Source organism: Oncorhynchus masou, chromosome 9 (genome assembly GCF_036934945.1).
Source record: "Oncorhynchus masou masou isolate Uvic2021 chromosome 9, UVic_Omas_1.1, whole genome shotgun sequence".
Lineage (NCBI taxonomy): Eukaryota > Metazoa > Chordata > Actinopteri > Salmoniformes > Salmonidae > Oncorhynchus > Oncorhynchus masou.
The window spans coordinates 66,972,751-67,113,346 of record NC_088220.1 but is presented as its reverse complement, the minus strand read 5'-3'; the positions used below and the strand labels follow the sequence as shown (position 1 = coordinate 67,113,346).

The 140,596-nt window shown below is 43.4% G+C and overlaps 11 protein-coding genes across 22 annotated transcripts; 9 read left to right on the top strand and 2 right to left on the bottom strand.

Annotated features, from left to right (window-relative positions):
- Window positions 1–5,696: 5,696 nt before the first annotated feature.
- On the top strand, window positions 5,697–8,181 carry polr2i (RNA polymerase II subunit I). Its single transcript, XM_064975034.1, has 6 exons — window positions 5,697–6,106; window positions 6,909–6,963; window positions 7,128–7,201; window positions 7,314–7,388; window positions 7,560–7,611; window positions 7,740–8,181. The coding sequence occupies exons 1-6, from the start codon at window positions 6,045–6,047 to the stop codon at window positions 7,800–7,802; spliced, it is 381 nt and encodes a 126-aa protein (XP_064831106.1). The 5' UTR covers window positions 5,697–6,044; the 3' UTR covers window positions 7,803–8,181.
- A 408-nt stretch (window positions 8,182–8,589) lies between these two features.
- On the top strand, window positions 8,590–11,750 carry pglyrp5 (peptidoglycan recognition protein 5). Of its 4 annotated transcripts, none has more exons than XM_064975031.1 (4): window positions 8,590–8,713; window positions 8,898–9,090; window positions 9,180–9,298; window positions 9,387–11,750. In XM_064975031.1, the coding sequence occupies exons 1-4, from the start codon at window positions 8,695–8,697 to the stop codon at window positions 9,557–9,559; spliced, it is 504 nt and encodes a 167-aa protein (XP_064831103.1). In that variant the 5' UTR covers window positions 8,590–8,694; the 3' UTR covers window positions 9,560–11,750. The 4 variants fall into 4 exon arrangements, with proteins under 4 accessions (XP_064831103.1, XP_064831102.1, XP_064831105.1 ...); XM_064975030.1 differs by having other exon boundaries at window positions 8,895–9,090; XM_064975033.1 differs by having other exon boundaries at window positions 8,605–8,744.
- A 99-nt stretch (window positions 11,751–11,849) lies between these two features.
- foxg1c (forkhead box G1c) lies at window positions 11,850–15,579 on the top strand. Its single transcript, XM_064975029.1, has one exon. It carries the CDS (start codon window positions 12,704–12,706, stop codon window positions 13,982–13,984), a length of 1,281 nt encoding a protein of 426 aa, XP_064831101.1. The 5' UTR covers window positions 11,850–12,703; the 3' UTR covers window positions 13,985–15,579.
- Window positions 15,580–33,204: 17,625 nt separating this feature from the next.
- snrpd2 (small nuclear ribonucleoprotein D2 polypeptide) lies at window positions 33,205–36,601 on the top strand. Its single transcript, XM_064975028.1, has 3 exons — window positions 33,205–33,318; window positions 33,677–33,856; window positions 36,173–36,601. Coding segments are annotated over exons 1-3 (357 nt in total). The 5' UTR covers window positions 33,205–33,316; the 3' UTR covers window positions 36,348–36,601.
- Window positions 36,602–43,199: 6,598 nt separating this feature from the next.
- On the top strand, window positions 43,200–73,927 carry vaspb (vasodilator stimulated phosphoprotein b). 2 transcript variants are annotated; one of them, XM_064975026.1, is made up of 14 exons: window positions 43,200–43,796; window positions 63,520–63,691; window positions 65,813–65,993; window positions 66,161–66,227; window positions 70,126–70,196; window positions 70,293–70,537; window positions 70,773–70,912; window positions 71,067–71,118; window positions 71,233–71,260; window positions 71,366–71,411; window positions 71,582–71,638; window positions 72,121–72,190; window positions 72,299–72,356; window positions 72,508–73,927. In XM_064975026.1, the coding sequence occupies exons 1-14, from the start codon at window positions 43,792–43,794 to the stop codon at window positions 72,543–72,545; spliced, it is 1,230 nt and encodes a 409-aa protein (XP_064831098.1). In that variant the 5' UTR covers window positions 43,200–43,791; the 3' UTR covers window positions 72,546–73,927. The 2 variants fall into 2 exon arrangements, with proteins under 2 accessions (XP_064831098.1, XP_064831099.1); XM_064975027.1 differs by lacking the exon at window positions 71,582–71,638.
- Window positions 73,928–74,375: 448 nt separating this feature from the next.
- Window positions 74,376–95,329, top strand: LOC135546525 (clathrin heavy chain 1-like). Of its 3 annotated transcripts, XM_064975023.1 has the most exons (32): window positions 74,376–75,266; window positions 76,115–76,322; window positions 79,999–80,267; window positions 80,547–80,708; window positions 80,819–80,932; window positions 81,063–81,236; window positions 81,952–82,149; window positions 82,333–82,533; window positions 82,784–82,936; window positions 83,073–83,195; window positions 83,394–83,531; window positions 83,633–83,797; window positions 83,991–84,171; window positions 84,316–84,479; window positions 84,620–84,745; window positions 84,872–85,014; window positions 85,249–85,483; window positions 85,579–85,701; window positions 86,296–86,441; window positions 86,596–86,779; window positions 86,922–87,114; window positions 87,805–87,962; window positions 88,081–88,353; window positions 88,516–88,683; window positions 88,856–89,005; window positions 89,194–89,325; window positions 89,448–89,558; window positions 90,214–90,384; window positions 90,584–90,805; window positions 91,477–91,497; window positions 93,803–93,878; window positions 94,042–94,279. In XM_064975023.1, the coding sequence occupies exons 1-32, from the start codon at window positions 75,225–75,227 to the stop codon at window positions 94,176–94,178; spliced, it is 5,061 nt and encodes a 1,686-aa protein (XP_064831095.1). In that variant the 5' UTR covers window positions 74,376–75,224; the 3' UTR covers window positions 94,179–94,279. The 3 variants fall into 3 exon arrangements, with proteins under 3 accessions (XP_064831095.1, XP_064831093.1, XP_064831096.1); XM_064975021.1 differs by lacking the exon at window positions 91,477–91,497 and having other exon boundaries at window positions 94,025–95,329; XM_064975024.1 differs by lacking the exon at window positions 91,477–91,497.
- A 357-nt stretch (window positions 95,330–95,686) lies between these two features.
- cfap45 (cilia and flagella associated protein 45) lies at window positions 95,687–100,018 on the bottom strand. Its single transcript, XM_064975025.1, has 12 exons — window positions 99,811–100,018; window positions 99,556–99,669; window positions 99,181–99,323; window positions 98,796–98,940; window positions 98,475–98,645; window positions 98,112–98,290; window positions 97,782–97,911; window positions 97,415–97,561; window positions 97,059–97,172; window positions 96,748–96,941; window positions 96,230–96,454; window positions 95,687–95,945 (listed from the first exon to the last, which is right to left on the bottom strand). Exons 1-12 carry the CDS (start codon window positions 99,811–99,813, stop codon window positions 95,870–95,872), a joined length of 1,641 nt encoding a protein of 546 aa, XP_064831097.1. The 5' UTR covers window positions 99,814–100,018; the 3' UTR covers window positions 95,687–95,869.
- Window positions 100,019–100,328: 310 nt separating this feature from the next.
- On the top strand, window positions 100,329–114,298 carry slc37a4a (solute carrier family 37 member 4a). Of its 3 annotated transcripts, XM_064975012.1 has the most exons (10): window positions 100,329–100,578; window positions 106,356–106,401; window positions 106,535–106,821; window positions 107,046–107,278; window positions 107,476–107,722; window positions 107,982–108,140; window positions 111,530–111,615; window positions 111,704–111,817; window positions 111,918–112,056; window positions 113,728–114,298. In XM_064975012.1, exons 3-10 carry the CDS (start codon window positions 106,674–106,676, stop codon window positions 113,892–113,894), a joined length of 1,293 nt encoding a protein of 430 aa, XP_064831084.1. In that variant the 5' UTR covers window positions 100,329–100,578; window positions 106,356–106,401; window positions 106,535–106,673; the 3' UTR covers window positions 113,895–114,298. The 3 variants fall into 3 exon arrangements, with proteins under 3 accessions (XP_064831084.1, XP_064831085.1, XP_064831083.1); XM_064975013.1 differs by lacking the exon at window positions 106,356–106,401; XM_064975011.1 differs by lacking the exon at window positions 100,329–100,578 and having other exon boundaries at window positions 106,258–106,401.
- A 47-nt stretch (window positions 114,299–114,345) lies between these two features.
- On the bottom strand, window positions 114,346–115,807 carry trappc4 (trafficking protein particle complex subunit 4). Its single transcript, XM_064975018.1, has 5 exons — window positions 115,595–115,807; window positions 115,262–115,436; window positions 115,037–115,140; window positions 114,805–114,931; window positions 114,346–114,702 (listed from the first exon to the last, which is right to left on the bottom strand). Exons 1-5 carry the CDS (start codon window positions 115,767–115,769, stop codon window positions 114,624–114,626), a joined length of 660 nt encoding a protein of 219 aa, XP_064831090.1. The 5' UTR covers window positions 115,770–115,807; the 3' UTR covers window positions 114,346–114,623.
- A 156-nt stretch (window positions 115,808–115,963) lies between these two features.
- LOC135546523 (small ribosomal subunit protein eS25-like) lies at window positions 115,964–118,380 on the top strand. The gene is made up of 5 exons (XM_064975019.1): window positions 115,964–116,073; window positions 116,710–116,805; window positions 116,924–117,107; window positions 117,959–118,129; window positions 118,316–118,380. The coding sequence occupies exons 1-4, from the start codon at window positions 116,071–116,073 to the stop codon at window positions 118,123–118,125; spliced, it is 450 nt and encodes a 149-aa protein (XP_064831091.1). The 5' UTR covers window positions 115,964–116,070; the 3' UTR covers window positions 118,126–118,129; window positions 118,316–118,380.
- Window positions 118,381–120,986: 2,606 nt separating this feature from the next.
- Window positions 120,987–137,770, top strand: LOC135546520 (gamma-sarcoglycan-like). Of its 4 annotated transcripts, none has more exons than XM_064975015.1 (9): window positions 120,987–121,273; window positions 124,831–125,028; window positions 129,903–130,007; window positions 130,775–130,862; window positions 131,667–131,783; window positions 133,186–133,258; window positions 133,401–133,524; window positions 134,192–134,266; window positions 134,963–137,770. In XM_064975015.1, exons 2-9 carry the CDS (start codon window positions 124,834–124,836, stop codon window positions 135,158–135,160), a joined length of 975 nt encoding a protein of 324 aa, XP_064831087.1. In that variant the 5' UTR covers window positions 120,987–121,273; window positions 124,831–124,833; the 3' UTR covers window positions 135,161–137,770. The 4 variants fall into 4 exon arrangements, with proteins under 4 accessions (XP_064831087.1, XP_064831086.1, XP_064831088.1 ...); XM_064975014.1 differs by having other exon boundaries at window positions 120,988–121,273; window positions 124,834–125,028; XM_064975016.1 differs by having other exon boundaries at window positions 120,989–121,273; window positions 124,834–125,028; window positions 134,192–135,034.
- The last annotated feature ends 2,826 nt before the right edge of the window (window positions 137,771–140,596 follow it).

Sequence of the window (140,596 nt, the reverse complement as noted above, 5' to 3'; positions counted from 1 at the left end):
AAACGGATCATTTACACAACATGCCTACCACTTTGAAAATGCAAAATATGTTTTATTGTGAAACAAACAAGACATAAGACAAAAAAACGGAAAACTTGAACATGCATAACTATCCCCCCCCCCCTTGTAGAGCCACCTTTTGCAGCAATTACAGCTGCAAGTCTCTTGGGGTATGTCTCTATAAGGCTGGCATATCTAGCCACTGGGATTTGTGCCCATTATTCAAGGCTAAACTGCTCCAGCTCCTTCAAGTTGGATGGGTTCCCCTGGTGTACAGCAATCTTTAAATCATACCACAGATTCTCAATTGGATTGAGGTCTGGGCTTTTGACAAGGCCATTGATTGTACATTTTTATCACAAATATGTCTAATGTCAACCTAATCTCATTTTCATCCCTGTATCAAATGACCTAACACCTTTTCTGAATGTCAACCAGATTTATCCCCCTCACTAACATACTGACCAGACCGCTCCTCCGCGTGCGCATGTTGATTTTGTCCACCCAGACCAGACGTGATCAGGCCATGCAGGTTGAAATATCAAAACGAACTCTGAACCAATTGCTGTTGCTTGCTCATTTGTCCTGGGATATAAACATTGGGTTGTTATTTTAGCTGAAATGCACATGTTCCTCTACTACGACAATTAATACACTGATAAAAGGGCAAAAATGTGTTTCTAGTAATCTCTCCTCCTTCACGCCTCTTCTTCTTTGGTCTTCATATGGAGGTTGGCAACCAACTTAAAGGTATGTGCATTACCACTACCGAATGGAGTGTGGACCCTAGTTTATCTTTTCAATCAATCATGCTCCTAAAAACCAATGAGGATATGGGAGAAGCGGGACTTGCAGCGCATCAAGGGTCACAATTTTGAACAAAGTTATATTTTAGCACCTGGCTACGCAGATGCTTGTTGATGTGCGCGATCAGTGTGGGTGCAATGATTGAATAACGTGTATGTGTACATTTATTTTGCAACGCTTGCGCACATGAAGCGAGCAGTGTGGTCAGCATGTTACAACAATTCTGTTATTGTTATTAGAGTGCTGAAAAGAACCTCATGAATGTTGGTGATGACGTTGTGCTCCACCTGCTTGACGATAAACCATTTTTCAAAAGTTAAACTCCTGTTTATTTTACTCGTTGTGATCGCATAATGTTGTTACAACTGTCCAGTTCTCAAACACACAACATTCTCCTCTTCTCAATATGGAAGTTACGCGAATCATCTCAAAGCTTTGTAGTTGTATTCTAGCTTTCATTCTGCCTACATCTTGCACACCTGGGAAACGAGCACCGCCTTTACATGTCTGTCTGCAAGCAGCCAAGTAGTCAAACCAGTCCGAATAGTTGGAACATCACCTCTGCAAGACGTTCACAGGTAAAACGAACTATTGTTGTATACATTCAAAATAGATTTCCAAATGTACATTCATAATACATTCAGACATGTATTTTGTAACAAAAGTTAGTCATATTTAATTCACATGCAATATGCCTATACTCCATTTCTACAGAAGTAAACTCATCAGCTGTAGTTGTACATAGTCATGGATGTTGAACATGGCTGTGGAGACAATAATGGAAACCTTACGCCTGGTAATAACATTCACACAATAGTGACCTAAATATCTATTTCTAATGAAATACAGGTTGGTTGGGCAAATAATCTTTGTAAATGTCATGTATCCTGTTCACCTACATAGTTATATTTTAAGAGGCCTATGATGTGAAATACATATACAGTGCCTTCAGAAAGTATTCAGATTCCTTGACTTTTAACACATTTTGTTAGGTTACAGCCTTATTCTAAAAAAATGTTTTTTTTTCTACACACAATACCCCACAATGACAAAGCAAAAACAGGTTTTTTAGAAATGTTTGCTAATTTATTCAAATCAACAGAAATGCCACATTTACATAAGTATTCAGCCCCTTTACTCAGCACTTTGTTGAAGCACCTTTGGCAGCAATTACAGCCTAGAGTAGGTATGATGATGTATGATGCTATAAGCTTTGCACACCTGTATTTGGGGAGTTTCTCCCATTCTTCTCTGCAGATCCTCTCAAGCTGTCAGGTTGGATGCTGAGCGTTGCTGCACAGCTATTTTCAGGTCTCTCCAGAGATGTTCAATCGGGTTCAAGTCCGGGCTCTGGCTGGGCCACTCAAGGACATTCAGAGACATGTCCCAAAGCCACTCTTGTGTTGTCTTGGCTGTGTGCTTCAGGTTGTTGTCTATAGCACTCTGGAGCAGTTTTTCATCAAGGATCTTTCAGTACTTTGCTCCATTCATCTTTACCACAAGCCTGACTTGTCTCCCACTCCCTGCCGCTGAAAAACATCCCTACAGCATGATGCTGCCACAACCATGCTTCAACGTAGGGATGGTGTCAGGTTTCCTCCAGACGTGACGCTTGGCATTCAGGCCAAAGAGTTCAAGCCTGGTTTCATCAAACCAGAGAATCTTGTTTCTCTTGTTTTGTTTCTTTATGTGCCTTTTGGCACATTCCAAGCGGGCTGTCATGTGCCTTTTACTGAGGAGTGACTTCCGTCTGGGCACTCTACTATAAAGGCCTGATTGGTGAAGTGCTGTAGAGATGGTGGTCCTTCTGAAAGGTTCTCCCATCTCCACAGAGTGACCATCAGGTTCTTGGTCACCTCCCTGACCAAGGCCCTTTTCCCCAGATTGCTCAGTTTGGCCAGGCAGACAGCTCTAGGAAGAGTCTTGGTGGTTCCTAACTCCATTTAAGAATGATGAAGGCCACCGTGTTCTTTGGGACCTTCAATGCTGCAGAAATCTTTTGGTACCCTTCCCCAGATCTGTGCCTCAACACAATCCTGTCTCTGAGCTCTATGGACAATTCCTTCGACCTCATGGCTTGTACTTTGCTCCGATATGCACTGTCAACTGTGAGACCTTATATAGACAGGTGTGCGCCTTTCCAAATCATGCCCAATCTATTGAATATACCACAGGTAGACTCCAATCAAGTTGTAGAAACATATCAAGGATGATCGATGGAAACTGGAGGCACTTGAACTCAATTTTGAGTCTCATAGCAAAGTGTCTGAATACTTATGTAAATAAGATATTATTTTTTATAAATTATAAAAAATAAAAATAAAACTGTTACTTTATCATTATGGGGTATTGTTTGTAGATTGGTGAGGATTTTTTTTTAAATACATTTTAGAATATGGCTGTAATGTAACAAAATATCAAAAAAGTCAAGGGGTCTGAATACTTTCTGAAGGCCCTGTGTATATTTCTTACAATAGATTCTAGATCTCTGTATGTATGCAATAGTCCAATGCACTTGTAAATGACATATGATGAATGTCACTGACAAATCCTTACAGTAAAACAGAGCTAAACAACTCTATTGTATTCTGGAACACAGAACCCAAACCCACCAATCCTGATTCAACAGAGGGTGGCCCAGAGAGTCCCAAACCAAGTAGGCCTTCTAACTCTTTTGTATACTGTTGTAAAGTTGACACAATACAGTGCCTTGCGAAAGTATTCGGCCCCCTTGAACTTTGCGACCTTTTGCCACATATCAGGCTTCAAACATAAAGATATAAAACTGTATTTTTTTGTGAAGAATCAACAACAAGTGGGACACAATCATGAAGTGGAACGACATTTATTGGATATTTCAAACTTTTTTAACAAATCAAAAACTGAAAAATTGGGCGTGCAAAATTATTCAGCCCCCTTAAGTTAATACTTTGTAGCGCCACCTTTTGCTGCGATAACAGCTGTAAGTCGCTTGGGGTATGTCTCTATCAGTTTTGCACATCGAGAGACTGAAATATTTTCCCATTCCTCCTTGCAAAACAGCTCGAGCTCAGTGAGGTTGGATGGAGAGCATTTGTGAACAGCAGTTTTCAGTTCTTTCCACAGATTCTCGATTGGATTCAGGTCTGGACTTTGACTTGGCCATTCTAACACCTGGATATGTTTATTTTTGAACCTTTCCATTGTAGATTTTGCTTTATGTTTTGGATCATTGTCTTATTGGAAGACAAATCTCCGTCCCAGTCTCAGGTCTTTTGCAGACTCCATCAGGTTTTCTTCCAGAATGGTCCTGTATTTGGCTCCATCCATCTTCCCATCAATTTTAACCATCTTCCCTGTCCCTGCTGAAGAAAAGCAGGCCCAAACCATGATGCTGCCATCACCATGTTTGACAGTGGGGGTGGTGTGGTCAGGGTGATGAGCTGTGTTGCTTTTACGCCAAACATAAAGTTTTGCATTGTTGCCAAAAAGTTCAATTTTGGTTTCATCTGACCAGAGCACCTTCTTTCACATGTTTGGTGTGTCTCACAGGTGGCTTGTGGCAAACTTTAAACAACACTTTTTATGGATATCTTTAAGAAATGGCTTTCTTCTTGCCACTCTTCCATAAAGGCCAGATTTGTGCAATATACGACTGATTGTTGTCCTATGGACAGAGTCTCCCACCTCAGCTGTAGATCTCTGCAGTTCATCCAGAGTGATCATGGGGCTCTTGGCTGCATCTCTGATCAGTCTTCTCCTTGTATGAGCTGAAAGTTTAGAGGGACGGCCAGGTCTTGGTAGATTTGCAGTGGTCTGATACTCCTTCCATTTCAATATTATCGCTTGCACAGTGCTCCTTGGGATGTTTAAAGCTTGGGAAATGTTTTTGTATCCAAATCCGGCTTTAAACTTCTTCACAACAGTATCTCGGACCTGCCTGGTGTGTTCCTTGTTCTTCATGATGCTCTCTGCGCTTTTAACGGACCTCTGAGACTATCACAGTGCAGGTGCATTTATACGGAGACTTGATTACACACAGGTGGATTGTATTTATCATCATTGGTCATTTAGGTCAACATTGGATCATTCAGAGATCCTCACTGAACTTCTGGAGAGAGTTTGCTGCACTGAAAGTAAAGGGGCTGAATAATTTTGCACGCCCAATTTTTCAGTTTTTGATTTGTTAAAAAAGTTTGAAATATCCAATAAATGTCGTTCCACTTCATGATTGTGTCCCACTTGTTGTTGATTCTTCACAAAAAATACAGTTTTATATCTTTATGTTTGAAGCCTGAAATGTCGCAAAGTTCAAGGGGGCCGAATACTTTAGCAAGGCACTGTATGTGCTTTTCACATATATCTTATGGCATCTGTATTTTCATAATTTCTGTGAAAAGGAAGAATTTGTACACATCTTATTAGCAAATCTTTGAGCATGTATCAAATGCCCTAGGCCTGGACTGATCTCTCTCTCTCTCCCTCTCTATGTTCATTCTTCCATTCTAGGAAAGATTGTAGCCTTCACAGCCAAACTAAACATTTGTGACAGCTACCCAACTCACAGCAGTATCCTGAAGTTTGCCAACGTCCTGGTCAATGAGGGAGACGGCTATAGTACTCATACAGGAAAATTCAACTGCCCACTGGCTGGCTTGTACCACTTCACATTGCATATGTCCACCTACGGCCGCGCCCAGTGTAGTATCTTAAAGAATGGCCAGCGGGTTGTCTCAGCATACCACACCAGCCTGCCAGACAAGTGTTGCCAAGTAGTCAGCATTGGTAGTGTGATTGAGCTCACTGAAGGAGACCAGGTTTGGGTTAATCTGTGGGGACCTATAAGACATGACATTTTTGCTACTGAAGACAATGACACTGTGTTTGTTGGGTTTCTTTTGGCATAATAACTTCATTGCATACTAAGAGGGTGTCCTGATATGTATTTATTTAGTGCCAATTTACTTGTGTTCAACTCCTCAGTGGTATAATTAAATTGATAATGCATTTTATCGGTTAACAACAACGCATTTTTTATATTCTGATAATAATAAACACGGAATGACACACGCGTGTTGGGTGTCATTTAGTCCTCCACAGCAGTTGGCGCTGCAACTAATAAACTGCCATCGAATTCTCTAACATTTTGTGCGCGTGCGTCTTGTTTTCATCGTGGAAGCGGGAGACAACGTTGCTAGCTTGCCAGAAATTCTGAGTTGTTCATTATTTCGTTGATTTTTATTTGTAAAACATTTCAAATGGATATAGAGGGTGGTACATATGAACCCGGATTCGTTGGGATTCGATTTTGTCAAGAATGGTAAGAGCAGATGGTTATAAAGAAGTTCACTTAGAAAGTGCATAACGTCACTGTAGCTAGCTAGCTAAAGACTAGTAGCTATGAAATTGAGTCGCAATCCTTATTCTCTCTGACAGTACCAGGATAGTCTAAAATTGTATGAAGTGCGTGAGGTAATTAACGTGTTATATATGAAAATAATGGGTATAATGCCAACCCCAGAGATAGTGGGGCACCTGTAGTATCTAGGATAGATAAACGGGTGCATAATGAGTATCTGATTAGGATGTCGTGACCTGTAATACCTCAGTAAAGAATTGTGCTTGCATAGATAATAAAAAAATTAACCTTTATTTTACTAGGCAAGTCAGTTAAGAACAAATTCTTATTTTCAATGACGGCCTAGGAAGAGTGGGTTAACTGCCTGTTCAGGGGCAGAGCGACGGATTTGTACCTTGTCAGCTCGGGGATTTGAACTTGCAACCTTTCGGTTACTAGTCCAATGCTCTAACCACTCGGCTACACTGCCGCTCCTGTGTGGCGTAAGTTGTGGTCTTTACGGTCAATCAATTACGGTCAATGTTTTCTTTACGATCTATCACAAGTCTGTCTGATCATTTCGTCTCTCATTGACCTGATATCACATGCATCTAGACTTTACTCAGGTGTTACCTGTCACGACATCCTAATCAGACAATCATAATGCACCTGTTTAGCTATCCTAGATAGGTGCCCCCACTAGCGCTATCTCTGGGTTGTCATTATGACCATTATCTTAACACAAGCTAGAATGTTATAACAAAATTGTTTCATTCTGTTTTAGCAACAACATGTTGTATCCCAAAGAAGACAAGGAGAATCGAATCCTGCTCTATGCAGTAAGTGTGATGACATTTATATACCCACTCCAAATGGCTTACAGTAGTTAGCTAGTTTCGTGCACTACCTTTATTGGTTGGGAAGTGTTTGAGCTTTCAATTGTTGAAACAAGTAAATGCATGAATGTAGTAACCATTTTTGACTCCGCTGTGTATCTCAACAGTGCAGGAACTGTGACTATCAACAAGAAGCAGACAACAGCTGCATCTATGTCAACAAGATCACCCATGAAGTTGAGTAAGTGATCCCTATTTTCCACCACTTATTCTCAGACACTGAAATATACATCTGTCATGGGAAATTAAGTAATTTGTCTTATCTTTTTCACCCCTTTCTCTTCTCTCCTCAGTGAGCTGACGCAGATAATTGCAGATGTGTCTCAGGATCCAACGCTACCCCGGACAGAGGATCACCCCTGCCCAAAGTGAGAGTGGCCAACACTCACACACACTCAAACAAACACTCTCTCTATCTTCCTCCTTTAGCTCTCTGAAATCAGGCAATTTTTCCACACTTTTTCGATTCACAAACATCTCTATCAATTCAAAATAACTTCCAAATAAATCTAACATTGATCTCTTTTCTCTCTTTTCAGGTGCGGTCACAAGGAGGCAGTGTTTTTCCAGTCCCACAGTATGAAGGCTGAGGTGCGTTGATATTTTTTCATCATTGAACATTCTCTGTCCCCAAATATAGAAATACTAGAGTCCACTGAGCCATATGGATACATTAATATGTGGTGTATATGAAAGTAACTGCTGTATTTTCTATGTAGGATGCCATGAGGCTGTACTATGTCTGCACGGCCCCTCACTGTGGACACCGCTGGACGGAGTGAAGAAGAGGTCAGATGTATGCATCCACAGCGTCTGCTGTCACCCAACAGGCTACTGTGTCTCACTGTTTCACTGTGGCTTAAATCAGAATGACTGATCGTTATGTGGGTCTAAAATACTCAGCCAAATCAGAAACTTTATTTACAGGAATACTAACTTTTTGTGTTAGTTCTTCATCATCTTGTTGGCGTGTACGTCGTGGAACTGCTAAGATTTGTATGGACCACATAAATCCCATGTATTGCCTTGTTGTGGAGGAACACCTAACTGTTGGGACATTGTGTTAATAATGTATTAGCTCTAGTACATTTTTCAGGTATTTGTCGTATTATTATTATTTTTTTAACTGGGAGAAATAAAATAAAACTTTTGTTAAATGTTTCTGATTTCTTTCAAAAAGACTTCTCTAAAACTGTGAATGCCACTGTTGTATATATTAAATATTTCCTGAATTACCGTGGTTACACAATCCCGTGAACCAATCTCTGTTGCAATACTTGCCATCCCAAAAGAGCTGAAATAGAGATGGTTAAAAAAAGTATTGTGTTTTATAACTGGGCATATGAAATGTTCCTCTTTAGTGGTGTGGCTTCGACTTCTCTTTTTTTTCTAGGCCTACCTGTTTGGCCACTGCAGTGTATTTCCCAATGTGTGTATTTTTCAGTTATTTTCAGACCCACTGAGAGTTGGTGTCATTGAGAAACGCATGACTAATGTGATTGGCATGCACGTGAAAGGAAAGTACGCAAAACATGTAATAACCCGCTGGAGAAACAGTCCACACCCCCTTTACAATACGTTGTTAACAACTTATTCTAAGGAACGTCAGGGAAACATCCTCTTTTAAATGGCCTCTAGCGACTAAATCAAAAGCAAGTCTGGATAATATAATACATGGATTTAAGAGTCACTGGTAAGGAAGTACCTAAGAGTTCTATCGAAAGGTAATGATTAAGTTTTCTGATAATGCTTTGAGGTCTAGGTATGATACTTTGTTATGAATGGGTAAACGAAAGTGAATTGTTAGGTCTATAGTTTGGATATAGAACACCACAGATTTACTGTGGTTTGTTAACCATATGCATGCATTTCAGTAGAGGTGGTTACTCGGGAACAGTGGGGAGCAGTAGCCCCTCGATGCCGGGAGACCCTCAAGTGTCCTGCTCAAAGAGTTGTCATACACCACACTGCACTGTTGCACTGCAGGGGCATCCGAGAATGTATGGACCAGCTCATCCACATACAGACAATGCATATGCAGGATAGGAACTTTGATGACATTGGATACAAGTGAGTGACCTCTCCTTTCCTGGTGTTTTCTATCATTCATTGTGTCAGGATAATACTAAATGGAAATAACTGTTTTCTTGCATTTGCAGCTTTCTTATTGGGGGAGATTGCACAGTGTATGAGGGCCGAGGCTGGGGTGTTGTGGGTGCACATACCAAGGACAATAACCGTGACTCTTTGGGCATTGCCTTCATGGGCAACTTCAACAGTAAGAAACACAATATTGGACTTTTCATCTCCAAGTCATTACAGTGTGTAAGGCATTGGTGACAATGGGTTCCGCTTCTCTGTTTCAGATGAGAGCCCCAGTCCAGCAGCCCTGTCATCTGTTAAACAGCTCCTGCAGTGTGGGGTTTCCCAGGGGCATTTGCACCCTGGATTTACCCTGCTTGGGCATAGAGACTTGGGGGACACTGAATGTCCTGGGGAGAGACTATATGCTGCACTAAAACATCTAAAATTTCCCTAAACATAACCTCTTCCACAGGCTCAATTGCTACTGGTTCGACAGAGAAAGTGAGTCGGTGATGAAAGAGAATTACCCTGAACAGCACACTTAACATTTTGGGACTTCCTTGTGTGTTTTTAAACCACTAGATGGGGCAATGATGCTTTATCGTAGCCATGCCCTAAAATGCATACTCTTTTTTTCACAAGCATTTCACTACACCCGCAATAACATCTGCTAAACACTTGTATGTGACCAATAAAATTTGATTTGATAATGGGGTTTCCCAAACCCAGTCCTGGGGCCCCCCTGGGTGCACGTTTTGTTTTTGCCCTAGCACTACACAGCTGATTCAAATGACCAACTCACCATCAAGCTTTGATTATTTGAATCAGCTGTGTAGTGGACCATTAGACCACTTTATATATCTGTGTTTTGTAGAGGACATAGAGTGGGGGGTATTTGATCCCCTGCTGATTTTGTACATTTGCCCACTGACAAAGAAATGATCCGTCTATAATTTTAATGGTAGGTTTATTTGAACGGTGAAAGACAGAATAACAACAAAGTAATCCAGAAAAAAGCATGTAAAAAATGTTATAAATTGATTTGCATTTTAATGAGGGAAATAAGTATTTGACCCCCTCTCAATCAGAAAGATTTCTGGCTCCCAGGTGTCTTTTATACAGGTAACGAGCTGATATTAGGAGCACTCTTAAAGGGAGTGCTCCTAATCTCAGTTTGTTACCTGTATAAAAGACACCTGTCCACAGAAGCAATCAATCAGATTCCAAACTCTCCACCAAGGACAAGATCAAAGAGCTCTCCAGGGATGTCAGGGACAAGATTGTAGACCTACACAAGGGTGGAATGGGCTACAAGACCATCGCCAAGCAGCTTGGTGAGAAGGTGACAACAGTTGGTGCGATTATTCGCAAATGGAAGAAACACAAAAGAACTGTCAATCTCCCTCGGCCTGGGGCTCCATGCAAGATCTCACCTCGTGGAGTTGCAATGATCATGGGAACGGTGAGGAATCAGCCCAGAACTACACGGGAGGATCTTGTCAATGATCTCAAGGCAGCTGGGACCATAGTCACCAAGAAAACAATTGGTAACACACTACGCCGTGAAGGACTGAAATCCTGCAGGGCCCGCAAGGTCCCCTGCTCAAGAAAGCACATATACATGCCCGTCTGAAGTTTGCAAATTAACATCTGAATGATTCAACTGGGACAACTGGGTGATAGTGTTGTGGTCAGATGAGACCAAATGGAGCTCTTTGGCATCAACTCAACTCGCCATGTTTGGAGGAGGAGGAATGCTGCCTATGACCCCAAGAACACCATCCCCACCATCAAACATGGAGGTGGAAACATGCTTTGGGGGTGTTTTTCTGCTAAGCAGACAGGACAACTTCACCGCATCAAAGGGACGATGGACGGGGCCATGTACTGTTAAATCTTGGGCGAGAACCTCCTTCCCTCAGCCAGGGCATTGAAAATGGGTCGCGGAATGGGTTTTCCAGCATGACAATGACCCAAAACACACGGCCAAGGCAGCAAAGGAGTGGCTCAAGAAGAAGCACATTAAGGTCCTGGAGTGGCCTAACCAGTCTCCAGACCTTAATCCCATAGAAAATCTGTGGAGAGAGCTGAAGGTTCGAGTTGCCAAACGTCAGCCTCGCAACTTTAATGACTTGGAGAAGATCTGCAAAGAGGAGTGGGACAAAATCCCTCCTGAGATGTGTGCAAACCTGGTGGCCAACTACAAGAAACATCTGACCTCTGTGATTGCCAACAAGGGTTTTGCCACCAAGTACTAAGTCATGTTTTGCAGAGGGGTCAAATACTTATTTCCCTCATTAAAATGCAAATCAATTTATAACATTTTTGACAAGTGTTTTTCTGGATTTGGGTTAATGGTAGATAAACCTACCATTAAAATTATAGACTGATAATTTCTTTGTCAGTGGGCAAATGTACAAAATCAGCAGGGGATCAAATACTTTTTTCCCTCACTGTACGAGGGCAATGTACAGTTTGTCTGATTTGCCAATTGATGTGCAAGCGGCTTCAGGAATCTGTTGTAAATCGCCACCCATTCAGTGTAATTGTAGAGGCAAAATATTAAGGTTGTAAAATGCTTCTGTTTAGATTAGGCTAAACATGATTTATTTGGGTATTCACATTAAATTGTCCACATACCATTATATTCCTTTTTCTATGAGTGTGCTGCTATAAGGTGTTCTAGGAAATAAGAACTGAGAAGGGTGTAAGGGTAATTTACACTGAGTAAATAAAAATATGCTGCTGAACAAGTACAAACTATTGACATAACTGGATGGGATTTCCATTTTGGGTGGCCAAAATATCTTGTCCTGACTTGCTGTTTTGTCCTGAATGAGTTTAAGCTTTTGGGTTTATTTGAAATGGCTTCTCAAATCACTAAAAAAATAAAATAATACAATTTGTCAAAGGTAGAAAAGCTGTAGATGTTTCAACATTGTAAGCTATGCGTATTTCCAAACAAGTGAACACTTGTATTGCATGATAGAGTATTAAAGGGGACCCCATATCAAATTGAGAAAATAGAGATGGTGAAACATAAATGCTGCTTCATACTGTGTGCCTTGATGTTGCAACACATCTTACCTGTCAACTGTTGTGCAGGAAGCTGCATGCTCTCCAGCCAGACGTCGAGGCTACACAATCTGCCCCGCAACTATGTCTCGTTTAAGTTCTCCGCTTGTTTACTTACTTTACGAGTTTACCTACTCCTGAGTTACTTACACACCTTCAACAATTCGGCTTTGATGGGCTGTTTGCCAGGTTATTGTGTAAACAGACGGAAAGGAGTGGAGAGAGGCGTTCCCAGAGGGCGAAACGCAGGTGAGAGGTTTGAGTTTCACGCTCCTCGGGAAGTGTTATAATTGAACCTGGGAGTTCATCTGCCAGTCAGTGAAATTGGCAGCGCACTAAACTAATCGCAAAGTTTGTAGTATACGGCTTGTGTGACTATGCATGTTTGGATCAGGATTGTTGAGCAGGAGTTTAAGCACGAGTGGCGCATTTTGTCTTTGGCACCCCAAGACGACGTGCGTATTATTTCGTGGATTTAGACCTTCCTTCTCTTCAGACTGCCAGACGCCGGGGGAAGTGGGTGATGTTGAACATGGAGGATTTGAAAGCTCCTGTCAGATTTTTCCACAAGTCTTCATTCAGCATCAGCAGCCTGCTGTTTCGACGAGAGGGAGTGATGAGTGATGACGGTGCCGTGCTGGATGGGCATCTTTCCAGAAAACACATTTCTTCGGGGCCATCTACTCGGCCTAAAGAAGTTTGTGCTCAAGATGGAACATATGATTTACATGGAGACAAGAATTGTCATAAAGAATACGCAGTCCAAGAAGACAAACGCCTCTCCAGAAATGGAGAAAGGGAAGACGGAGAAGATACCGATGGAGTGGGAGAGGTGAAGACATCTGGAGGAGTAGAGGGAAAAGCTAAACCGGAGAAACCTCCTTTCAGCTATAACGCATTGATAATGATGGCTATTCGCCAGAGCCCGGAGCGAAGGCTAACCCTCAACGGCATTTACGAGTTCATCATGGGCAACTTCCCTTACTATCAAGAAAATAGACAAGGATGGCAGAATTCAATCCGGCATAACCTGAGTTTGAACAAGTGCTTCGTCAAAGTACCTCGCCATTATGATGACCCAGGCAAAGGCAACTACTGGATGCTTGACCCTTCAAGCGAGGACGTGTTCATAGGTGGCACAACTGGTAAACTCCGGCGCCGTTCCACGGCGGGCACCCAGACAAAGCTGGCAATAAAACGGGGTGCCCGTTTGACCTCCACCACTGCAGCCGGGCTGGCGTTCACTGGGTCCTTTTATTGGCCGGTGCCATCGTTTCTAAACCTTCAACCTCCTGCGAACTCACACCCGGGCATGGGGTCATGTGTAGGGCCCAATCACTCCAACTATGCCACCTCGATCCTTTCTCAACGGTCACACCACATGAGTGCCATAAATGCTGGAGCAGACCGACTCTTCCAAACAAACCAGGAGTCATCGTATTTTGGCATGGGTGCAGGCGCGCAATACCGTCGTCATCACCAAATGAGCGCAGCCACAACATTCGCCTCTTCATCGTTGCCATGCACTTTGTCTCTCCCTAACCCTTGTTCCTTTAACTTGCTCAACCGACAAGCTAGCTATTTTTACTCGCATCACCAGGTACCCCACCCGGCGACATTCAATACATGGTGCCAGGATGAGTACCCCCCAACCAAGGCATCTCCAGCCGGACCCATTTACTCCGGAAAAAATGGGCCATCGGATTGCTTGGGGGGTTTGTGTGCGGAGTTCCCTAATTATTTTCCCTCAATCAGCCCCATGAGCTCCCTCAACACCAATCTTTCTTGGGATGCAGGGAAATGACTATATTTAAATTAAAAACGTTAGTTTCTCTTTATGGATTAAATCTTTCCAATGTCTACCAATCCTGCGAAATGTATTCAAATAATTTATGTGAGTTTGCTATTTCCCAAATAGGCATATCTGTCTTTGGACAGAAAACAATTATTTAATATTTTTTTAAATAATTGCCACTCACGCTTTAATGTGCAATTTAATCTAAACGTATCAACACCAAAAAAATGCCATTCACCATTAAAATTGTTTTCAGTGCAACAGCCTATAATAATGTTGTATTATTTCACGAATAATTAATGGTCAATATTTGTGGTGGGTTCAGATCATTATTTTTATTTTATTTCTTTCGTTAGTATTTTATTTTGTATTTTAATAGACCACTAACTAAACATCACAAGATGAAGAGAGATGAGAAAATGATGCTGTATTTTAATTATTGCGCATGAAGTAAGAGTTTCATAATGAGGAATAATGTCGTGAAAATAACAAACTATTTGGTACCTGTGAAGGTAATTATCATGGTCGAGGTTGTTATTGCAAGATTTTGCATCATCGTTTAGGCTACTTTTACAAACAGGCTAAACCATCACTCTCTGAAGTTTGTATTCGTTTTTTTCGTTATTGGTGTTATAACTTCGTTTTGCGATTCGTAGGCCTAGTTCTTAGGGATGTGGGCTACATGAAACATTAACCATTTAATTAAAAAATGTTTTGAAAAAATGAAAATATCTTGTCCGACTGTGTTCCATAGGTGCTCTCCAGACATTTCCATTAATATAACATATCTTCTGACAACTGGATGTGTTTTAACAATTCACTGTTATTATCTTATAACAAACTTGAAAGAACAATTGTCTTCATAAATGTCCTCTATCAATCTTATTGTATATATTCTCGTTATTGTTATTCTTATTGTGTTACTTTTTATTATTACTTTTTATTTGAGTCTACATGGTAAATATTTTCTTATCTCTTCTTGAACTGCACTGTTGCTTAAGGGCTTGTAAGTAAGCATTTCATGGTGAAGTCTACACTTGTATTCAGCGCATGTGACAAATAAAGTTTGATTTGATTTGATATTGCTTGAGGAAGGCTGTGCGTAATTAACGGTTTGCCCTTTAATTAAAAACGAAATCTTTGGTCATGTCTGAAAAAGTATTGGAAATATAGTGTTTACTCTGATGCCATTAAAATAATGTATACATTACAGACAAAAGTCCAGAATTATTTTGATGTTCCTGAATTAAGAGTATAAGTTCCTCATAAAAATATATAGGCTAAGAGTTTTCTCTGTCTGCACTCTCCTATTACTTCAAAATCAAATCTGCAGTGATTGTCTCCATTTGTGTTTGTAAATGTATCTCAATTGTCTCAATGCTTAATATGAACACAATGCTGTGTTATGCACTTCTTACATTTTAGAAAATAACTATACTAAATATGCTTTGAGAAATGATTCATCCCAGAGGTGGTGACTGTATGTCTTGCATGATTTGTACTGTATCTGCACTCTAGCTATCTTTTTCCCTTTTAAGCCTGAAAATGTTTGTTTACAGGGAACTCTGTGCATGTCATATACTGTAGGCTATACGTGTAATTAATTTGATCCATTTTATAATGTGTGTGCAATAAAAACAAAAATAGTGATATAAAAGGGATGAGTTGTATTACATATGCATTCAAAACATAACAGCCGGTTATGTGATACTTAAGGAACAGGAAGAGAGTGTCAATGAGTCCAGAAGGAATCCAGCTGCATCCAAATAGCACTCACACATGCATGCAGGACACACACACATTCCCCCAGTCCATTCAATAGCTGAGCTCAACACTCATGGTCATATTTAAACAGAAACTTCATTAGCACCTGCTGATGAAACCCACTGTTACCACCACAAATAGCCATGCTGCTGTATCTGAAAGAGTTCCAATGCAGCTGTTTTCATCTCAATATCTGGGTAACAATTAAGTACCTTACTATGATTGTTTTAAATTTAAATGGTCAAAAATAATTAAAAAAAATAGCTTCTGAGCAAAGAGCAATTTCTCAAGCAATAATTTTTATGGGACTGTCTGGGAGTGGGGAGGGAAAAATGAAAACTAGCTGTTAGTGTCAGAGAGGTTTTGAACTCTCTTTCTTATTGTTCTATTAACTTATTTACCACATGGTGATGTCACCATGGAAGGTCAAAACTCTATCCCACCAGAACAGGCTGAAATTTCAGGTGGTCTTTTCAAACAGCTCTTACAATAAAATAGTATTATCATAATTTTCACAATTTCACAGTATTATTCCTACTTCATATTGTGGAAATAAATATAAAACACGGTGAAATCACGTTTTGTGACTGCACTGGGACTTTAAGATCATCAAAAGTTCAAATCTGAAACTACAGACGTGTCAGTGTGATAAAGGGCATGCAGAGCCTTGACTGAGATGTATAGGGAGAGAGAGATAGACATCATAGCCTAGCTGATCTCATTGAACTACTTCTACTGTTTCGCCTGCACATGACATCACCGCCTGATGAACTTTTCCTTACCTTTCTTGGGGCTCATTCGAGATATAATTTAATAAAAATAGATGTGTGAGGACACAGATAAGGACAGATTTCTGGAAGTGTGCCTCTATCAAACAAAAGAGGCTTTATGTGGACTGTAGCCACCTTTCCTAGACAGCCCAGTCTCAAACACAGTCGGCTGCGGTTAGACCAGGATACTGCTCTTAGGATGTTTCATGTAACCTTACACCAACACTGTTGGCAAACTTAGGATCTAGATACAAAGATTATAAAAACATTTTCATTACGCACATGAGTAATTGTGGTATAACCACTTAGAGCAAGATAGAGAGTGAATCAACAAGTAAGCTAGTACAGAATGGGGCTTTGTGTGTCCTGGGGCAACTGTAATACAATCCTGTTTGCTGTGAATTCAGTAATAAATAACAGCCATCCTCTGACAGGCATTGATAATAATCCCACACCTCTAAATCACCCAGCCAGCAGACTCACAGTACCACAGGGCAGAGAGTAAATCAGCATGAGGAGAGGGACTGAGGCAGGCCTCAAGATGTGTCTGTGCACTCAAGGGCAGCTTGTGCTCACCAAGACTGTGTAGCTAGACCGCACACAAATACAAATCCACACACACACACACACACACACACACACACACACACACACACACACACACACACACACACACACACACACACACACACACACACACACACACACACACACACACACACGCACACACACACGGGTGTATGGACAGCTAACAGTCAGTAATCCCAAGTAATCCCACCCTCTCTGTAAGAATTAATCTGGGATTTATGACAGGCTCCCCCATTAAGGAAGAGAGTGAGTGAAAAGGGGCCTATGTAAGCTGTTTGGCTGAGACAGGTAGAGGGTGTATGTTTCATAATGATAGTCAAGCTTTGTAAATCAATCCCAAATTTGGGCCTCCCAAATCAGCACACTGTGGGTGTGATTATCCCCTAGCATGTGCCCTCCCAAGGTAGAGGAGCCACCCTGTGAAATGGTTGGTGGATGTATCTCCCCCCCAGGCGCCTGCGTGTCTCTCGCCAGTAAGCCAATCTCCCTATGTCTCAGTACTGTGCAGATAATGTACATCTCTGTCTCTCACACGCGTTCACTCTCATCTCTGTCACCAAGAGGTCTACAACAGAGTTACATTGGGTCTGTGTCTGCCAATATTTGCAGTGGGCACTGATATGTAGCTTAAAGCTCAATGTATCCCGGACCTAAAAACATGCCACTTCGATACAGCTACGACCGGAAGTGACTTTTCATAGCAGGTTAGGAGAGCATTTTCGCTAACCCTAACACTTTTCCTATCCTTAACCTAATTCTCCTAACCTGCTACGAAAAAGTAACTTCCGGTCGTAGCTGTGTCGAAGTGCCATGTTTTTAGGGAATCTGCTGTGTGTCCTAAGTATAACCCATAATGGGTTAGAGTTTCTCCATATAATGTATCAGAAAGACATTTTAACGAGACCCGGAAGCCTTTGTACAGACTAAGTTCTCGGAGCCAGAGGCTTGTGCCGAGTGTCAGGATGAAGATGAGTCTGTGACGCTAGGAGGGACATTTTTGGGAAAAGTGAACCCTTGCCTTTTGGCTGATCCATTTGTGTTTTCAGGGTGGGTGAAAACAGAGTTAGGTGGTGTGGAATCAGTAAAGGTAACCAGAAGTTATCTGGTGATAATGGTTTGTGTTTCTGCTGGTCAGAGGGAGCAGACACCCTGTGTTAAAGTAATGGGGACAAGAGACGTGAATTGTTTTGCTCTCAAGAAAAGGGCACCATTAAAAGGAGCGATAACTGGGGTAGCGGTAAATATGAAGTTGACCAACTGAAGGGGAAGATTCCCGGTGTTTGTGATGCTCGTCATTTGGTGCGATGCAGACAGGATGGTGTTTCTAGGTTGGAGAAGTGTGCAGAAGGGCATGAGACAAAGGAATGTGTAGTATTGTAGGTGTCATGTACAAAAGATGAAGAATATACGCACATCCAGATACTTTCCGCATAATGACATAAGGACAACAACAAAAAATTAGAAATGTTTGCTAATTTATTAAAAGGAAAACACGTAAATATCACATTTACATAAGCATTCAGACCCTTTACTCAGTACTTTGTTGAAGCACCTTTGGCAGAGATTACAGCCTCGAGTCTTCTTGGGTATGACCCTACAAGCTTGGCACACCTGTATTTGAGGTGTTTCTCCCATTCTTATCTGCAGATCCTCTCAAGCTCTGTCATGTTGGATGGGGAGTTTTGCTGCACAGCTATTTTCAGGTCTCTCCAGCGATGTTAGATCGGGTCCAAGTCCGGGCTTTGGCTGGGCCACTCAAGGACATTCAGAGACTTGTCCCGAAGCCACTCCTGCGTTGTCTTGACTATGTACTGTGGCATATAGCAGGTCAGCCACCAGGGGGAGACTCGTTGAGTCCTGGTGAGAGACAGAGTATACATTACGAGGGGATGGCTCCCTCTGCTGGATGTGCCAGGTCTCAACGGGCTCTCAGGCCAGGACTAATTGGGACTGATTGTGGTTGGTGAGTAATCAAGGGGCTGATTGCTCACCAGCTGGACGTGTCCCATAAAGCTGCCAGAAGGGCAGCACACGGAGAGGGGACTGGGGGAAGAGAGGTTACTTCAGTATAGTCATGCTCAGTCCCAGGGATAACGGAGGGAGCTCAGTATTGTTCCCCGCAGGATACAGCAAGCCCAGAAGATGGTATCCCTGAGAGTGTCTCCTGGGAGAAACCTATTGTTATCTTTATGTTTGTTATTTAAATAAACATCCTTGAACCCGGCTAATCCGACTGTCCGTGTCTGTAATGGGGTGCGTGCTGGTGGCAGGGAAGTCAGGCGCAGGAGAACGAACTTGGTATAAACAGAATTATTTAATAAATGCTCACAAACTCCGAAAACCAACATATACAAAATAAAGAAAGTGGGTACAAAACCCATCGCACACCGTAACATACTTAGCACCAATACATACAACGAACAATCACAGACAAAGACAGGTAAAACAGACGGTTAAATACACAACATGTAATGATGGGATTGTAACCAGGTGTGATGTGAGACAAGACAAAATCAATCGAAAATGAAAAATGGATCAGCGATGTCTAGAAGGTCGGTGACTTCGACCGCCGAACACCGCCCAAACAAGGAGCGGGACCAACTTCGGCGGAAGTCCAGACAGTACCCCCCCTGACGCGCGGCTCCAGCAGCACGTCGACACAGACCTCAGGGACGACCCGGAGGGCAAGGCGCAGGGCGATCCAGTTGGAGACGGTGGAACTCTCGCAGCATAGAAGGATCCAACACATCCTCCACCGGAACCCAGCATCTCTCCTCCGGACCATACCCCTCTCAGTCCATAAGGTACTGAAGGCTCCTCGCCCAACGTCTCGAATCCAGTATGGAACAAACAGAGTACGCCGGGGCCCCCTCGATGTCCAGAGGGGGCGGAGGGACCTCCCGCACCTCAGACTCCTGGAGCGGGCCAGCCACCACTAGCCTGAGGAGAGACACATGGAACGAGGGGTTAATGCAGTAATCGGGAGGAAGCTGTAACCTATAACATACCTCGTTCACTCTCCTCAGAACTTTAAATGGCCCCACAAACAGCGGACCCAGCTTCCGACAGGGCAGGCGGAGGGGCAGGTTTCGGGTAGAGAGCCAGACCCGGTCCTCCGGTGGGACCACAGGAGCCTCGGTCTGACTCTGATGCAAAGGAGCCAGAACTGGCTGATACCCCAGTACACACTGGAAGGGAGAGAGGTTAGTGGAGGAGTTCTGGGCCATCTCTGCCAAGGGAACGAATGCTGCCCACTCCCCTGGCTGGTCCTGGCAATAAGACCTCAGAAACCTACCCACATCCTGGTTAACTCTCTCCACATGCCCATTACTCTCAGGGGGAAAACCTGAGGTAAGGCTGACCGAGACCCCCAGACGTTCCATAAACGCCCTCCAGACCCTCGATGTGAACTGGGGACCCCGATCAGACACTATATCCTCAGGCACCCCGTAGTGCCAGAAGACGTGAGAAAACAGGGCCTCCACAGTTTGTAGGGCCGTTGGGAGACCGGGCAAAGGGAGGAGACAACAGGACTTAGAAAAACGATCCCCAATGACCAGGATCGTGGTGTTACCCTGTGAAGGTGGAAGATCGGTTATGAAATCCACCGACAGGTGCGACCACGGCCGTTGTGGAACAGGTAAGGGTTGTAACTTACCTCTGGGCAGGTTCCTAGGAGCCTTACACTGGGCGCACACCGAGCAGGAGGAAATATAAACCCTCACGTCCTTAGCCAAAGTTGGCCACCAGTACTTCCCACTAAGACAGCACACCGTCCGACCGATCCCAGGATGACCAGAGGAGGGTGACGTGTGGGCCCAATAGATCAGCCGGTCGCGGACAGAACATACAGGCGCCCAGCTGACCACTGGATGGGAGCGCGCTCTGCACGTGACGCCCACTCAATGTCCACGTCCAGCTCCCACACTACCGGCGCCACCAGGCAAGAGGCGGGGAGTATGGGAGTGGGATCCATGGGCTGCTCCTCTGTGTCATACAGCCGGGACAATGCGTCTGCCTTAACATTCTGGGAGCCTCGTCTGTAGGAAAGGGTAAACACAAAACGGGTGAAAAACATGGCCCACCTTGGCTGGCGAGGGTTCAGTCTCCTCACCGCCTGGATGTACTGCGGTGGTCAGTCCAGATGAGAAAGGCCAACAGCTCCCGGTCCCCCACATCATTGTTTCACTCCGCAGGGCTGAGCTTCTTTGAGAAGAAGGCACAGGGGTGGAGCTTCGGTGGCGTACCCGAGCGCTGAGAGATCACAGCTCCTATCCCAGCCTCAGACGCATCGACCTCCACTATGAACGCCAAAGAGGGATGGGCCAAGGTAAACAGAGCCCTCAGGTGCCTAAAAGCCCTGTCGGCGTCAGCTGACCACTGAAAGAACTCCGGCCCCCCTTCAGCAGTGAGGTAATGGGAGCCGCTACCTGACCAAAACCCTGAATAAACCTCCGGTAGTAGTTGGCAAACCCTAAAAATCGCTGCACCTCCTTTACCGTGGTGGGAGTTGGCCAATTACGCACGGCTGCAATGCGGTCACTCTCCATCTCCACCCCTGACATGGAAATGCGATACCCTAGGAAGGAGACGGACTGTTGGAAGAACAGGCATTTCTCAGCCTTGACGTACAGGTCATGCTCCAACAGGCGACCAAGCACTCTGCGCACAGGGACACATGCTCAGCGCAAGCATCTGAGTATATCAAAATGTCATCAATATACACCATTACACCCTGCCCGTGCAGACCCCTGAAAATCTCGTCTACAAAAGCTTGGAAGACTGATGGCGCATTCATCAACCCATACGGCATGACGAGGTACTCATAGTGCTCAGAGATGGTACTGAAAGCCGTCTTCCACTCGTCTCCCTCCATGATACACACCAGATTGTAAGTACTCCTGAGATCTAGTTTGGTGAAGAAGTGCGCCCCGTGCATTGACTCTATCGCTGTGCATATGAGCGGTAGCGGGTAACTATACCTCACTGTGATCTGATTTAGACCCTGACACAGACCTCCCTCCTTCTTCTTCACAAAAAAAACCTGAGGAGACGGGTGAAGTGGAGGACCGAATGTACCCCTGACGCAGGGATTCGGAGACATATGTTTCCATAGCCTACATCTCCGCCTGTGAGTGTGGATATATGCGACTCCTCGGAAGTGCAGCGTCTACCAGGAGATCTATCGCATAATCGCCCGTCGATGAGGTGGTAATTGAGTCGCCTTCTTTTTGGAGAAGGCGAGAGCCAAATCGGCATATTCAGTAGCAATGCGCACGGTGGAGAGCTGGTCTGGACTGTCCACCGTAGTAGCACCAATGGAAACCCCTAAACACCTACCTGAGCACTCTCGTGACCACCCCGCGAGAGCCCTCTGTGGTCAAAAAACAGTGGGGTTATGACAAGCTAACCAGGGTAGGCCCAGCACCACGGGAAACGCAGGAGAGTTAATAAGGAAGAGACTAATTCTCTCCGTATGACCCCCTGCGTCACCATGCCCAAAGGAGTGGTGACCTCCCTAATCAACCCTGACCCTAATGGTCGACTATCTAAGGCGTGAACGGGGAAAGGCACATCCACGGGAAAAATGGGGATCCCTAAACTATGGGCTAAAGCTCTATCAATGAAGTTCCCAGCCGCGCCTGAATCGATGAGCGCCTTATGCTGGGAATGCAGGGAAAACTCAGGAAAAGTGACAGATACAAACATATGTGCAACAGAGGACTCTGGGTGAGGATGCTGCCAGCTCACCTGGGGTGACGCCAGAGCGCCCTGCCTGCTGCCTCGATACCCAGAGGAACCCACCCGGCACCAACAGGCAGTGTGACCTCTGCGGCCACAGATACTGCACGAGCGGGAACCCCCTCCGGTCTCCCTGCGCACCACCCCTCCCAGCTCCATGGGTATCGGAGAGGGGGTGCGGGATGATGGAACCACTAGACCCCGATCTGAATGTCCACGAGTAGCCAGCAGGTTGCCCAGCCGGATGGACAGGTCCATCAGCTGGTCAAATGTGAGAGTGGTGTCTCTGCAGGCCTGCTCCCGACTGACGTCCTCGCACAGACTGCAGCGGTAATGATCGATCAGGGCCCTGTTGTTACATCCCGCGCCGGCAGCCAGGATCCTAAACTCTAGTGTGAACTCCTGGGCGCTCCTCGTCTCCTGCCTCAGATGGTAGAGGCATTCACCTCAAACTGGTCCAACGCTGCACTCCTCAAACTGGTCCAACGCCGCATCTCCCTCTCTCCACACGGCGTTGGCCCACTCCAGGGTTTTCCCGGTGAGGCACGAGACGAGGGATGACACCCTCTCACGGTCCGATGGAGCCTGGTGAACGGTCGCCAGGTATAGCTCCAGTTGAAGTAGGAATCCCCGGCAGCCTGCAGCCTCTTCGTCGTACTCCTGGAGAAGGGAGAGACGATTCCCACTGGAACCAGGTGGAAACGGGGCACTCGGGAGAGACCCCGGTTGTGCTGGTGGAGGCGCTGGAAGAACTCCCTGTCTCTCCCAGCGGTCCATAGTAAGAACAACGAGGTCCATGGTGATGCCAAGATGGTGAAGCATTGCTGCATGTTCCTGGACGCGCTCCTCCACCTCTATGGCTGGGGTACCTTGTCCTGCTGACTCCATAATACGGTTGGTGATTCTGTAATGGGGTGCATGCTGGTGGTAGGGAAGTCAGGCGCAGGAGAACGAACTTGGTATTAACAGAGTTATTTAATAAATGCTCAAAAACTCAGAAAACCAACATATACAAAAGTGGGTACAAAACCCGTCGCACACCATAACATACTTAGCACCAATACATACAACGAACAATCACCAACAAAGACATGAGATAACACAGAGGATTAAATACACAACATGTAATGTCGGGATTGAAACCAGGTGTGATGTGAGACAAGACAAAACCAATGGAAAATTAGAAATTGATCATCGATGGCTAGAACAACGCCCGAACAAGGAGAGGGACCAACTTCGACGGAAGTCGTGACAGTGTCTGATCTGTGTAAATGTCTTGACCAAACCCCCCTAGTCTGCCACAAGTGGTGGAGAATGCGGGTAGTCTGATAAGGTGGTCAGATCAGGGTTGACATTTACACAGAATCAGCATGGACGAGTTAATAGCTCAGTTCATCCGGTCCCAACAAGCACGCTAACAAGACGACGACATCAAAACCTACCTCTGTACATTTGAACGGACAGCACTACGGGAAGGATTGCCAAGGCTGAAGTGGGACCTTACCGACAAACAGGCGGCTAACTATGACGGACTCAAACAGGAGATACTCTGCCGCTATGGGTACAGCCTGGCCCATCGTGCCCAACTGTTCCACAACTGGAGGTTCGTGGCTGACGCATCCCCCCGAGCCCAGGTGTTTTGAGCATGGCGCCCGGGGGCACCTTGACTGGAATTGCCCGGCTCGAGAGGAGTCGATGCAATCAGCAAGTCCCGGAAGCGAGGTGGGCCATGCAGTGATCTACGTCACCTCCTGTTGGGCGCACCATAAATAAACAGCACTCATGGTCACGGTGAAGGTTGACGGACACGACATGGAAGCTCTATTAGACTCCGGAAGTATGGTTGCGCTTGTAACCACGAGCCTGCTGAATTAGCGGACTGAACGTGGTAGGGAGATGCCTGTGTCCACGGTGACACAAAGTGGTATAAAACCGTATGGGCCAATATTGTGACGCCACAAGGGAACTGCCAGACTATGTTTGGTGCTGTCCCGGAGGTGCCGGTACCTCTCTCAATGGGACGAGATTGTTCGCTGTTCGCGGCACTGTTTTTTTCGCGTTATTTGTAACTTATTTTGTACATAATGTATCTGCAACCATATCTTACAGCAAAAAAGAGCTTCTGGATATCAAGAAAGCGATCACTCAGCTCAGATTAGACAAAGATTTTTTTCTTCAACAAACAAGACGCACAAGACATCCTCTAAAAACCCGGAAGGGCCGACATCTACGTTTTTGCAAGAGGAAGCGACACAGGTACAGAGGACAAAGAGCCGGATGCTTGGTCAGGAGCCGAATAAGGCAACTGGGAAAGCTGCCGTTACCGTCAATACCACTCGCCAACGTGCAATCATTGGACAATAAACTAGACGAGGTACGTTCACGAATATCCTACCAACGAGACATCAAAAACTGTAATATCCTACGTTTCACGGAATCGTGACTGAATGACGACATGGATATTCAGCTAGCGGGATACACGCTGCACTGGCAAGATAGAACAGCACACTCCAGTAAGATGAGGGGGGGGTGGTCTGTGCCTATTTGTAAACAACAGCTGGTGCAGGAAATCTAAGAAAGTCTCCCGATTTTGCTCGCCTGAAGTAGAGTATATTGTGATAAATTGCCGGCCACACTACTTGCCTAGAGAGTTTTCAGCTATACTTTTTGTGGCTGTTTATTTGCCACCACAGACAGATGCTGGCACTAAGACCGCACTCAGTCAGCTGTATAAGGAAATAAGTAAACAGGAAAGCACTCACCCAGAGGTGACGCTCCTAGTGGCCGTTGACTTTAATGCAGGGAAACTTAAATCGATTCTACCAAATTTCCATCAACATGTTAAATGTGCAACCAGAGGGAAAAGAATTCTAGACCACCTGTACTCCACACACAGAGACGCACGCATACAAAGCTCTCCCGCGGCCTCCATTTGGTAAATCCGACCACAACTCTATCCTCCTGATTTCTGCTTACAAGCAAAAATTAAAGCAGGAAGCACCAGTGACTCGGTCTATAAAATAAGTTGTCAGATGAAGCAGATGCTAAACTACAGGACTGTTTTGCTATCACAGACTGGAACATGTTCCAGGATTCTTCCTATGGCACATCAGTCACTGGCTTTATCAATAAGTGCATCGAGGACGTCGTCCCCACAGTGACTGTACGCACATACCCCAACCAGAAGCCATGGATTACAGGCAACATTCGCACTGAGCTAAAGGGTAGAGCTTTCAAGGTGCGGGACTCTAATCCGGAAGCTTACAAGAAAGCTGCCAAAAGGGCAGCACACGGAGAGGGGACTGGGGGAAGAGAGGTTACTCCTGTATAGTCATGCTCAGTCCCAGGGATAACGGAGGGAGCTCCGTTTTGTTCCCCACAGGATGCAGCAAGACCCGGAGTCCAGAAGACGGTACCCTGGAGAGGGTTTCCTGTGGGAGACCTATTATTTTATTTTTGCTTGCTATTTAAATAAACATCCTTGAAACCGAGATAATCCAACTCTGTCACTGTCTGATCTGTGTAAACATCTTGACCAAACCCCCTGGTCTGCCATAGTAATTAGTGTTGTTGTTCTGTTGGAAGGTGAACCTTTGCCCCAGTCTGAGGTCCTGAGCGCTCTGGAGCAGGTTTTCATCAAGGATCTCTCTGAACTTTGCTCCATTCATCCCCACTTCATGAGGCTTCCACTACCATGCTTCACCGGAGGGATGGTGCCAGGTTTCCTCCAGGTGTGGCGCTTGGTATTCAGGCTAAAGAGTTCAATCTTGGTTTCATCAGACCAGAGAATCTTGTTTCTCATGGTCTGAGTCTTTAGGTGCCTTTTGGCAAACTTCAAGTGGGCTGTCATGTGCCTTTTACTGAGGAGTGGCTTCTGTCTGGCCACTCTACCATAAAGGCCTGATTGGTGGAGTGCTGCAGAGGTGGTTGTCCTTCTGGAATTTTCTCCACAGAGGAACTCTAGAGCTCTGTCAGAGTGACCATCAGGTTCCTCGACACAATCCTCTCTCGGAGCTCTACGGACAATTCCTTTGACCTCATGGCGTGGTTTTTGTTCTGACATGCACTGTCAACAGTGGGACCTTATATAGACAGGTGTGCCTTTCCAAATCATGTACAATCAATTGAATTTACCACAGGTGGACTCCAATCAAGTTGTAGAAATATGGCAAGGATGGCCAATGGAAACAGGATGCACCTGAGCTCAATTTTGAGTCTAATAGCCAATGGTCTGAATAGTTATGTAAATATTTATGTTTTAAAATTTTAATACATTCGCTAAAAATCATAAAAACCTTTTTCGCTTTGTCATTATGGGGTATTGTGTATAGATTACTGAAGATGTAGAAAAAGTATGGAAAAAGTCAAAGGGTCTTCCTCCCGGGGAAGGACTGCCCGTTCCATGATCTTGCCATCACGGTTGAAAACTCCATTGTGTCCTCCTCCCAGAGCGCTAAGAACCTTGGCGTGATCCTGGACAACACCCTGTCGTTCTCAACTAACATCAAGGCGGTGGCCCGTTCCTGTTGGTTCATGCTCTACAATATCCGCAGAGTACGACCCTGCCTCACACAGGAAGCGGCGCAGGTCCTAATCCAGGCACTTGTCATCTCCCGTCTGGATTACTGCAACTCGCTGTTGGCTGGGCTCCCTGCCTGTGCCATTAAACCCCTCCAACTCATCCAGAACGCCGCAGCCCGTCTGGTGTTCAACCTTCCCAAGTTCTCTCACGTCATCCCACTCCTCCGCTCTCCACTGGCTTCCAGTTGAAGCTCGCATCCGCTACAAGACCATGGTGCTTGCCTACGGAGCTGTGAGGGGAACGGCACCGCAGTACCTCCAGGCTCTGATCAGGCCCTACACCCAAACAAGGGCACTGCGTTCATCCACCTCTGGCCTGCTCGCCTCCCTACCACTGAGGAAGTACAGTTCCCGCTCAGCCCAGTCAAAACTGTTCGCTGCTCTGGCCCCCCAATGGTGGAACAAACTCCCTCACGACGCCAGGACAGCGGAGTCAATCACCACCTTCCGGAGACACCTGAAACCCCACCTCTTTAAGGAATACCTAGGATAGGATAAAGTAATCCTTCTCACCCCCCCCTTAAATGATTTAGATGCACTATTGTAAAGTGGCTGTTCCACTGGATGTCATAAGGTGAATTCACCAATTTGTAAGTCGCTCTGGATAAGAGCGTCTGCCAAATGACTTAAATGTAAATGTAAATGTCTGAATACTTCCTGAATGCACTGTATATAGGGGCAGTACTCAGTGACATTACTTTCTAAAACAGGAGGTATAAACATATAACAGATTCACAATATTAACATTCAATGTATCAAAATATATGATCATACACAAGAAAAGTGATCAATATGTACAGTCGTGGCCAAATGTTTTGAGAATGACAGAAATATTAATTTCCACAAAGTTTCCTGCTGATCTAAAGACACCGATGTCTTTAGATATGTTTGTCAGATGTTACTATGGAATATGATCTTTGTCCCCATGTGCAGTTGCAAACCGTAGTCTGGCTTTTTTATGGCGGTTTTGGAGCAGAGGCTTCTTCCTTGCTGAGCGGCCTTTCAGGTTATGTCGATATAGGACTCGTTTTACTGTTGATATAGATACCTGTTTCCCCCAGCATCTTCACAAGGTCCTTTGCTGTTGTTCTGGGATTGATTTACACTTTTTGCACCAAACTACGTTCATCTCTAGGAATCAGAACGCGTCTCCTTCCTGAGTGGTATGACAGCTGCGTGGTCCCATGGGGTTTATACTTGTGTACTATTGTTTGTACAGATGAACGTGGTACCGTCAGGCGTTTGGAAATTGCTCCCAAGGATGAACCAGACTTTTTTTTAAATTTTATTTTTACCTTTATTTAACTAGGTAAGTCAGGCCTTGGCTGATTTCTTTAGATTTTCCCATGATGTCAAGCAAAGAGGCACTGAGTTTGAAGGTAGGCCTTGATATACATCCACAGATACACCTCCAATTGACTCAAATGGTGTCAGTTGGCATATCAGAAGCTTCTAAAGCCATGACATCATTTTCTGGAATTTTCCAAGTAGTTTAGATGCACAGTCAACTTAGTGTATGTAAACTTCTGACCCACTGGAATTGTTATACAGTGATTTATAAGTGAAATAATCTGTCTGTAAACAATTGTTGGAAAAATTACTTGTGTCATGCACAAAGCAGATGTTCTAACCGACTTTCCAAAACTATAGTTTGTTAACAAGAAACTTGTGGAGTGATTGAAAAGTTTCAATGACTCCAACCTAAGTGTATTTACACTTCCCTCGACTTCAACTGTACATACACACAATATTCAATTTGGATAAAAACACAATAATTTGGACATTTTAAAACTATAAAAACGTTTTTTAACTCAAACTCCTAGTAAAGGCCAAGAGGAGACAGTGTGTTGAGCCTGTAGATCCAGAAAGATTCCCTTTGAAGAAGTTTCCTCTCAAACCTCCCCTGCATGACATCTTGACAATTTCTATTCCAATGTATCTCAGTGAACTAATAGGATGTCGAACTTGTACAAAAGAAATAGCAACCGGATGTTTTGTCTCACCTGTCCATATATTGCTGCGGTGCTCACTGATCCGGGTCTTAAGGCTTCTACCGGTGTTCCCTATGTAAGACAGACCACAAGGACATTTCAACATGTTAACAACATTGATGGACATGCCGGTAATCAGGCCATTGATCTTATATCTTTGTTCTTTGCTGGGGTGGGTCAGTGAGTCCCATTTGTAGGTGAAACTGCACATTGGCCACATTTGTAATTTCCCTTCAGAACCTTGTCTTCACGTTTTTGGGGGTCTTTTAGAGAACAAACGTGAGGGATATTTAAAGATGGGTTTCAATTGTACTAGTGCTTCCTGATAATGTCCTTAAATGGCTTCCTCAATGGTGAGTTTTGTGTGAAGCCAGAGGGGACATGTTCTGATTTTTCTTGAACTTGGGCATGTTTCACCCAATTGTCTTTGTACCCCCTTTTCTTAAACCTTTGTGTGAGGTCCATGGTCTGTTTCTGGTAGGAAGCATCAGAGCTGCATATTCTTCTGATGCGGCTGAATTGACAGTGAGACTTTTAATAAGTGTATGTGGATGAAAGCTGCCACCTCTAAGGAGGGTGTTCCTGTCTGTACGTTTCCTATAGGGATCTGTAGAGGGAGATTTTGTCTTTAATAACCATCACATCAAGAAAACTAGTTAATGATGAAACGAAGGTGCTCATTCATAGTTTAGATAGGCATGGAATTCCAAGAGTTCTTCCTGGGTCCCTGTATAAATCACAAAAACATAATCCACATATCTCCAAATTAGGATAATATTGAAGAGAAAGGGGTTAAGGTCTGGATTCAGCACCACATGTTTTTCAGACATTCCTAGATATATGTTAACATAATTAGGAGCCATAGTACTCCCCATCTTTGTCCCTTTGGTCTGGAAGAAAAAGTATCCTTTGAAGAGAAAATTGTTGGAGGATAGTACAAGATCAGCCAAGTTAGTACAGATCAGCCAAGTCCACAGCACAATTGGTGCTGGGAAGAGCATTAGGGGGATGTTCCTTGACGTAGAGCTTGAAGGCCTTTAGGCTGCACTGATGGGGATGTACAGTGCCTTGCAAAAGTATTCGGCCCCCTTGAACTTTGCGACCTTTTGCCACATTTCAGGCTTCAAACATAAAGATATAAAACTGTATTTTTTTGTGAAGAATCAACAACAAGTGGGACACAATCATGAAGTGGAACGACATTTATTGGATATTTCAAACTTTTTTAACAAATCAAAAACTGAAAAATTGGGCGTGCAAAATTATTCAGCCCCTTTACTTTTAGTGCAGCAAACTCTCTCCCGAAGTTCAGTGAGGATCTCTGAATGATCCAATGTTGACCTAAATGACTAATGATGATAAATACAATCCATCTGTGTGTAATCAAGTCTCCGTATAAATGCACCTGCACTGTGATAGTCTCAGAGGTCCGTTAAAAGCGCAGAGAGCATCATGAAGAACAAGGAACACACCAGGCAGGTCCGAGATACTGTTGTGAAGAAGTTTAAAGCCGGATTTGGATACAAAAAGATTTCCCAAGCTTGAAACATCCCAAGGAGCACTGTGCAAGCAATAATATTGAAATGTAAGGAGTATCAGACCACTTGCCTAGTTAAATAAATAAAGGTTACAAAAAATACATGGGGAGAGAGATTGCCCAGGGTTTCACAAAATGGTCTTTAAAGGTAAAGATATTCTCTCTCAGAGATCTGTTACTACAATGGGCCTGCCTGGTATCAGTGGTGGAAAAAGTACCCAATTGTCATACTTGAGTAAAAGCATAGATGCCTTAATGGAAAGTTACTCAAGTAAAAGTAGAAGTCACCCAGTAAAATACCATTTGTCTAAAAGTATTTGGTTCTAGATATTCTTAAGTATCAAATGTAAAAATATTAATCATTTCAAATTACTTATATTAAGCAAAGCAGACAGCACCATTTTTTTGTTTTTAAAATGTTTGGAAAGCCAGGGGCACACCCCAACACTCAGACATAATTTACAAAAGATGCTTTTGTGTTTAGTTAGTCCGCCCGATCAGAGACAGTAGGGATGACCAGGGATGTTCTCTTGATAAGTGTGTGAATAGGACAATTTTCCTGTCCTGTTAAGCCTTCAAAATGTAACGAGTACTTTTGGATGTCATGGAAAATGTATGGAGTAAAATGTACATTATTTTCTTTAGGAATGTAGTGAAGTAAAAGTAAAAGTTGCCCAAAATATAAATAGTAAAGTAAAGTACAGATACCCCCAAAACGACTTAAGTATTTCTACTTAAGTACTTTACACCACTGCCTGGTATAGGGGGTGTCATGCTCTTGTGAATTTTGGGTAAAGCTTATATGACAAGTGTGGTTGGGTAGTCAATTTTCATATTCTCATATTCTATCTTTGTAATTTCCCCTTCATTCAAAAATGTTCACAATTTATCGTGGATCAGAGACTTGATTGATTAGTAGGGTCCTTAGGAAGTCTTTTGTAAAATTCATTATCACTAAGAGAGGCAGGTTGAGATTCCCAGGGTTAGAGTAGTGCAGAAGTTGTCGTATGCTGAGGCAGTGACGAAGGCAGAGAAAGATGGGTCGAATGGGAGGGTTCCTGAAAGGAGTGGTGTGAGTAGAAGATCTGTACCAGTATTTATATTTTTGTAATTATTCTGGATTCCCATTAGCTGCTGCCTTGGCAACTCTTCCTGGGGTCCAGCAAAATGGAGGCAGTTTATACCATTTTAAAAACATTACAAATTATTCACAGATTTCCCAACACACTGTGTGCCCTCAGGCAATGTGTGCCCCCCGCTCCACCACTACCATATATCTACAGTACTAAATCCATGTGTATGTGTGTATATAGTGTGTATGTTATTGTGTGTATGCATGTGTATGTGCCTATGTTTGTGTTGCTTCACAGTCCCTGCTGTTCCATCAGACGTGTTTTTTTAAAGATGTGTTTTTTACTGCTAGCATCAGTTACTTGATGTGGAATAGAGTTCCATGTAGTCATGGCTCTATGTAGTATTGTGCAGCTCCAATAGCCTGTTCTGGACTTGGGGATTGTGAAGAGACCTCTTGTTGCATGTCTTGTGGGGTATGAATAGGTGTCCGAGCTGTGTGCCAGTAGTTCAAACAGACAGATCAGTGCATTCAACATGTCAATAACTCTCATAAATACAAGTAGCGATGAAGTCAATCTCTCCTCCACTTTGAGCCAGGAGAGACTGACATGCTTATTATTAATATTAGCTCTCTATCCAAGGACCAGCAGTGCTGCCCTGTTCTCAGCCAATTGCAATTTTCCCTTTTTTGTGGTACTAAAGTCCCTTTTTGTGGCACCTGACCACATGACTGAACAGTAGTCAAGGTGCGACAAAACTAGGGCCCATAGGACCCAGTACAGAGGGATAGGCCAACAAGTGATGTATGTTTTAGTAAGATTGGATTTTTTGCATTTATAGCAATGGCTATCAACTGTACTGCAGGGATAGAACTTAAGTCACAGAAAATGTAGGTTGTAGTGGCAGATGCAGAGAGAAATTTGGGTGTACGAGACTTGATGTCAGAGTTACAGGGTGTGTTGTGTAGTGGTGTCCTGTCTTTTAAGGCTTTTGGCCTGAGGTAGGACTTGATAGATTAAATAGTGGAGTATGGTGGTGGGTTTTTGTTGAGTGTAGAGTTAGATGGTAGGGTATTTGTTGATTTATTTTTCAAGCAAAGTATAAGGGAGTTATACTCCAGTCTAGTAGGTGGCGGTAATACAACAAAATTGAATGCCAACTGCCCTTACACCAAAGAAGAAGAAGAAGTTGATGTACAGAGAACACACGAGTGTGGCGTTGGAGATTAAAGAAGCAGGCATAACATATTTACTAGCTTGGTTTCCTGCTAAAATCGCCATTCGCTGAAGAAAATATGTAAGTAACTTACTTTAAATGACCAATGTGTGCATTGTTTATATACAGTTAAACAGAGCCTCATCACTGTGGAAAGAATTGTGGTTAAATTTGGCTAGCTGGTTAACGATAGTGTATGATGACCTAACGTTACTAGCGATAGTAACTACTCTAGCTAGCTAACCATAATAAACCTAGGAACTTATCAGCCAACAAGCTAATACACTTCATGTAAAACAGTTTTCCACTTTGTTAGCAGCTAACTGTTGGTCTGAATTAACTTTAGTTTTGTCAAGTCTCCATCATCATCTCGATCAACAATATTTGAATTGCCTGGAGTTTAACTCTTAACAATAAGTATCCTCAATAATCCTTCCAGGAGCCTGTTAAATAAACCCAAGTCTGAGATGACTCCTGAGGAGCTCCAGAAGCGGGAGGAGGAGGAGTTTAATACTGGGCCCCTGTCTGTGCTCACGCAGTCTGTCAAAAACAACACACAGGTCCTCGTCAACTGCCGAAACAACAAGAAGCTGCTTGGCCGTGTCAAGGCATTTGACAGGTATTTATGTAGCTAGGCCACTGTAGTTTCCACAAGCCGACAAATCCACTATAATTGAGAATTTCAATAAGCATTTCTCTACGGCTGGCCATGCTTTCCACCTGCTACCCCTACCCAGGTCAACTGCCCGGCACCCTCCACAGCAACCCGCCCAAGCCCCCACCATTTCTCCTTCACCCATATCCAGATAGCTGATGTTCTGAAAGAGCTGCAAAATCTGGACCGCTACAAATCAGCCGGGCTAGACAATCTGGACCCTCTCTTTCTAAAATTATCTGCCGAAATTGTTGCAACCCCTATTATTAGCCTGTTAAATCTCTCTTTCGTATCGTCTGAGATTCCCAAAGATTGGAAAGCTGCCGCGGTCATCCCCCTCTTCAAAGGGGAGACACTCTAGACCCAAACTGCTACAGACCTATATCTATCCTACCCTGCATCTCTTAAGGTATTCGAAAGCCAAGTTAACAAACCGATTACTGACCATTTTGAATCACATCGTACCTTCTCCGCTATACAATCTGGTTTCCGAGCTGGTCATGGGTTCACCTCAGCCACGCTCAAGGTCCTTAACGATATCATAACCGGCATCGATAAGAGACACTACTGTGCAGCTGTATTCATCGACCTGGCCAAGGCTTTCGACTCTGTCAATCACCACATTCTTATTGGCAGACTCAACAGCCTTGGTTTCTCAAATGATTGCCTTGCCTGGTTCACCAACTACTTCTCTGATGGAGCTCAGTGTGTCAAATCGGAGGGCCTGTTGTCCGGACCTTTGGCAGTCTCTATGGGGGTGTCACAGGGTTCAATTCTCGGGCTGACTCTCTTCTCTGTATACGTCAATGATGTTGCTCTTGCTGCTGGTGATTCTCAGATCCACTTCTACGCAGACGACAACATTCTGTAAACTTCTGGCCCTTCTTTGGACACTGTGTTAACTAACCTCCAGACGCGCTTCAATGCCATACAACTCTCCTTCCGTGGCCTCCAACTTGCTCTTAAACGCAAATAAAACTAAATGCATGCTATTCAACCGATCATTGCCCGCACCTGCCCGCCCATCCAGCATCACTACTCTGGACGGCTCTGACTTAGAATACGTGGATAACTACAACTACCTAGGTGTCTGGCTAGACTGTAAACTCTCCTTCCAGACTCACATTAAGCATCTCCAATCAAAAATTAAATCTAGAAACGGCTTCCTATTTCGAAACAAAGCTTCCTTCACTCATGCTGCCAAACATACCCTCGTAAAACTGACCATCCTACCGATCCTTGACTTCGGCGATGTCATCTATAAAATAGCCTCCAACACTGTACTCAGCAAACTGGATGTAGTTTATCACAGTGCCATCTGTTTTGTCACCAAAGCCCCATATACTACCCACCACTGCGACCTGTACGCTCTCGTTGGCTGGCCCTCGCTTCATACTCGTCACCAAACCCACTGGCTACAGGTTATCTTCAAGTCTCTGCTAGGTAAAGCCCCGCCCTATCTCAGCTCGCTTGTCACCATAGCAGCACCCACCCGTAGCACGCGCTTCAGTAGGTATATCTCACTGGTCACCCCCAAAGCCATTTCCTCCTTTGGTCGCCTTTCCTTCCAGTTCTCTGCTGCCACTGACTGGAACGAACTGCAAAAATCACTGAAGCTGGAGATTCCCATCTCCCTCATTAGCTTTAAGAACCAGCTGTCAATGCAGCTCACAGATCACTGCACCTGTTCATAGCCCATCTGTATACAGCCCATCTATCTACCTCATCCCCATACTGTATTTATTTATTTTGCTCCTCATCTATCTACCTCATTCACATACTGTATTTATTTATTTTGCTCCTTTTGCACCACAGTATCTCTACTTGCACATCCATCTTTTGCACATTTACCATTCCAGTGTTTAATTGCCATATTGTAATTACTTCGCCACCATGGCCTATTTATTGCCTTAACTCCCTTATTTGACTTAATTTGCACTCACTGTATATAGACTTTGTTTTCTACTGTATTATTGACTGTATGTTTTGTTTATTCCATGTGTAACTCTGTGTTGTCTGTTCACACTGCTATGCTTTATCTTGGCCAGGTCGAGTTGCAAATGAGAACTTGTTCTCAACTAGCTTACCTGGTTAAATAAAAAAAAATAGTTGGGAAGTCATCAATTGGAGTTATATGGTTAACCACAAATGTCCAACAAATATAAAGACAAGATAATGTGTGCATTTTGTTATCACATGTTACCCATATCCCCCCCAAAGACTCGATTCTTAATACTTTTTTGGTTAACTGTATACATTTGTATTCCCCTCTCAATGCAGACACTGCAACATGGTCCTGGAGAATGTGAAGGAGATGTGGACAGAAGTGCCCAAGAGTGGCAAGGGCAAGAAGAAGTCCAAACCAGTAAACAAGGACCGTTATGTCTCCAAGATGTTCCTGAGAGGAGACTCGGTGATCGTGGTGCTGAGAAACCCCCTCATCACAGGGAAATAAACTGTTAATTTGCCCACCTCAGCTGTCTTTGTCAAAGAGATGATGGCATGCAGTGGATGGGCTGTCATTATGTGAAAATAAGGTTTTGTTTTGGAACCGAGAGGAATCTGAGCTGTGTGTTTAGAATTGAATGTGAGAAAATGATACCAAGTTCACACTTTGGATTGCTGATTAAGATTATTTCTGACGTTCTATTTTGTTTAGGGCGCTAATTTAGTTTTTCATTTTAATAATAAAAGACGAGAAGTATGGTATTCAGTGTTGTGAATACGTCTACACACTCTTAGAACATAGCCAGATGTATTCTCTACTGTATCTCAAATAGTTTCAGGCTCGAAAGCAAGGGATATGTTGGGATGAACAGGACTCTTGACTTCTCTCTTTCTCTCCTCCTCCTCTCCATCCTCTCACTCTCCTCTAGCCTGTTTCCCCAGGCAGAAGCTCGGGTGTCAGTGTTGATTTCAGGTGGCAGCGCTCAATATGCGACAAACTGCCGTTTAAAGAACCATGCATTATAGATGAGACCAGATGTGCTGACTGTCACTTCACACCCTGCTCTGCGTTCTCCGTATCATCTTGTCTCTTCGCTGCGACTCACCCCATCCTGACCACTTTGTTAGCTAATTGTCTCAATAGCATATTTATTTCTTCTCAAACAGTTGGCACTTAAACCAGTGCGGTTAACTTGGGGCTTGAGTGCCCGTCCCAAGGTTATTTGCCAGTAAGTGGCATACTGTACAGTGCATTTCGGAAAGTATTCAGACCCCTTGATTGTTACGTTCAAGCCCTATTCCCCCCTCCCTCAATCTCCACACAATACCCCATAATTTAAAACCAAAAACATGTTTAGACATTTTGCAGGTTTATTAAAAATAAAAAATATCACATTTACAGACCCTCAGACCCTTTACTCAGTACTTTGTTGAAGCACCTTTGGTAGTGATTACAGCCTTGAGTCTTCTTGGGTATGATGCCACAAGCTTGGTACACCTGTATTTGGGGAGTTTCTCCCATTCTTCTCTGCAGATCCTCTCAAGCTCTATCAGGTTGGATGGGGAGCGACGCTATACAGCTATTTTCAGGTCTCTCCAGAGATGTTTGATCGGGTTCAAGTCCGGACTCTGGCTTGGCCACTCAATGACATTCAGAGACTTGTCGCGAAGCCACTCCTGCATTGTCTTGGCTGTGTGCTAAAGGTCGTTCTGCTGTTGGGAGGTGAAACTTCACCCCAGTCTGAGGTCCTGAGGCTCTGGAGCAGGTTTTCAACAAGGATCTCTCTGTACTTTGCTCTGTTAATCTTTCCCTCAATTCTGACTAGTCTCCCAGTCCCTGCCGCTGAAAAACATCCCCACAGCATGATGCTGCCACCACCATGCTTCACCGGCGGGATGGTGCCAGGTTTCCTCCAGACGTGACGCTCGGCATTCAGGACAAAGAGTTCAATCTTGGTTTCATCAGACCAGAGAATCTTGTTTCTCATGGCCTGAGAGTCCTTTCGGTGCCTTTTGGCAAACTCCAAGTGGGCTGTCATGTGCCTTTTACTGCCAGCAGCATACCACTGCTGGCTTGCTTCTGAAGCTAAGCAGGGTTGGTCCTGGTCAGTTCCTGGATAGGAGACCAGATGCTGCTGGAAGTGGTGTTGGAGGGCCAGTAGGAGGCATTCTTTCCTCTGGTCTAAAATAATGATCCCCATGTCCCAGGGCAGTGATTGGGGACACTGCCCTGTGTAGGGTTCCGTCTTTCGGATGGGAAGTTAAACGGGTGTCCTGACTCTCTGAGGACATTAAAAATCCCATGGCATTTAGGGGTGTTAACCCTGGTGTCCTGGCTAAATTCCCAATCTGGCTCTCAAACCATCATGGTCATCTAATAATCCCCAGTTTACAATTGGCTCATTCATCCTCCTCCTCTCCCCTGTAACTATTCCCCAGGTCGTTGCTGCAAATGAGAATGTGTTCTCAGTCAATTTACCTGGTAAAATAACAGATAAATAAAAATAAAGGAGTGGCTTCTGTCTGGCCACTACCATAAAGGCCTGATTAGTGGAGTGCTGCAGAGATGGTTGTCCTTCTGGAAGGTTCTCTCATCTCCACAGAGGAACTCTGGAGCACTGTCAGTGACCATCGGGTCCTTGGTCACCTCCATGACAAAGGCCCTTCTCCCCCAATTGCTCAGTTTGGCCGGGCGGCCAGCTCTAGGAAGAGTCTTAACGGTTCCAAACTTCTTCCATTTAAGATCTTAAATGCTGCAGAAATGTTTGCTACCCTTCCACAGAGCTAGTTTTCTGTCTCGGAGCTCTATGGACAATTCCTTCGACCTCATGGCTTGGTTTTTGCTCTGACTTTGCACTGCCAGCTGTGGGACCTTATAAAGACCAGTGTGTGCCTTTCCAAAACATGTCTAATCAGTTTAATTTTACCACAGGGGGAGTCTAATCAAATTGTAAAAACATCTCAAGGATGATCAATGGAAACCGGATGCATCTGAGCTCAATTTCGAATACTTACGTAAATAAGGTATTTCTGTTTTATTTTTAATACATTTGCAAATATGTCTAAACCTTTTCACTTTGTCATGAAGGGGTATTGTGTGTGTATGTGTTGATGAGGATTTTTTTTTCTTTAATCCATTTTAGAATAAGGCTGTAATGTAACAAATTGTGGAAAAAGTCAATGGGTCTGAATACTTTCCAAATGCCCTGTATGTGCAAGAGCACAATCATTCTCATTTTGCAGGACTCTTTTAAATCATCTGTTGTCTGAATTAAGACTGCATGGTTCTTTAGGTTTGTTCAAAGGTCACAAAGTATTCCCAGCTGGGCATAAAGAGTAGCAGTTAGTTCATAAATCTCATTATGTTTTATTGATTGACATCCCCTAAACTTGAGTCCCAGAGGAGGAGGGACATGAACATTGTTGAGGAATTTTGCCAATTGCTTCCTCTTCCCCAAAATAACCAGGTAATTTTATGGAAGCTATTTGTTTGCTTTTCCCATCTTGAATGTTGTGATGTTGATACCATTTTCATTTAAGTTTAATTGAATGTGCTTTGGAATTTAAATATGTTTGCAGAGCAGTCAGAAGCCAGATGGGAATCTCACAGTTACCTATATGCATCTTAGTCTATATCTCACTGTCTTATGTGTTGATTCCTATTCCATATTTTCCATTGAGACGAGTTCTCTTCTAGATGACTATAACTATTGTTGTGCCTCTCTATTCCCATAGCAACTTCAGTCTTACTCATGGCACTGCATCACACATGTTCTTTTGAGAGTTTTCCCATGCTCTTTTTGGCCCACCCAGTCCTTCCAACCCTGGGGCTGTCCTCCAGGTCTCCCACATATGAGGGAACATATCTTGGGCAAATACATCCTCTTCATGCCCCCCACCCCCTCTCCCTGTTAAATTGCTCGCCCTAAGGGCCACTGCACCTGTGGTATCTCTGTGTGGGGGGCAGTTCTCTGTATCTGATTTACAGCCCTCAGGTGAAGCCTTCTGGGATGTGTGTGTCAGAGAGAGAGGAAGAAGGAACTTAAAACGAACTTGGATAAAACTCAAACTAACCCCCCTCATCCTTGTCTTTGTAATCTGTAGGCCAACTTGTTATTTTCCTGATCAGAGATGGGGGAAACGTTCCTATTTCTCTTTTTTTGGTCTCTGTCTGCAGCAGTTCATGTTAGCCCCAATAATACAGTATTTTCAATCTCTTGAGTGTTCTGTTTAGTGAAAAGCATGCACATGTAACCGATGTGAAATTGCTAGCTAGTTAGCGGTGGTGCGCGCTAACAGCGGTTCAATCGGTGACGTCACTCGCTTTGAGACCTTGAAGTAGTGGTTCCCCTTCCTCTGCAAGGGCTGCGGCTTTTGTGGAGGGATGGTAATGATGCTTCGTGGGTGTCGGTTGATGTGTGGAGAGGGTCCCTGGTTTGGGCGCGGGGACGGACTAAAGTTATACTGTTACACACACCTATTCATTCATTCATTCCTAATGAGTTATAGAAAAGGGTGCCATGTGTCTTTACGCATGAGTGAGACTTCTTGAGTCCATTTCCCTCCAGATTTTGGGGTGTGACTCTTCAGCAGGAAGGAGGATGTTTTATTCAGTAGGCAGCTGGAGCAGAAGGCGCGATAAGAGGGGAAGTGTGATTATGATAGCGATCGGCCATGCATCGATACTCTCTCCTCCGCGCAACGCGACACCCTCATCCAGCGTGCGGCTCACACTCGCCATCGATCTTGCCTGGTAACCCGAACCGCTGCAGTTTGTTTCCAAGCAGATCCATGGTCGGGGTATCAGTGCCACGAGGCACGTGGAGAAAGAGTGACAGAGTATCAACTCTGTAAACAGCAGTGGAGGCTGCTGAGGGGAGGACGGCTCAACATAATGGTTGGAACGGAGCAAATGGAATATTTGATATCACATATTCTGCTCCAGCCATTACCTCGAGCCAGTCCTCCACAATAAAGGTGCCACTAAAACCTACTGTGACATACACAAACACACTTGAGGTCACCTCATCCCAGTGAAAGAAAATATGCTGCTACCCCACACATCATTATTTAATATTTTTTTGTTAATTTAATTAGGCCTACATATAGGAGTTTTAATACAAATACATCACATACTGTATGTTATTGGCAGACTAAAGGGAAATGTGGAGATACAATGTGTACTGGTACATGGACACACCAGTTATGTTGAGCTGCTACGTGTTCTTTTTCCTGATAAATCAGATAAGGGCGCAACTATAGACTACATAGCAACAAATATAGTTTATGTATACAAACTGACTGGAATTTTCTCAAACAAAATAGTAGGCCTACACTTATCAATATTAAAACATCATTCTCTAAATAAAAACAGGTAGTATCTTCCGCCATCTAACGGCGTATATTAGTACTGTATTTTGTTTGGCCGGCCAGTAGAGGGCGTGCTTAAACGTTTTAACAACTGCAGGCTACATGAGTGCAAAATGCTGAGCAACACTCAATACCTGTCAAACACCACCAGTCTACAGACCGAGCAAACAGTTGAAGAGGGACAAACCGCCGAGGTTTGATAAAGCATTGTCCTCATAAAGAAAAAATTACGAGTTTCAGCTCTAAATCCTCCTTAACATAGACCTATTTTCTTTCACTGTGCTGTGACTTACATATTTGTGTCTTAGGTCATCCTCCCCATTTCCCCTAGTAGAGGTCAGAGACCTAGTCAGCTCATTTGGGCTACATTTCTTTAGCTTCCCTCAGCCTGGCGACTGGCCCAGATCTCTCTACCCCCCCCCCCCCCCCCTCTCTCTCCTGTCCAAACACACACACTCTTTTTCACAAGAGAATGTTATCTATTATGCAGAGTGAAATAATCCTTGACCCATATTAATCCTTATTAAATTGATTAGTACTCAACCCCTTGCCTCCACCACCATTCACATTGTTTTCCAGACTGGGTTTCAATCTCTTCTCCTCTCATTTTTGCTACTGTCTTATAATGCAGTAAACTAGATTCCTGTTTACATAATGCCCCCTCTAAAAGAGGGCACAAACTCTCTCTCTCTCTCTCTCTCTCACACACACACACACACACACACACACACACACACACACCCTAATGTACCCAGGTCTTCCCACTTATCTCTCACTGTCCAGCCACTCTAACATAACCTTGGTCTCTACCTTAATCTGACTCTCATATTATCTAATCACTTGTCCAAGTCCAACAGGTCCCATGTGAAACTGTGCCAACTATGGAGAGAGCTGACGTCACACTGTGGAAAAGTGTTACAGAGGAAAGGAGGGGAGAATCCTAACATTACAGCACAGTCTACTTCTAGGTGAACCACTTTCTGGGAGTAGAGGGACCGTCTTTGACACACACATTTTCATTTTCTCACCAGTTTCCCACAAAATGACATGCTTGGATGGGGAAAATGTGATTATATAATTAACATGAGTTTATATCATTTCTTGAAAATGTGTACTCTATTTTTGGGTGCAGTTTCAGTAGTGGCCTGCAGACAGCAGATTGAATGGAGGGAGCTCAAATTGTGTGACAGGCTGACAGTTGCTCTGTAGACAGCTGCCGTGTGTGTTCAGGCCTACCAGTGCTTCAGATGTTTACACATGCCATTGAGACATAATGCAGTCCTTCCTCTTCTGCTCCAGTTCCCTCTCCCCCATAAGGAGAAAAATGCTACAGTATTGCTCAAGAAGTTTTAGGAATGCAGTGCAAGATATCATGGTGGTGACAGCACTGTATAATTTGCTATATTCTTTCCCATTATCTTCCTCCTTCATTGTGTATACAGTTAGAAGGCCTGTGGTGGTGGCAGGTAGCCTAGCGGTTAGAGTGTTTGGCCAGTAAAAGAAAGGTTGCCAGTTTGAATACCTGAGCTGGCAGGGTGAAAAATCTGTCAATGTGCCCTTGAGCAAGCCACATAACCATAATTTGCTCCAGGGGCACAGTACTACTATGTCTGATCTACACAGTTCACTGCACCTATGTGGCAATATATATATATATATATATGTGTGTGTGTGTGTGTGTGTGTGTGTGTGTGTGTGTGTGTGTGTGTGTGTGTGTGTGTGTGTGTGTGTGTGTGTGTGTGTGTGTTTTGCCTACATACAGTCTACAACTAGTTTCTTCAACTATTTGTTGTCTCACCACTATTCACGTTATGTGCACAACGTTGATTATAGGGCAGTCTTGTTCAGTCCAACAGGCCTATGTTGCTTAAATAATTATAAATACAGTTTGTTCCCAACTTTCTATCAACCTTGAATATCCGAATTAGAGTTATGCCTTTCAACCACTAGGGAAAGGCAGAGTTGTGTGGATTTTTTTCAAAGATTAGTGCAATCCGGCATCCTTGGGACATGGACATCACTCCCAAAAGCCTAACCTTAACCGTTTTAAAATGTCCACTTCATTGGGACGTCCCACTGATCCCAGATAGCAAGGACCTATTTTCTAACTACAGAGAGGAGGGGCTGGTGAACATGGAATGAAAACCTACTTCGAGTTAAACGCCGGTTTAAACACCAACGAAATTACGCAGACCAGGACGAAGGTCTAGAGAAGGTTCACAGCATTACCGATCAAGAGGAGTTCCCACTTTGAGAAAAATAAGAAAGAGACTTTAGTTTGTCCTGGCACGGTTTATGGTAGCCTGTTTAGAAAGGAGAGATGAGTCTCGGATCCTGATTGGAGTTGACAAGCGCGCTCCACTACTGTATCCAGCCTTTCAACCCCTCTCCGAAACCAGGAAATCGTCGAGGTGTGCTTATCTTTATCCTGCTTGTGGATCGTAGGCTACCCCTTTGCGGGTAGATCCATGTGTATCTCGTCGATATCGTCGTCTTTTATTTAATTGTTTTGCTTTTGAACCCGGGCTCAGATCTGAAGCCGAAAAAACTGCATCGGAGTGGATCTCTCTTCTCGCCTAACAATGAGGTAAAGCGGGTCAAAACTGATCGGTCTGTTCATTGTGTTTTGGAACTACAATACAACAGTTTTGTGAGCTTGTAGTGCTCGCGCATGGACGGTGCAAGTTTTTGTTTGGAGTCTATCACATGATTTATCATGTAACACCGATAGATCTCGAACTGTTTCGGTAGTCTAGTTTGGACTCAAGATAGACTAAACATGTCATTATTAAAGTGACCGCCAGACTAGACCAACTTGTTTCAATGTAGAATACCTAATACAATGTTTCACTTTGTGGCCCAGTTGAATTTTGGAACGGGGCTGAGTGAGAGAATAATCAGATAAGTGCACGCTAGAGCGCTGTGTCAGTCAAAAATGTATACGACTCTGTCCCCTTGTCATACAGTAGTAGCCTGTTGCTCTGTCATAGTTGAACATATTGTCAAGTGGCCTAATTCCAGTACATTAGGCCCAGAGGGCATTAGAGCGGGTCATTTGTACTTTACTTGAATGGCAATTTGTGTCCCATAGTGATTTAGGTTTATCATGGAATCAAGATTTATTGTGGCCTATTTGGGAAATGGGATGCTGCTATTTGTAATGGTGCCCTGTGGTTGAGCACTCTGTGTAAGCTAGGCATGGAGCTGTCTGGTCAGCTGGCTTGCCGTATAACACCACGTATCCATGCAAGGTCTCTATTTTTTTCCCTCCGGTAGTTGGCCAAGCAGGGTTGTACACGGAACCAAATTGCACCGAGCATGGAACACTCCAGTCTCCAAATTCCACATCCTGTTGAAGCTTGTGCAGTTGGCAATTACATGCTTTGAAGCAGACACTGGTTCGGCTTTTCTGGAATGTTTCAATCATTTTTTTTATTCAAACACAATGGCCCCTAGCATATGACCTGGGCATATGTACATTTGTATACTCTTACTCTATCCACAATGTATATTTGTAGTGTTTCCATAACCTGTGTAACAAGTTCTTTATCTTTAACCAATCTTGAATCTCTCACTGCTTTTGTAAAACCTAGTTGGGCAAGTAAGGCCTTGTATTGTTTTTAACCTGTTGCTGATCACTTTGGTTTACTTTGTTAAAACCAACACTGACCTCTAAGCCTACTAAATTAATGGGCTCCGGCCCCACCTAAAGAGGTCATGTCATTTACCTTGCTTACATAATGGGGGGAGGAATGTAATGTTGTCGGTCACATCAAGTTCATTGTCCTCCAGCATATTCTACCGTATTTGAATGTTGACACAGAAATGCAGCCAACTGGTTAAATGTTCCATGGTTTCTCCCAATATAGGTAGGCCTAGTCCTAGATCCTGAGCTGACCCAAATCTAATACATAGAAACCTCAGTCAATACATCCAAGGCAGTTTGTTACATGTTCTGTCTACCCTGGCTTTGCATACATTCTCCCTATAAACATAATCAGCTGAGCCTTTCTGGCCAGTTTCCACCATGTTTCTCTCTGACTGTATGCACACTGACACACAGGAAATAAATCAGTCTTCCTTAATGGCAGCTGGAGGATTAATTGTTATCAAAGTGACGCCTGCTGTGACTCGCTCCAGGTGTCTGGTACTAACTGACTCCCCCTTGGGCTGGGCTAGCATACAGTCGACCTACACAGGACACCCTTCAAGTGTAAGGTGGTTGTGAAACATGTCACATTTGATCGAACAAGTCATTCCATGCTCTGTGTTGAAACCAAATCCAATTTTATGTCACATGTGCCAAATACAACAGGTGTAGGTTGACGTTATGGTGAAATGCTTAGTTACCATGGTTGGAGTCAATTTGAATTGAAGACAGTCAATTTTGGAAGTAAACAGAAAGTACAATTCAACAATCAAAAAAAGGGAATTAGTTTTCAATGTACTTTTCAGTTTCTTGAGAAGTCAAACTTTTTATTTCAAAAGTTTAAAAATGTCAGAATTTTAAATTCAAATCACTTCCTGAATTGACTGCCTTCCATTTGAGTTAAGCCCAACACGGTTACTTACACCATATATACAAAAGTATATGGACACGTCTTCAAATTAGTGGATTTGGCTATTTCAGCCACAACCGTTGCTGACAGGTGTATAAGATTGAGCACACAGCCATGCAATCTCCAGAGACAAACATTGGCAGTAGAATGGTCTTACTGAAGAGCTCAGTGACGTTCAACGTGGCACTGTCATAGGATGCTACCTTTCCAACAAGTCAGTTTGTCAATTTCTGCCCTGCTAAAGATGCCCCGGTCCACTGTAAGTGCTGTTATCGTGAAATGGAAACATCTAGGAGCAACAACGGCTCAACCGAGAAGTGGTAGTCCACACAAGCTCACAGAACGGGACCGCAGAGTGCTGAAGCGCATAACATGTAAAAATTGTCTGTCCTCGGTTGCAACACTCACTACTGAGTTCCAAACTGCCTCATGAAGAACTGTTTGTCGGGAGCTTCATAAAATAGGTTTCCATGGCTGAGCAGCTGCACACAAGCCTCAGATCACCATGCACAATGCCAAATGTCAGCTGGAGTGGTGTAAAGCTAGCCACCATTGGACTCTCTGGAGTGATGAATGACGCTTCACCATCTGGCAGTCCCGACGGACAAATCTGGGTTTTGGGGATCAAATCTAATTTTATGTCACATGCACCAAATACAGCAGGAGTAGATCTTACAGTGAAATGCTTACTTACAATCCCTTAACCAACAATGCGTTAAGAAAAAAGTGTTAAGTAAAAAATGGATAAATAGAAAATAAAAGTAACAAATAATTAAACAGCAGCAGTAAAATTAACAAGTGAGGCTATATACAGGGGGTACAGAGTCAATGTGCAGGGGCTTGGGTCAGTTGAGGTAATATGTACATGTAGGTAGAGTTAGTGACTATGCAAAGATTATAAACAGAGAGTAGCAGCAGTGTAAAATAGGGTTCTGGGTAGCCCTTTGATTAGCTGTTGAGGAGTCTTATGGCTTGGGGGTAGAAGCTGTTTAGAAGCCTTTTTTACCTCTAATTGGTGCACCTTTACCGCTTGCCGTGCAGTAGCGAGAGAACAGTCTATGACTAGGGTGGCTGGAGTCTTTGAATTGTTTGGGCCTTCCTCTGACACCACTGAGTATATAGGTCCTGGATGGCAGGAAGCTTGGCCCCAGTGTAGTACTGGGCCGTATGCACTACCCTCTGTAGTGCCTTGCGGTCCGAGGCCGAGCAGTTGCCATACCAGGTAGTGATGCAACCAGTCAGAATGCTCTTGATGGTGCAGATGTAGAACCTTTTGCCGATCTGAGGACCTATGCCAAATATTTTCAGTCTCCTGAGGGGGAAAATACTTTGTTGTGCCCTCTTCACGACTGTCTTAGTGTGTTTGGACCGTGTTAGTTTTGTTGGTGACGTGGACACCAAGGAATTTGAAGCTCTCAACCTGTTCCACTCCAGCCCCGTTGATGAGGATGGGGGCGTGCTCGGTCCTCCTTTTCCTGTAGTCCACAATCGTCTCCGTTGTCTTGATCACGTTGAGGGAGAGGTTGTTGTCCTGGCACCACATGACCAGGTCTCTGACCTCCTCCCTATAGGCTGTCTCATTGTTGTCGGTAATCAGGCCTACCACTGTTGTGTCGTTGGCAAACTTGATTGTGTTGGAGTCGTGCCTGGCCTTGCAGTTATGAGTGAACAGGGAGTACAGGAGGGGACTGAGCACGTACCCCTGAGGGGCCCCTGTGTTAATGATCAGCATGGCGTAAGTGTTGTTACCTACCCTTACCACCTGGGAGCGGCCCATCAGGAAGTCCAGGATCCAGTTGCAGAGGGAGGTGTTTAATCCAAGGGTCCTTAGTTTAGTGATGAGCTTCGAGGGCATTATGGTCTTGAACGCTGAGCTGATGCCAGGAGAACGCTACCTGCCCCAAAGCATAGTGGCAACTGTAAAGTTTGGTGGATGAGGAATAATGAGGCTGTTTTTCATGGTTCGTCTAGGCCCCTTAGTTCCAGTGAAGGGAAATCATCTTAACTCTCAGCATACACTGACATTTCTAGATGATTCTCTGCTCCCAACTTTCAGCATGACAATGTCCCTGTGCACAAAGTGAGGTCCATACAGAAATGGTTTGTTGAGATCTGTGTGGAAGAACTTGATTGGCCTGCACAGAGCCCTGACCTCAACCCCATCGAACTCCTTTGGGATGTATTGGAACGCAGACTGCGAGACACTCACTAATGCTCTTGTGGCTGAATGGAAGCAAGTCCCCGCAGCAATGTTCCAACATCTCGTGGAAAGCCTTCCCAATAGAGTGGAGGCTCTTGTTGCATGCAAAGGGAGGACCAACTCCATATTAATGCCAATGATTTTGGAATGTGATGTTCAGTGAGCAGGTGTCCACATACCTTTGGTCATGTAAGGTACAAGCTCTTTCCCAATGACGCAGAGTTAAAGAAGAATAGAAAACACAATAATGAGGCTATATACAAGGAGTACCATTACAATATCAATAGGCAGGGGTTTATTTATTTATTTATTTCACCTTTATTAAACCAAGTAGGCCAGTTGAGACCAAGTTCTCATGTACAACTACGAACTGGCCAAGATAAAGCAAAGCAGTGCGACAAAAACAACAGAGTTACACATAAACAAACGTACAGTCAATAACACAATAGAAACATCTATGTACAGTGTGTGCAAATGTAGGGAGGTAAGGCAATAAATAGGCCATAGAGGTGAAATAATTACAATTTAGCATTAACACCGGAGTGATAGATGTGCAGATGATGATGTGCAAGTAGAGATACTGGGGTGCAAAATAGCAAGAGGATAAGTAACAATATGGGGATGAGGTAGTTGGGTGTGATATTTACAGGTACAGTGATCGGTAAGCTGCTCTGACAGCTGATGCTTAAAGTTAGAGAGAGAGATATGACTCCAGCTTCAGTGATTTTTGCAATTTGATCCAGTCATTGGCAGCAGAGAACTAGAAGGAAAGGTGGCCAAAGGCAGTGTTTGCTTTAAGTGACTAGGCAACAGGATATACTACACTGGGCTGGCAGGTGGCCTCGTGGTTAGAGCGTTGGGCTAGTAACCGAAAGGTTGCAAGATCAAATCCCTGAGCTGACAAGGTAAAAATCTGTCATTCTGCTCCTGAACAAGGCAGTTAACCAGCTGTTTCTAGGCTGTTAGTGACTGACTGACTTGCCTAGTTAAATAAAGGTAAAAAGGTAAAATATATACTGTATGTCGACAAGCAACAGCTCTCGCCAGTTTGACATTTTCCCCTTTCACTATTTTCCCCAAACATATATTTTTTTCTTCAACATTTTAGTCATTTAGCAGACACTCTTCTCCAGAGCGACTTACAGGAGCAATTAGGGTTAAATGTCTTGCTCGATTACTGGCCCAACTCTCTTAACCACTAGGCTAACTGGCGCCTTGTGTGTTTAGAGTAATAAAAGGCTGCTCTCATCAGTTTTTAAAATGTTCCCCTTTCACTCTCCATGCTGAGCACATGTAGTATTGATCTACTTAAAAGCAGGAACAATGATTTCTGACTCACCTACAGTCTCCTTTTATTTCTCTCACATCATTCTTTGTCTGCCTGTATTGAAATGAGCTATGGAGGCCTGACTGGAAGAGCTATGGAGGCATGACTGGAAGGGCTCTGGAGGCCTTACTGGAAGGGCTATGGAGGCCTGACTGGAAGGGCTATGGAGGCCTGACTGGAAGGGCTATGGAGGCCTGACTGTAAGGGCTATGGAGGCCTGACTGGAAGGGCTATGGAGGCCTGACTGGAAGGGCTATGGAGGCCTGACTGGAAGGGCTATGGAGGCCTGACTGGAAGGGCTATGGAGGCCTGACTGGAAGGGCTATGGAGGCCTGACTGGAAGGGCTATGGAGGCCTGACTGGAAGCCGGTGGCTAGTGTAGACTCACAGGGAGGGTATTCCACTTGCTACCCTCCCGTCCCCCTCTACCATCATCAGTGATATTTTGACCCTGTGACCCCTGGTTGAGTCAGGAGCTATTATGCCTGATGTTTAGGTGTTTGTCTAACTTTGTCTCTGTTTGACACAGTCATTAGTAACATTCATTGCCTTAATCATGTAGTTAAGAATGTTATGGCACAACGTCGTTGTATATTTGTCATCACTAATCATTTGGTGTATGTCAGTATGGTGATTTTAATGTAAACTATTTCCATAATTCCTTTGTTCATGAAAGTACATTCAGGTGGGTTCCCTGTACAAAACTCATTGGGATTCTCCCTCACCACAATGAGATGTGTGTGATAGTATTCACCCAAAAATAATTTGCGCATCATTTATACGTTAACACTGAATGTCGCTGTGGCCGAGCAATCTGTGCCATGCATTATCACAAGCTCTTCCATTGAACGCTACCGGCCTTTTATGTCAACACCTGATCACCACTGCCCCATAACAATTTACCCCCATCGGTGCTCCTTGTTCCAAGGCAAATAAATAGGCCTATATGGGGGGACCTGCCTTTGGATTAGAAGCAGTGCACAATGTACAAAACCTTCTATTGTCTCAATAGTGCCAAATCCAGTTTCCTTGGTGGTTGTTGTGGGTTCTATTACTAAGCATCTAGATTACAATATCCCCCCTCCTTGTTCAGAGGTGTTACTCAAACGTATACAGTCTAGAGGCATCTGTAGAATGGTGGGTAGGGCATTGTAAACCGGAAGCAACAATAGGGCTTTGTTCATTGCCACTGACAAAAGAATCCTCTACACCCTCCTATAGCATGGTACACTGACGGTGAAGCAAACGCACGCGTCATATAATTAGGTACACCTCTCAATTCTATGAAATTGCTTAAACGCCAAACATATCGCAGTGTGTTGGGATAGCACTTAGCTCTGGAGCCTGCAGCCTTGCTGGCTCGGTCCTAGTGGCTAACGGAGGGTCTAAATTAGCCGCTACTCCCTCAGATTTGGGACACTTGTGCATATAGTGGAGGCGAGCGTGAATGAGCAAATGGAGGGTCGAGGCTAAGGGGTGATTTGGGATTCAGCCTGACACTCCCATATTTACCATTTAAGTTCCTTCCTTCCACCCTAGCTAGTATCTTTCCACACACCCATATCCCTCATTCCCAACGCTCCCAGTTTCTCCTTTTATATCCCATGTAGTGCTGCAGCTGATCCATATAGATGCTGTAGGTCAGGAGGAAACTGTGCTTTCACAGAGCCACTGTTGTCTCTGGAACAACGGTCATCATATTCTCCTTCTGGTTCCCTGCTCCAGGCCTTGGTTGGCTTCGTCCCAACAAGCCCAGGGCATCAGCATAGCTACACAAGGTACAAATTGCACCGTCACTGTGGAGCTGTAGGTGAGCGACTAACCACTAGGCATTGGATAGCATAGAATTAGGACCTAGAATAGTCATTTAATAGGATCTCTATGTTGGATACTCTAAAAGTGATTGCTGGCCATGGCTGAGACAGGCTGGGTCTTGTTGCAGTAGCCATGCTGTAATGATTTAATGCATGGTCAGCAAAGGCTGCCATTTCTCCTTCCTTCTCTTTCTCTCCATTCATAACTCTCTCTTCCTCCCTAGGCAAATATTAATGTCTAGTGATTCACTGTTGTTGTGAATCTGATTGCTAATGGACACACACAGAGTAGTTTCAGAAGAGTGCCACTCCATAATGTGGCATAATGGGCGTCTGTGGAGAACGGTTTTATAGTGACAGCCATCGCACTCTCTCTGTCATGTCTACTGACTTTCCCCTACAGCCATACATGAGGATGCTGAGAGTGCATTAACTGGATAAAAGCTATATTTTGGTTGGAAAATGCATATTGAGGCTCAAGCGATGCCACTGTGGGTTAAATAGATTGGGCATCAAAAACTATTTCCTGCATGGGTGACATTTTTGTGAATGATTAGCGAAGCGACTAATCTTGTTTACCGAAACTATCAGCTTTTGTGATATCGCGGGACTGGTTGCCTCTTCAGTGCTCCCAGTTGGGTCTCTCTGTCTGATAATATCCATGTTGAATAATTCTAGGTTTTAGTAATTTGGATACCTTTTCAATGGGTAGTGAATTCATGTATCGTCTCAATGGGCTGTAACTGTAGAAATGACCACCTCATTCAAAAGGTAGACTTACTGGTCCTCGATCCATTGCTTCATTTTCAAGTTATAAGCATGTTCATGCATGAACTTTAGTGACCACGAGGCAAGTTGAACCGTTTTCAAGACACCGTGCATACCATCAAAGAGTAGGACAGCAACATTTGATAGATTACATGATTTGATTGTGTATCGTGATAAAGGAATTTCCACTACTACTACTCAGCATCTATACTGAACAAAAATATGAATGCAACAATTTCAAAGATTTTACTGAGTTACAGTTCATAAGGAAATCAGCCAATTGAAAAACATTTTAGGCCCTAATCTATGTATTTCACATGAATGGGCAGGGGTGCAGCCATGGGTGGGCCTGGGAGCGCGTAGTCCTACCCACTTGCGGGCCAATCCTACCCACTTTTTATTTTATTTTATTTTATCTTTATTTAACTAGGCAAGTCAGTTAAGAACAAATTCTTATTTTCAATGACGGCCTAGGAACAGTGGGTTAACTGCCTTGTTCAGGGGCAGAACGACACATTTTTACCTTGTCAGCTCGGGGAGTCGACCTTGCAATCTTTCGGCTACTAGTCCAACGCTCTAACCACTAGACCTACCTGCCACCCCACTTGTGGGCCAGGCCCACCCACTGGGGAGCCAAGCCCAGCCTGTCTGAAAGATTTTTTTTTTTTACCAACAAAGGGGCTTTATTACAGACAGGAATAGCCCTCCGATTCTTCAGCTGTCCGGTCTCAGACGATCCAACAGGTGACGAAGCCGTATGTGGAGGTCTTGGGCTGCATGTACTGCCAAATTCTCTAAAATGATGTTGGGAGTCGGCTTATGGTAGAGAAATTAACATTAAAATCTCTGGCAACAGCTTTGGTGGACATTCCTGCAGTCAGCATGCCAATGGCACGCTCCCCCAACTTGAAACATTGTACTGGACATTGTAGAGTGCTGTAGAGTGCTGTTTTATTGTCCCCAGCACAAGGTGCACCTGTGTAATTACCATGCTGTTTAATCAGCTTATTGATATACCACACCTGTCAGGTGGATGGATTATCTTGGCAAAGGAGAAATTCTCACTGACAAGGACTTCCACAATATTTGAGAAGCTTTTTGTGCGTATGGAACATTTCAGGGATCTTTTATTTCAGGTCATGAAACCAACACTTTAAATGTTATATTTTTGTTCAGTGAAATATATAGCTAATGCTAAGTGTCAAGCCAGAGGCATGCAGCACTCACAGACCTCCATAACAGTGAGTTATCAACTCAATATAGATTCTATCCTTCCTCGCTCCCTCTTTTGTGCACGGTGGGCACAGTTTCATACCCATAGCATATTCTCTGGAGATGTGGACATAGTTACATGTCTGGACAACAGATAGGAAGAGAAACTCCCCACCCTCTCCATCTCTCACCCCCTAATGAGGGGGATCTTCCCCGAGGGGGTTTGCCTCCTCATCTGCCTCCTTAGCTTCTCATGGAGGATACGCTTCGACATGTAAAAGGAATTAAGCGAACGCAGAGAGGAGAGCGATGATTCGATGGTCCAAATAAGGGCATAGTGAGTGCCAGTCACAATTCCCCCCTCCCCCCACAGCGCTTCAGGAGCTGGAATGCTGCTTTTGCTCCTCAGCCTCTTTCAAGTGGTCGGAGGCCTGGCCCAGACAGCCAGGGAATGTTTCCGCAATGTTGGAGAGACCTATTCCAGAGAAACTCAGGCACCGATGAGTCAGCACACAAAGAATGCTGACGCAAAGAATGCTGAGTGGTTTGAACTTGAAAGTGAGAGAGTTGGTGCATAAGAGTTTGAGGAGTGTGTTTGAGGAGTGTGTTTGAGGAGTGTGTTTGAGGAGTGTGTTTGAGGAGTGTGTTTGAGGAGTGTGTTTGAGGAGTGTGTTTGAGGAGTGTGTTTGAGGAGTGTGTTTGAGGAGTGTGTTTGAGGAGTGTGTTTGAGGAGTGTGTTTGAGGAGAGAGTTTGAGGAGAGAGTTTGAGGAGAGAGAGAGATGGCCAGCGTGTGGCTGACGGGGGAGAGACTAAAGGCAGTATCCTAAAGTCTGTGTCGCAGCATGCTAGGACCTGTGTGAGGGAGCAGGCACGCGGAAGGGAGGGAGACGGAGAGAAGGATAGAGTTAGGAAAGTTATCAGCAGTAGGCCAAGGATTACCACAGCGGCCCTGGTCCTCCTCAATCTTTAGTCTGGGGCTTCAGTAGTCAGCCAGTCGCTCCATATGGTTAGCTTCTTATAAATACCTGTACTTCAAGGGGCTGAGGTATGCGATCCATCTTTACAACTGTTTATTTGGACAGCATTAAATTACTTTGGCTGTACGCTGAAGAGGATGCTCTGTGTTTTTGTATTCGAGAGATTAATACTACTTGTTATTCAGTGAAGTTACTGTCTGTGTCCCACTGTGTGTCTGTCACTTGGGCCAGAGGTATCACTGAGTCTGTGATGTCACTGACAGCCCTGTACTTGGCTGGAGGGAAAGTTCATTGAGGACAATACTGTCAGATGACACTGGTAACTTAAACTTCAATTTTTGCCTCAACTAATGCAATTGTTTTTGTTTTTGTACATAAACTGGATAAGAGGTTACACGGTTGGTCACCTATGCCCCTGTCGTATGTGTGTGTGTACTCACCTGGTGGTGCTAGAGAGAGTCCCAGGTTGTGCGCTGTATCCTAGAGAGACAGGACCAGCTTAGTTCTACTCTGCTTTTAAGAATGTGTGATATCGGTATCTGCATCATCATCCAGAACATGGAACTGTGGTCTATATTTTTATCAAGGCTGAGAGGGGGAGTTAGCGTTGCTTTACCTTTCATTGTTTTAGCTCTCACTTCAAAGTAGATGTTTTAAAGTGGGCTGAGAGGGAAGAGGACCTATGAGTGAAAACATTTGTTCACATTTCCAATAGGTGCGAAGTTCCTCCTGAGATCTGAATAAACTGAACTGTGATGCCTTTTATTCATTCCCTTTAGTCATGTTCAATATGACTGATGATTTACGACTCAAACTCTTATCTTTGGAAACATAAAATGCTTTTGGAGTAGAGCACAGTTACTGATTTGTATAGCACAATACCGATTTTTGTATTGATCTGTTGATGTGATGTGCTATACTGGACAGTTTGTCTGGCATGAATGACCACAAGGCACAATGGCAGGACATGGCAAGCACATAACATACACTATCTATAAAAAAGTATGCGGACACCCCGTCAAATTAGTGGATTCAGCTATTTCAGCCACACCCGTTGCTAACAGGTGTATAAAGTCAGGTACACAGCCATGCAATCTCCATAGACAAACATTGGCAGTAGAATGGCCTTATTGAAGAGCTCAGTGACTTTCAACATGGTACTGTCATAGAATGCCACCTTTCCAACAAGTCAGTTTGTCCATTTTTGCCCTGCAAGAGCTGCCCCGGTCTACTGTATGTGCTGTTATTGTGAAATGGAAATGTCTAGGAGCAACAACGGCTCAGCTGAGAAGTGGTAGTCCACACAAGCTCACAAAACGGGACCGCAGAGTGCTGAAACGAGTAGAGTGTAAAAACCATCTGGTCTTGGTTGCAACTAGAGGTCGACCGATTAATCGTAATGGCTGATTTAATTAGGGCCGATTTCAAGTTTTCATAACAATCGGTAATCTGCATTTTTGGACACGATTGTGGCCGACTACATTGCACTCCACGAGGAGCCTGCATGGCAGGCTGACTACCTGTTACGCGAGTGCAGCAAGAAGCCAAGGTAAATTGCCAGCTAGCATTAAACTTATCTTGTAAAAAAACAATGAATCTTAACTACACGTGGTTGATATTACTAGTTTATCTAGCTTGTCCTGCGTTGCATCTAATCGATGTGGTGCCTGTTAATTTGTCGTTGAATCACAGCCTACTTCGACAAACGGGTGATGATTTAACAAGCACATTCGCGAAAAAAGCACTGTCGTTGCACCAATGTACCTACCATAAACATCAATGCCTTTAAAATCAATACACAAATATATATTTTTACATCTGCATATTTAGTTAATATTGCCTGCTAACATGAATTTCTTTTAACTAGAGAAATTGTGTCACTTCTCTTGCGTTCCATGCAAGCAGTCAGGGTATATGCAGCAGTTTGGGCCACCTGGCTCGTTGCGAACTGTGTGAAGTCCATTTTTTCCTAACAAAGACCGTAATTAATTTGCCAGAATTGTACATAATTATGACATAACATTGAAGGTTATTCAATGTAACAGCAATATTTAGACTTATGGATGCCACACATTAGATAAAATACGGAACGGTTCCGTATTTCACTGAAAGAATAAATGTTTTGTTTTCGAAATGATAGTTTACGGATTTGACCATATTTATGACCTACGGCTTGTATTTCTGTGTGTTATTATGTTATAATTAAGTCAATGATTTGATAGAGCAGTGTGACTGAGCGGTGGTAGACAGCAGCAGGCTCGTCAGCATTCATTCAAACAGCGCTTTCGTGCATTTGCTAGCAGCTCTTCGCGTGCTTGAAGCATTGAGCTGTTTATGACTTCAAGCCTATCAACTCCCGCGATAAGGCTGGTGTAACCGATGTGAAATGGCTAGCTAGTTAGTGGGTTGCGCACTAATAGCGTTTCAATCGGTGACGTCAATCGCTCTGAGACCTTGAAGTAGTTGTTCCCCTTGCTCTGCAAGGGCCGCGGAGCGATAGGTAACGATGCTTCGAGGGTGGCTGTTGTCAATGTGTTTGAGGAGAGCGACAGAAGCAATACTGTTACACTGGCAATACTAAAGTGCCTATAAGAACATCCAATATTCAAAGGTATATGAAATACAAATGGTATAGAGAGAAATAGTCCTATAATTCCTATAATAACTACAACCTAAAACTTCTTACCTGGGAACTAGGTTCTTATGTTCTGAGCAAGAAACTTAAACGTTAGCTTTTTAACATGGCACATATTGCACTTTTACTTTCTTCTCCAACACTTTGTTTTTGCATTATTTAAACCAAATTGAACATGTTTCATTATTTATTTGAGGCTAAATTGATTTTATTGATGTATTAAATTAAGTTAAAATAAGTGTTCATTCAGTATTGTTGTAATTGTCATTATTATAAATAAATTGGCCGATTTTTTTTTAATCTGTATCAGCTTTTTTTGGTCCTCCAATAATCGGTATCGCCGTTGAAAAATCATAATCGGTCGACCTCTAGTTGCAACAGTCAGTACTGAGTTCTGCCTCTAGAAGCAATGTCAGCACAATAACTGTTTCTTCGGGAGCTTCGTAAAATGGGTTTCCATGGCTGAGCCTCACACAAGCATAAGATCACCATGCGCAATATATAGCCTCCTTATTGTTTATTTAGTAAATATTTTCTTGACTCCATTGTTGGTTAAGGGCTTGTAAGTAAGCATTTCAAAACAAGGTCTACACCTGTTTTATTTGGCGCATTTGACAAATAAAAGTGTCGGCTGGAGTGGTGTAAAGCTCGCTGCCAATGAACTGTGGAGCAGACCAACGGATGAATCTGGAGTTGGCGGATGCCAGGAGAACGCTATCTGCCTGAATGCAGAGTGGCAATTGTAAAGTTTGGTGGAGGAGGAATAATGGTCTAGGGCTGTGTTTCATTGTTCGGACTAGGCCCAGCAGCATATTTCCTGTTTCAGCATGACAATGCCCCCATGCACAAAGCGAGGTCCATACAGAAATGGTTCTTTCAAGATCGGTGTGGAAGAACTTGACTGGCCTGCACAGAGCCCTGACCTAAACTCCATCAAGCACCTTTGGGATGAATTGGAACGCCGATTGCGAGCCAGGCCTAATCACCCAACATCAGTGCTCGACCTCACTTGTGCTCTTGTGGCTGAATGGAAGCAAGTCCCTGCAGCAATGTTCCAATATCTAGTGGAAGCCTTCCCAGAAGAGTGGAGGCTGTTGTGGCAGCAAAGGGAGGACTAACTCCATATTAATGACCATGATTTTAGAATGAGATGTTCGAGTGTCCACATACTTTTGGTCATGTAGTGTATAAGTGTCCAACATCTTCTGCCAGATTAACAGAGAAATAGAAGGCCAAAGTGGAACAAGTGGAGGGAAATTGTTTAGCGGAGGGGGCTTGAGTCCAAAAAAACGTAGACTGATTTAACTGGTAGCCTAAGTATGAACGCAGTGATGAAGAAGAGGATTGAGGGATTAAGAGGGACGATGGGGGCCAGATGTGGAGACTAAGAGAGGGGGAGGAAGAAATAAGGAGTGTGGAGAATCATGGTGGGATGGCCTGGTAAACAGAGCGGGAGAGCCACTGGACCTGACTCTACTTGTCAGTACAAGCTCTGAGCAAAGCCTTATACAGACATTTCTTAGAGCATGTGCCCCAGTCGTGCGCTGCAGTTTCCTGTTAACCCCTCACTGACTGAGAAACTATAGGCTCCCATTCCGGCTCCAAATGTCAGTGTTGGCTAACTTGGAGTTTCTTTCTTTTTATTTTAATTCTCAGCTAAACTTGGCCTTTGAGTTTGGTTTATTGGTTCTCCTGTAGGCGTTGTCTGTCTGTATTCAGGCCATAAACTTATCTTAATGTTATTATCATAATGTTATCAGTTAGGTTGCTAGGAGCCTATAATTTGTCATCTTGACAGACAGGATATTTTCATAACCTTTGCATGCAAGAGCACTTGGTTATGATTTTAACATGTGCAGTAGCCACAGCTAATGTTTCAAGGGTATGTGAAAATTCCTCTGATTAAGACTAAAAATGACCATTGCCTGGTTGAGTTATTTTAAGGTTCAGCCAGTGACCTATTGGCTCTCACAGTCCACTCTCACAGGTTAAATGAACTCGTCAGCTAGTTAACGCTTAGCTTAACTACTAGTCTAGACTCTTAGCTAACCTTCGAGGACTGCATTATATGTGTGTTTTGGACACTGTCACAGGAATAGGTTGCTTATGGCATTTATTGTTCATGGTTCATTCAGAAGCTAAAGTGTGAAAAACGTGTGTCCATGTAGCATCCTGCCAACGCCTCGGACTCTGTCGACGTATGCACACACATGTAGTCTCAATATCTGTAGATGTATCAATAATTCACTCCTTACTCTGTCCTCCTGAGCCTATGCTTTCTCTCATATTAAAAATGCATTTGTTTCCCAGTCCTTTTCTCTGTACCTTCCCAGTTAGCAGCAGCCCTCACCACTCTATACCTGGGTGGGTCACGTTCACTGAAAACAAATGTGAGAAAAGCTTTTGAAATAGAATATTGGCATACTTGCTGGATAAGTTCAGCTGGCACCTCTGTTTCTGTGCTTACTGACCACAATCCACGTCTCTCTTTCCTCACACCATTATGTCCCCAGCCAGGGACATCTTTATTTTTATTTTTCCATCTATTAACTTCTTTCTTCACCTACCTTACCTAACAAGCATTTGGGTCAACAGTGAGCACATCAGTGTGTAAACTTGAAAGGGTGTGCGTTTGTGTGTGTTCACTAGTCAGGCTGAGTCAACCCTTATTAGGCATTGCTGGGAGCAAGAGGTGGGCTGTGGCTACAGAGCTGTGTCACAATCTCGCACTTCCTGTATCATGGGATGGATGGATGGATGGAGGGAGGGAGAGGAGAGAGGAGGAGGAGTGGGGAAAAGAGATTGATAAAGAAAATGAGTCTGCTCTTCCTGGTTCTCTCTTGACTAGACTCCACTTTGGCAAAAAGACCATTGGCTACACGTACTGCAATGTGAACTTATCATGTCTGGGCCGATACCTCTGGAGGTAGTGCAGGGCAGTGTAAACACAACTATCTCCTTGACATAAAACTCGTACCGGACAAATTGTTATAGCATAGCAATGTTTTTGAAACGTATAGACATTTCACTTATTTTTCTTTAGGTTTTACCTGATATTGTAGTAACAGCCAGTTACATCTGAAATTGTTTCAATTGCTTTTACCTCCGTGACTTCCATGATATAGATGGAACAAACCAGGCTTCATTTTAAGGTATCTTTTAATATGTTACCTAGTGTCTGCCTAAGAGCTCCAAATAGTTATTGTTCAGCTAAACATCAGCATTCAGCTACAGCCAGCACGTTTTACTTAAGTATTCAGAAATTATACTGAACAAAAATATAAATGCAACAATTGCAAAGATTTTTCTGAGTTACACTTCATATAAGGAAATCAGTCAATAATTTTTTTTTCTCACATGACCGGGAATCTGTTGGTCACAGGTACCTTAACATTTAAAAACAAAATCTGTATCTGGTGTGACCACCATTTGCCTCATGCAGCACGACATGTCTTCTTCACATAGAGGTGATCAGACTATTGATTGTGGTCTGTGGAATGTTGTCCCACTTCTCTTCAATGGGGCCCAATGTCGTGCCATTCATCCGCTGCCAACACCTCATGTTTCAGCATAATGCACTGCTCCATGTTTCAAGGGTCTGTGCACAGTTCCTGGAAGCTGAAAATGACCCAGTTCTTCCATGGCCATACTCACCAGACATGTCACCCGTTGAGCATGTTTGGGATGCTCTGGATCAACGTGTACAACAGCGTGTTCCAGTTCTTGCCAATATCAAGGAACTTTGCACAGCCGTTTCCTGAAGTTAGCATGCCAATTGCACGCTCCTTCAACTTGAGACATCTGTGGCACTTTTTATTCACTCTATTTTATTTAGCTAGCTAGCTTTCTAGCTAACGTTTCCTAGCTGTGTAGCCTATATTATAACATGAGTGACATCGTTCGATAACATTACTGTACTTTTATATTTGTTTTGGAAAGGTAAACGTACATTACTGATATGCTAACATTACTTGATCATGAAGCATGTTATTAGCTTTAGACTGTTCTCTCTGCTTCCGCACGGCAAGCGGTACCGGAGCGTCAAGTCTGACACCAACAGGCTCCTAAACAGCTTCTATCCCCAAGCCATAAGACTGCTATATCGCTAATAAAATGACTACATAGACTATCTGCATTGACCCTCCTATTTAATTTTTATACTGTCTCTATGCACATTCTACACACTTACTCACCACGACCAACACACACACACCGCTCCTCAGACTCATCTCTCGTAGTTGGAATAGGGACTCTGTCACTCACTCACTAAGCCTGTCTGAAGGTCAGGGACTTCCTTTGTGTGACTAGGGGAGTGTGTGAACCTTGATATGAGCCAGAGTATCGGGGTGGCCCTCACTATCTGTCTGTCATTGTCACCATGTCTGGCTCTAGTCAGTAACACTTGTCTGTCAGTGCCACTGCACATAAGCCTACTTGCATAACACTGCAGTCCTCTCCTATAGATTGGTTTGAATTTCCAGTAGTCTCTAAAATGTGTTTACTTTCTCTTAAAGACCAGGGGCTGCGAAATGCCAAGGTTTCTATTAGCTGGTACATTTCCCTAAGAACAGGTTGGCCAGTTGTATTTCTTCTTTAATCAGTACAACAGTTTTCAGCTGTGCTAACATAATTGCAAAAGGGTTTTCTAATGATCAATTAGCCTTTTAAAATTACAAACTTGGATTAGCTAACGCAACGTGCCATTGGAACACAGGAGTGATGGTGGCTGATAATGGGCCTCTGTAAGCCTATGTAGATATTCCATAAAATATCTGCCGTTTCCAGCTATAATAGTCATTTGCAACATTAACAATGTCTACACTGTATTTCTGATCAATTTGAGGTTATTTTAATAGACAAATGTGCTTCTCTTTCAAAAACAAGGACATTTCTAAGTGGCGGTAGTTGTCTAAGCTGGTTCGACTCCTTAAATTAGCCATTTTAATTTTTTTGTTACGCAAAAAGAGTGCCTTTTGCATCCCTGTTGATTTAAAAAAAAAAAAACATTTTTTAAATTTTACTCCCTTTTATCTCATTGTTACAACTCCTGTACGGGCTCGGGAGAGACGAAGGTCGAAAGCCATGCGTCCTCCGAAACCCAACCAAGCCGCACTGCTTCTTAACACAGCGCGCATCCAACCCGGAAGCCAGCCGCAACAATGTGTCGGAGGAAACACCGTGCACCTGGTGGCCTGGTTAGCATGCGCTGCGCCCGGCACGCCACAGGAGTCGCTAGTGTGCGATGAGACAAGGATATCCCTGCCGGCCAAACTGGACGACGCTAGGCCAATTGTGTCTCGCCCCACGGACCTCCCGGTCGCGGCCGGCTGTGAAGGAGCCTAGGCGCGAACCCAGAGTCTCTGGTCGCACAGCTAGACCACTGCGCCACCCAGGAGGCCCCACTGTTGATATTTTAAGTAGAAATTGTGAACCAATATTGAATTTTCAAAGCCTGTTTATAAATATTTTTTAAAGTGCATTTTAATATAGACCACATAGAGAATTCAATAGATATGAATAAAGACTTGTTAAAGTGCCAAAATTCTTCATTTTGACATGTTCCTCTTTGACATCTAGGAAGATTTTAACCCACTTAACCACAACATTTTCAGCATTGTAAAGCTCTAGTTATTTTGTTGTTTTGACAAAGATTATTATTTACTTCAGCTGGTTTGACTCTTTTGGGCCATTTGTCTGGTGTTTTGTGGTGGGAAAATAAGTGGGTCGAGTGTAACACGTCAACCCTATTACCCATAGATAGACAGGCTAAAAATATTTTAGCAATTTATACATTTTTGTGAAGCTTGCATTCGATTGCCACTCCCTGTTGCACACAAGTTTCCATTCCCCCGTCACAAGAAGATTTAGGGCTGATTTAAGATGAAATTGTCAACCCTGTTACTTTATTTGGCACTTACTACCTTTTTATCATGTTGAAATCTAAAGTAACATTTTTCTGACCAAGTTACACTTCTCAAAGGGCGCTGACTTGGTGGAACAATCCTACTGCATTCCTGCTCTCTCTTTTTATATTTATTTAACTAGGCAAGTCGGTTAAGAACAAATTCTTATTTTCAATGACAGCCTCTGGTTAACTGCCTTGTTCAGGGGCAGATTTGACCTTTTCAGCTCGGGGATTCGATCTTGCGACCTTTCGGCTACTAGTCTAACACTCTAACCACTAGGCTACCTGCTGCCCCGTGTTTATCTTGTCTGTCTCTCCTACTCTTCCACCTTCGCTTCCCTCACAATGTCTCTCTCTTTCATACATGCACTAACATCTGGTAAATGCATCTGCATATTCTCACAATACATGTCAAGGGAGGACCTAAACTTAGACTATACACTCACAGGCGTATAAATGGCCTGTTGATTGTGCTGAAGAGACACCATTCATTATGTTGTATTACCTGTTGCTCCCTCCTTTCATTAAGAGTGTATTGAGTTGGCTTGCATCAGTGCTCGGGGGTCCATTGACAGCCATAGTGTGACAGTGGCTGGGTGAGTTTGAACAGAGCAACTGGACGATTGCCTGTATGGACTGGCTCAACTCTCAAGCATGTCTTGTTTATGGCAGCATGTGACCTAGCTCATTTTTATGATTCTTTCTCCCTCTCTTCTCCGCCCCCTCTCTTCCTACCCTGCTGTCCTCCACTATACTTTCCCCTGGTTCCCTCCTTCTCCATTATTAGCCCCTCTCCCAACACCATCCCTTCTTCCCTTACTCCTGGCCCCCCTTTCTCTCTCTCTAGCTCTCTATCTATTCAACTCTAAGCTTTTTTTGCATAATAAATAATTCCACTGTCTCTCCTTTTAGTGAGTCCAGTATCTGCCAGGCTCGGGCCACGGTGATGATCTATGATGATGGGAATAAGATGTGGCTCCCGGCAGGAACAGGGCCTCAGACCTTCAGCAGGGTCCAGATCTACCACAACCCCTCCACTAACGCCTTCAGAGTGGTGGGACGCAAGATGCAGACAGATCAACAGGTAGAGTGCGTGTGTGTCTATATGTACAGTATCTATGGCAATGGGTTTTAGTCTGTGTGCATGCTTGTTTCACTGATTGTGTGTGTGTTTGGTCTTGTGTGATGTTGTACATCATCAACAGCTTCAAACCTCTAGTACCAACAAGCCCGGCCAGCTGGAGAACTGTGAATCAGCCCTTTATCCACCTATGGCCATGCCCAGGCAGGCTAACACCCACTAACCACCTCTGTGACACAAGCACAAACACCCTACCCCAGGTTCTATGTGCTGGTTCAAAGAGCTGTGTTCTGTCTCCTGTAGTTCCCCCATCAGGGCCAACAGGCTAGTACAGTCCTGGGTGAGACCTATCAATACTTACATCTCCTGTACTGTCACAGCTTTAACAATGGAACAAGACAAACAGCACTATCTATACTGAACAAATGTATAAACACAACATATAAAGTCAGACATTTTCCACATTCACAAAAAAAGCTTTTTTCTCTCCAATTCTGTGCACAAATATTTTTACATCCCTGCTAGTGAGCATGTCTCCTTTGCCAAGATAATCCATCCACCTGTGGAGTGGTAAATCAAGAAGCTGATTAAACCTCATGATCATTACACAGGTGCACCTTGTGCTTGGGACAATAAAAGGCTATTCTAAAATGTGCAGTTCTGTCACGCAACACAATGCCACAGTTGTTTCAAGTTTTGAGGGAGTGTGTAATTGGCATGCTGACTGCAGGAATGCCCATCAGAGCTGTTGCAAAATAATTTTGTTAATTTCTCTACCATAAGCCGCCACGTTGTTTTAGAGAATTTGGCAGTACATCCAACCAGCCTCATAACCACAGACCACATGTAACCACAAAAGCCTATGACCTCCACGTCCGGCTTCTTCACTTGTGGGATCGTCTGAGACCAGTCACCCGGACAGCGGATGAAACTGAATATTTCTGTCTGTAATAAAGCCCTTTTGTGGGGGAAAAACTCATTCCTATTGGCAGCATGCCCTCCAAGGCCCACCCATGACTGCACCCCTGCCCTGTCATGTGAAATGCATAGATCAGGGTCTAATGAATTTATTTAAATTGACTGATTTCCTTATGAACTGTAACTCAGTAAAATAGTTGAAATTGTTGCATTCATATTTTTGTTCAGTATAGATATAGTATCTGACCATCCCATCCCCCTCTCGCTTCCGCCTCTCCTGCTCTCTCTCCGTACAATTCTTTCGCCTAAGTGTTTCCCATAGACGTATCTTAAAGTGGATTATGTTTCCTGAGAGGTATTTGGGCAGCTCAACCATTTCCTGTGACAATTAAGGAAGCCTTCCCCCTCTCTCTGAGTATATCTGTCCCCTCCCTCTGTGTCTGCTTCTGCTTCTATCTCTCCCTGACTCTTTTGGCGCGGGGAGTTTAGCTGCTCGCTCGCTCCTCCGCTCTGTGGAATTCAGGGGTTTTAAAACAAATAGAGAAATGATGCATCAGCACATTCAAACTGAGTCACTCAAACCCAGAGCACCATGGCCTGTATTGAATCACCAGGCTGGTGCCACCTGCTGGACTGATATAGACCTAGAGTGCATTTCTCTTGTCATAACTGGCTTCTTGTCCTTGATCTGAAAGCACAGGCTGAGTGCAATGTGGAAAAAGCTTTCAATTAGGAAGATGGAAGAGAGGATACCATGCCACATTAGACTGAGATGCACCCTAAACACTAACACTTAGGGTTGGGCGATATATCATGATTACTGGTATGGATCCACATACCGGTATGGATTTTTATCACTGAGTGTTTGTATAAAGGTCTAATATTGCCATTACACATGTAGTTCCTTCCATACAACCTGAGTAAGGACCGTTCACTTCTCTAAAATCTGCCGTTTGTCCATTTGAACTATTCTGAGCATCACCTTGTTTCTTGATAAAAGAAGTGGGATATGACGTGGATGTCGATTTAAGACAGCCCCCCGCACCTCTCTGATTCAGAGGGGTTGGGTTAAATGCAGAAGACACATTTCAGTTGAATGCATTCAGTTGTACAACTGACTAGGTGTCCCCCTTTCCTTTATCCATGATATGCCAATGTTGGGAGTGTCATGACTCGTGTCTTGACTCCGACCCCTTTCTCTCTAAGGTGGTGATTAACTGTCCGATTGTGAAGGGCCTGAAGTACAATGAGGCCACGCCCAACTTCCACCAGTGGCGAGACGCGCGGCAGGTGTGGGGGCTCAACTTCGGCAGTAAGGAGGATGCCGCCCTCTTCGCCAGCGGAATGGCCCATGCACTGGAGGTGCTTAACTCCGTGGCAGACGCAGGTACTATTAGAATGGATTTTACATGTAGCCTCAACATACATACATACAATACCTAAAGGCACAGCACAGTCTGAGAAATAATTAAGAGATGCATGTGTGGAAACATGAGCATGACTTGCATCTCACAGCTTTTTTAAGTTATACTAAGAAAATCGCTTTATCTCCAGGTTACGCTACCCTCCCCCGCCCAGTGTCAAATGGACCTTCCCCAGAGGAGCTGGAACAGCAGCGGAGGTACCAAGTGTGGGATATCCGGGAGGGAGGGGGGAGTACAGTACACTCACCTTTACTTCCACATTGAGTTGTAATTAAGGGTCAGTACAGGTATCAAGACAAGACAGTTTCATATGACCAGTCCCACTGACACGGTTTGACATAACCACACTGACTCAGAGGATTTGTCAGCATTAGCCTTATGCCGCTTAGCCCTCAGCCAGCCTCTTGAGGTCGGAGGTTGAAAAGCTATAGAAGGTCAACTCCTCTTTGATATCGAAATCCATCCTTTCCTACCTCTTCCTGTGGACCCCACACTCACCAAGGATACATTCAGCTTTACCCCTCATCTCATTTAGTCTAATGGGCAATATAACACACTGTGGAGACTCTGGGATAGCCTGGCAAGGTTGTCTGTCAAATGGTGGTAGTAATGGTCACAGATATGATTGTCACGATGGCGCCGACAGAGAAGGGCGACATCTTACGAGTTCCAAGTCGTTTGCTATATAGTGACTTTTATTGTATTTGTACAGAAAGTTCATAGTATTATCACATATGCACTTCTGGAAACCAGATTGACAGTTACTAACCCCAATTTTGACTTCAGCTCCAACTCAGCTGTTCCACTATTCATACCGAACCCTATTACCTTTGTTTCATGGGCTACCAAGAATCTGCAGGCCTAGATGCGAGACGAAGTGGAGTCGAGGTGGAGTCGATTCTATTAGCAAATTTTCAGTCACTTGAGAATAAGAAAAAGACTTGAAAGCTGCAATATTATGTCTTACTGAAACACTATGCACGTAGTACTCGGTGGATTCTCCATGCAGCGGCAGGATCGGCCGGTGGCTTCGGGGAAGTCGAAAGGAAATGGAGTGTTTTTTTAAAGTAAATAACAACTGTACTGCTTCAAGTGTGAAGGAAATCTCTAGCAATTATTTTTATTTTTCTCCCCAATTGGTAGTTACAGTCTTGTCCCATCTCTGCAACTCCCACCAGAGCTGTTGCCAGATAATTTAATATTAATTTCTCTACCATAAGCTGCCTCCCAACATTGTTTTAGAGATTTGGGCAGTACGTCCAATATATGAACAGTAACTCAGTAAAATCTTTAAAATTGATGCATGCTGTGTTTTTATATTTTTGTTCAGTATAGAATACCTCATGGTAAATTGCAGACCCTTTTATCTAACAAGAGTTTTCACCTAATTTATCATGGCAGTCTACATCCCTCCACAAGCTAACACTGAACTGTATGGGGCTTCAACACAGGGGGACATAAAACCGTCCTACCTGACTTCTACCAACACGTCTGCTGCTCCAGTAGGAGTGCTAAAACTGTAGACTACTTTTATTCTACCCACATAAGTGCTTACAAGGCCCTCCCCCGTCCTCCCTTCGGGAAAAGCTTAGCATGACTCCATTCTCCTGCTTCCTGTTTACAAACAAACTCAAACAGGAAGTACCAGTGATTCACTCAATATGGAAGTAGTCGGATGAAGCAGACACAAGGATACAAGACTGTTTTGCTAGTACAGACTGGGATGTGTTCTGGGATTCATTCGATAGCATTGACGATCTCAATTGCACTTCACACTGCCCTCTCCCATCTGGACAAGAGGGGAAATAACTATGTGAATGCCATTCATAGGGGTGGCAGGTAGCCTAGTGGTTAAAGTGTTGGACCTATAACCGGAAGGTTGCTAGATCAAATCCCTGAGCTGACAAGGTCAAAATCTGTCGTTCTGCCCCTGAGCAAGGCAGTTAACCCATTGTAAATACGAATTTGTTCTTAACTGACTTGCCTGGTTAAATACATTTTGTAAAAAAAATATATATATACTACAGCGCAGCCTTCAACATGACATCCAGACTGGCCAGCCCTAGGTGATGAGGGTAAGCAACAACACCTCTGCCACACTGACCCTCAACACAGGGGCTTCTCAGGGGTGTGTGCTTAGTTCCCTCCTGTACTCCCTTTCCACCCACAACTTTTTGTCCTCCACCATCAAGTTTTCTGAATATACGACAGTGGTAACCCTGATCACCAACGGCGATGAGTCTGCTTACAGAGAGGTGGCCAGAGACCTAGCAGTGTGTTGCCAGGACAACCTATTCCCTCAATGTCAGCAAGACAGGAGCTGATTGTGGACTGCGGGGAGAGCACGCCCCGCCATCCACATCGACAGGGCTGTTGTGGAGCAGGTCGAGAGCTTCAAGTTCCTTTGCGCCAACATCCACTAAGGACCTAACATTGTCCACCCGCACAGTCGTGAAGCGGGCACAGCAGCGTCTCTTCCCCCTCAGGAGGCTGAACAGATTTGGAATGGGCCCTTGGATCCTCAAAAAGTTCTACAGCTGCACCATAGAGTGCATCTTGACTGGTTGCATCTCCGCTTGGTATGGCAATTGCACCGTCCTTGACCGCAAAGCACTACAAAGGGGGGTGCGGACAGCCCAATACATCACTGGGGTCAAGCTCTCTGCCATCCAGAACCTCTATATCAGGAGGTGTTAGAGGAAGGCCCAAAAAACACTCCAGCCACCCTAGCCATAAACTGTTCATTCTGCTACCGTCCAGCAAACGGTACCGGAGCATCGGTCTCGGACCAACAAGATTCGAGGCAGTTCTCTGGGGTGAAGAATGAGGACAGACTATTCTGGGTTTGGCGGATGCCAGGAGAACGTTACCTGCCCCAATGCATAGTGCCAACTGTAAAGTTTGGTGAATGATGAATAATGGTCTGGGGCTGTTTTTTCATGGTTCAGGCGGGTGGGTCCCTTAGTTCCAGTGAAGGGAAATATTAATGCATACAATGCCATTCTAGACAATTCCATGCTTCCAACAGTTTGGGGAAGGCTCTTTCCTGTTTCAGCATAATTCCCCATGCACAAAGCGAGGCCCATACAGACATTTTTGTCAAGATCAGTGTGAAAGAACTTGATTGGCCTGTACAGAGCCCTGACAACCCCATCGAACACCTTTGGCATGAATTGGAAGGGCGACTGCGAGCCAGGCCTAACCGCCCAACCTCACTAATGCTCTTGTGGCTGAATGGAAGCAAGTCCCCGCAGCAATGTTCTAACATCTAGTGGAAAGCCTTCCCAGAAGATTGGAGGCTGTTATAGCAGCAAAGGGGGGACCAACGCCATATTAATGCCCATGATTTTGGAATGAGATGTTCGACAAGTAGGTGTCCGTATACTTTTGGTCATGTAGTGTATCTACCTCAAATACCTTGTATCTCTGCACATTGATCTGGTACTGTTACTCCATATATATATCTCCATTCTTGTGTGTTTTATTATAAACTCTGCATCATTGAGATGCGCTCGTAAGTAATTATCATGGCAAAGTCTACACCAGCCCTCAGTCAACCAACAGTGCTTTAAAGTGTGTGTGGCGACAGCAGCTCCTGTGGGTGACAGATGCGTTGGGGTAGGGGACCTGGAGCGACCCGGATTAGGGCTTCTGGCCAGATGTGGACTTTAATATCAGTGCAGGGCTAATCAGAAGCTGTGAAATGCCCCTTCACAGACCCAGCATGGCCGCATAGTCTGCACAATTTATTCACGAATATGCTCTTCAGTCTAACACTGCTCCAGAGCCATCTGTCACAATTAGACAGTGCCCACTGTGATTGTTTGAACATGGTTGTTGTTTTAATGAAAGGATTGCTGGTACAGTTCACTTGCCATGTTATTATTGTCGAAAGATGAAAAACAAAATGTAATTTCTCTGCTATGCCACCTCTGGCTAGATACCTTATTTTCATGGAGGATGTGGTGCCTTCCCATTCATCCCTTCACCATATACAACATTGTTATATTATTTGTGCCTTTCTAAATCTGTTTGGGTGTATTGGTGTATGTTTGTTTGTCTCTGTGTTAATCCCCATGAGTTTTGTCCCTGTAGGCTGGAGCAACAAGAGAGAGAGCGGCAGGAGTGGGAGAGACTGGAGAGAGAGAGACAACAAGCTGCAGCAGGTCAGAGGCACCATCTTGTGTCAAACAGCCACACTGACAGCAATACAATTAGCCTTTTTCAACACTGTGACAGTCTCTTACCTTTTTTATTTTTAGTGCCCACTCCCCCAGTCCCACCGTTGGCCCCCCCAGCACCTCCGGGGCCCCCTCCACCCCCAGGACCTCCTCCGTCTGGGCCCCCTCCTCCCCCTGGACCTCCTCCCCCAGGACCCCCGGCCGCAGGATCAGGACCCCCGCCCGCCCCACCGCTGCCCTCCCCAGGAGGAGATGGGGGCCTAGGGGGAGGTGCAGGGGGCCTGGCGACAGCCTTAGCTGCGGCCAAGCTCCGCAGAGTGGCCAAGGTGAGAGACAGAAAGGAGAAATAGTGGCCTCAGGATAAGAATTAGCGTAACAGTTGTTTTGTATCTGTTGTATCGATCTCCACATTTTATGCAACCACCAATTATTTCTGATTTGGACTTCAATGCAAATCATTTTATAATGCCGAGCCTCTCTGTTTTGCAGTGCTAGCTAGAGCTAAAGGTGGTTTTGTATCGATACTCTAACCGCTCCTGTGTCTTCTACTGCTCTCTGTAGGACGATAGTGGTAGTGTTGCTGCTGCTTCTTCTGCTGCAGCACCGGCTGCCAAGCCTGATCAAAGCCGCACCAGTGGGTCCATCGGTGGTGGTGGTGGAGGAGGCCTGATGGGTGAGATGGCATCCATCCTGGCACGGAGGTAGGTGGTACTGAAGAGAGCACTGCTATAAATGAACAGATTCATACACCCCAGTCAAGAGCGCTGTGTATGCACCTCTATGGATCTGATCTGGCTTAGTGAATCTTTAAGTGTTATACCACACTATTACTCTCCTTTTGTCTGTCTTGTTCAGGAAAAAAATGGCAGACGGTGGGGCGAAGCCACCCGCTAAGACAGCAGATAATGTAAGTATTTGTTAATTTATTGGCCAACTATGTCGTGAGTACATAATTGAGCAATTTCCATGTAGTCAAAAAACACTCACGTTTGTCTGGTCTCTGTTTCCTTTCTCCCTACAGGATGACTCAGAGTCTCAAGGCCAAAGTGGTGAGAACTGCGTGTGTCAGTCTGTTTGTACCTAGGAAGACAAATGTGCTTAATATTAGACTTTTTATACAATTTTGATGTAAAATATCCCTCTCTCCTTTTTAGACACTCTTGGAAGAAGACCATGGGAGAAATCAGCCACTATGCCCAGGTAAGTTTTCAGCTTCCTATGCTCTCTCTCTCTCTCTCTGTCTCTCTCTGTCTGTAGTGAGAGCAGCCTTTGTGGACGTATGTCAGTCTCAGAATTCAAAGAGGGGTGTGTGTGTTGATGAATTGGTTGCTTCACATTGTAAGAGCAGAGTGTGTGTCTTTTACAAACAGGAATAACTCCATCTCCAAGAGCATGGACTCCACCTCTCCCTTGCCCCAGGGTCCCAGGTACAAAGTCCCTCCCCTGACAAGACAACAGGACTAATGCTTTCCTGTTCTCTCTAGCATACCGTCCCATCTCCCTTCTCTCTGTCCGGTCAACAGGGGCACAGCTTCAGATCGTGGTGCTGGGCTATTGTACTGTTGACAGCACCACCTAGTGGACTTCAGAAAGCTATGACTACTTTGACAGCCTTTCTCATCTGCATCATTCCATTCTGATATGTGAATTGATATCCCTTGATGTAGTATAGAATGGAATTTTGTGTGTTTTGTCTGGCATTTCTGGACATTTGGTTCTGTGGTCAACAGTCAATGGTGTATGTGTGGTGCTTCCTGAGGCCTCTTTGGGGGTGCTATGGTGATGGGTTGGATTAACAGCGTGGGTTGTCAGTGATGGGACTATGTTCGATATTAATCAGTCTCTCCCTTTCTCTCTGCCTCCCCTACCCACTCGCTTTCTTTCCACCCCGTCTCCACACCGTATCCAGGGTGAAGCATGCAGGTGGTAGTAATGATGCTGGAGGTGGTGAAGAGACAGATATGGAGAGGATTAAACAGGTAAATATTATTTTCTGAAGCACCTCTAATTCCAAGACAAGTATAGACATATAATCATATGCAATACTAAGACTGCAAATTATAGAATGTTTTGGTTCCTTCCTGTAGGAGATTCTTGACGAGATGCGGAAGGAGTTACAAAAAGTCAAGGAGGAGATAATCGGAGGTGAGACTGCAGATATTTTTCACACGGAAACCGCTTCAATGACATTTGTAAAAAAGTCAAAATTAAGTGTGGGGGGGGGATAGAACAAAGGCAGTACTTTTCTTTGTCAGGTGTTGTATTGATTGTTTCTTGTCTCGCTCCTGTTCCACAGCCTTTATTGAGGAGCTACAGAAGAGGGGTTCCACATAGTTCTACTAGAGGAACAGGGGGATGCGATGGATGGAGGTTATGGCCCTTTGTGGACCTCTCCCATATCACCCCCTCCAGTGTAGCCCAGGGATTTTTCTTTCTCCCCTTCACACATTCTCACATTCACACACACCTACATACTTGCACACGACATGTACACGTTAACCCAGGGAACCGATTCACAAATACAGGACTAGATCACCTACTACCACCCCATCTGTGATGACACAACCTCTCCTCACTCATCCCTTCTTGTATCCAACTCTTCCTTCATTTCATGAGAACCACTGTAGAGCACATACTCACGGCTGCTGTTACTCTTACTCCTTGTCATGTACAATTGTTTCTCTTCCCCCATGTATCTGCCCCATAGAAATCTTGCTCCTATTCACTCTCTTTGTCAGACAGACCAGTGTTTTCACTGGGGTCTTCAGTATTCAGGGAAGATCATATCATTAATTCTTGTTACTGTAATGGCAGAGTGGTTGGTTGGCTTTTGTAAGAATCCTCTTTAACTTGGCACAGCGTTGACCTCAAACACGGCCTTCAAATAAAAACATTTTATATGGGCCAAGACGACATAGGCCTATCTTGAGAATGTGTGGTGACGGGAGGAAACTAACAGATTGTACAGGGACCCCATGGTGGAGGGCTTTCATCCACAGCACACACTGCTCCCTTCAGGCCTGGTGCACAAGAGCTTGCACTGCACCACTGCCTTGAACCCAACGCTACTGCTCCCAAGTGTACTGCTCTGTCAATGGCCAAAAAAGAGACCATACACAAACTTCAGTTCTACAGACTTTGAGAAGAAGTCAGAGGAGACATGCAAAGGGAATGTGATGGACGACCTCCCGGAGTGCCGTGAGAGAGGAGAGTACTGTGGTTCTGTGCTATGGAGGGAATCCTACTTCTTTCTGCATTGCACTTGGCCTGGAGAAAGTGTGTATTTTGTGTGCCACTCAGAATCGACAAAACACTCATCTTTCCCTTCTGCTCAAAATGAGACACTAATAATTTGCCAGTGCAGTGGTCCTAAACTGTACTGTTTATTTTGTTTGAAAAATGTTTTCTAACTACATTGAAATATAAGAATTCGGCCATGACTAAGTCAATTAATTGGCCATGACCAATTGCCTTGGAGAATATATATTAAAAAATAATTGAGGGGGGGGCTAGCAAAATTGAAATGATGTTTCTATTTTAGTTGAGGTGAATGGGACATTTTTGGATTGCTTTCTTTTTAAGAGATGTAATTGGGTTACTGTTTTTGTTTTGTTTTTCTAATAGAGTATAGGCTTTTTACACTGAAATAAAACAGCGTAGAGACACTGGATTAGAGATGCCTTTTATAGTCAAATACAGCCGCTTCTTGTAATGCATCAGCTTCTTGAGTCTCCTTTTTTTGTTTTTTCCATTGCTCTTTTTAAGCCTTAAATAATTTTTAGGATATTCTGGCTGTCAAGGCATTGAATGGGATTATTTAGTCAAAAAATTGCACAAATGCATTTATGAACATTTTGAATAATTAAGAAAGTATGTATTAATTTTGAAACTGTATTTCAATATGACTCAACAGGATAGGGCTTGGGGGTTTAAGACCGTTTTTCTGGTTGATGTTCATTCTAGAGTGCTGGATCAAACTGTTTTTGCTATTAAAGTGGGATGCTTGGGACAACCCAACTAAAACGTTGGTCAGGGTTAGATTTATGGTTAGGGTAGGATCCCACTTTGCATTTACTGGGATCAAATGGTAGGCTATCCACAAAATTATACAATAATTCAGAAAGGATCTGCATGGGACAGTACTACAGGACATTATGGACAGTAGCATGCATGACAGGTGCTATTCTATGTTTCGAATTTATTTAATGACAAATCAGTCATTCTAGAGCTGAGACCCTGTGACAGACACGATATTGAAACACATCAACGCAGAGGGGGCGTTCAAAATCAGCTGCCTGTCTGAAGCGTGATTAATCCGGAACTGATGTAAAAGAGCGAATGACGTAACAAAGATTGGAACTCATTGTAAAATAAGAGTCAATAAGTGTTTGGCCAATTATACACATTAAAGTGTGTTTTTGACCGTTCCATGTCGAAAGCAAAGATGAAATCACAGATGGAACGATCATGTTGGGATGTCCTTCCCGAGATATCCCCAGCTGCTTCCGGATTGAGAACATTCTGACAAAGCTGGTGGCAAATGAAGATGATTTACTCAGGCCGTTTAACTCTGAAAATGTTTCACAATTCCGGTTTACTTAAGGGGTGGTTCTCAATGCGACAGCAGCTTGGTCTTGTCGGTTTAGTTCATTGACCGTATAAACAAAACACTTGGAGTGGGATATCTCGCTTCCTCTTCCATCTCTGATTCTGAGTCGTTTCCGCCGCCATTGCAGGTTTGGACTGAGATCAGTGCTAAAGCCACTGCCATCCATTCAGGCAGTGGAGAAAACGCACAAACATCCGGCGGCTACACTTGACATACGATTTTGGAATCACGACTAAGAAAATATACAAAATATCACATTGATTGGACGTAAAGATTCACTGTCTGACTACGATTTAAGAATCAGTGAGTGAGGAGGTCGTAGCTAGCACAGTGCTAACCTAGCCAGCTATCGTAGCGGCTTAGCTAGAATTTCAGGACACCGTAAAAGCAAAGAAAAACCCGCAATGGCACAAATACTACCGATCCGCTTCCAGGAGCACCTGCAGGTATGAAAACAATATAGTTAAATACTAGTCGTGACCAGGTAGCGTAGCTATCGCGCTACACACCACCAGATTTTTCTCGACTGCTTGATGATTTTCGCTAACAAGCTAACTGTAGCTAGCTGTCCAACACCTGCACTGAAATGAATGACCTCTCTTCCACCGTTGCCATGCAATGTTACACTGTGGTAGTCTTTTCGCTAGCAGGTTATCAGCTAGCTAGTTAACTTTAGGGTTGCCATCAAACGTAACGTTAACAACCTGCTTTCCTATGACCGCTACTATTTGTATTGGCCTGTTAACTCACATATTTAATGGCTAGCTACTTAACTCGAACGATGTTTCTGCGTGACAGTCCGTTCAATAGCCGCTAGATGTATTTATCTATGTCTGCTAGTCTGACACTGATCTTAGATTACCTTGGACCTTCATTCAGGTAAGGCAGGTGTTGAGTTAAATTGGCTTAATCAACAGACAGTAGTTCTATGCTGGTCAAAACAGCACAGCTAGCTAGTTAGTACTAGTATTATTTATTTGGATGTAGCTAGTTATATGGCTATAGGATGATAAAAGGGTCATGTGTTTGAGTTTTTATAAATGGCTAACTACATCACGAATCATCAACATAACATCTTAATCAATGAGCCTGTGCATGGGCCTTGAGGCCAGTTAGCCCACTGAACTAAAGCTAAGGCATTAGTTCCAGGACAGGAGCCAACACGTTCAGGTCTCAGACAAGATTACTCACTCATCATGCAAGCATTGTTCACAGAGCCACCTCTGCAACACAGTCATGCTAGCAATTGTTTTTTCAATAAACCATTCAAAAAATGTAATTATATTTCCCTTAGCTCCAGAACCTGGGGATCAACCCAGCTAACATTGGATTCAGCACCCTGACTATGGAGTCTGATAAGTTCATCTGTATAAGAGAGAAGGTGGGCGAGCAGGCACAGGTGGTCATCATTGATATGGCTGACCCCAACACTCCCATCCGTAGACCCATCTCTGCAGATAGCGCCATCATGAACCCTGCTAGCAAAGTTATTGCCCTCAAAGGTAAGTACTTCCACTTACCCCACCCCCTGAACTGTTTCCTTTGACTAAACTAATATGTACAGAGGCTGTGTTTTTAACAATTTAATTCACCCAAACTAAGTGGTTAACTACAACTTTGATTGCTGTTGACCATCATTTCCCTGTGTGTTGCTGTCTTAATTTTTGTCAGCAAGTTATTGATCTAGACCTGTCACATTCTGCTCTGCGTGTTAATGACCATATACAGGCCTGTAGTAAAAACTGCTTGTAATTTACAATTTATAGTCCAATTTGAAATAAAGTAACTCCATTGTACACTGATAAAATTGTCATACATTCATGAATGCTTGTCTATTTTTGCTTGTTTTTGCTCTTTTCGTTTCTTAATGCTTTCTTATATGTTTGCAGACGGTGAGTTGGATTTTATATATCATGAGTTGTGGAAGTTGTAATCATGTTTGCACTGTGTTGGAATGTCTGTCCAGTACTGTGTTATGTACTGTTTACATAGGAAGGAGTGTTAGAAAGTGGAATGGAAGCACAAGGGGGGATGATTTTAAAGAGCGGGAGAATATAGGATAAATGACAAACAGAATATGGAAATACAAGGAAGTTCATCAAGACCTCTAGGGTAGAGGGAAAAATCCCTGATGTAAAACGTCTGTGAGTATGCCATGTGCAACTTTTTATACCGACAAGTCCCCATTATGGCACATTGCACACTACTGTCTCAATGGCCTAGAGATCAAGGCTTGCACAGGCTGAGATGGTGAAATATTCCTCTGAAGCAAGATCCTTGGGATAATTTGTTATTCATGCACCTATTATAACTATATCCAGTTTGAGAGCTGGTCTTGGCCTATAGGCCAAAGTCGTCATGGTTTGCATGGTTTTGTCAGTGCGTCCTTGACTGCAGTGTAAGAGAGACTTGCATTCAGAGACCAAATGTATTGCAGATCCTGCATATTATTAGACTACAGGAAAATCAGATATGCAATGCAATATTTATTTCAATGCTAGACTATGGTAGCCAATTTCATTTGTATTTTTGTGTTGATTGATTCATGTTGATTTGCACCCCGCCCCTGTATATTGGTCTTTATGTAGCCTATAATGTATTATATTTTAATTGTTTACTTGTCAGGCAAGATAAGTGATGAAATGTGTCATCTCTGCATTAGATGGGCTAACCTGTTTTTTTTATATATTTTTTTAATCTCTGTGACTTGTGTAATCTTAAAACACCTGGACTACAACAGGAAACGTAGGCCTATAGACCAACAGTACCAGCTACTCATTCAAGGGTTTAAATTTATTTTTGCTATTTTCTACATTGTAGAATTATAGTGAAGACATCAAAACTATGAAATGACACGCATGGAATCATGTAGTAACCAAAAGTGTTAAACAAATCAAAATAGATTTGAGATTCTTCAAAGTAGCCACCCTTTGCTTTGACGACAGCTTTGCACAAACCTTTGACTGGTACTGTGGGCTGTGCTTTTCGATGGTAACATGTGAGAACTATAGCAGGTTCATCATAGGCTACAGCCACAAGAAATGAATGACTAGGAAACTCTTTCATTGCTCCAATAATAAGCCTGAAATTAAATTGGTGTCAGTCGATGCATCCCAAGACGCTTCTCGTACCTCATCACATCTGTTTGTGCTTTGTGGTCTTGCGTTAATCTGCATTCAGACCCAACCCAAACTCCTTCATTCATCTCAGGATTAATAGTGGGTTAGGAATCCTGTTGAGCTGCTTGAACTTCAGATTCACACCCCTGAAGATGACTTATGACTAAGCAGATACGTTAGAACTTGAGTAGAAGGGCCTTATACAGCCTCTGGCTTTCGTTGTTAAAGCCTGAATTCAAAATTGATTTTAAAAAATGTGTTGATACCCCATAATTACAAAGTGAAAACACGTTTTTGGAAATGCTTACAAATTGATTGAAAATAAAATACTGAAATCTAATTTACATAAGTATTCACACCCCTTTGCTGTAACACTCGAAATTGAGCTCGGGTGCATCCAACTTATTTTGATCATCTTTGATGTCACTACAACTTGATTGGTCCACTTTTGGCAAATTCAATTGTTTTGGCATGATTTAGAAAAACACCTGTGTAAGGTCCCACAGTTGACAGTGCATGTCAGAGCAGAAACTATATAATGAAGTCTGAGAGAATTGTTATGAGGAATATATCTGGGGAAAGGTATAAAACTATTTCTAGAATGTTTAAAGTTTCCGAGAGCACAGTGGTCGCCATCATTGGGAAATGGAAAAAAATATGGAACTACCCACACTGCCTAGAGCTGGCCGTCTGAGCAACCGGGAAAGGACCTTGGTCAGGGAGGTGACTAAGAACCCAATGACCACTCTGACAGAACTACATAGTTCCTTGGCTGAGATGGGAGAAGCTGCCAGAAGGACAAGTCTACAGCACTTCACCGATCTAGGCTTTAAGGGAGTGTGGCCGGACAGAAGCCACTCCTGAGGAACACACATGACCTCGCGCCTGGAGTTTGCAAAAAGGCACGTGAAAGACAGAGCATAAGGCAAAAGATTCTGTGGTCTGATGAGATACTCTGGCCTGAATGCAGAGTGCTATGTCTGGAGAAACCCAGGCACAGCTCATCACCTGTCTAACACCATCCCTACCTGAAGCATGGTGGTGGCAGCATCATGCTATGGGGATGCTTTTCAGTCGACTGGGAGACTGGTAAAGGGGGAACAATGAATGAAGCAAAATACAGGCAAGTCCTTGACGAGAACCTGCTTCAGAGTACAAATGACTTGACTTGTGACAGGATTTATGTTCCAACAGAACAATGACCCCAAGCATACAACCAAAGCAATGCTGGAATGGCTTCAGAACGCGAATGTAAAAGGTCTTGAGTGGCCCAGCCAATGCCCAGACTTGAATCCCATTGAGACTCTGTGGAAAGACTTGACTTCACTGCTGATCCACGTCTAACTTAACAGCTTGAGGAAATCTGCAAGGAAGAATGGGAGAAAATCCCCAAATCCAGATGTCCAAAGCTGATAGACATACCCAAGACTACTCAAAGCTGTAATTGCTGCCAAAGGCACTTCTACAAAGTATTGACTCAGGAGTGTGAATGCTTATGTAAAAGAGACATTTCTGTATTTCATTTTCAGTAAATTTGCAACATTTCAATAACCCACGTTTTCACTTTATGTGGTGTTGTGCGTAGATGGTTGATAAATCTATTTAACCCATTTTGAATTATTCAGGTTGTATCACAACAAAATGTTGGAATAAGTCATGGGGTATGAACTTTCTGAAGGCACTTGTTTGTAAGTTGTCAATTCACCCAGTCCCAAGAGGTTGTTGCTTATTAGCCTCATCTGGATTGGTCAGTGTCTTCTGCCTTTTTGTATTGAGTGTTTTCATAACTGAATGCAGATCTGACCATGTTATTGGTTGTCCGCTGTGGTCTTGCTTTCTACATTGCAAGTGCTGTTTTGTATGGTCATTTACTACCAATGACTACCAATATTTCTAAATCAAGCTGAATTTGCTATTACAGTATTTTAATTTTCCCTATAGTCTAATGTTTGTGTGTGGGGATTAGTAGATGACATTAGTTAGTGGTGATGGTGTTTATTTATTTTATTTAACTAGGCAAGTGCTATATCATCATACCTTTTTCTGTATGAATTTTCAGCTGCAAAAACCCTCCAGATTTTCAACATTGAGATGAAGAGCAAGATGAAGGCTCACACCATGACTGATGATGTTACTTTCTGGAAGTGGATCTCCCTCAACACTGTAGCACTTGTCACAGACAACGCCGTCTACCATTGGAGCATGGAGGGAGACTCCCAGCCAGCCAAAGTCTTTGACCGACACTCCAGCCTTGCAGGCTGTCAAATCATCAACTACCGCACCGACGCCAAACAGAAATGGCTGCTTCTCATTGGGATTTCAGCACAGGTACTGAAATAGAAGGAATTATATTGTATTTCTGGTTGACACTAGCTGTAATCTACTGTAAAGTGACTTGCATTTTTTTTAAATTAATCAGTTAATCCTTGTGAGTGTCCACTCTTCTGTACAGCAATACACTGACCTGATAGAGGCTAATCTCTTGCTTTTTAACTGTATTGAAGCTTGAACATCATCATGAAATGTTCTGCCCAGAAGGTTTATTTACCACTGGAAAAGACTGCTGTAAGACGAGCTCTTATACAGTATGTGTTTCCCTGATTTTAGCAAAACCGTGTGGTGGGAGCCATGCAGCTGTACTCTGTGGACAGGAAGGTGTCCCAGCCCATTGAGGGCCACGCCGCAGGCTTTGCCCAGTTCAAAATGGAGGGCAACACAGAGGAATCCACACTGTTCTGCTTCGCTGTCCGAGGGCAAGCTGGAGGAAAGGTAGGACTCTCAGCATGGACATGGAATAGTCAGCAAGTGCTGTAATTTAATGGGGGGGGAGAAGAACGGGAGATGTTGTTTTTCTTCTGAATATGTTTTTGCTTTCCTAGTTACACATAATTGAAGTGGGAACCCCACCAACAGGCAATCAGCCGTTTCCAAAGAAGGCAGTGGACGTGTTCTTCCCTCCTGAGGCCCAGAATGACTTCCCTGTAGCTATGCAGGTACTGGAACCACTTCACGGTAGACTGACAAGCACTCATACCTATTCCATACAGACATGCAGGGCCTCAGCATTAATACCCGCTATGATACAGCTACTGAAGCCGTGTGTCCCTGCTCTCTGTCCTCTAGATCAGCTCTAAGCAGGATGTTGTCTTTCTCATCACCAAATATGGCTACATCCACCTGTATGACCTGGAGACTGGCACCTGTATTTACATGAACAGGATCAGCGGGGAGACCATCTTTGTTACAGCCCCACATGAACCAACCGCTGGCATCATTGGAGTCAACAGGAAAGGACAGGTAAGTCTCCACTGGGTAGCCAGGAGTGAAGGGGTGTGTGTTAGTCCTTTTATCGGGAGTAACCAAATACCAGTGAGCTGATCAATGAGTTTCCTATCCAAAACACGCACAACCATTAAATATTCAGGAGGATGGAAAGCTGATCCATGTCTGTAGAGCCCACTGCTCCAGCTCTCCTCAGAAATCACAAATACCTGTGTGATGGCTTGAGAGTCCCATTTATTAAACAGTGTGTGTTAGAAATTGTGTGGCAGTGTGCTTTTGTCTCTTAAGAGTATGATTGATGTGTGTGTCACTTGGTGACCTTGGCTGAGGGAAGCCTCAGCAGTGAGCACCATGTGTAACGCAGTTGGAAGTCCCCTCAGGCGTCCTAATCTCCTTAAAGCTCCTGGCTCGCTAACCCTCCAAGTCTGCTGCTCCTTTACATCTTTATGTATCAAACAGACACACACACACACTGCTCCATGGGGATGGCCATCTGTGTACTTCATGAATCTACCAAGCCTAATTCACAAATACCATTCTCTATTCCAGCAGCAATTTGTTTTTTTACACAGTCAATTCAATTTGGAATAAATATGAGTTTAACAAAGGAATGATATACCATTTTTGTTACAATTGTCTCCACTTATAAACTAATGTAATAGTACACATATCTTCATGTCTGTATAGGAGTGGAGTCTAACCCTGTCTGTGTGTTAATGCGTTTGTCCAGGTGTTGTCTGTGTGTGTGGAGGAGGAGAACATCATCCCCTACATCACCAACGTGCTCCAGAACCCAGACCTGGCCCTGCGTATGGCCGTGCGCAACAACCTGGCCGGGGCAGAGGAGCTGTTCGCCCGCAAGTTCAACACCCTGTTCGCTGCAGGGAACTATTCTGAGGCTGCCAAGGTGGCCGCCAATGCTCCCAAGGTACTGCCAATGCACCAAAACACCCGAACAATGACGTAATCGCTATCTGTGGGATGATATTTTGTCTGCAAAACACATTTCTGTCTTGTGGATGTTTTCTTTTCTCTACTCGTTCTGTCTTTTATCATTATCACACTTTTTAAAATGTCATCTTGCATTTTTCGCACCTTTCCTCCTCCCCAGGGTATCCTGCGTACCCCAGACACCATCCGTAAGTTCCAGAGTGTGCCAGCCCAGCCGGGACAGACCTCTCCCCTGCTGCAGTACTTTGGCATCCTGCTGGACCAGGGCCAGCTCAACAAGTTTGAGTCCCTGGAGCTGTGCAGGCCCGTCTTACAGCAGGGACGCAAGCAGCTGCTGGAGAAATGGCTGAAAGAGGACAAGGCAAGGAAAACATAGTTATCATAATAAACTGATACTATAGCTTTGTTCACTGTTAAGTGCGGATGTTCAACATTGAGCTTTACAGTTTTATGTTCCAATTATGTGCTGCTCAACATTTAGCACTGGTCTGTTCAAATATGCCTGTAACTATTGGGCTGGCTAGGACTCGTTTAGAAACAGTGATGGTTAGGAATTCACAGCTTGTTGTGAGGTGTCTCAATGAATGAACATTGCATGTATTCTTCTACAGCTGGAGTGTTCTGAGGAGCTGGGGGACCTGGTGAAGTCAGTGGACCCCACTCTGGCCCTCAGCGTCTACCTCAGGGCCAACGTGCCCAACAAGGTCATCCAGTGCTTCGCTGAGACCGGACAGTTCCAGAAAATTGTCCTCTACGCCAAAAAGGTTAGTGGTGTTTCTATTTTTATCTACTAGACCTGTCCAATATAACATTTGACTTGACACAAAATGGAGTTCTGTAATATGGTCAAATTAGATTGTGTTCAACTATACGTATATGTTTTCCGTATTTTCACTCTAGGTGGGTTACACCCCAGACTGGATGTTCCTGCTGAGGAACGTGATGAGAATCAGTCCAGAACAAGGCCTGCAGTTCTCCCAGATGCTGGTGCAGGACGAGGAGCCGCTGGCTGACATCACACAGGTCAGAGGGCAAAGGGCCAAATGTCTTCCCCACCTCAAGAATTAATTTATCGTCCTATTTTTTTTTAGATTTAAATTTGCTGAATGGAAAAAAACCGGGTTCATTGCTTTTCTGTGAGGTGGCTGTATCAAATGATGGCTGTATACAGTAACATGAATGATGTGTGGTAGCTGATGTATTGTCTGTCTCCCTGTTCAGATCGTTGACGTGTTTATGGAGTATAACCTGATCCAGCAGTGTACCTCCTTCCTCCTGGATGCCCTGAAGAACAACAGGCCTGCTGAGGGGCCTCTGCAGACACGCCTGCTGGAGATGAATCTGGTCCACGCCCCACAGGTACACATGCATATCACACCCACAGCAATTTTATGTTTTTTTGTTCCACTGACTCGTAGACTCTATTTTAAATTAATGCTGTTTTTTTTTCCCCACTTCAGGTGGCTGATGCAATCCTGGGCAACCAGATGTTCACCCACTACGACCGTGCCCACGTTGCCCAGCTGTGTGAGAAGGCTGGCCTGCTGCAGAGGGCTCTGGAGCATTACACCGACCTGTACGACATCAAACGGGCTGTGGTGCACACACACCTGCTCAACCCTGAGGTATAGGACTCTATCTAACACACAATCACACACTGCGTGGAATAGAATGTCTTTGACCAGAATGTTCATAGTCTTGGAGAGCGGTGTGTGTGCGCTTGTTGTTTTTTGCTCTTAAGAAATCTGACCTTGACTAATGTGTGCATCTTCTGTCTGTGCACTGACTCTGTGTATATATATTGATTCTGTCCTACAGTGGCTGGTGAACTTTTTTGGCTCCCTGTCAGTGGAGGACTCTCTGGAGTGTCTTCGGGCCATGCTGTCGGCCAACATCCGTCAGAACCTGCAGATCTGTGTCCAGGTGGCCTCGAAGTACCACGAGCAGCTCTCCACCAACTCCCTCACCGAGCTCTTTGAGTCCTTCAAGAGCTTTGAAGGTAAGCAGACCATACACTTGAGGCAAACCACCTAGTCTTGTCCTCACCTGCATGGAACATGGTCATGAGTGTCTCAACAACCACAGTTGTTCTTTATTTCGCTCGATCTGTTAAGGGCCTAAGTTCTGTCTCTGTTCATTCCAGGTCTGTTCTACTTCCTGGGTTCCATCGTTAACTTCAGCCAGGACCCAGAGGTCCACTTCAAGTACATCCAGGCCGCCTGTAAGACGGGACAGATCAAAGAGGTGGAGAGGATCTGCAGAGAGAGCAACTGCTACGACCCCGAACGAGTCAAGAACTTCCTCAAGGTAAGGGAGAAAAGGAGGCATACTGCAACATGACATCACAGCTCCGCATACTTCGATCTTTATTTGGTTAATTACCCTGAAAGCCAGGTCTGGATGTTAGTTTGATTCTGTGAGCTGATATGAATCTTGCCTCTTCACAGGAAGCTAAGCTGACTGATCAGCTCCCCCTGATCATCGTGTGTGACCGCTTCGACTTTGTCCACGACCTGGTCCTTTACTTGTACCGCAACACCCTGCAGAAATACATTGAGATCTATGTGCAGAAGGTATACAACCTCCTATCAACCTGTGTAGGACTTTACAGCTTCTTTATTCACACGGAATTAAAGGGTCACTACCATTGTATGATTTATAAATGTTCTGTAACTAAAATATATATTTGTGTATGTCAGGTGAACCCCAGCCGTCTGCCGGTGGTGATTGGAGGGCTGCTGGATGTGGACTGTGCTGAGGATGTGATTAAGAACCTGATCCTGGTGGTGAAAGGACAGTTCTCCACTGATGAACTAGTGGCTGAGGTGGAGAAGAGGAACAGGTAAGGAGCATGGGAACATGATTTGTCTCAGCCCAGACTGGCTTTATATTAAAGGGACCTGTCTTGCGAGGGCTTGTTTTTGTCACCAACTGCAGCTGTAGTGCATTTAATTGTGACATTACTTCTGAAAGAAAAAGTAGGATGAAGTGGTGCTGTTTGACCCAGTTAAAAGTGGAAATATGTCTAGTTTATGAGCGCCTGAAACTTGAAAATGTATCTGCGTGTTGTCTCCAGGCTGAAGCTGCTCCTACCCTGGCTGGAAGCCCGTATCCACGATGGCTGTGAGGAGCCAGCGACCCACAATGCCCTGGCCAAGATCTACATCGACAGCAACAACAACCCAGAGCGCTTCCTGCGTGAGAACACCTTCTATGACAGCCGCGTGGTGGGCAAATATTGTGAGAAGAGGGATCCCCACCTGGCCTGCGTGGCCTACGAGAGAGGACAGTGTGACCAGGAGCTCATTAATGTGAGTGGGGAAATACGTTTTATTATGGTAATGGTAATTTAGCAGTGTTTGCGTATGTTTGGCCTCATACTGATCATCTTACATTTCCTGTAAAGGTGTGCAATGAGAACTCTCTGTTCAAGAGTCTGTCTCGCTACCTGGTTCGCCGTAAAGACCCTGAGCTGTGGGCCAGTGTGCTGCTGGAGACTAACCCGTTCAGAAGACCCCTCATCGACCAGGTATGGACCTGTTCCTGCATGTTAGAAATGCAAACATCGGGGCTCCCGAGTGGCGCAGTGGTCTAAGGCACTGCATCGCAGTGCCACTCGAGATTCTGGGTTCAGCCGGCTGCGACTGGGAGATCCATGGCGTGGCACACAATTTGGCCCAGCTTCGTCCGGGTTAGGGGAGGGTTTGGCCTGGGATGTCCTTGTCCCATCGCACACTAGTGACTCCAGTGGCGGGCCGTGCACAGTGCATGCTGATACAGTTGCCAGGTGTACAGTGTTTCCTCCTACACATTGGTGTGGCTGGTTTCCGGGTTGGGTTGTGTTTCGGAGGAATCACGACCTTCGCCGCTCCCGAGTCTGTACAGGAGTTGCAGTGATGAGACAAGACTGTAACTACCAATTGGATACCACAAAATTGGGGCGAGAACATCATCCTCACGAAAACCATTGTCCCAACCTCTACTGCGATGCCCCACCCACACTTTCCTCATATTTCTCATGATGGTTAAATTGTTATTTGTGACCCATTTTGGCTCCAAGTGGCTATATTTCCTCCATTCTGGAGTAATGATTGATGTTGATTATGTCTCTATCTTTTATCAGGTTGTTCAGACTGCCCTGTCTGAGACCCAGGACCCAGAGGAGGTTTCAGTCACAGTCAAGGCCTTCATGACTGCAGACCTCCCCAACGAACTCATTGAGCTGCTGGAGAAGATCGTTCTGGATAACTCAGTCTTCAGTGAACACAGGTACTAGGGCTACTGAAGCTCTACTATCTGTGCTCACTGGCAGACTGAGCTGTCCATTGTGTGTCTGCTCTTTCAATATTGGGAAGCTTTGGAATGTTAAACTTTTGTTTTACTTTGTCAACGCTGAGCAGAATTCATTTGTGTTTTTATTCAGAAACCTTCAGAACCTGCTGATTCTAACAGCCATCAAGGCAGACCGTACCCGTGTAATGGAGTACATCAACCGCCTGGACAACTACGACGCCCCTGACATCGCTAACATCGCCATCAGCAATGAGCTCTTTGAGGAGGCATTCGCCATCTTCAGGAAGTTTGACGTCAACACCTCTGCCGTGCAGGTCAGTGGTCAAGTCTTTTGCTCTGGGAAATGGACCATTGACCGAACAGTTGCCGGTTCAATTCACATTGTGGACAATGCTACTGTTCTGCTTGAATTCTACAGATCAAGAGGTGAACTTGACAATTATTCTCTGTTTTTAGGTTCTGATTGAGCACATTGGGAACCTGGACCGGGCCTATGAGTTTGCTGAGCGCTGCAATGAGCCTCCAGTGTGGAGCCAGCTGGCCAAGGCTCAGCTCCAGAAGGGTCTGGTGAAGGAGGCCATCGACTCCTACATCAAGGCTGACGACCCCTCTGCCTACATGGAGGTGGGCCAAGCTGCAGCCCAGAGCGGTAAGAGACAACATTGCTCCACGTAATGTCCAGCATACGAGCAACAACATTTTTCAATGTAGCCTTACCATTTGAGGTGAAGGTATTCACATGCTGTATCTAAATGGGGGTAACGTAGTCTGGGTACCAGTCTCTGGTTCCACTCTTTGTGTCATATGCCAAAGAGACTGGCCTTTCTCCAATCTCAACGTTCAGTATGCAGCTGAATTTCTGGCGATGTTGCTCATTGGTTGTAGGAAATCATTCATATTTCCCTTGACAACATATGGAGCCTCAAAACAAACATTTAGCTGTTAGCTAGGAAAGTTTTATTTTGAGGCATAAAATCAAAGCTAAGATGTCTTGTGGCTGGAATTGCAGTATGTTTTTAGTTTGAGAATTTTGGTGTGAGCTAAACTTTTGACCAACTGGTTTAGTCTGGAGAAACAAAATGGTTGCAACCAAACCGAGCAACCAGACACCAACACAATCTGAGAGAGGAAAAAGGTGTTAGTTTCAATATTTGCGTAAGGATAGCTGTGAGGGTTATCAAATCATGATCAAATCATGATTCAAATTATAGTATGTTCAGAATTGAAGAAAGACCAGTATCTGGCAAATGACAGAGTACAAGGAGTAGAATGTAATAGCTGAACAGAGATGGCAACCAGGCAAGGGGAAAATGGCTTAGTGTTCCCCTACTATCCTCAGGTAACTGGGAGGACCTAGTGAAGTTCCTTCAGATGGCCCGTAAGAAGTCCCGTGAGTCCTACGTGGAGACCGAGCTCATCTTTGCCCTGGCCAAGACCAACCGCCTGGCTGAACTGGAGGAGTTCATCAATGGACCCAACAACGCCCACATCCAACAGGTACTCTCCAAACACGATATACACACGCTGCCACACACACACAGGTTTACCTGACACATCCCTCTCCATCACTGCTGACCAGTATCATATGTTTTCTTATTGTCCTTCTCTATACCAGGTGGGTGACCGGTGTTATGATGAGAGGATGTATGATGCGGCTAAGCTGCTCTACAACAATGTGTCCAACTTCGGGCGGCTAGCGTCCACCCTGGTCCACCTGGGAGAGTACCAGGCCGCCGTGGACGGAGCCCGTAAGGCCAACAGCACCCGCACCTGGAAAGAGGTGTGCTTTGCCTGTGTGGATGGGAAAGAGTTCCGCCTGGCCCAGATGTGTGGCCTGCACATCGTTGTCCATGCTGATGAACTGGAGGAGCTCATCAATTACTACCAGGTAAGGTACTACCATTTGGTTCAATTACTACCAATAGTCACTCTCATAGCAATTGCCTTATTCAGGCAAGAGTTTTTAGCCCCATCATACCATAGCATGTGATAAATGTGTTTTTAATGGTCCTGTGTTGATTGAAGATGCCATGGTTGTGTTTGTCTCTAGGACCGTGCTTACTTTGAGGAGCTGATCACCATGCTGGAGGCAGCCCTGGGCCTGGAGCGGGCTCACATGGGCATGTTCACCGAGTTGGCCATCCTCTACTCCAAGTTCAAACCCCAGAAGATGAGGGAGCACCTGGAGCTCTTCTGGTCCAGAGTCAACATTCCAAAGGTGGGAGAGGAATAACACTGCCAGATAGATGTCTATATGCAAGGGGATTCCAATGATCTGCATAGTCTTCCTATTTTATTTGTTCATATGTTATTTGTGTGTGAGAGATTCAGTGACTATCTCGGTGTGCTGTTTTGGGGTGGGTGAAGATAATGTTAATGCGTGTCTGCAGGTCCTGAGGGCTGCAGAGCAGGCCCACCTGTGGGCGGAGCTGGTCTTCCTCTATGACAAGTATGAGGAATTTGACAATGCCATCATCACCATGATGAGCCACCCCTCCGATGCCTGGAAGGAAGGACAGTTCAAAGACATCGTCACCAAGGTAACTGACTGACTGCAACAACACCCAATCTCAGCATTAACCTGATCTCATGTTTTAGATTTGCAAACATTTGGTGTTTGTCACTCAAGGTTGAGATGTATTCCATGGTCATTGTATTAGACCAAGTATTTGTCACTGAATAGAAATGCACATCCTGCAGCTGAATGTATGATTCTTTGTTGTACTAGGTGGCCAATGTGGAGTTATACTACAAGGCTATCCAGTTCTACCTGGAGTTCAAACCATTGTTACTGAACGACCTGCTCATAGTGTTATCACCACGACTCGACCACACCCGCGCTGTCAACTTCTTCATGAAGGTACTGGGACGCTACTGTGTCCATACAAGATAGATTGAAAGCTATCAAGTATGTCAATATTTGGCATTCAGAACGACCTGCTTGACTGTCCACTGACTGAACTTTTCTCTGTCCACCTCCAGACCAAGCAGCTGTCACTGGTCAAGCCATACCTGCGGTCAGTGCAGAACCACAACAACAAAGGTGTCAACGAAGCACTTAACAACCTCTTCATCACAGAGGAAGACTATGCGGTACTAAGATCTTTTAACATAGAGTGGCAAGAAAAAGTACAGTTGAAGTTGGAAGTCATTTAAAACTTGTTTTTCAACCACTCCACACATTTCTTATTAACAAACTATAGTTTTGGTAAGTCGGTTAGGACATCTACTTTGTGCTTGACACAAGTAATTTTTCCAACAATTGTTTTCAGACAGATTATTTCACTTATAATTCACTGTCTCACAATTCCAGTGGTTCATAAGTTTACATACACTAAGTAGACTGTGCCTTTAAACAGCTTGGAAAATTCCAGAAAATTGTGTCATGGATTTAAAAGCTTCTGATGAGCTAATTGACATCATTTGAGTCAATTAGAGGTGTACCTGTGGATTTATTTTAAGGCCTACCTTCAAACTCAGTGCCTCTCCTTGACATCATGGGAAAATCAGACTTCATAAAAAACCATATAGACCTCCACAAGTCTGGTTCATTCTTGGGAGCAATTTCCAAACACCTAAAAGTACCACGTTCATCTGTACAAACAATAGTTTGCAAATATAAACACCATGGGACCACGCAGCCATCATACCGCTCGAGAAGGAGACTCGTTCTGTCTCCTAGAGATGAACGTACTTTGGTGCGAAATGCAAATGACTTTCTCTCTTGTTACTCCTCTGTCCTGTCCAGGCCCTGCGTGCCTCCATCGATGCCTACGACAACTTTGACAACATCACTCTGGCCCAGGGCCTGGAGAAGCACGAGCTGATTGAGTTCAGGAGGATCGCTGCCTACCTCTTCAAAGGCAACAACCGCTGGAAGCAGAGCGTGGAACTCTGCAAGAAGGACAAACTCTACAAGGTCCAGCTTCTCCAAATTTATATTAACTAATATTTTGTCTACAGACCAGTGACCATCAGCTCACACAGATACCCATGCTGCTGCTGTTTTTGTAAAATGTGTGAGTCATATCATTGCTTTTAGATATGTCACTGTCTGAATTCTCTCCCCTTGTGTCTCCCCTGTTTTGATGTGCCTGTCTGTGGTGTTTTGTGTGTAGGACGCCATGCAGTATGCGTCTGAGTCAAAAGACGTGGAGCTGGCTGAGGAGTTGTTGGCCTGGTTCCTGGAAGAGGACAAGAAGGAGTGCTTTGCCGCCTGCCTCTTCACCTGCTACGACCTGCTGAGGCCTGACGTGGTGCTGGAGACGGCCTGGAGGCACAACATCATGGACTTCTCCATGCCCTACTTCATCCAGGTCATGAGGGAGTACCTCTCCAAGGTGGGTTAGGTTGGCCACTCCTCGGGTGGCAGTTCACCCCATACAGTATTTTATACATGACCTAAACCCTTACAGATTATCAGTGTCTCCAGTGAAAAGTAGGTACTGTTAACATGGTGATGCAATTTGAGTGCACCTTCTTTTAGGAGATTTTAAACAACCACAACTTCAGCCGATCTCATCCTGTTCTGTTTATCTCGATCATGATACCGGTAATCATGTTTCTTTTTGATTTTATCTCTGCTACTTTTCCATACAAAAGTTCAGGAGATTCATACTGCTTAGTATTCCCAATGCCACATATTTGTCATATGGCAAGAAATACCAGAACTATCAGTTCTTGTGATGGAACAAAATGGTAGTAGAGTCTACTGGGAGGGCTCTTGTAAAACATGATGCATGTTATGTTAAGCTTAATATAATGATATTTCAGAAACAAATCTGCTGATTATAAAATATATCTGATAAATATTGTAGTTCTAACTTAAACGTACCACATCAACAATTGTACTAGAGCTTGTGTTTGTATCAAAAGTGGCTCATTTCCATCTCTCGCTGTGATTTTTCTTCTGTTTTCTTTGTTGATCTGATTCCACATTTGTTCTCTCTGTTGGGGGAGAGTTTCAGTGTTTTCTTTTCTCCTTAAGTTGCCTCTCTGAATTCCCTTTCAGGTTGATGCGATTAAGGAAAAGGTGAAAGTCCAGTCCATTTCCAGTCATTCTTTTTGACCCCCTGTAGTCTGTAGTTTGGAGGAGTAAAACTAGAGGAAACTGCATGAGTCTGTCCCCTCCCCATGTCACTGCTGCTTCTGACTCCACACCTTGCCTAGACAACCCACCCAGAGTCGTCTGGAGTGGGGCTCTCCCACCCTGCCTTTGGTGAGCTGCTGGGCATGCTGGGGTTTGGAATGGCTCTGTTAGCTATTGCTCTTTGTTCCAGGGTTGAATCAGTGACTGACCAATCAGGATTCAGGAACTCATTCACCCCAGCAACACCCAAACAGAGGGATGTTTAGTTCCATTCCTTTGCGGCTGTCCACATAAACCAGCAAACTCAGTAACTGTCCAGGAACAGGAAAGGATAACCTACTGTAGTCAGACAATCCTCTCCCTTAAACCTGTAGATACTAATGAGAAACTACCACTGTCTGTAATATCACTGAGCTGCTGTTGGCTTGAGTCTGTGAGAATCTGTACCACTTGCCATTTAGTGATCAACCTTGGTAGGGTAATGAGGTTTGATTTGTAATGAAATGTATGTTAAAACAGCCCTGGGACCACATTTGAATTGTTCAATGTTGTCCTTATAGTGAAGTTATGTAGCCTCACATTTGGCTATGAACAGCTGTAGACTGCTGTGAAGTGGGAGTGTAGAACATACTCTGTATGGAAATTGATGAAGTGACCATTCTTTCAGAGTTCCTTCTTATATGACTGTTTACGGAATTAACTCGCAAAGTAAAAAAAATTGAACTTTTTAATGTTAAATATCCTGCTCCTGAGTGGCGCAGTGGTCTAAGGCACTGCATCTTGGTGCAAGAGGCGTCACTACAGTCCCTGGTTCGGATCCAGGCTGAATCACATCCGGCTGTGATTGGGAGCCCCAACGGGGCGGCGCACAATTGGCCCAGCGTCGTCCGGGTTTGCCCGGGGTAGGCCGTCATTGTAAATAAATTGTTCTTAACTGACTTGCCTAGTTAAATAAAAATTGGAACAAGTATGTAGATGTTTTTTTTGTATGTTATTATAATTTTTTTCCTTTGATTTGTTATTAGTTGCATTGTAGTTTCTTTGCTATTTGCTCTCTGCTCTCTATTCCAGAACTTAAGTGTGGGGTACTGTGTGTGCTTAGGGTGTGGAACGCGTGTTACAAACTTGTAGTGTGTTCAGGGCAAGCATGCATTTCACCCTCCATAGCATTTGCAGCACTTTGGACAGGCTAGGACACATTGTTGTTGGCTGTGCCTGCTTCGCGACGCCTTGACTGGCCGTACAAACCATCCCTCCATCCTCTCACTCCCCCCACTGTGGCTCTCTGCCTCTCATGCACTCTTCTAAACAGACGAATGAACCGAACTGCCGCTTCAGCATGTCTCTTTCCCCTTCAATGAGCCTACAGCCTGTTTACCTGTATCTTAAAACAACGTACTGACTTTGTTTTGCCAGAGAGCAAGTATGTAGAGAACTGAACCCTACGTTGTGATCTGACAGGAGAGAAGTAACTGTCTCAAGTTGCCTTATCATGGTTTTCCAGAAGTGATATTGTGAATTTTCAGGATGAATTGGTTGTTTCACTTACATTCAAGACGCTGCTCGCTTTTTCTTGTGAATTGTCTTATCTTGTCTTACAATTCCTGCTCTGAGCTGCTTAACAACTTATCAAGAGGACCGACAGGATAAAGATTTGCCATATTTGCTGGTCGACAATTTAATGTAAATATAATCTTACCATTTAGAGCTTTTTTTTATTGTGGTTTCCAGTTGATTCGTTGGATCTGTTCTACTTCATGGTAGGGAAAGTTTTCTTGTTAGCATTTGTGGTAGTGCTTGTAATCCCTGGTAGTTCCGTTTCTGTGACGTTGGACCATATTAGAGCTGTTGAAATGGGTTTGGTTCTCTACATACAGTCCAAACACATGGAAATAGATTCATCTGGTGGCTGGATGGTGGGACCATTGTTTTTGTTTAGGCCTAGCTGTGTGTCTAATCTGAAGTTAGATTTATTTACAACCCTAATGCTTGTCAAGATTGGTAGCTAGTAACACCAGTAGCCACTAGTGACAATGCCTGATAACAACAAAAAAACTCCCACACCCGTAGCATGGCCTGTCTCTTGCAGCCTGTTTTAATCTTGACTTTATTCGTCTCTGCCTGTCAGGAATGGTCCCATCGGCTAGCCAGTGAAATAATCCAGAGGTCAGTTATAAGGGCATCTCATTAGAGCTCCCCTTGCTGGTTGTGTCTGGTTAACATGCTCACTTCTCTGCTTGCCTCTCAGGTCGACAAGCTTGACGCCTCAGAGTCACTAAGGAAACAGGAGGAGCAGAACACCGAGTCCCAGCCCATTGTTTATGGTACGACGACCTCTACATAACCCTGCCCCTCTATTGGTTGAATATGTTAAACGGGGGCCTATTATGCTATGCTTTGTAGTTTTAGCACCTCGGTAATGTTAACCCTTTAGAGTGTTTGTATCAGCAGTTTTGGCATCTCATGCTAGTGTCCTCTGTGTTGCAGGCACGCCCCAGCTCATGCTCACTTCAGGCCCTGGTCAGGCTGTGCCCCCCCAGCCTGGCTACGGAGGTTACAGTTACCCAGCAGCACCCGCTGGTTACGGCCAGCCTCCCCAGCCTGGCTTTGGCTATGGCATGTGAATGCCCACCCCACCACCCCAACCCCAAAGTCATATGTTTCTCTCCTTATGTTCCTCACCAGCCTACCATGCTCTTCTACTCACAGAATAGACAAACATCAAGCAAACCTGTGCTCATTCAATTATTTTTATTCTGTTCTCCCTTAACTGCAATGAATTACTTTTTTATTTGTATTGTTTTTGAACAGAAATTGGACTACTTTTTTTCTTGGTTTTCCACATTCCATATTTATGACTACTGAACACTTCCTTTTAATGATTTTTTTTTTAACAGGTTTATGTTATGTATTTAAGTGGACCTTAGAAAGAAGCCGTTAGCCTTTTTGAAGTAGTTGGAACATCTGATTTGCACTGTCGTGAGAAGAAACTAATAGAAACCCTTAATTTTGATGTACTGAACGTGTGAACAGTTTACATTGTCTGTATAATGCATTTCATTATTGTATATTCTGAAAAAAGGTTACATAATATTTGAACATATATTGCCACTTCAATGACTATAGCTAGCAACACTAAGTAACAATAGTATATTCTGCACAGGCGTGTAGCTTTATGGAGTTTTAAATGCATAGACGTATGTATCTGAGTGTGTGTTCTAATGATCTAAATAAGAATTTGAATCTCCCTCGGCCTATACTGGCTCTCCAGTCAACCCCAGTAGATGTTAGTCCTCCTTTGTTGACTCAGTGTGTTTTTAATCTAGGTGACCTGTTTTGCTGTGTACAGTGCTTGTGTGTGAGACTGTGTCTGTGTATATGCAGGGGCGATCGAAGGCTGACTGCAGACCCGTACATGTGTATTTACTCATCACCCTCCTTGTGCTGAGGTCTGTGTATGCCAGGTGTTGTGGTGTTCTAGGTCACCATATTTTTGTGTGTACATAAGAAGGATCATTTAAAAAAAAAGTGGCGATCCTACTCGTCGTCCTCCACAGCGCTGTCACGTTTGGTTCGGTCAGTGCGATTGGCTCTGAGAACAAATGGAGGAATTGGAGGACCGGCTCCTTTTGGTGTCCTAATGTCAACTTGTTTAGATCAGTAACACTCCTGTAGGTTATGTATTTCAATGGTTATTATGAAGAATTAGATCTCAGTACTACAGCATAGTGATTTGTTGAGAATGGTCTGAAATAAAAGCCTGTATTTACCTTGATGTATTCCCAAAGTGCTTTTGAGCTGTGTGTGTAAAGCGTCATCCTAATCTTTGAACATACCTTTCTATTATCATGCATATTAACAATAAACATTGTCATAAAAGCCATGCTGAAAGGGACATTTAAAAGACTAAATAAAAATGATATCCTGTAGATAAAATAATATTGGGTCCTGTATGACTGGAATCTGTTAGGCACAGTCCAATTAATTGATCTAACAAAAAAACATACCTTTTAAAATCACATTTAAGTCAATATATTAACAATACATGTTTCTTTTTGCTTCGATCAGTTGTTGAATAGTTAATGTGAACTACTTAAGGTCATGCCTACAGTACAATTATAAATATTCATAGTTTGTAATAGTCATCTTTATTCAGAAATGATCTAATGATCACTAACACAAAGGTGCTGCACTAGATTTATACCCTGTACTAATTATTTTCTCTCTACCCTGTCAAAGTATGATGGCAGTGCAATTTCTCTATTGTGAAATCTTTGATAAAGATCAGGGTTTGTGTTGCAGTCTGTCAGTCATGCTAGTGAGCCAGAGCAGGGAGAGCATGCACCCTTCTCTCCACTTCATTGCAATACTTCTCTGGAAGTCCAGCAGCCCTACAAGTAAAATGAGCAAACATGAATTACAAAACTAAACCTGACCAATTACAAAACTAAACCTGACCATCGCCCCCAAAAACACTTGGTTTACACACAGTGCTGTTGCTTTCACGTAATATCCTCTCAGTTCCCTTCAATTCTACGTACCACTTTGTCCCTTTACATAATTAGTCCCCACCCAGTTCCTGTACATAGTTTGTCCCCACCCAGTCCCTGTACATAGTTAGTCCCCACCCAGTCCCTGTACATAGAGTTAGTCCCTACCCAGTCCCTGTACTTACTTGAGCTCCCTGAGCTTCTTCTCCTTGATCTCATCAAGGCGGATGCGGCGATGGCGGGCCTCCTCGTCCAGCCGGTCTCCCTCTTTGTAGACCTCCCTGCGCAGGGCGATGGCCTGCATCTCCCGCTCCCTTACCTGCTGGCGCACCCCGTCAGCGTGACGCAACACCTTGATCCTGTGTTTCTCCTCCTTGTCCTTCTCCTTACAGATGGATACCTGCTGGGCCCTGGGGTGAGAAAAAAACTGGCTGTAAAACGCAACTGCTAATACAGAGACCTTTACTAACATTTTAAAGTCTGGTTGTCCGAGGCATAGCATAGTGTTATGCTCTGATTTATGAAAACGCCTATAATACAAGTACAGTTATCGGGTTAGTACAGTAGTAACTACCCACTGGGCACAGATCAATTCAACATCTATTCCACGTTGATACAACGTAATTGCATTGATATGATGTGGAAACAACGTCACTGAGCAGTGTATGCTCAGTGGGTACATCTACATTGTGTCATGGTGTACCTCAAAACCCTGTCAAACTCAGCCCTCTCTCGCCCAGCCTCGATGGATAGGAGGTGCTCCTTATGTGTGACCTGCTCCAAGCGAGCTGCCTTCAACCTCTCCTCAACATCCACCTTCTTCTTGAGCTGCTCCTTCTCTTTTCTCCTCCAATCTCTCTCTGCTCCCTCCTGGTTCCTCCTGGCTCGAAGCTCATCCTTACAGTCATACACAAAACCACTGTAACCATTCCTCCATACCTTTTATGATCAATTATGACAACAACAGGTCAGTGTGAGCCACTGTAAAACAAATGGAACTTTGGTGCTGCTCACCTGCTCTGCCTTGTGGTCTTTTTCTCTCTCCTGTAGGGCTCGCAGTCTGGCCACGTCCTTCTCCTTCTCTCTCTTGATGCGTCTCTGTTCAGCCTCGTACTCAGCCTCCCGCTCCTATAGGGGTCATACAAAATTATATTTGGCTGTGTTAACACGGGCATTCTAATTCAGATTTTTTTCTCTAATTATTGGCAAAAGAACTGATCTGATTGCTCAAAATACCAATTTGTGGAAAAATATTACACTTAGGCTGCCAGTGTAAACGTAGCCGTAGACACCTTTTTTGCCCTTTTGCTTTCTGACCTAAAACAAGAAGGCCAAACCTATAATAAAGTCCATAATGGAGTAACTCTTACCATTTTCTTGTGGGTGTACTCCATAGCCCGGAGGTCGGCCAGTCTCTCCTCCTCTTTGTTGCGCTCCTTGGCCAGCAGGCTGTCCTCGTTGATACGGAGGATCTCCTGCTGCAGACGCTGCTGCTCCTCCTTCTTCCTCTCCAGAGCCTGGGAGACACACCACACCATTCTGTTGTTTATTATTCCTTATGCCTAACTGCATTTCGATTCATTCATTAATGATATTCATTAGTTGCAAGAGTACAAACAGATCTGGGACCAGGCTATTTCATGAGGAATTTCTAACTGAAATTCAAAGTGGTAATACATTACCCTGGCAATAAAACTGTTGTACTGCACAAGGAGACTTGTCTCTAACTAATAATACCTCCAGCTCCTCCATCTGCATCTTCTCCAGGTTCTCCAGCATCTGCTGGCCCTCCTGCTCCTTCATCTCATTCTGCAGCATCCTGTCCTCCAGACGCTCCTCAATCTGGTTTATAATCAGCTGCTTTCCCCTATAGACACACACAGGGAAGACAGCTGAGGCATTACAGTTTGGAAGAGATGTAGTGTATTTGCTTTTAAATGGGCCATTGTGTGTGTGTGTGTGTGTGTGTGTGTGTGTGTGTGTGTGTGTGTGTGTGTGTGTGTGTGTGTGTGTGTGTGTGTGTGTGCGTGCGTGCGTGCGTGTGTGTGTGAGCGTGTGTGTCCTCACTGGATCCTCTGGTGTTTGCGCAGCTCATCGATCTGCTCCTGGGCCTCCAGGGCTCTCCTGCGGTCCACCTCCATCATGGCATCCAGACGCCTCTCCTCCTCCTGTAGCTCAGCCAGGATCTGCTGCCTCTCCAGGATCTGGGCATCCCTCACCGCGTGGCACCGGGCACCCAGGATCAACTGGCCACAACAAAAGTGTACCATACACGACACACACAAGGACACAAAGATGGAATAATCTGGATAGGGCATGGGTATAATAACTGGGGAAAAGTGTGATATTGCATGTTGGGACTGAAGTTGAGATAAAACAAATAACAAAGAGTAGCGAAGAGAGAGTGAACAGTTGATTCTCTTGCTGTACCTCATTGAGTTTCTTGACCTCGTCCTCCTGCTCCATCCTCATGGCGTTGGCCCTCTCCAGCAGATACTGAGCTCTTTCCTTGGCCTCGGCCTCCAGTTCACTTAGGCCCTGGTTCTTCTGACGAGATAGGTCAGCCTGGCGGATATGGGCCTTCCTATCCTCAGCAGCATCCTGGTTAAGAAAAACAGCAACATTGGAACAGTGCAAAGGTTAGTTTGAGTGTAATGCTGTAGCTGGGACCATGTACTGCCAGTTAGTCACCCAGCTTTCATGTGGTAAAGGTTGCTTACAAATTCATCAGGTACATTTGTCCTTTCTCACCATAGCTGCTTCTCTCTCCCTCCTCTGGGATTCCAACATGAACTCCCGCTCCTCCTTGGTTGAAACCAGAGAAGCTGTTGCAATCCGCTCGATATCAGTTGGGCGGAGGATGACAGACAACCCAGACGGATCCTTACTTGGGATCCTGGAAAAATGACAGCATGATTTGTTTTTATTTTGTAATTCACCACCACTTGTAAAATGTGATTGTGGGATATGTTTATTGGTGCAATGTAGGTTTATGGAACTGGATGGCATTCTCTTTTATAATGAGTAAACAGTACTAAACACTGCCAAGTGTAGTACTGTTATGTTCACAAAGCATTAGACTTGATGATCACATCAAGTAAACAAATGAGAAGTTGAGGTATTGACTGATACTTGCTTCAGGTCTCGGATGAGGTCCTTTGTGATGATGCGAACTGTCTCTAGGTTCTGAGTCTTCTGACTTGGAGCAGACCTGGACTGACCCCTGGGTCCGAACCGGCCACCCCTCTCAGCGTCCTTGACATTGCAGGCTGACAGAGCCTTGAGTAAGAATATCCAACATACATTTACAATAAATCTCTATCTCTCTCACACACACACACACACACACACACACACACACACACACACACACACACACACACACACACACACACACACACACACACACACACACACACACACACACAGACCTTGCACAGTTCAATTGTCACATCGTATTGCTATGTGTTTATCCAATGCAGATCAAAGAAATGGCTGACATATGGCCCACCTGTTTTGGGGTTCCAAAGAGGCTCTCATCCACATGAGAGGTGAGTGCACGGGTGCGATAGCGACGTGAACGGGAGCTACCAGAGAGCCTAGATGAAGACCCTATACTCTGCGGCTGCGACAAAGTCAACAGTGTTGGTACTGGTAGAGTTATACAGTAATTGAAAGTTTGTACAGACCAGCAAATAATTATGACTTTCATGAATGTCATTTTTATGTCAAGCAAGATTGTGGGCCTGTCTCTGATTCTACTTACCATGATGATCGTCAAAAATAGTCCACTATCATCAACCAAAATAAATAACAGCTAAAATAATGACAGAAAGGTCACCATTATAATAACACAACGAATATCCAAGGTTAGGAAACACCTAGTTAGCTATTTTTCGTTCTTAATTATGGGAGAAGTGCTTGGCATATCCCTGAAAATGAGATGTTCTGTTGTTGTGTATCCATGGAAACCTGATCTTAAAACGGAAGAGTTCACGTGGCCTCCGTACCCGCCCTCTAGACACAGCCAGATGAATCATTTATTGTCTTGTATACTTTCTATTAAGGTGAATCAGAGGTGCCTTGATACAATGTGATAAAATGTTTGGTTTCAGTGCATGCATGCAGCATGTTCGACATAATATACAAAATGTGCAATGCATGTTGCTGTATGGTGGAGGTGGTACATCACACTTTGTGCTCACTAAGTGGCGCCAAAGTACCTAATCTCTGCAAACGAGACAACCCAGCAACTATGTAACACACCGTCATGATGACACATCATAGTTCATGGCATTTTCGAAAGAAAGTTCATGTTTGGTAGCGTGGTCATTGACTTGAATATCGGGCTTGGTGTACAGAAATGGAAATAAATAGCCCACTGGGCACAGACGTAAATCGATTCAACGTCTATTCCTGTGTTTCTTCATGTAATGCCATTGCAATGACGTGCAAACAACGTTGATTCAACCAGTGTGCGTGCGCCCAGTGGAAGGCAGTTCATGTTGACAAGAAACGTGGACTAACGAGACAGGTAAAGAGCAGAAAAGTATTCACACCCTTTGCCTTTTTCCACATTTTGTTGTGCTCCAGCCTGAATTTAAAATCGATTACAGTTAGATTTTGTGTCACTGGCATACACACAATACCCCATGATGTCAAAGTGGGATACATTAAAAAAAAATGTTTTACAAACTATTTAAAAATCAAAAGCTGAAATGTATTTTATTTCACCTTTATTTAACCAGGTAGGCCAGTTGAGAACAAGTTCTCATTTACAACTGAGACCTGGCCAAGATAAAGCAAAGCAGTGCTACACAAACAACAACAAAGAGTTACACATGGAATAAACAAACGTACAGTCAATAACACAATAGAAAAAAACCTATATGTGTGCAAATGAGAAGATTAGGGAGGTAAGGCAATAGATTGGCAGTAGTGGCGAAGTAACAACTGAGCAATTAAACACTGGAGTGATGGATGTGCAGAAGATGAATGTGCAAGTAGAGATACTGGGGTGCAAAGGAGTAAAACAAAATTACAATATGGGGATGAGGTAGATGGATGGGCTATTTACAGATGGGCAATGTACAGGTGCAGTGATCTGTGAGCTGCTCTGACAGCTGGTGCTTAAAGTTAGTGAGGGAGATATGAGTCTCCAGCTTCAGTGATTTTTACAATTCGGTCCAATCATTGGCAGCAGAGAACTGGAAGGAAAGGTGACCAAAGGAGGAATAGGCTTTGGGGGTGACCAGGAAAATATACCTGCTGGAGCGGGTGCTACGGGTGAGTGCTGCTATGGTGACAAGTGAGCTGAGATAAGACAGGGCTTTACCTAGCAAAGACTTATAGATGACACCTAGGTATTTGTGGTTGTCCACATATTCACATAAGTTGTCCGCATATTCACATTAGTCAGAACCGTCCAGAGTAGTGATGCTAGTCGGGCGTGCAGGTGGGGGCAGTGATCGGTTGAAGAGCATGCATTTAGTTTTACTTGCATTTAAGAGCAGTTGGAGGCCACAGATGAAGAGTTGTATGTCATCGAAGCTCGTCTGGAGGTTATTTAACACAGTGTCCAAAGAAGGGCCAGAAGTATACAAAATGGTGTTGTCTGCGTAGAGGTGGTTCAGAGAATCACCAGCAGCAGGAGCGACATCATTGATGTATACAGAGAAAAAAGTCTGAGAATTGAACCCTGTGGCACCCCCATAGAGACTGCCAGAGGTTCGGACAACAGGCCCTCCGATTTGACACACTGAACTCTGTCTGAGAAGTAGTTGGTGAACCAGGCGAGGCAGCCATTTGAGAATCCAAGGCTGTTGAGTCTGCCGATAAGAATGTGGTGATTGACAGTGTCAAAAGCTTTGGTCAGGTCGCTGAATACGGCTGCACGGTATTGTCTTTTATCAATGGCGGTTATGATATCGTTTAGGACCTTGAGCGTGGCTGAGATGCACCCATAAACAGCTCGGAAACCAGATTGCATAACGAAGGTACGGTGGGATTCGAAATGGTCAGTGATCTGTTTGTTAACTTGGCTTTTGAAGACCTTAGAAAGGCAGGGTAGGATAGATATAGGTCTGTAGCAATTTGGGTCGAGAGTGTCTCCTCCTTTTGAAGAGGGGGGTGACCGTGGCTGCTTTCCAATCTTTGGTGGATCTCAGATGATACGAAAGAGAGGTTGAACAGGCTAGAAATAGGGGTTGCAACAATTGCGGAGGATAATTTTAGAAAGGCAGGGTCCAGATTGTCTAGCCCAGCTGATATGTAGGGGTCCAGATTTTTCAACTCTTTCAGAACATCAGCTACCTGGATTTGGGTGAAGGAGAAATGGGGGAGGTTTGGGCAAGTTGCTCTGGGGGGGGGGGGGGGTGCAGGGCTGTTGACCGGGGTAGGGGTAGCCAGGTGGAAAGCATGGCCAGCCATAGATAAATGCTTGTTGAAATTCTCAATTATCGTGGATTTATCGGTGGTGACATTGTTTCCTAGCCCAAGTGCAGTGGGCAGCCGGGAGGAGGTGCTCTTATTCTCCATGGACTTTACAGTGTCCCAGAACCTTGTGAATTTTGTGCTACGGGATGCAAATTTCTGTTTGAAAAAGCTAGCCTTTGCTTTCCTAACTGCCTGTGTATATTGGTTCCTAACTTCCTTGAAAAGTTGCATATCGCGGCAGCTATTCGATTCTAATGCAGTACGCCACAGGATGTTTTTTGTGCTGGTCAAGGGCAGTCAGGTCTGGAGTGAACCAAGGGCTATATCTGTTCCTGGTTAAAAAAAAATAATGGGTCATGCTTATTTAAGATGGTGAGGAAAGCACTTTTTAAGAATAACCAGGCAACCTCTACTGACGGAATTAGGTCAATATCCTTCCAGGATACCTTGGCGAGATCGATTATAAAGGCCTGCCCGCTGAAGTGTTTTAGGAAGCGTTTGACAGTGATGAGGGGTGGTTGTTTGACCGCAGATTCATTACAGACACAGGCAATGATGCAGTGATTGCTGAGATCCTGGTTGAAGACAGCAGAGGTGTATTTAGAGGGCAGGTTGGTCAGGATGATATCTATGAGGGTGCCCGTGTTTACAGATTTGGGGTTGTACCTGGTAGGTTCATTGATAATTTGTGTGAGATTGAGGGCATCTAGCGTAGGTGAAGATAGATAGGGGGCAATCAATTCACATCTGGTGTCCAGGGCACAGCTGGGGGCAGAAGGTGGTCTATAACAAGCGGCAACAGTAAGAGACTTGTTTCTGAAAAGGTGGATTTTTAGAAGTAGAAGCTCGAATTGTTTGGGCACAGACCTGGATAGTATGACAGAACTCTGCAGGCTGTCTCTGCAGTAGATTGCAACTCCGTCCCCTTTGGCAGCTCTATCTTGTCGGAAAATGTTACAGTTACATCACCAGATGTGATATAGCCCTTGGTTCTCCCCAGACTTGACTGCCCTTAACCAACACAAAAACATCCTATGGCGTTCTGCATTAGCATCGAACAGCCCCCGTGATATGCAGCTGTTCAGGGAAGCTAGAAACCATTATACACAGGCAGTTAGAAAAGCCAAGGCTAGCTTTTTCAAGCAGAAATTTGCTTCCTGCAACACTAACTCAAAAAAGTTCTGGGACACTGTAAAGTCCATGGAGAATAAAAACACCTCCTCCCAGCTGCCCACTGCACTGAAGATAGGAAACACTGTCAGCACTGATAAATCCACCATAATTGAGAATTTCAATAAGCATTTTTCTACGGCTGGCCATGCTTTCCACCTGGCTACTCCTACCCCGGTCAACAGCACTGATATCTTAACCGCCATCGATAAGAAACATTACTGTGCAGCCGTGTTCATTGATCTGGCCAAGGCTTTCGACTCTGTCAATCACCACATCCTCATCGGCAGCCTCGACAGCCTTGGTTTCTCAAATGATTGCCTCGCCTGGTTCACCAACTACTTCTCTGATAGAGTTCAGTGTGTCAAATCGGAGGGTCTGCTGTCCGGACCTCTGCCAGTCTCTATAGTGGTGCCACAGGGTTCAATTCTTGGACCGACTCTCTTCTCTGTATACATCAATGAGGTCGCTCTTGCTGCTGGTGAGTCTCTGATCCACCTCTACGCAGACGACACCATTCTGTATACTTCTGGCCCTTCTTTGGACACTGTGTTAACAACCCTCCAGGCAAGCTTCAATGCCATACAACTCTCCTTCCGTGGCCTCCAATTGCTCTTAAATACAAGTAAAACTAAATGCGTGCTCTTCAACCGATCGCTTCCCGCACCTGCCCGTCTGTCCAACATCACTACTCTGGACGGCTCTGACTTAGAATACGTGGACAACTACAAATACTTAGGTGTCTGGTTAGACTGTAAACTCTCCTTCCAGACCCATTTCAAACATCTCCAATCCAAAGTTAAATCTAGATTTGGCTTCCTATTTCGCAACAAAGCATCCTTCACTCATGCTGCCAAACATACCCTTGTAAAACTGACCATCCTACCAATCCTCGACTTTGGCGATGTCATTTACAAAATAGCCTCCAATACCCTACTCAACAAATTGGATGCAGTCTATCACAGTGCAATCCGTTTTGTCACCAAAGCCCCAAATACTACCCACCATTGCGACCTGTACGCTCTCGTTGGCTGGCCCTCGCTTCATACTCGTCGCCAAACCCACTGGCTCCATGTCAACTACAAGACCCTGCTAGGTAAAGTCCCCCCTTATCTCAGCTCGCTGGTCACCATAGCATCTCCCACCTGTAGCACACGCTCCAGCAGGTATATCTCTCTCGTCACGGCAGGGTAGCCTAGTGGTTAGAGCGTTGGACTAGTAACCGGAAGGTTGCAAGTTCAAACCCCCGAGCTGACAAGGTACAAATCTGTCGTTCTGCCCCTGAACAGGCAGTTAACCCACTGTTCCTAGGCCTTCATTGAAAATAAGAATTTGTTCTTAACTGACTTGCCTGGTTAAATAAAGGTAAAATTTAACAAAAAAAAAAATATAAAAAAAAATATATATTTCTTTGGCCGCCTCTCCTTCCAGTTCTCTGCTGCCAATGACTGGAACGAACTACAAAAATCTCTGAAACTGGAAGCACTTATCTCCCTCACTAGCTTTAAGCACCAACTGTCAGAGCAGCTCACAGATTACTGCACCTGTACATAGCCCACCTATAATTTAGTTGGCTACTTGATGGTCAACAGATGCAAATGTGTCATTCTCCACATTTAATTTCAGTTTCATTGAGGATTTTACCTCATAACAGAAGCATGCCAGGGAGTTCCATAACTTATATTATGCCATTGTAGTCTACCATTTGATAAAATAAATTATGTTGAAATAACTATATCGCTGGAGTCATTGCAAAACAATTTGTTCCACTTGTTTAGCCTACCTGCAGTTGGCAGACCAATTTAATAAATAGCCTATAACTTTTGGGTGAATTGTTGTGGCCTTGTTATTATGCAATTACTAATGGCCATGTTAAATTAATTAAATTAGAAGTTACCAAAGCTCTACCGCAACTGACGATCAATTGCTATAAATCATTAGATTGACGGTAACAGTCAATCAGATTAGGCTACAGGTTAAAAAAATCTAATGATCACTGGCTATTGACAAGCATATTCAGTTCATATACATATGATTAATATTTAATTCAGTGATTGGAGTTACGTCCACATTCTCAGTAGCCCGCAGATGATCGATTCTTGGCTACCGTTCGACAAATACAAATATTCTCGCTATAATCTCATAATGTAGACTAGTTTACCCGCACTGTATCTGCGAGCTGTTGGCTAGGGCGCACGTGCCAAGACCAGAGTAGGTACATTTTTGCTATCGAAAATGTGATGGAAACACACAGAACTTTAGATTTTTATTAGGTACATAACAAATGTTGCGAAGAAGTGTATGTTGTGTGCACAACGTCATCGCGCACAGATTTGTATCTGCAACAAGTCAGTTTGGAAACACCACTGTTGGGTAAAATGCGCATATTTGCTTTGTGTTATTTGCATGAAAATATGTTGCCAATTGGCTGGAAACCTAGCTAATGATGCATTTTCACACAAACCAACCCACCGTGATAATGGGGTTGTGTTTTGTGCTGATGGTCATCTCTCATCACACACTCCCTGGGCTGAGGAGGATCCACCCTCTGGGCTTGCAGTCACCATTGGACTCTCCAATGAATCATTAACTAAGGACATTCAATAACATCCAGGCACACCAGCAGGGAGGAACAGTCAGGATCATCAAGAGGGGGGTGAAAGGTATATAATAGGAATCAGGAGTGTCTTTCATTTTTTTTTACAGACTGTTGGACAATACAAGCAGCATTACAGAAGATAACAGCATCGGAGTAGGTCAATTCCATTATCTTCCATTTGGCCCTTGTAGAACTCAGATAAGGCAGAGGAAATCAGTCTTAGAGTAAAGAAGTTGACCATTAACCCCAACTATTGATTACAGCTCTGTCTCCCTCTTCTAACCAGCTCTGCTCTGCACCGTGGATCCTGACACCAAAGTTCAGTCACTGGTGGCAGAAGTATTTCACACTCGAACAACTACTCCTCTGTAGTTTTGTTTTATAATCCTCTATTATTTAGCACTTTTTTCAACACTGCAAAAACCATGGCAACCGCAGGGTATGGATATTACCGCACCACCATTTTCCTGGCCATGTTTGTGGGCTATACGCTGTACTACTTCAACAGGAAGACCTTTTCCTTTGTGATGCCCTCTCTCATGCAAGAGATCAAGCTGGACAAAGATGACCTGGGTAAGAGAAGCCTCACTATTGTCTTCTCCTCTCTTTCTGTCTTGCATGTCCCTAACAACAATTAACAACTAAAGTTTAGATACTGCTGATAGTGGTCTGGCTGATTGGTTTAATTGAACGATCATATGGGGATACATCAGTTAATGCTTTGTGTATGTTTATATTAGTACCAAAATCAATTTAACATTGTGTTCTGCCTCTGTATTGTGTGCACTATCCCTCAGGCATGATCACTAGTAGCCAGTCTCTGGCCTATGCTATAAGCAAGTTCATCAGCGGTGTGTTGTCGGATCAGATCAGTGCCCGTTGGCTCTTCTCCATTGGCCTGTTCATGGTGGGTGCCATCAATGTGGTCTTCTCCTGGTCCTCTACTGTGGCCATTTTCTCTGGCCTCTGGTTCCTCAACGGCCTGGGTCAGGGCCTGGGGTGGCCCCCATGTGGCAGGGTGCTGCGCAAGGTAGGACCAGGAAGTAACACTGTAGTCCACGGGATATGAAGCTGTCAGACACATATAAATCAATTGCCTGCACTGTTAAAATACTGGTCAGTCAGTAACATTTTGTATATCCCTGTCCATTCAATACTAGTCGTGTCAAGCCATGAAGCACATCACTAGTCTGATATTATGAAATATCATTCCCTTCTGCTCCTCAGTGGTTCGAGCCCTCTCAGTTTGGGACGTGGTGGGCGATTCTGTCCTGCAGTATGAACCTGGCTGGGAGTTTAGGCCCCATTATTGCAACGTTGATGGCCCAGAGCTATAGCTGGAGGACGACCCTGTCCATCTCAGGCCTCTCCTGTTGTGTGGTCTCCTTCGTCTGCCTGCTGTTGATCAGGAATGAGCCCAAAGACGTGGGCTTGCCCAACATAGACACTGGGGGGGGCAAGAAGGGCAAAGCAGGTCAGAGCTGGGAGCTAACCTCTTCTTGTCCTGTGGTTGAAACATTGCAAAATATGTGTGACTGACATGCACAGGTTTTATTTTGAACGCATGCCTTTTTGTGTATTGTCTGCATGTGCAATTGTGTGTAAGGTCAGTAAAACTCTGTGTTAATGGACTCTGCACCCAGTGTTCCCTCACACGCTAGCGTGAACAAGTTCAAGATCATGCACACTGTAAGTGATGTGCTAGTGTGACTGAAACCCCTCTCCCTTACCAGGCTCATCCAGTGATGAGACCACCTTCAAAGAGTTCATCCTGTCCCCCTATCTGTGGCTGCTGTCTGTGGGCTACCTGGTGGTGTTTGGGGTGAAGACAGCCTGCACTGACTGGGGCCAACTCTTTCTCATCCAGGACAAGGGCCAGTCAACACTCATGGGTATGGAAGTCTGATACATTAAGACCTGCGTTTTCCCTCTGTTTTTACACAGGTTAACACGTATTGTCATGAGTCTTATCCTGGAGGCAGAACAGTGATTTGCTCTTAGATAGGCCAGCTGCAATGTAAAATTTGGCTATATTGTAAAAATGTATTGAAACAAAAATGTGCTTTTTGTTATTAATTTAAGGTTAGGGTTAAGCATTAGGGTTAGCAGTGTCGTTAAGGTTGGGTTTAAAATCAGATTTTATGACTGTGCCAGCTAGAGGTCGGCCGATTATGATTTTTCAATGCCGATAACAATTATTGGAGGTCCAAAAAAAGCCGATACCGATTAATCTGACTATTTTATTTTAATTTTTTTTGTAATAATGACAATTACAACAATACTGAATGAACACTTATTTTAACTTAATATAATACATCAATAATATCAATTTAGCCTCAAATAAATAATGAAACATGTTCAATTTGGTTTAGGTAATGCAAAAACAAAGTGTTGGAGGAGAAAGTAAAAGTGCAATATGTGCCATGTAAAAAAGCTAACATTTAATTTCCTTGCTCAGAACATGAGAACATATAGCCTAGTGGTTAGTGTTGGACTAGTAACCGGAAGGTTTCAAGTTCAAACCCCTGAGCTTACAAGGTACAAATCTGTCATTCTGCCCCTGAACAGGCAGTTAACCCACTGTTCCTAGGCCGTCATTGAAAATAAGAATTTGTTCTTAACTGACTTGCCTAGTTAAATAAAGGTAAAATAAATAAGTAAATATGAAAGCTGGTGGTTCCTTTTAACATGAGTCTTCAATATTCCCAAAAAATAAGTTTTAGGTTGTAGTTATTATAGGACTATTTCTCTCTATACGATTTGTATTTCATATACCTTTTGACTATTGGATGTTCTTATAGGCACTTTAGTATTGCCAGTGTAACAGTATAGCTTCCATACCTCTCCTCGCTCCTACTTGGGCTCGAACCTGGAACACATCGACAACAGCCACCGTCGAAGCAGCGTTACTCATGCAGAGCAAGGGGAACAACCACTCCAAGTCTCAGAGCGAGTGACGTTTGAAACTCTATTTAGCGCGCACCCCGCTAACTAGCTAGCCATTTCACATCAGTTACACCAGTCTAATCTCGGGAGTTGATAGGCTTGAAGTCATAAACAGCGCAATGCTTGAAGAATTGCAAAGAGCTGCTGGCAAACGCACGAAAGTACTTACGAGCCTGCTGCTGCCTACCATCGCTCAGACTGCTCTATCAAATATCAAATCATAGACTTAATTATAACATAATAACACAGAAATACGAACCTTTGGTCATTAATATGGTCGAATCCGGAAACTTATTTAGAAAACAAAACTTTTATTCTTTCAGTGGGCGGAACAGATATGACAGCTGGTTACGCAAAAGAAAAGGGGCTGGGTTTGAGTGAAAGAGCGAGAAGACTGAGGAACAAAGGGCGAAGCTGTGCTATCGTAAATACAGTATCTTATGCATTCTAAATTACCGCCCATTTGGAAAAGTAAAATGCAATAAATATTTACTCTGAGCTGCGCTTCGGTAGGTTGGTGGTTGATGGAAGGCAGTGTTGCCCAACCGAGTCCTTTGTCCTTTGAAGAATGTCTCTGCTGGTAAATTGAATACGTTGTAGTAATGTTGTTGTGTGGTAGATGTGATACTCTGTCTGGTCCTTCCTACCCTCGTTTGCAGCGGTTGTTGCTAACTCAACAGCTAGGAGGTATCACTTTTATAGTGAATTAGAGTTCAAAGTTCATACCATTCGCAACCAAAGCTCACGCTGATGTTGGCTTCGTTCTGTAGTTATTATCTGAACCATTCTGACATTGGACCGTCGTCCTCTGAACAGGAGGTTATATTGTCGTCAAGGCTTTATATAGGAAGGGAGAAAAGGGGTGTGTTTCATAGTTTACAACCTATATCTCTTCACGTGGGCGGGCCACTGAGTCGGGCCTAATTCACTCATAAAAACCCAAATCTCACATTTTAGAAGCTAAAATCACATTTCATCCCATCACGAATAATTTCGTATACAAACATTTAAATGGAACAACAATTCCATTTGAATCCGATAACTCTGTATAGACTTTCACTGGAGAGTTTTGTCATCTTATCATTGATGAGAATGTCTCAGATGACAACCGAACTGACATCATATTCATTAAGTACCACCGCATATGTTCAATTGGTCGGATTACCAGAATATAGTTCATTTCCCCCCACCTTCTGATGTTCCCAGAATCTCTATGTTAACCAAGGGCTTTGCAAATGTAACATCAGGAGGGTAGAGAGAGTTAAAAAGGGGGGAAGAGGTATTTATGACTGTCATAAACCTACCCCCCAGGCCAACGTCATGACACATTGCACAACCTTCAATGTTATGTCATAATTATGTACAATTCTGGCAAATTAATTACGGCCTTTGTTAGGAATAAATGGACTTCACACAGTTCGCAATGAGCCAGGCGGCCCAAACTGCTGCATATACCCTGACTGCTTGCACGGAACGCAAGAGAAGTGACATAATTTCCCTAGTTAAAAGAAATTCATGTTAGCAGGCAATATTAACTAAATATGCAGGTGTAAAAATATATACTTGTGTATTGATTTTAAAGAAATGCATTGATGTTTATGGTTAGGTACACATTGGTGCAACGACAGTGCTTTTTTTTGCAAATGCGCTTGTTAAATCATCACCCGTTTGTCGAAGTAGGCTGTGATTCGATGAGAAATTAACAGGCACCGCATCGATTTTATGCAATGCAGGACACGCTAGATAAACTAGTAATGTCATCAACCATGTGTAGTTAACTAGTGATTATGTTTAGATGGATTGTTTTTTATAAGATAAGTTTAATGCTAGCTAGCAACTTACCTTGGCTTCTTGCTGCCCTCGCGTAACAGGGAGTCAGCCTGCCACGCAGGCTCCTCATGGAGTGCAATGTAAGGCAGGTGGTTAGAGCTTCGGACTAGTAACCGGAGGGTTGCAAAAATGAATCCCAGAGCTGACAAGGTAAAAATCTGTCTTTCTGCCCCTGAACAAGGCAGTAACCCACCGTTCCTCGGTCGTCATTGAAAATAAGAATGTGTTCTTAACTGACTTGCCAAGTTCAATAAAGGTGTAAAAAAATATATATTTGCAAATCGGTGTCCAAAAATACCGATTACCGATTGTTGTGAACTTGAAATCAGCCCCAATTAATCGGCCATTCCGATTAATCGGTGGACCTCTAGTGCCAGCTAGTGACCACTGCAGATTCATGACTAAAAACGCTAACCTGCCTGTTTTACCAGTATGCAGTAGACTGCCTCTTGTTAATAATAACTGCCTCTTGTTAAGTTTGACTGAATGCATCTCTTTTTCACAGGCAGTTCCTACATGAGTGCCCTAGAGGTGGGAGGCCTGTTGGGCAGTTTAGCTGCAGGATACTTCTCTGACAAGGCTGTGGCACAAGTGGGTTTATAGTGGCATCATACACTAATTCAGAGCTCTATTCAAATCACTGCAGTGTTTGTAAGGTACTGTATTTCTTTTTGTACAGCAAGGCATGAAAAGCCATGGAAACCCCCGTCATTTTCTCTTGATCTCAATGATGGCTGGGATGTTTGGTTCCATGTATCTATTCCGGATCACTGTCACGCCAGACAGCCCAAAGGTATAGTAAACACATCATGTTCCATCAAAACTCCTTTCAGAGCCAAAAGTTAGTTAGTCTGTTTGTTAGTTCATGTTTTGTTTTTATGTTATAAATTCAGATGTGGATCCTCTTCTTGGGGGCTACATTTGGCTTCTCATCTTACGGACCAATAGCCTTGTTTGGCGTGATAGCCAATGAGAGTGCTCCTTCAAACTATTGTGGAACGTCACATGCTATTGTTGCCTTAATGGCCAACAGTAAGTTTATCTCAACTAAATTGTCTCAAATTCTAATGAATGCTTTTCTCACATTTTGTTGTATTGTATTCTGGTGTCTTGGCTTTACTAGCAGTACCAGACAGGTACACAGGTCAAAAGTTTTAGAACACCTACTCATTCAAGGATTTTTCTTTATTTTTACTATTTTCTACATTGTACAATCATAGAGTAGATGTCAAAACTATGAAGTAACACATATGGAATCATATAGTAACCAAAAAAGTGTTAAACATATCAAAATATATATTATATTTGAGATTCTTCAAATAGCCAACCTTTGCCTTGATGACAGCTTTGCACACACTTGGCATTCTCTCAACCAGCTTCATGAGTTAGTCACCTGGAATGCATTTCAATTAACAGATGTGCCTTGCCAAAAGTTCTTTCCTCCTTAATGCGTTTGAGCCAATCAGTTGTGTTGGGACAAGGTAGGGGGTATATAGAAGATAGCCCTATTTGATAAAATACCAAGTTCATATTTTGGCAACAGCTCAAGTAAGCAAAGAGAAACGACAGTCCATAATAAGACATGAACCTCAGTCAATCCAGAAAATTTCAAGAACTTTGAAAGTTTCTTCAAGTGCAGTCACCAAAACCATCAAGTGCTATGATGAAACTGGCTCTCATGAGGACTGCCACAGGAATAGAAGACCCAGTTACCTCTGCTGCAGAAGATAAGTTTGAGTTCCAAGCCCAAATAAATGCTTCACAGAGTTAAAGTAACAGACACATCTCAACATCAACTGTTCAGAGGAGACATTGTGAATCAGGCCTTCATGGTCAAATTGCTGCAAAGAAACCACTAAAGGACACCAATAAGAAGAAGAGACTTGCTTGGGCCAAGAAACACGAGTAATGGACATTAGACCGGTGGAAATGTGTCCTTTTGGTCTGGAGTCCAAATTGGAGTTTTGTTTCCAACCACCGTGTCTTTGTGAGACACAAAGTAGGTGAAAGGATGTGTAGTTCCCACCGTGAAGCATGGAGGAGGAGGTGTGATGGTGTGGGGGTGCTTTCCTGGTGACATGGTCAGTGATTTATTTTGAATTCAAGGTACACTTAACCAGCATGGCTACGGCAGCATTATGCAGTGAAACGCCATCCCACCTGGTTTGCACTTAGTCCCACTATCATTTGTTTTTCAACAGGACAATGACCCAACACACCTCCAGGCTGTGTAAGGGCTATTTTACCAAGAAGGAGAGTAATGGAGTGCTGCATCAGATGACCTGGCCTCCATAATCCCCCGACCTCAACCAAATTGAGAGGGTTTGTGATGAGACGGACCGCAGACTGAAGGAAAAGCAGCCAACAAGTGCTCAGCATATGTGGGAACTCCTGTTGGAAAAGTATTCCAGGTGAAGCTGGTTGAGAGAATGCCAAGAGTGCAAAGATGTCAAGGCAAAGGGTGGCTATTTGAAGAATCTCAAATATAAAATATATTTTGATTTGTTTAACACTTTTTGGGTTACTGCATGATTCCATATGTGTTATTTCATAGTTTTAATGTGCACTATTATTCTACAATGTAGAAAATAAAACCCTTGAATTAGGTGTTCTAAAACTTTTGACCGGTAGTGTAGTTGAACAACTAAATCTGTATATCCTATTTATGAGAACCAGCCTAATTGACATTCCTGTATCGTTCAGTTGGTGGCTTCTGCTCTGGACTGCCGTTCAGCACCATCGCCAAGCACCACAGCTGGGAAATGGCCTTCTGGGTAGCAGAGATGACTTGTCTCATCACTACCATCTGCTTTTTCCTGCTGCGGAACATCAGAACCAAGATGGGTCACATCCCCAAGAAGACTGACTGATCACTACACCAACTCTCTGCTGTCAATGTGAGAAATTTAGGATAAGAATGTACATTCTTATTTATTAAGTGTTTTTGATTTGAAAAAGGCTCAATTGAATTGACGGGAGACATGGTCCTGTATATTCTTATTTTAAGAGATGGTGAGCGAGGGAATATTTATTTTCACTGAAGATGTATTCAGATGCAAATACATCAACCATGTTATGTTAACTCTTGTCAATGCTCATGGCATAAAACAGATCCTAAATTCAAGTATTGAAAATGTGTCAGTATGATCATTTTTCACCAAGACACTTTATGGTCAAATGTACTGCTCACTTTTGAAATTGGCACTGTACTCATATGCGTGAAATGTGTTTGACTATATAAGACTTGAATAAAATACTTTATGTTGTGGTTTTAGTTAATTCTAAAAGTAATTACATTGGAAAGAAAGACTAGAGATGATAAATGTTACACAGTGGTGTTTATTCTTAAAGTATATACAAAAACAAAACATTCAGTATTTACATTGTATCCCAGTATAGCATATCATTCTCATACAAGTTATTCAACATTAGTTCTGAAATATCAGCACTGCTTGGAGACATGTTGACCCATATGCAGTGTACTATAGCCTCCCAGTCACAACAAACACAATTCAATGGATTGGCAGAAAAAGAAAAGAAACTGGAGCAATGGATACTCTGGATTTGCCTTCGTACACATTTTTCAGGTTTGTTTCTGCTCAAGATCCAGGTCCAAAGTTAGCAGCTTTCTCTGCTATCTCCAATGCACCCTTCAAATTCTGATCAAAGAGTTCACACCTGTAACAAGAGGGCAAAATATATCTCACCAGGGTTGCTCATCAATGACTTGGCTGACTCATGTGAGAGACAGAGGGCAGATATTTTACATGTGACAGTTACCTGATAGGCATCTCCAGAGAGTAGAAGGGGTTCTTGAGGGCGAAGTCTGAATAGATCTCGTAAATCTTCCTGAGGAGTGCGTCAATGCCAGACTGCCGGGGGTCTGCCAGCACAATGAACTTTATACCTGATTAAAAAAAGATGTTGGCAGATTTCGTTTTTCAAAACAAGAGCATTGCATGTAGACATCACATACAGTGACTGATAGCAGTGTTTGAATGCATGGCTTTACCAGTGAGTGTCTGAAAGCAGTGCAGTTTAAACATATCTGTCTCCAGCATCTCAATTCCTGAACTGCCAACTTCAGGGGACAGCTGTGAACCTATAGCAAACAACCTAGGAAAGAGTACAATACAACATGCAGCAAGATCATGGAAAAGCCTATGTCACCATAGATAAATTATTTATTCATGTTAGAGCAGACAGGTGTAATAACTTGAGAACTGCAACTACTTACGAATGAAACATTGAAGCCAACATCAGTTTTTCATTTGAACTCAAGCGAGCCCTTCCGAAACGTATGGACACCGGATAGTTTGTTGAGTCTTTCAAGTATTCGATGATCTCCTTCCCATCCGCCGTGAACTTGCCGTTGACATCCACTCCGTTGATGGACAGTAAAGCATGGCCCACTAAAATAATAGGAGTATGCGTGCACAATGTTAACAATAAATATAAACATGCACAATGCAACATTTGAGTTCCAACCATGACAGATTACCAGTTATCACTATATACATTTTGTAAGCCTTGATGTGATCAGTTGACTGTTGCTGACAACTTACTGTACCTCGGATTCCATCGCGTTGACCAAATGATACAACAACTTTCTCATCGTGGATCTTTAACACCAAATCTAAAGGATAGCTGAAAGTTTTCTCTGCTTCTGCTCTCGGTACATAATTGTCATACTGGTAAATTAATCCCCCAGCCTTATTTACAACATACACACTGAATATCGCCATCTTTGCCTGTTTCTGCACAGCTGACGAAATTGTCAGGTGACAGGAAATATTTCATACAAAATAAAATACAATCTTCAACAGAGGTAACTTTATCTGCGTGTTCATTCGTATTGTTTTTGTTTAAGATCGCATCTATATTTATTTCGCAGATCTTTTAATTATTAATTCTAAAACCAAGAAATAGAAAAAAATAACTACATTTCCCAGTACCGTACTTCAACATCCGCATGTACGGGTTCTCTTAGTGGCTGGTGCACGGGTTGAACGTCCTTTCACTCCGACATCTTGACGGTGGGACATCATGGTAAGGTCTTTAGCGTGGTTTTTCATTAAATTCGATGGCGAACAAAACATTTGACTCTGAAAATGTCTGTCTGAATAGATCAGGATGCGTAGTTGGAAAATATACTTCGTCCTGACCGTGGTTGTGGATGGAATGGCTCAGTTATACTAGTTGGATATGCTTGGGAGCTAGCTAACCTTACATGCGGCTGCCAGTGCTGATTGGGCACTGTATGATCAGACGACCATGGCCACATGTGTAGATATCTCAAGCCAACATTTCCCACCAAAATGTATCAATTGATGAGATTATGCAAACTGCACGCCAGTTCTCAGCAGACACTATTGGCCTAACTGAAGCCGGTTGTTAACTGACGTTAACAGGCTAGCTTTTAACATGTAACGTTAGCTAGGCCCTAGTTAGTTGGCTTCGGCTTATCTAACGTTTTACATTTGTTACACTAAAATGTTCAAAGATTAACATCATATTTGGTTAAATTCCAATTGAGGGACTCGTGGTTCCCTTTTTATTAGCGAACCATCTTATTACTGTTAGTGCACTGAACATTAGCTGGAAATGTTTAACTAGTTTTGGGAAATGTGTGGTGGTTAATTCAGCATCAGTTGGATAATGGTACTGCGATCTGTATTATTCCAGCCTCCTAAGGACGCCAAGGGGAAGGGGAAGGATTCTGGGAAGTCCAAAAAGGACAAGGATCCAGCCAACAAATCTGGAGGCAAAGCCAAAAAGAAGGTATGTCCTGGTATCAAATTTTTTGGGGTGGGAGTTTAGATATTCCTTTGGGGGTCATAATGGTTTAACTGTCAGGAGTGTGAGCAACATCATCAACTTCTCCATTTCCCCTGAGCAGAAGTGGTCCAAGGGAAAGGTGAGGGATAAGCTCAACAACCTGGTCCTCTTCGACAAGGCCACCTACGAAAAGTTGAACAAGGAAGTGCCCAACTACAAGCTCATCACACCAGCAGTCGTATCCGAGAGGCTAAAGATCAGAGGCTCTCTGGCCAGGGCTGCCCTCCAGGAACTGCTCAGCAAAGGTAAAACCCTGAACCCTACTCTGATTCCCAACCAGTGTTCACTGAGGGAATTTGGTGAAATTGGGAAGTAGTTGGGTAGCTAGATCTGACTTTAATGTAAGAAAAGTATGTATAGCAGTTACTGAACTCACATTTCAACATTTAGCTTTATTTTGGAGCCATAATATCAGAAGTGCAGATAGTATTGCTTGTCAGAATAAGCGGGCCCCATTTTGCATGAATTCCTTCCTGGTTTACTGCTCTGTCATGTCTCTACAATAGTGTAGTTTTTGGGGAGGCTACATTCTGTGGCAGTCTCCTGAGAGGATGTATATCTGGTTAAATTTTGAGCTTTGCTACAGTGAAACCCAGTAAGTCTACAAGGCACAGACTATATGGGTATGCCACAAAGCCAATGTAAAAAAATCTATTAAGCCTCATGTACATATCCCCATGTTTAACACTCTTCTCACTTGCCTTCCAAATGAAACACTAAATATTTTGGCGTTACTACAAAGCGAACACTTTCTAATGCACGTCAGTTCCCTTTAAAACATAACTTTTAACCCCAGTCGGCAGTAGTCTTCCTTCAAAGGAAGACACCAGCATTTTGCTTCACCCACTATAATGCCTGCTAAATATGTGATCAATAACATTTGATTTTGAAGATACTGTTGTTTTGGTAAACATTGGCTCTGATCAGTGACTACAAAGACTGGCACTGCAACTTGATGTCTGCTCTTTCAGGGTCATGTCTTGTGGATATTGCCTTAACATGTCAGGGTCGTGAATGGGTCAGTTGGTAATGTGGGACCATAGAACTTCAATATCTGTACAAAATAACTGACACGTTCCATTCTGCCACCCTCTAGGCATGATCAAGTTGGTGTCAAAACACAGATCGCAGGTGATCTACACACGTAACACCAAGGGTCCTGAGGAGGAGGGTGGCGTTGTGGTTCCAGACAAGCCAGACAAGCCTGAGAAGCCTGCTAAGGCATCAAAGGGAGAGAAGGGAGAGAAGGAAGAGAAAGCATAAACTGGTATGCATTATGCTAGTATTCCTGTTGGAACTAGCCTACATTGTATTAAAAATCACTGAAGATCGCTCACTACTATTCACTGTTGATTTTTAATGTTTTAGCATAAATGTGAACACATAACATGTTAACAGGGCATGTTGGAGGACTACTGCTAAGAATCCCATCTAAAACCATGTTTGTTTTCAGGTTGTGCTCTTGTGATTCCTGCATTCAGATGTGTGATGTAAGGTGAATAAAATTCTGAAAATACATTTGCATTACATTTTTTTGTATTCCTTTTAATATTCTCTGAGGAACCAATACATTTCTGCTTCTGTCCATGTTGGAGTCTACAGTGGATGGCTGTCGTCTGTGGACTCATCATTTTGAAGAGACTTTATAACTCCAGATATAGGGCAATGAGTCAGTTACATTTGGCTGGAGATCTGTGCATCTAGTTTCATTATAACTCCAATTGATATATTGTAACGTACACAGCAATTGCAGGATGCGCACTGATAGATTCACAACCTCATCTGCCACCATGAATTCCTCTGGCATCCCGCCTCGGAGTGACTTTAAAAAATATATATATTCCCTTTCAGAACTTATTGATTTATGTAAATAACTATGCTACGGTGGCCAAATGTCACATTTAATATTTGCATGTAATTTTATCTCAACTCTGGATTAACTTCTTAGTTTGTCCAGATGTGTTCATTATGAAACAAACCATCAGATAAGATGGGACTTGTTTTGAGTAGGGTAAAAATTGTCTCCATCGGCTCGGGACTGGAGCAAGTAAAATAAACGCATCAAATTACAAGACAAGTGTTTAAAGTGAAAATATATTTGAATACACAGTGCATTCGGGAACTTCAGACCCCTTGACTTTTTCCACAGTTACAGCCTTATTCTAAAATTGATTAAATTGTTTTTTTTTCCCCTCAATCTACACACTACCCCTTAAAGATAAAGCAAATGTATCAAATAAATTATCACATTTACATAAGTATTCAGACCTGTTACTTAGTACTTTGTTGAAGCCCCTTTGGCAGCGATTACAGCCTTGAGTCTTGGGTATGATGCGACAAGCTTGATACACCTGTTTGGAGTTTCTCCCATTATCTGCAGGTCCTCTCAAGCTCTGTCAGGTTGGATGGGGAGTGTCGCTGCACAGCTATTTTCAGGTTTCTCCAGAGATGTTCAATCAGGTTCAAGTCTGGGCTCTGGCTAGGCCACTCAACAACATTCAGAGGCTTTTCCCAAAGCCATTCCTGCATTGTCTTGGCTGTGTGCTTAGGGCTGTTGTCCTTTTGGAAGGTGAACCTTCACCCCAGTTTGAGGTCCTGGGCGCTCTAGCAGTTTTTCATCAAAGATCTATGTACTTTGCTCCGTCCATCTTTCCCTCGATCCTGACTATTCTCGCATTCCCTGCCACTGAAGCATTCCCACAGCATGATGCTGCCAGGTTTCCTCCAGATGTGACGCTTGGCATTCAGGCCAAAGAATTCAATCTTGGTTTCATCAGACCAGAGAATCTTGTTTTTCATGGTCAAAGAGTCCTTTAAGTGCCTTTTTGCAAACTCCATGCGGGCTGTCATGTGCCTTTTACTGAGGAGTGGCTTCTGTCTGGCCACTCTACCATAAAGGCCTGATGGGTGGAGAGCTGTAGAGGTGGTTGTCCTTCTGGAAGGTTCTCCCATCTCCACAGAGGAACTCGAGTTCTGTCAGAGTGACCATCAGGTTCTTGGTCATCTCCCTGACCAAGGCCCTTCTCTACAGATTGCTCAGTTTGGCCAGGTAGCCAGCTTTTGGAAGAGTTTTTTTGGTTCAGATCTTCTTCCATGTAAAAATGATGGAGGTCTCTGGGTTCTTGGTGACCTTCAATGCTGCAGAAATGTTTTGGTTCCTTTCCCAAGATCTATCCTCTCTCGGAGCTCTACGGACAATTCCTTTGACCTCTTGACTTGATTTTTGCTCTGACATGGACTGTCAACTGTGGGACCTTATATAAACAGGTGTGTGCCTTTCCGAATCAATCCGATTTAATATACCACAGGTGGACTCCAATCAAATTGTAGAAACATCTCAAGGATGATCAATGGGAACTGGATGCACCTGAGCTCAATTTCGAGTGTCATAGGAAAAGGTCTGAATACATGTAAATAAGGTGTTTCTGTTTTACATTTTTTATACATTTGCAAATATTTTTCAACTCTTTGCGTCATATTATTGTGTGTAGATTTGAGGAATTAAAAAAAAAAAAAAAAAAATTTTTAGAATAAGGCCATAACTAACAAAATGTGGAAAAGGTCAGGGGGTCTGAATACTTTCTGAATGCACTGTATTGTCCAACAAAATGCTTACTAGCAGGTTCCTTCTCGACATTGCAACACCAATAATAAAAGTTATGAATACAAACACAGTGGAGGCTCTTGAGGGGAGGATGGAGCTAATAGAATTACATCAAACACATATAAACTGTATTTGATGCCATTACACTTATACTGCTCCAGCCACTACCACAACCCTGTCCTCCCCAATTTAGGTGCCAGCCACCTGTGGAACATGATGTAAATGGTGGTAGAATAGAATAAGCATTTTAGCATAAGTACTTACTGTAATGTAGTCTGCCTGTTTCTTCTGTCACTGACAGCCCTCCATAAGACAAGCTATGTCTACCTGTCATATTGAAGCTGTCAAGAAGACCACCGCCAAACTCACTAGTGAAAGCTATAAGTGAAGCTTCTTAAATTAGACAAGCTCATGCTTTTCCAGACACTGGTATTCATGGAAGCTAAGGGCTCAAATCAGATTTTAGACAACTGTGATTTCCCTCCTTGACACTTTTGAAAGGATCCCAGACACCCTTCTGTATCTATGAGCAGTGGCTGCTCAGAGAGAGACATGATTTGAGAGGATAATCAAAAGAAGGGAAGCCCAAGGTAGAGAGAGGTACATTGGATATGCAGGAAGTGGGAGCGCCGTCCCTTGGTGATTAGTTGGGGCAGTTCCATGGCTAGGTTTTTTGCACGCAGTTGTTGAACGCCTGACAGACATCGGAGGCAAGGGCTCCACCGCTGCTACCCCTTTTACTGCTGCTGCTGCTTCAGAGGAGCTCTGTTTGCTACCGGAGAGGAAGCTTTGTCTCAGCACACAAAGGTAGGCAACATGCTCTGCTTTCTTAACTACTTAATGTCTTTGCTACTGTATGAGTTAGTGCTCTGTGAATATCTTCATCTTTTGAATGCTCTAGTGTTTCAACTCAAGTCTTTACAGTCTAACCTTTGACCTGTCTGCTAGTGACATCGGTGTCACTTCTTGATTTTTTGTTTCAATTTTTATAGAAAGAGAATATTGAATTTAAATGTAAGTGGATCCAATTTGTAAGTCGCTCTGGATAAGAGCGTCTGCTAAATGACTTAAATGTAATGTAAATTTATTTTCCCTGTTTCATGTGCTGGTAATAATTTTACCATACATGGTCAAGAATATTGGAAGACAGAAAAATGTTGTCAGTGTAACTCAGTTATAATTTATGTTAATTTCCCTTGTTACTGTATCATTCTGTTAATTAGTTTTGCTCATGTTATGTCCTGTGGCTCTTTTAAAATGTAGAACCCAATGCTATGCCCTATGTTTAGAAGTGGAAGCATTACAGCAGATGGGAGATATGGACACAGCAGCTTAGACAGACAAAACACTTAGCAGAGAACGGAGAGGGCTTGGCTTTCGATTGCCTTCTTTCTGACAGCTCACATCTGAGCTCCTCTGAGTATTGTTTGTTCCCCTGCAGTCTTTATAAGTGAACATCCTCCAGCTAACAATTTGAGAAAGTAATTTTTAACTCCCTCCCCGGCTTTGGAAGTTCTGCTGGTGCCTAATCAGGTCAAAGTGAGGTGCTAAGAGAAGCCTGGAATCTCAATTAGAGTCAGACCCTAGTGATTTAGACAGGCAGGCAGCAGTATACACAATACTGCTACAGCCCTTTAGCTTCACATGAGTGAAGACAGAACAGGGCAGTAAAAGCAGCATCACTGGTTTGAGGTTAATGGACAAGGGCCCCAAGATGAAAAAGCAACCGGAAAAGTCTGAGGTGAACTCAATACTCTTCATCACAGGAGGACAGTGAAATCTTATGGGACTATTGGGATTTTGAAATTACTTTTAAAACCCTTTCATGTGATTGGGCCTCATAAAGAACTGTTCAACTGCTAGGCTTGTGTTCTGTGAAAGGGACATGACTAGCATTTTGTTTCCTAAAGCACATTAGCCGAGGAGGATTCTTTCCATGGCAGTACAGTGGCGTGGTTGTTTAAGGAATGTTTATTTGGGTTGCTATGTGACTGGGCTGGCACTCTGAAACTGGAGTCTGAAAATCACCAGGATGCTCCCCTCTGTTTTAGCAGTAGACCACATCCTAATGCTTCTCTTTAAATTAATTGGGCAGAGAATTTTTTTTTTTACACCTCAATTAATATTTCAAAGTTATTCAACCTGTATTATTCATTTAGGCACTCCACAGAATATTTTTACAGTGTAATTGTTTTAAGACATGTATGCACTTTCTTAAATTCCTACTGCCAACACACTACATGGATGTCTCTCATTTATATACTATGAGGCTGTTTTTTAAAGCAAGGGTATAAGCCCTGTGTGCATGTTCTTTTTAGTCAGATGTAGTTTGTATTCACTATAAGACGGGTCAAGAGGAAACTCATTTTGGGAACTGTTGAAATCCAATTTGTCATTATGATTCATCCTGATGACTCAGTCAAATTAATAATACAAATGGTCATTGGTATGAAAAATAGCTATTCCACACAACAAGGATTACTTCTACAATTCCCTTGTGGAGGTAATCCTTGGGTTAGGTTTTTTTGCTACATTTGTGTTGTAGTGAAATAAGGGCTATTTATCACTGTTGGGCTCTGGAGCCAGTGTGACAGGTCCTAGGGAGAGGTGGATCCTGGTGGGGAGAGATACTCTGTATCCTTTATGCCAACACGCTTGCCAGTTTGCATGTTTATGGTAACAGCAGGAAACGAGCTGTTTATATACACAATGACTAGGAGTTATCATCTTCTCTGAAATATCTCTTCCTAGGGGACGGACCAAAGCAGGGAGCATGTATACTATTCATCCATTTACCTTTGAAATAGACACTAACATATACCGCTGATTCATTAATCATGTATTTATCTGAAAAGCCTTTGGCAAGTTTTATGGAATTGGAGGTTATAAATTTGGAGTTTTCTTTTCCACAAAAAGCATTAAAATTTTATTGTGTACCAAAATGTTGTCTTAACCATCAAAAATTATGAGTTATAATAATAAAACAAAGAGCTATAATAGCGCCACACATTACCAGTTAACTCCCCCAGCCTCTCCAGATAGGCCTAACCTTATCATTATTGGTTGGGAGCCAGCCAAATTACACTGAGGTGCTGTTCTGGCTCATGTCGGGATAGAATTATAGTCCACAATGAAAAGTTGATCTTTAAACATGATGGAAACCATGTTTACTTCTGCAATGAGGCGGAGCATCTGTACATATGTAAATCACCCAAGCTGCTATGTCTCCATTCCTGACTGGCATGAAACAAATCAACTATCTAGTTTTTATCAACAAGTTGAGATGTTAGTATGAAGTAAACAGCAGATCTTGGAGAAACTTGTCTGACTTGGTTGTTTGGAATGGTTTGTTAATTAAACGTGTGCATTTGGCAGTATTGGTGTCGACCACTAGAGGCTGGTGAGGGGAGGACGGCCCATAGTAATGTCTGGAATGGAGTAGATGTTCCATTCCATCTACTCAGTTCCAGCCATTACTATGAGCCGCCCTCCCCTCACTAGCCTCCACTGGTGCCGACAGAGATTAAATGAATTTAACAGATTCATTCATTTGTATCACCTTTATCGGTCACATTTAATCATTGTGCCTGTGTTTTCTTTACACACACTCAAAGAGAGTTAAACATGATTCTAGGATTCAGTGTGGAGATTATTTGGTGAATGGGGTTGTTTCATTGTCATTGATCGTGAAAGGCATTTTATTTAGCTATTGTCTACAACTCAATACATTTTCTTCTGGCATTGCCTTGAATGAAAGTATGAATGTTGATTAATACATTTAATGTGACACCAGCCCTGGCTCCATTCCTGTAGGGCAAAAAAAGCTATGGCTATGTACTCAGCTGTCACAGCCTATATTCTCATCGCATCCTTGTGAAATATATTACTCATGTTTTCTCTGCTCTTATATGACATGAATGTGAAGAAGCAGCAATGCCTTTGCCATTTAGATCTCTGGTATTGTTGATTTATATAAGCATGCATTCCGACAGAACCCAAGAATCACGCTCGGTTCAGTTTAATTTAGTCTGGACTTAAAACGAAAGCCAGTGGAATGAGAAGGAGTTTTCGCTCTCTTGCTGTTAGCCATCTTTAATAATTGTTGGAAATATACTAAAGTTTTTCATCAGTGTTCTGGCCAGATATTCAGCTGATCAGTAGTAGCGTAGGTGTTTAGAATAATAAGAACAGGTTTTGTACTGTACATGGTTGCTTATGTTATGAGGCAATTTCCATAAGATGAAGCATGATGATGATGATGATGATTTTTATAAAGAGCTGCCACTTCAGGGTGATGTATAGTTGATGTCAAACATGTCCATTGATTTAAACTACCTCTTTTCATGTCCCTGTGTTTTCCCCAGCAGATGGTGAGGGAGCAGTATGTCACCCCCACCCAGGACAGCAGTGTCGCTGCCCCGGTCCCTGACTCCATCAATAAGATCGGGATCTACGGTTGGAGGAAGCGCTGCCTATACCTGTTTGTCCTGCTGCTCATCATCATCCTCACCGTGAACTTTGCCCTCACCATATGGATCCTCCGGGTCATGTGGTTAAACACAGTATGTGGGGTCACTTAGCTCTAATTCATTCATAACACATGCTGCCTGACCGTTACAGTAGACTACACACAGACTGTTTGGCGCTTGTATGGACAAAACGGCATATAATCTTTCCTGTATCAATGAAAATGTGAGATGTTTGTTATTGAGACCTTGTCTACATTCTGATTGTGCCCACATTTCTAGACAGTTGTAGACAATCAAAACACACATTGTGATCAGATCATCCTGCCCACCTCCTTCAGTAGTCAGAGACACATTGTGTCTGGATATCTTACAAGTGTAGAAAGATCTGGACAGAAACCATTTAAATCATCATTATTCTGCCGTCAAAAATCCTTGACAGGTGGCACCATTAACTGACTACTTCAATATGTGTCTTACAATAAATTCATATTATTTTAAAAGAATAGCTGTGAAATCATTTGCATAAAGGAAGAGACCAGGAAATCTGGTCGCAAGGCAGACACAGTTTATTATTTTTAAGTTCTCATTAAGTTCTCATTTACAACTGCGACTTAGTTGTAAAGTTAAAGCAAAGCAGGGTGACACAAACAACAGAGTTACACATGGGATAAACACACGTACAGTCAATAACACAAAAGAAAAGTATTTTTACAGTGTGTGAAAATGTAGTAAGATTATGGAGGTAAGGCAATAAATAGGCCATAGTAGAGAAATAATAAAACATTTGCAATTAAACACTGGAGTGATGGATGTGCAGGAGATGAATATGCAAGTAGAGATACTGGGGTGCAAAGGAGCAAATAATATGGGGATGAGGTAGTTGGGTGGGCTTTTTACAGATGGGCTGTGTACAGGTTCAATGATTGGTAAGCTGCTCTGACAGCTGATGCTTAAAGTTAGTGAGGGAGATATAAGACTCCAGCTTCAGTGATTTTTGCAATTCGTTCCAGTCATTGGCAGCAGAGAACTGGAAGGAGAGGCGGCCAAAGGAGGAATTGGCTTTGGGGGTGACCAGTGAGATATACCTGCTGGAGCGTGTGCTACGGGTGGGTGCTGCTATGGTGACCAGTGAGCTGAGATAAGGCGGGGCTTTACCTAGCAGAGACTTGTAGATGACCTGGAGACAGTGGGTTTGGCGACGAGCATGAAGCGATGGCCAGCCAATGAGAGCGTACAGGTCGCAGTGGTGGGTAATATATGGGGCTTTGGTGACAAAACGGATGGTATTGTGATAAACTGCATCCAATTTGTTGAGTAGAGTATTGGAGGCTATTTTATAGATGACATCGCCGAAGGATCGGTAGGATGGTCAGTTTTACGAGGGTATGTTACGCTGTATGAGTGAAGGATGCTTTGTTTTGTGATGCCGATTCTAGATGTTATTTTGGATTCGAGATGGTTAATGTGAGTCTGGAAGGAGAGTTTACAGTCTAGCCAGACACCTAGGTATTTGTAGTTGTCCACATATTCTAAGTCAGAACCGTCCAGAGTAGTGATGCTGGACGGGTGGGCAGGTGCGGGCAATGATCGGTTGAAGAGCATGCACTTAGTTTTACTTGCATTTAAGAGCAGTTTGAGGCCACGGAAGGAGAGTTGTATGGCATTGAAGCTCGTCTGGAAGTTAGCTAACACAGTGTCCAAAGAAGGGCCAGAAGTATACCGAATGGTGTCGTCTGGTTAGAGGTGGATCAGAGAATCACCAGCAGTGAGAGCGACATCATTGATGTATACAGAGAAGAGAGTCGGCCTGAGAATTGAACCCCGTGGCACCCCCATAGAGACTGCAAGAGGTCCGGACAACAGGCCTTCCGATTTGACACACTGAACTCTATCAGAGAAGTAGTTGGTGAACCAACCATTGACAGAGTCGAAAGCCTTGGCCAGGTCGATGAATACGGCTGCACAGTAATGTCTCTTATCGATGGCGGTTATGATATCGTTTGGGACCTTGAGTGTGGCTGAGGTGCACCCATGACCAGCACTGAAACCAGATTGCATAGCAGAGAAGGTACGGTGGGATTCGAAGTGATCGGTAATCTGTTTGTTAACTTGGCTTTCGAAAACCTTAGAAAGACAGGGTAGGATAGATATAGGTCTGTAGCAATTTAGGTGTAGAGTGTCTCCCCTTTTGAAGAGGGGGTTGACCGTGGCAGCTTTCCGATCTTTGGGAATCTCAGACGATACGAGAGGTTGAACAGACAAGTAATAGGGGTTGCAAAAATTACAACAATACTGAATGAACAATGAACACTTTTATTTTAACTTAATATAATACATCAATAAAATCAATTTCGTCTCAAATAAATAATGAAACATGTTCAATTTGGTTTAAATAATGCAAAAACAAAGTGTTGGAGAAGAAAGTAAAAGTGCAATATGTGCCATGTAAAAAAGCTAACGTTTAAGTTCCTTGCTCAGAACAAGAGAACATATGAAAGCTGGTGGTTCCTTTTAACATGAGTCTTCAATATTCCCAGGTAAGAAGTTTTAGGTTGTAGGACTATTTATTTTTATACGATTTGTATTTCATATATCTTTGACTATTGGATGTTCTAATACGTACTTTAGTATTGCCAGCCTAATCTTGGGAGATGATAGGCTTGAAGTCATGAACAGCGCAATCCTTGAAGCATTTGGCGAAGAGCTGCTGGCAAACACAGGAAAGTGCTGTTTGAATGAATGCTTACGAGCCTGCTGCTGCCTTCCACCGCTCAGTCAGACTGCTCTATCAAATCATAGACTTAATTATAATATAATAACACACAGAAATATGATCCTTAGGTCATTTGGTCAAATCTGGAAACTATCATTTTGAAAACAAAACAATTATTCTTTCAGTGAAATATGGAACTGTTCCGTATTTTATCTAACGGGTGGCATCCATAAGTAAAAGAAATTCTGTTACATTGAACAACCTTCAATGTTATGTCATAATTATGTAAAATTCTGGAAAATTAGTTCGCAACGAGCCAGGCGGCCCAAACTTTTGCATATACCCTGACTCTGCGTGCAATGAACGCAAGAGAAGTGACACAATTTGCCTAGTTAATATTGCCTGCTAACATGAATTTCTTTTAGCTAAATATGCAGGTTTAAAAATATATACTTCTGTGTTGTGATTTTAAGAAAGTTGTTGATGTTTATGGTTAGGCACATTCGTGCAAGGATTGTAGCTTTTTTGCAATGGCGCTTTTGTTAAATCATCGTCCGTTTGGCGAAGTTGGCTGTCTTTGTTAGGAAGAAATGGTCTTCGCAACGAGCCAGGCGGCCCAAACTGCTGCCGATATCCTGACCCCGTTGCACAGAACGCAAGAGAAGTGACACAATTTCCCTAGTTAAAAGAAATTCATGTTAGCAGGCAATATTAACTAAACATGCAGGTTTAAAAATATATACTTGTGTATTGATTTTAAGAAAGGCATGGATGTTTATGGTTAGGTACACATTGGTGCAATGACAGTGCTTTTTTCGCGAATGCGCTAGCTAGCAATGCTAGCTAGCACCTTACCTCGTCTCCTTGCTGCACTCGCATAACAGGTAGTCAGTCTCGTGGAGTGCAATGTAATCCGCCATAATCAGTGTCCAAAAATGCCGATAACCGATTGTTATGAAAACTTGAAATCGGCCATTCCGATTAATCGGTCAACCTCTAGTCGAAAGCCTTGGCCAGGTCGATGAAGGTGGCTGCACAGTGTTGTCTTTTATCGATTGCGGTTATTATATAATTTAGGACCTTGAGCGTGGCTGAGGTGCACCCATGACCAGCTCGGAAACCAGATTGTATAGCGGAGAAGGTACGGTGGGATTGAAAATGGTCGGTGATCTGTTTTGTTAACTTGGCTTTCGAAGGCTTTAGAAAGGCAGGGTAGGATAGATATAAGTCTATAACAGTTTGGGTCTAGAGTGTTTCCTCCTTTGAAGAGGGGGATGACCACGGCAGCTTTCCAATCTTTAGGGATCTCAGACGATACGAAAGAGAGGTTGAACAGGCTAGTAGTCGGGGTTGCTACAATTGCGGCGGATAATTTTAGAAAGAGAGGGTCCGGATTGTCTAGCCTGGCTGATTTGTAGGGGTCCAGATTTTGCAGCTCTTTCAGAACATCAGCTATGTGGATTTGGGTGAAGGAGAAATGTGGAGGCTTGGGCAAGTTTCTGTGAGGGGTGCAGAGCTGTTGACCAGGGTAGGGGTAGCCAGGAGGAAAGCATGGCCAGCCAGTAGACAGATAACAGACACATTTTAATACCATGTGTAGACACATTTCTGGAAATGTGGGCATAACCAGAAAGTAGACAAGATCAGAACAAAGGACTAATGTTAGCACCAGGTATAAAGGGGGCTTTGGGGTAACTGAAACAACACAACACACCCTGGGAATATAGTGACTGCATTGGCAGAGCAAACAAATCTCTGCTGCTTTAGTTTGAATTTAGCCTCAGCCCTGGAGGGTATAGACACATGTCTCTTATCCTTGGCATCCAATTGCTGCCTGATGGGACGAATCAAATTCAATATTTCCCCTCTAGTTGGGTAAGCTTAGTTTTATACACATTTCATGATTTCTCCGTCCTTTTGGAATATAGCCTGAGAGAAGTAGTTATTAGATGGAATTGAAATCAGATTCTGCTTTTGTTTCACACTATTGGATCATTATCAAAGTCACTATTGCCTGGGGTGCTATGAATCATATATTCACTGCAGTATGGTTAACTCCCAACACTAAACCAGCAGAGAACGTCACCTGAAATAGATTCACTCACCATCCAGAATTAAAAACAACACATGGTGTCACAAAAATCCTTGGGGACACTATGGTCATGGTTAGTGAGTTCATTTGTTGCATTATACCCTGTGCAAAGTCTTTTCTCTGATGTATTGTTGAGTTAATTCGTTCTGCTTGTCATTTGAGGAAGGGATGGGACATCTAAAAGTAACAGCGGAGGGAGTGAGGCTTGAGGACGGCAAGTCAGAGTTCCTCTGTCCTCTCTACACCCAAGAGATCCACTCCAGAGTGGTAAGCAAACAGGCTCCTACACTCCTCTTCCTTCTTCTCTTCGTCCTTCTCCTGATCCTCCTCCTCAAACGCCCACACCCAGTCCAATAGGTTTTTGTGGAATAAAGTGGTCTGTCTGCCCAAGCTCTGACTCACTGTCAGGAAACCATAGAGATCAAAGTTGTTTGTTTGTTGAGCGGTTCCTGTTAAGAATGCTGGGCAATTACATCAAAACAACTTTTCTGAGGCATAGTCATTAAATTCTGTGTTTTTTTATATCACTCTCTTGCGTAGTTGGGAAATGTGTCTTACTCAATGAGCTTTGGCAGTCCCTGTGGATGCACAGTGCAGCGAGTTCCTTATTAACCTCCTGAATATTTGTGGTGGAAAACAGTTGGTGTGCAGCAGATGGCAACACTTTGCAGCAGTTGTTTAAATGTTATGGTTTTTCCTCACTCTATCTTTATGAGCTTCATTAAAAAGGAAATGTATTCACCATATATGGACTGACACATTCATCAATGAAGTCTACAGTTTCTAACGAGATTCAGAGTTCATTATATACAACCTGATTTTCACAACCTCCCCAAATAGGTTACATCTGTTTAGCCCATTGTAACTAAATAGTGTTTTCTGGAAGGTAAGAGGGATGACCAGGTACTTGAACCTGTGAGCAGAATGATACATTTTGTAGCATTCAAAATGTTCAATTACAGTCCTGTCCAGTGATAACTGATAATAACGTGCACAGGACGCTCATTGATGACCGAAGAGTTATTTTCTTCCAGGACTCCTCTCTCTTGGTGCACTCCTCTGAAAACGTCACTCTCAATGCCCGCGATGAAAATAATGATGTCACAGGAAGTCTCTCCGTAGGTAAGAGGACAGAAAACACACATACCTACTCACATAAATCATGCTGGCGATGTTCATATAGATTAAACTATTCAACTGGTATGTGGAGAATTCAGCAATGTCATTAATGGACTTGTCCTGCAGCTATACTGTATGTAATACAACATTAGCAATGACAAAAACGCATATCCCCTTTCATATTCCATCAGATTGCCATTAAAACCGCATTTAATCAAAAACACAGCTTTCTATCATAAGCACCAGAATGGCCTATCTGTTACACCAAGGCCCTCAGGCCTACAGAGACTATTATTTGCACACTTTTTATGGCTGGCCAGCGGGGTTCGTTGACGAGTGTACCATAATTAGAGGGGTAACAAACGACTTAACTAATTATTGTATTTCACGAGGCAGTTATGTATTCTAGGTTGTTATGCCATAAAAGGCATTGACCCATCTGTGACTCTCTGTGAAGGAAGTTTAAGACCGTTGAAGACCAGTTATTTGGTCTATTCCCCCTCAGACTTAAGTAGTTTGGAAAGAACATCTTGTTCTGTTCTTCTATAGAAGATGGTATTGAAGTGTTTTAAATATCTCACTGCCCAGAGGCAGTTGTACAGTAGGTATACCTGCAACCTTTGCTTTTTTTTCCTATGAGAGAGGTGACAAAGTGGAAAAATTCATTCAAATGTTAAAGCTGCGTGCATAATTTAGATGTTTTAGTGATACAGCATATAATATCTCAATTATTTTAAGCCTATGTCTCCTGTTCCCACAGCTTTGACTGCTTCTGGTCTCTAATAATTGTCCCTGGTGTCATTTCAGGTCCAGATGTGGCCCAGGGAAATGCACCGAATTTTGTCATCAGCTCCAACACCAAGATGCTGTTTTCTGCAGATGACAAAGAGGTGGTTGTTGGAACAGACAAACTTCGTGTTACAGGTACAATCATGTCTGCAGTGTCAGTGTCTGTCACAACCGTCGTAAGCATACTCAGACCAAAGCGCAGCGCGATATGAGTTCCACATTTTTTATTATAAGTGAACCGCACAACAAAACAACAAAGAATAAACGAAACGTGACATTTTGGAGTGCTCACTGTCAACAACACAAAAACAAGATCCCACAAAACACAGTGGGGAAATGGCTGCCTAAATATGATCCCAATCAGAGACAATGGTAAACAGCTGCCTCTGATTGGGAATCATACCAGGTCAACATAGAAACAAAACACCCTAGATAGGGACACCCACTCTAGTCACACCCCGACCTAACCAAAATAGAGAATAAAAAGGCTCTCTATGATCAGGGCGTGACAGTGTCACACCACTTAGCCCATATATGTGTATACAGCATTCCAGATAGGACATACGAACATGGTTTTCATTCATTTTCTTGTAATTTAAAGGAATGAGAGCAATGTACTGAATCACTCAGTATTTTTCTTACACACCATGTCAAATAAAAAGTAATGACTTTGATAATGACTGGACTGGAGCAGCCAAGTTGTCCTTGAAAAGGTAATATTTTATAATATAACGTAAATTGGAGCTAACTAATGCTACATGCTCAAGTTGCCTATTTTCCTTAAATATCTTTGTTGTGTCCAGTTTTAGAATTGGTGGGAGGTCAGTGCCCTCATTCTGTGTGGGGTAATTAGCTGAAGAGAGTGCCCGTTGGTACCTTCATTATATCTCAGTCATCTGGACCCTGACTGACCGCTGAACGGTGACGTTCATTTCACTTTAGCAAGACACTGAATGCTATAATGCAACAGCAGAAATACAGAGCAGAAGTTAACACAACCTTCGCCAAAAAAACATGCACAAACAGAACAAAGCTAAAGTTGTGTATACTGTCACAATAGCACTCTAAGACCTAGTGAGGCTCTATAGTGTAATGTCAAGTGAGCAGCTTTGCATGCTATGGTAACATACGATTGGCAAAGGCTGATGGTAATAATGATATAATTAGCTAGGCAAGGGAGCTGTCACCCATAGTGATTAAAGCACTGTACACATATTCTCTCTCCTTCAATACAGGGGGTTGGAGGTGACTGAGCCAGTGCACATGTCATCCTCTCGCTAACACCAGATGACAAGCACCTAGGGAAACAATTGACAGTCAAAAACTGTAGAACCACTCACAATACATAGTAGAATTAAATAGAACACTATTTAATGACTAAGTGGCTTTGGAAAAAAGTATCTGCTAAATGGCATTTATTATTATTATTATTATGTATTATTATTATATATGATATTATATTACAATATGTAACATGTATCTCCAATGATCTTTCATTGTAATTAACTATCCACTTACTGTGTTTGTTTTTATTTAGGTCCAGAAGGTGCTCTGTTTGAACACTCTGTAGAGACGCCCCTGCTTAGAGCTGAGCCCTTCAAAGACTTGAGGTAGATGTTGGATCTAATAATCACTGACCTCTTGGAAGAGGCCGATATGAAATATGAACTCTTAATTCCATGCAATTTGTTGATTCTTTCATCACAGTCACACGTGGAACTGATCAAACTGATGTTCTCCTGTGTGTTCCAGGCTGGAGTCTCCAACCCGCTCTCTCAGCATGGATGCACCAAAGGGAGTCTTTGTCAAAGCACTGGCCGGGAACATCGAGGCGGCATCTAACATGGATATTCTATTGCACTCCAGTGAAGGACTGGTGAGGCAATGTGTGATTTACTTGCTATTGACTGACAGTACTGTACTTACATTTTACACTACATGTGGCAGAGACATGTACATTTACTCACTGGCCTTGATATTTATAAATAGCAGTGATGCTGTCCCCTAGTGGCATGTAAATGTATTACAGTAGTGTTGTGTAAATGTATGTGTTTCAGCAGTGGCGTGTAAATATATGTGTTTCAGCAATGGCTTGTAAATGTATGTGTTTCAGCAATGGCTTGTAAATGTGTGTGTTTCAGCAGTGGCTTGTAAATGTATGTATTTCTGCAGTGGCGTGTAAATGTGTGTGTTTTTGCAGTGGCGTGTAATGTATGTGTTTCTGCAGTGGCGTGTAATGTATGTGTTTCTGCAGTGGCGTGTAATGTATGTGTTTCTGCAGTGGCGTGTAATGTATGTGTTTCTGCAGTGGCGTGTAATGTATGTGTTTCTGCAGTGGCGTGTAATGTATGTGTTTCTGCAGTGGCGTGTAATGTATGTGTTTCTGCAGTGGCGTGTAAATGTATGTGTTTTTGCAGTGGCGTGTAATGTATGTGTTTCTGCAGTGGCGTGTAAATGTATGTGTTTCTGCAGTGGCGTGTAAATGTATGTGTTTCAGCAATGGTATGTTCTGCGTCTGACCCCGCCCTTTGTTGTCTGTGTAGGTGATTCTGGATGCCGAGACGGTGCGTCTGCCGAGTCTCCCCCTGGGACATGGAGGGGTGTCTGGAAACGCTCAGGTACTCTACGAAGTGTGCGTCTGTCCTAGCGGAAAGCTCTTCCTGTCCAAGGCTGGGGTCACCTCCATGTGCAGCGAAAGCCAAGAGTGCTAGCAAGTGTATTTGCCATCAGATTATACCATATTGAATGAAAATGCCTTTAAATTGGGTACTCTGACACACTTTCATATAAAGCAAAAAAACACAACTTTTCAATTCTGAACAAAACTGCCAGTTGAACTGCAGACATATCCTCCTAAGTAATTTATCTATGGTGCATTTTATTGATGGAAGTTACATTTGAGACTATTTTACTATGTAACTGAAACAGTGACATGACAACTTTATACCACATTAATAAGTGGCTTACTTCTGCCGAATAGTTATTGATACCATTTTATGTTTACACTGAGTTGAGATTATTGTTTATTTTGTAATTACGGTATTATGGCTGGGCAATGAGGAGCTGGTTAACAGATTATATCCTATGCAATATGTTTTATGTGGGCCCGGTTTCCTGGACCCAGGTGAAGCTTAGTTCACAATGGAGAATCTCCCAATGAAAGTGATTTTTAGTGTAGGCTTCATCTGGGTCTGTGTATTAATGTTGGACAAATGGAGAGAAAAGGATGATATGATCTAGTCTGTAGATACACTGGGTATACCAAACACCATCCTAATATTGAGAACAGCCTCATGGTGTCAATTGTTCCACAGGGATGCTGGCCCATGATGACTCCATGTTTCCCACAGTTGTGTCAAGTTGGCTGGATGTCCTTTGGGTGGGTCATTCTTGATAGACATGGGAAACTGTTGAGCATGAAAAGCCCAGCATCATTGCAGTGCACCTGGCACCTACTACCATACTCCGTTCAAAGTCACTTACATCTTGTGTCTTGCCCATTCACCATCTGAATGGCACACACACAATCCATGTCTCGAGGCTTGAAAATGCTTATTTAACCTGTTTCCTCCTCTTCATCTACACTAATTGAGGTGGATTTAGCAAGTGACATCAATAAGGGATCATAGCTTTCACCTGGATTCACCTGGTCAGCCTATGTCATGGAAAGAGCAGGTGTTCTTAATGTTTTGTATACAAATGCAACCTAGTTATGGTCTAAGAAAGATAATATAAAATAGAGGTACAGTTGAGTGTGTTTGTGTTACACATTCATTATGCAACGTTAAGCAATCTGATACATCTGTTGCTAGAGATTTTAAAAAGGGACTGTTTTCCCAAGTACTTAATTTCCTCTCCCAGTTCACCAGCTGCCACTGTGTTTCTGTAGTTCTTTTCATTCGTGCATTTCTGTTTGCTTAACATTGCAGAATGAATGTGTTACACAATCTGATACATCCAATCCTGCTGCTAGAGATTTTAAAAAAGTGACTGTGTTTTTCCAAGTACTTAATTTAATCTCACAGTTCACCAGCTGCCACTGTGTTTCTGTTGTTTTTTAAATGTATGCATTTATTGTGTGAAATGTATTTATTTTTATGTTTTTTTTTTATGTGTGGCCATATATCACAAACCCCCGAGGTGCCTTATTGCTATTATAAACTGGTTAACAACATAATTATAGAAGTAAAAATAAAATTTTTGTCATACTCGTGGTATACAGTCTAATATACCACGGCTGTCATCCAATCAGCATTCTGGGCTCGAATCACCCAGTTTAGATTAGTCAGTCAAACTAATCAGTATACTGTAAGTAATAACTTTGCAAGAATAGAAAATTAAAGGGATAGTGTGACATTTTGGCAACTAAGCCCCTTGTTCTATTTACCCAGAGTCAGATGAACTCATGAATACCATTTGTATGTCTCTGCGTGCAGTATGAAGGAAGTTGAAGGTACTTTCTGGAATCATTGCTAACTAGTGCTGTGACTGGAAGTGTACAGGAACGGCTAGCATGCATTTTCATAAATCTCTCAAATTTGCTACATTTTCTTTTTCAATACATGGTTGTGTTTCTATCTCCTTCCTTGGTATAGGCCATGACATTAAATATGCTATGATGTCAAACTTCTAATCCTATTGCACTGCAATACTGTAGCCTACCCATAGCCAACTGTCACATACTGTCAAGGTTACCAGTCTATTTACTTTTGCGCATGCTTGGCTATTGAATTAACAATTGATAAATGGTAGCCTACTATCTGTTATGTGGCGGAAATAATTTAAACCAGTTATGTCAGAAAAGGAAACGCGTCCTGCAATGTGATTATGATGTAGGCCTATATAATACAAGTAAAATAAACACATTAGATGACATGCTGCTATGCAATCTCTTTACCAATGCATCTGTTTTATCATTAGGCCTACGTTTTGTTTTTATTAGCCTATCATCATTATAAATCCCGTACATCAAACACCTCCCATTTTCCCCAAATGAGCAATAAACCTATTTGTTGCAATGCAGTTGATCAACCGTCTAAAACTTGTGTACACAAATCTTTTGAGATTTGCGTGGAGATAGGCACCTTCCTGTCATGTTCACAATTGATAAATACCAATCTTTGCAGGAAAACTAGCGCTCGCAAGGTTCAGAGTATTTTTCTTGCATATGCCCCTGTAGCCTATGTGTTCTATTTTAGGGAATATTTATTGTACATTTTGATTTTAGAAAAAAAAAATGGTAGCTTCTTAGTTATCTTGTCACGACCTTGACTGTAATATAGATTCTAATGCGTTACTGTTCACCCATGTTGTATACATGTTCGCTTGTTGTCCTTATACAGTAAATATTCTAGGATTGTCAGTGAAGTTGATGTTTTGATAAAATTGTGGAACATGTTTGCCAGGTTTTGTATGTTTGAATAAAACATTTGTGCTATTCTTGTAAAAAAGCTCCTGTCTTTTTAACATAATAACATGTATATACAGTGGGGAGAACAAGTATTTGATACACTGCCGATTTTGCAGGTTTTCCGACTGACAAAGCATGTAGAGGTCTGTAATTTTCCATACTCCTCCATACAGACTTTCTCCAGATCCTTCAGGTTTCGGGGCTGTCGCTGGGCAATACAGACTTTCAGCTCCCTCCAAAGATTTTCTATTGGGTTCAGGTCTGGAGACTGGCTAGGCCACTCCAGGACCTTGAGATGCTTCTTACGGAGCCACTCCTTAGTTGCCCTGGCGGTGTGTTTTGGGTTGTTGTCATGCTGGAAGACCCAGTCACGACCCATCTTCAATGCTCTTACTGAGGGAAGGAGGTTGTTGGCAAAGATCTCGTGATACATGGCCCCATCCATCCTCCCCTCAATACGGTGCAGTCGTCCTGTCCCCTTTGCAGAAAAGCATCCCCAAAGAATGATGTTTCCACCTCCATGCTTCACGGTTGGGATGGTGTTCTTGGGGTTGTACTCATCCTTCTTCTTCCTCCAAACACGGCGAGTGGAGTTTAGACCAAAAAGCTCTATTTTTGTCTCATCATACCACATGACCTTCTCCCATTCCTCCTCTGGATCATCCAGATGGTCATTGGAAAACTTCAGACAGGCCTGGACATGCTCTGGCTTGAGCAGGGGGACCTTGCGTGCGCTGCAGGATTTTAATCCATGGTGGTGTAGTGTTGGTTTTCTTTGAGACTGTGGTCCCAGCTCTCTTCAGGTCATTGACCAGGTCCTGCCGTGTAGTTCTGGGCTGATCCCTCACCTTCCTCATGATCATTGATGCCACACGAGGTGAGATCTTGCATGGAGCTCCAGACCGGGGGTGATTGACAGTCATCTTAATCTTCTTCCATTTTCTAATAATTGCGCCAACAGTTGTTGCCTTCTCACCAAGCTGCTTGCCTATTGTCCTGTAGCCCATCCCAGCCTTGTGCAGGTCTACAATTTAACCCTGATGTCCTTACACAGCTGTTTGATTGAGTGTGTGGACAGGTGTCTTTTATACAGGTAATGAGTTCAAACAGGTGCAGTTAATACAGGTAATGAGTGGAGAACAGGAGGGATTCTTAAAGAAAAACTAACAGGTCTGTGATAGCCGGAATTCTTACTGGTTGGTAGGTGATCAAATACTTATGTCATGCAATAAAATGCAAATGAATTACTTAATTATACAATGTGATTTTCTGGATTTTTGTTTTAGATTCCGTCGCTCACATTTGAAGTGTACCTATGATAAAAATTACAGACCTCTACATGCTTTCTAAGTAGGAATACCTGCAAAATTGGCAGTGTATCAAATACTTGTTCTCCCCACTGTATATATTATTGTTTGAAATTATGTATCTGAAAATACATTTTCCATGAACATTATAAATACCATGGGGAAAAAAAGGATGATCAATCTCTTTATTTTAAAAGTTCCATGATCACCTTCCTTGCGACAATAAATATATTTAAAGCTTTTCTACAATGATGTCCAATGCGTATTACTTTCTTTCCATAATGTATAGCACTGATGCACTCTCTAGTGAGGCACTTCTGCAGCAGTAGCACATCATAAAAAATCCCCCAGCCATGGCTCAAAGAGACAAAATAGTCAAACATGCAGTATTTCCTGGTCCATGGACAATCCCATGCCACTGCCTATAGTCACAGAATGCATGCCCATACATTGGGATACTTGTTACTTTTCCAGTGTTTCTGTACTTAATTCCTGTAGCTGTTATAACAAATCCTTTAGTTACGCCATTACAGTTCAAATAAAACAAAATATATAACATATATATGTGCCAGCAACTGTACCTTTAATTCTTTAATATATTCTCACTTTTACGTTTACCATTAAGTGTATTTTACTGGTTATGCATTATATAGAAGAAAGGTTGAGTCAATTTATTTGGGGGAATTTATTAACTATGGCACTGCATACATCAAGATATACATTTTCCCCTAGTAAAGTTTGTCAAAAATCTATTCAAAGAATTCCCCTTGGCTGCACACCTCAGGATTATTAGAGGTGTAATAAGACAAACATATATCAAATTAAAAACATGAGCAACAGTATGTGGACACCTGCTCATCAAACATCTCATTCCAAAATCATGGGCATTAATATGGAGTTGGTGCCCCCTTTGCTGCTATAACAGCCTCCACTCTTCTGGGAAGGATTTCCACTAGATGTTGAAACATTGCTGCGGGGAATTGCTTCCATTCAGCCACAAGATAATTAGAGAGGTCAGGCACTGAAGTTGGGCGATTATGCCTGGCTCGCAGTCAGTGTACCAATTCATCTCAAAGGTGGTTGATGGGGTTGAGGTCAGGGCTCTGTGCAAACCAGTCAAGGTCTTCCACACCAATCTACAAACCATTTCTGTACGGACCTTGCTTTGTGCATCGGGGTATTGTCATGCTGAAACAGGAAAGGGCCTTTCCCAAACTGTTGCCACAAATTTGGAAGCACAAAACCGTCTAGAATGTCATTGTATGCTGTGGCGTTAAGATTTCCCTTCAATTGAACTAAGGGAACCATGAAAAACATTATTCCTCCTCCACCAAACTTTACAGGTGGCATTATGCATTCAGGCAGATAGCGTTCTCCTGGCATCCCCCAAACACAGATTAGTCCATCTGACTGTTAGATGGTGAAAGCATGATTCATCACTACAGAGAACGCGTTTCCACCGCTCTAGAGTCCAGTGGCGGTGGATTTACACCACTCCAGCCGACGCTTGGCATTGCACATGGTGATCTTAGGCTTGTGTGCGACTGCTCAGCCATGGAAACCCCTTTCAAGAAGCTTCCGACTAGCAGTTATTGTGCTGACATTGCTTCTAGAGGCAGTTTGGAACTTCACAGTGAGTGTTGCAACAAAGGACAGACGATTTTTACACTATTCAGCACCTGGCGGTCCCATTCTGTGAGCTTTTTGTTTGCCTACCACTTCCCCGCTGAGCTGTTGTTGCTCCTAGATGTGTCCACTTCACAACAACAGCACTTACCGTTGACCAGGGCAGCTCTAGCAGGGCAGAAATTTTACGAACTGACTTGTTGGAAAGGTGGCATCCTATGACGGTGCCATGTTGAAAGTCAATGAGCTCTTCAGTAAGGCCATTCTACTGCCAATGTTCAACTATGGAGATTGCATGGCTGTGTGCTCGATTTTATACACCTGTCAACAACGGGTGTGGCTGAAATAGGCGAATCTACTAATTTGAAGTGGTGTCCACATACTTTTGTATGTATAGTGTATCAACAATATGCTGCCAGTGTATTTATAGTCCCAAAAATCATGAATGAATATTAAAACACGAAAAGAGTAAACAAAATTGACAAAAACAAGCACCACACAAGGATGCCACCTGCAATATTCCTCTAATATGAAAAGATCAGACAACAAAATGAAACAAAGCTTGATTCAACTTTGGCAAAATATAAGTGTTACATTATCTATCC

Excerpts from the sequence above, each read along its gene's own strand:
- polr2i (XM_064975034.1), top strand. The coding sequence starts at position 6,045 with ATGGATATAGAGGGTGGTACATATGAACCCGGATTCGTTGGGATTCGA. Across the intron at positions 6,107-6,908 it reads ATTCGATTTTGTCAAGAATG|CAACAACATGTTGTATCCCA; the intron begins GTAAGAGCAGAT and ends ATTCTGTTTTAG. Across the intron at positions 7,202-7,313 it reads AAGATCACCCATGAAGTTGA|TGAGCTGACGCAGATAATTG; the intron begins GTAAGTGATCCC and ends TTCTCTCCTCAG.
- pglyrp5 (XM_064975030.1), top strand. Across the intron at positions 9,091-9,179 it reads TTTGATGACATTGGATACAA|CTTTCTTATTGGGGGAGATT; the intron begins GTGAGTGACCTC and ends TTGCATTTGCAG. Across the intron at positions 9,299-9,386 it reads CTTCATGGGCAACTTCAACA|ATGAGAGCCCCAGTCCAGCA; the intron begins GTAAGAAACACA and ends TCTCTGTTTCAG.
- foxg1c (XM_064975029.1), top strand. The coding sequence starts at position 12,704 with ATGTTGAACATGGAGGATTTGAAAGCTCCTGTCAGATTTTTCCACAAG.
- snrpd2 (XM_064975028.1), top strand. Across the intron at positions 33,857-36,172 it reads CGTGTCAAGGCATTTGACAG|ACACTGCAACATGGTCCTGG; the intron begins GTATTTATGTAG and ends CTCTCAATGCAG.
- vaspb (XM_064975026.1), top strand. Across the intron at positions 65,994-66,160 it reads TAACTCCGTGGCAGACGCAG|GTTACGCTACCCTCCCCCGC; the intron begins GTACTATTAGAA and ends CTTTATCTCCAG. Across the intron at positions 71,119-71,232 it reads CCGCTAAGACAGCAGATAAT|GATGACTCAGAGTCTCAAGG; the intron begins GTAAGTATTTGT and ends TTCTCCCTACAG.
- LOC135546525 (XM_064975021.1), top strand. The coding sequence starts at position 75,225 with ATGGCACAAATACTACCGATCCGCTTCCAGGAGCACCTGCAG. Across the intron at positions 89,559-90,213 it reads TCACAGAGGAAGACTATGCG|GCCCTGCGTGCCTCCATCGA; the intron begins GTACTAAGATCT and ends TGTCCTGTCCAG. Across the intron at positions 93,879-94,024 it reads GTCCCAGCCCATTGTTTATG|TGTCCTCTGTGTTGCAGGCA; the intron begins GTACGACGACCT and ends ATCTCATGCTAG.
- cfap45 (XM_064975025.1), bottom strand. Across the intron at positions 98,291-98,474 it reads AGGTCAAGAAACTCAATGAG|TTGATCCTGGGTGCCCGGTG; the intron begins GTACAGCAAGAG and ends TGTTGTGGCCAG. Across the intron at positions 97,173-97,414 it reads AGTACACCCACAAGAAAATG|GAGCGGGAGGCTGAGTACGA; the intron begins GTAAGAGTTACT and ends TGACCCCTATAG.
- slc37a4a (XM_064975013.1), top strand. The coding sequence starts at position 106,674 with ATGGCAACCGCAGGGTATGGATATTACCGCACCACCATTTTCCTGGCC. Across the intron at positions 106,822-107,045 it reads GCTGGACAAAGATGACCTGG|GCATGATCACTAGTAGCCAG; the intron begins GTAAGAGAAGCC and ends ACTATCCCTCAG. Across the intron at positions 107,723-107,981 it reads GGGCAAGAAGGGCAAAGCAG|GCTCATCCAGTGATGAGACC; the intron begins GTCAGAGCTGGG and ends CTCCCTTACCAG.
- trappc4 (XM_064975018.1), bottom strand. The coding sequence starts at position 115,769 with ATGGCGATATTCAGTGTGTATGTTGTAAATAAGGCTGGGGGATTAATT. Across the intron at positions 115,141-115,261 it reads TTGGCTTCAATGTTTCATTC|GTTGTTTGCTATAGGTTCAC; the intron begins GTAAGTAGTTGC and ends ACTCTTTCCTAG. Across the intron at positions 114,703-114,804 it reads TCTCTGGAGATGCCTATCAG|GTGTGAACTCTTTGATCAGA; the intron begins GTAACTGTCACA and ends CTCTTGTTACAG.
- LOC135546523 (XM_064975019.1), top strand. Across the intron at positions 116,806-116,923 it reads GAGGCAAAGCCAAAAAGAAG|AAGTGGTCCAAGGGAAAGGT; the intron begins GTATGTCCTGGT and ends TCCCCTGAGCAG. Across the intron at positions 117,108-117,958 it reads CCAGGAACTGCTCAGCAAAG|GCATGATCAAGTTGGTGTCA; the intron begins GTAAAACCCTGA and ends GCCACCCTCTAG.
- LOC135546520 (XM_064975015.1), top strand. The coding sequence starts at position 124,834 with ATGGTGAGGGAGCAGTATGTCACCCCCACCCAGGACAGCAGTGTCGCT. Across the intron at positions 125,029-129,902 it reads GGGTCATGTGGTTAAACACA|GAAGGGATGGGACATCTAAA; the intron begins GTATGTGGGGTC and ends TTGTCATTTGAG. Across the intron at positions 133,259-133,400 it reads GAGCCCTTCAAAGACTTGAG|GCTGGAGTCTCCAACCCGCT; the intron begins GTAGATGTTGGA and ends TGTGTGTTCCAG.